This window comes from Peromyscus maniculatus, chromosome 6 (genome assembly GCF_049852395.1).
Source record: "Peromyscus maniculatus bairdii isolate BWxNUB_F1_BW_parent chromosome 6, HU_Pman_BW_mat_3.1, whole genome shotgun sequence".
Lineage (NCBI taxonomy): Eukaryota > Metazoa > Chordata > Mammalia > Rodentia > Cricetidae > Peromyscus > Peromyscus maniculatus.
In genome coordinates, this window is record NC_134857.1 from 100,965,248 (window position 1) to 101,108,661 (window position 143,414).

Here is a 143,414-nt window from a genome sequence, read left to right on the forward strand (position 1 = left end):
AGCCCCAAGGCTTGGGGTTCTGCAGGGGAGCTGGGGCTGAGGCTGTAATTTCTATTTCAAATCTGGCTGCCAGGTTTCAAGTATTGAATCTAAAAAAATTGGGTTTGGTCTGGTGGATGACACAGGGCCACCATGGCAGGACTGGAAAAACAGCCCCAACCACTTGTCCCATCACCGTGGGTCAGTTGCATCATCTTTTTGCGGAGAGAGAATGCCCTAATTAGTCCTAGCGCCTTCAGTATCGATCCGTCAATCATAAAGTCATGTCACATTTCTGCCTGTTCGACTCTTCCTTGCTCCATCACACTACCTTACAGATTCGACGACAAAGTTCTTCCAGCTGACAGAAATTTTGTATCTTTTTCTTTTCTACATAGCTCCGGCTGTAGGACCTCCAACTCCAACTCACAGCAATCCTTTCCGTGCTGGGATTGCAAGGTTGGGACACCGCGCCATACTTCCTTATATCTATCACGGAGAGGTTCAACTTGGGCTGTCTGGGCTCTTTTCAAGCAGGCCGCCGCCCCTTGTTCTGTGGTCTCATCTGGAACGTCAGCTTGTATTTGGGAAATAAAACTCTCCTTTTAGGACCCAGAGGGCAGAAACCTGCCCTAGGTGAGCCCCAGAATGCCAAGGCAAGAGGTGACTCTGTGGAGGTGGTGACCTTGGTCAGTATTAGGAATCCGAGTTGCTGCCTTCAAGCCACTAAAACGGAAACGGATTCTACCTAGTAGTTCTGGGTAAGTAAATGGGTTAACCTTTGGAAGACCTACAGTCCAGTGTGGTCCCATGAGCACAGGCAAGGGACAATGTTCTGTTCTCACCTTCCTCTATCAGTTTGCCTTTGAGATCAGAAGAAAGGAAGGGGACAGTAGAGAATACAGAGGGCTGATTCAAAGAGATCTCTGATTAACAAACAAAAGCAGGTAGACTCCTTATTCAAGGCAGTCCTCTAATTAAAAAATAAAGGAACAAACAAAAACTAGGCAGAGCGACAGTCTCTTAGACTTTTGGGCCGGCTGAACTCCCTGTAAAGTTGCTGGCAAGAGGGCAACTGGTGCGAATCCAGAAAAGGACCCGAAAAGCCCCCAAGGCTTCGCCACAGCACTTTCCCAATTTCTTTCGCACTGCTTTTAAAGTTTAAACAGAGCGAGCAGGAATTTGGCAAAGAACCTTGACCGAGGCAGAGGTCAGACCCACAGGTGCGGCAGCTGCGCGGGGAGGGAGGACCTGGCAGGTGCTGATGCAGGCCTCCCTGTGCCAGAGGTGTGGGCTCGGAGGCGGCTCCCAGGGTTTTCCAGCGCAGCATCTGGGCGCGCTGTGGTCCGGGAGGAGTGGCCGGTCAGCGACGGGCCATCTCGAGAAGCTTCCTGTCCCCTCCACCGTCGGAGCGCCACGGATGCCAGGGAGTTGATGAGAACCGCGGCGGCTGGGAAGCCCCCAGGCGCCGGGGCGGGGCGGCCGCAGCCGGCTGACCAAACCGGGAGGAGGGGCGCTGAGGTCCTCGGTGGCGTGAGGGCGGGGCCGGGGGCTGGGACCCGCGGGAGGGAGCGCCGCGCCCGCCGTGCTGCCATTGGCCGCGAAGCCCCGGAGCAGGAGAGGGGGAGGAGGCGGCGCTCCATTGGTCGGGCTCGCCGGCCAATCCCCGGAGGTCTGGGGGGACCAGGCTGGGGGCAGAGCGTGCGGAACCGCGGAGCGGGCAGCCAGCCCCACTCCAGAGTGACCCAGAGTCTCGGCGGGACCCGAGTCCGACCCGACCCTCGAAGCCTCGTCCACGTCCCCCAGCCGCGCTCCGGATTCTCTCGCGCCGCGCAGAGGCGCGAGCTCGAGCATCTCCCGTGCGGCCGCCGCTGGGGCTAGGAGTAGGGACACCGAGGGCCACAGATCACCCCCATCCCCGAGCCCCTTCCCATCGTCGGAACCGCCATGACCCACTTCAACAAGGGCCCTTCCTACGGGCTCTCCGCCGAGGTCAAGAACAAGGTACGCGCGCGGGAGCGAGCGAGCGAGCGGTCTGGGGTCTGCCGCGGGGAGGGGAGGGCTGCGAGCCGCCGCGGAGAGACGTCGAGGCTGCCGGAGAGGTGCGCGCTCCGCAGCTCCCGGAGCCGGCTCGCACGCGCTGGCCCTGGCTTTGTTCCCGCGCCGCGGCCCTGGCGGGCGGTGGGTTCCCGGACGCCTGGAGTCCCGCAGCGTCGCGGGGCCCGCTCGAAGGCTGTAGGATGCTCCCCTCCGGGAAGAGGGCGCTCCAGAGTGGTCTTTTGGCCCTTAGGCGGGGCCTTGCCTCGCGGCTGGGACTCCGGGAGTTGCCGCCCCCGCCATCCGCCTGGGTCGGGGCTGCCGTGGGACCCTGCATCTCCTCCCATCCTGGCCCCCCTCCTCCCACAAACGAAGTTGGGCGGCTACGTGGCCAAACCGGGCCCCTCATTGTTCCTCTCCTTCTCCATGGGAGGGGACGCCGAGTGTCCCGCCGACCCCTGGGACCCGCGGGCGGAAAGGGAGCCCGTCGGTGGTGCCTTGGTGTAATTGCCGCTGGTGCGGGAAACCCAGACAAAGCCTGAACGCGCCGCCTGCGAGCCGGTTCAGCTGTAGATGGGAAGAGTTAGAAATGCAATCCTGAGAAGTTTGCAGCGCGTTGAATTGTCACGATATCTCGGCAGGGTCGCTTTTGTTCGGGGTTTGTTTCCTGTGGCGGGCTGTATTTTTGGAGTGATTGGAATCTGGCGACGCTGTTTTTGCCGAGTACTCATCTCAAGAATGCATCGGGGTTTATCTTTCGGACTTTTGGCCTGGGAAAGAGATGAGAGGCGTCCCCCTCCCCAAATCCTCTCCTTCCTTCCTCCCTGCTTGCATTCCAAGTCCATGACATCAGGGGTTTCGGGGGGGGGGGGACCAGCCAATCCGCGTGGAACTGCGCACAGACCGCTCATTGTCTCCTTTTTGCTGTTCCGGCCAAAGCGCCACAAAGGAGGGCTGCTGTGGTTTAATTCTCATTAACCTCCCGGGAGCCAAAGCATGTCAGGATTGTCACCGCGCTGTCCCACCCCTGGTAGAATACAGCGGCGTTGTCAGGGCTGTTAACACCCCGGAGCTGCGGGTGTGTGCGGTGTGAAGGGAATCCCGTGGAAAGTAACGAAGCGCACCGTTGTCAGACGCTAGGCAGAGTGCGTCTTATTCTCTCCCGCTCTTGTAGCTAGCGCACCCCTTCGCAGTTATTCTAGAAGATGAATTCCGAACAGTCTTTGAAGCAAGGGGTTAATTTTCGCCCGTGTTCTACAATTGAAATCTTCAGGGTTTAACCTTTTGAAATGTTTGGGCTGAATTAAAGTTTTCCCGAAGAGGCAGAAAAGTTTGTTTGGAGTACAGCACTCACCGACTGAAAACTTCGTTGTAAAATAGCGGTCCTTCCAAGTTTATGGCCCTAGCTTTTGGGAGCCGAGGGCGTTGGCGGGTGAGAACTGGGTGGTTTGTGCCCTGGCGCGGCTTGGCGGCGCACGAATTGTAATTCCCTCTGGGATTCTGGCGCCCTCTGAGTCTCTTTACCTTTGCATTGTAAATGAGGTGCTGGTGACGTTGGCAGCCCTTCAAGTGACTTGACTTTTCCTGGTTCTTAGTTTCCAAGCTGGTTTTCTTTTTGCTGACTGGTATAATAGCTTCTCCCCATGTCGTTCTAATTGAGCCAATAACCCCAGGAAATGCAGAGACTCGGGCCGGATCACTATTACTGCAAGTGTTGGAAACAGTAAATCCTCAGTTTTTTTTTTTTTATTTTTTATTTTTTTAAAGAACCTTTGGAAATTAAACACCAAGCCCATTTTAAAAAAATAAACCCTTTATTTATGCGGGGCTGTCACACAGGAGCCTTTTATAAAAATCCTTTTGATCTCAGCAGAAGAGGTACCCTGTGAGGTGGGGAGGGTCACTGGAATACTGGGATTCCAGCATCGTTTTCTGGTTAGGATGCTGGGCTCAAGAAGGGTGTGTTTGGCCCAGGGTCATAGAAGAAACTTGGAGTATTCTAAGAATTTCAACAATTGGTGTCTTGGTTAAGTACTTAGATGTGTTCGACCACAGGACACTGTTGTCTGCCCCGCCCACCCTATTTTAGTCATCCACCTGTTACTACTTGACATTGTAATTATTCCTGTCCTGGTACCCATCTGTTCCGGGCTTAGTAACCAAATCTACACGCTTGAATGAGGTGTTGATTTTTGAGTGAAGGAGTAGGACTGTTGGATAAAGAGTGGGCATAGGGAAACATGAGCCTCACACTGCAACTTTTCATTCACTCCTTTTTTCCCCTCAGGTGTTATATAATGTATGTGTTGATCAACTGCCAGAATTTTGTTTATTACTGTGTGTGTGGGGGGGGTTTTCTCTGCATGTATGCCTGTGCAGCTTGTACCTACAGTGCCTCTGGAGGCCAGAGGAGGGGTTTGGGTCCCCTGGAACTGGAGTTACAGATGATTGTGAGCTACTTACCAAGTGGGTCCTGGGGTTCGAACCCTGGTTCTCTGCGAGAGCAACCACTACTCTTAAGCATGTAGCTGTAGCTGCAGTTCCCCAGAATTTCCTTTCTTAAAATATCATTTAACGTCTTGGTAGGTAGTGTGGAGTGGAGTTTGAGTCCAGCAGATGTAAATTCTAGGTCCTGCCTGCTTGGCTAGTTCCGGCTTTGGATGATGTGGGCGGGTCCTTTGACATCTGTCTGATTTAGGATTTATGTCTATTTTATTTCTTGCAGTTGTCTGCCCTGCTCTTTTAAGGATTCACTTTGTATCACAAAGCATTGAGCTCTACTCAGTGGTCAAAGCCCCCCACCAGTGAATTGACAGTATCTTTGATCTTAAATACTTTGAGTCAGTACAATTCCAGGGCAACATCTTTGAAATGAAACATTTAGTTGGTGAGATGGCAATATAGAACAGAACACACAAACATCTTAAAAAAAAAAAAAAAAAAAAAGAGGGCAAGAAAATGTGGAAACCAGGATTAAAAAAAGAAAAGATTCCCTTCAGTCTGCATTATGGATCAAGTGTTTCTGCTTTTTTTTTTTTTTGACACAGGCTCTTGTGGAGTTGAGACTGATCTTGAATTCACTATGTAGCCAAGAACGATCTTGAACTCCCTATTCCTGCCTCCACCTCCCAGTTGAGTGCTGGGATTACAGACATGCACCCACCATTTCTGGCCTGTTTTTAAATGACAATAAAAGAAGGAAACTACAAAAGGACCAGTAACTGTGATCTGCATAAAGTCCCAGTGGGCCTGGGAAGAAGTAGAATCAGTATTAGACCCTTGAGGGAAGATGGAATTTACTGTAAGTGATAATGGCCTGTGGGTTGTACAGGTTGAACAGGCTCTGTCGGAACTAAAAGGAGAAAAGGAAAACAAAAATATAATAAAACCAACAGATCTTCTAAGGAAGAGCAACATTTCCTGACAGTTGGGTCTAAAGGTTGGAGCCAGTAAAAGCTGGCTTGGGACGGATGTTGCAGGGACCTCACAGAAATAAACAGGAGTGCAAAGGGTTGGTGCCCCCCCCCCCCCCAGTGGTTTTACAACAGTGTGTTTTCTTGGTGGAGGCTGAGTGTTAAGAATGAGATTGGAACGTGTGATTGGAATGTGTGTTCTCACAGCCTTCTGTTCCCATAGGAAAGTCTGGTTTGAGCAAACTGGTTTCTTGGAGAATCTTTTTGGTCACCCAGTGGTATTCCCAAACATCTAAAAGCCACTTTGGAAGACAGTACTAAAATTTTAAATCACTTAACAGTAAATTAAACCATCCTATACTAAAATGAGGACCAGGACCCATGACATCCTTGCTTTCAGCTGTCTCTCTCCTGTGTTTGGAACAACAGCTGCTTTTCAGGGTGGCCTGGATCAGGGTACTTCCCAGGTGACTCCAGCATAAATTATCACTGAAGCCAGGCTTGATGGTGCTCTCTTTAATCCCAGCACTGGGGAAGTAGAGGCAGGTGGATTTCTGTGAGTTTGTGGCTAGCCATGGCTATGTAGTGAGATCCTGTCTCCAAAATAAATAGATAAATAAATAAAAATAATGAAATCATTTAAGGTAGCAGAATCACTGCAAAAACGTGTAGCAGGGTTTATCTTTTTTTTTTTTTTAAAGTACTGGGGTTAAGCAATTTCTCATTAAAAACTTGATATTGTCTGTCTCTGCTCATCAGAGATAAAGATCCAGGTCTTACTCTGGGATGCAGTTCAAGGTCTCTATTAGGCTGTGGTTTGGAGCATAATAAAAGAGTTGCTGTGTAACTAATACAATCCTCATTATAAGAAATGGAAACATATCTTGCAAGTTGTAGTAAATATTTATCGATTTAATGAGTTCGTCCATCAGGAATAGATTTTGCTGTCTCAACAGCTGGAAATCTATCTGCCAAGTGCGCGCACGCACACACACACACACCATAAGAGAATTCTGTTTCTCAAGTCTGATGTTTTAAAAGTGCTTAGATGGTTTTGTTTAGTTGTGGTTGAGATAGGGTCTGACTGTAGCCCTCAAACTGGCTGTGTAGACTAGGGTGGCCTTGAACTCTCAAAGATCCACCTGCTTCTGCCTCTCAGGTGTTGGGTCTTTATAAAGAAATGTGTCCTAACACCAGCCATGTGTGGTTGTTTTGTAAAGTAACTTGTTCTGTGTCTTAAAACTTAAAAACCACTAAAATAATTCCATCTCATTGCTGATTTGGGAAAACTTTCTTGGACTCCCAGTTAGAGAGAAATGTAGAGATCCCATCTGAAAAGGCTACTCTGATGCTAGCCTCCCAGAAGTGGGACAGGGTGGCTGTCCAGCCAGGTCAGGGTCTTTGCTGCTGGAAGGGACTGATGATTGAGGTTTGTCTGCCAACTCACTTTCTTTTCTTTACCCCATCCCCTCATCTTGACCACATCATAAAGATGCACTTGGAAAGGATGAGAGGGACCACACCCACTCTGGAACACTTCCGTATCATGCTTACTGGCCTGTGTGGCCTGTAGCCTTCCACAGTCTGAGAACGCGTTATATTGTTAGCCTACAGTTTTAGATTTCAGAAATAGGCTGAACAGTGAAAACATTGTCAGTAACTAGAGGGGTGTGTGTGTGTGTGTGTGTGTGTGTGTGTGTGTGTGTGTGTGTGTGTATGAGTGTGTGTGAGTGTGTGTGTGTGTGTGTGTGTGTGTGTGAGTATGTTTTCTCTTATGACTGTTTCCCTTCCCGATTAGGACAGGAGGATTAATGAGGTTTTTTTTTCCTCTTTTATATGAATGACTGTTTTGACTGCATGTGGTTTAATGCGTTTTCCCCCCTCTGCACTCCATTCACTGTATATCGTGGCTAAGATGGCTAATATTATTTGTGACTATATTTTTCTCTTTTAAAGCACATTTGGATGGTTTTGTTTTGGCTTCTTTCACCATCATTGTAGCCATTTTTTTTGGGGGGGAGGGGGTTCAAGACAAGGTTTCTGTGTGTAACCCTGGCTGTCCTGGAACTCGCTCTGTAGACCAGGCTAGCCTCGAACTCGCAGAGATCTGCCTGCCTCTGCCTCCGAAGTGCTAGGATTGAAAGCTTGTGGCACCACTGCCTGGCTGTTGTGACCATCTTAATTAACTTCCTTCTCATGATGAGATGGTGGTCGTGTGAAGCTTGTCCTTAGTTTTGGGGGCAGGTCCCATGTTCTTCTTGGCATTAGCCATATACTGTGTGTGCATTGGGTCTTTGGCTCTATCTAGATTCACCCTCATGGGATCTTAACTTTTAATGCCTGTCTTCTTGCGTCCTCCATTTTTGGTAAGCCTTTCTGGAAAGGGGGTGTGCATCGGGTTGCTTGTGGGGATTCATGCCTAGTCTTCATGGTAAGTAATAAAAACATATTTTGCAAGTTTTATAAACACACATTTCTGAGCACAGAAAGGCCCCCTCTCCTGGTAGCACCATTTCTGGTTCCTGTCGGTGAAGAATAGGCACCCTGGATTTGAACCCAGTTTCTTTGAGATTCTCTGTGGAATCTCAGTGACTTTGGGCAAGTGACTTAACCTGTCTGCATCTCACCTGCGCAGTGAAGATGTAACAGTCAGCTTTACAAGGTTGTTAGAGAAATATGACGGAGATAGTTCATGTCAAGTGTTCAGGATTAGCCCAAAGCGCACTCAGTACAGATGATGTAAGCATTTTGCTGCTGGCTCCTGAGCTGTATTTGTCTTGTAGATGTTGATACTGTCTCTAAAAGCTGAGGTTTCACCTGTGTCTGAGGCTTCTGATAGGAAGGGGACCAGGACACCGAGCATCCCTACTCTGTTTCCCTTTTTCATCAGGAATGTGTTGGTGTCTGGATTGTTGTCCAGAACTCCCATAGCATCCTGGGTGATGCCTCTTTCTCCCCCACGCCCCCCTGAAGGCCTGGGTCCTCTGTTCTTTTCTGGCCTAGTTTCTCCCATGAGGTAAAGGGAGGACTCCTCTGTGTCTCTGCCTTCTGAGCAGGAACTGGGAAGCTGGAGGGAGTGGGTGTGCCCCTTGGGCGGGGCATCTGCACTGGCAAAGCCAGAGAACCGGGAATGAGGATGCAGCAAAGAGACCCTTTTTCCCCCCCTCTTCCTCTCAGGTCTGTCCTTTCTTTTTCATCCTAGCCCCTTGTTCCTTACAGGCTCAGCCAGTGGGTAGGGTACGAGCTTCACTGGTGCACTTTTCTCCCTCTCTTCTTCATGTGGGAGGAAATCGGAGAGAAAATAATTAATACCATGTGCAGCACGTCTCCCTTTCTTACTGTTGGTTAATTCCGACATCTGATTCTATTTAAAAAGCAGCAGCAAGCCAGGGGCTGTAGCTCAGCTGCTGGGCTGCTTGCCTAGCGTACACAAAGCCCCGGGTTCAATCACAGCACTGTATAAACCCAGCATGGTCACAGGAGCCTGTAATCCTAGCACTTGGGAGGTGCAGGCAGGAAGATCAAGAGTTCAAAGCCATCCTTGGCTGGATGGTTAGTTTGAGGACAGCTTGAGCCACAAGAGAGAGTTGTCCTAAAAACGGGGGTGGGGAAGCCGGTCGGTGGTGGCGCACACCTTTAATCCCAGCCCTCAGGAGGCAGAGCTAGGTGGATCTTTGTGAGTTCGAGGCCAGCCTGGGCTACAGAGTGAGTTCCAAGAAAGGTGCAAAGCTACACAGAGAAACCCTGTCTCAAAAAAAACAAAAAACAAAAAACAAAAAAAAGGGGGGGGGGTGGAGAATAATTTAGTCGTTAAAATGCTTGCCCTGAAAACCTGAATTTGATTCCCAAGAAGCCATGGGGGAGAAAAGAAACACCTGGGTATGGCAGCATGTGCTTGTGCTTGTAATCCCAGCACTGAGGCAGATAGATCCCTGGCTCTCCAGCCGAGTAACCCAGCCTAGCCTACTCAGCAAGTCCCAGGGCAGTAACAGACTCTGTCTCCGGGGTGGAGAGGCTAGATGGTGCTTGAGGAATGGCACCCCAAGTTGTCCCCTGTGTTCTGCACATATGTTCACATTCCCCTAAAAGAAAAGCAACAGTAGTCATGTTATACTTTCCATAGAAACAGTATGTACATGAACTTCCTCCTGGGAGCTTGTCGGAGCCCGTGGCCATTAGCAGCAAACTGCATCCCTCAGGCTGTTCTGAGCCTGGGCATTTGCTTCAGGTTTCTGCAGAGAACCTGGATGTTGTGTATTAGGAACCCTCATGACCCTCCCCCTGGCCAGATACACTTAGACATTTAACTTGCCAGTTCCGTTTTCATTTCTAGTTTTTTTCCTCTCCTGGCTCCATCTCTTTATCCTTTCTCTTTCTTCTTAGTGGCCAGGGATTCAGTTTTAGATACTTTCCTGCAGTTGATTTTCTAGTACCTTCCAAAACACCCGGGGCGAGAGGCTACTTTCCAGAGAGGCCAGTAGAATAGTTTTCAGTCTGAGATCTCTTTGCCAGATATCTTCTTATGAACTTTTGAACCAGGCTGGTACTGCCCCCCGAGACTGCAGAGTCCTCTGGCTATTGGAAGCAGAGCTCTTGGCTGGCAGCAGGCTCTAGTGTATCGTGTGATAAAGTGACAGTGGAGGACAGGGATAGTGTGTGTGTGGGTCTCTTAACTCCTGGACCCAAGCAGTCCTCTTTGCTCAGCTCTCCTCACTGCCTTGGGAGTCCAGGCATACTCCACCCTCTTCTCTTGCTACTTTGAGATGAACTAGCTATGAACTGGAGAGAGCAGAGGAGAGGAGGTAGAAAAGGCGTAGACTCTGGGCAGACCTGGGTCCAGATTTCTGCTTGGTTTCAGTCCTTGGATAGGCCATCTCTGATTGCTTCCTTGCTCATGAGAACCTCTCCAACTCTTTAATCTTTGTTTGGTGAATGAAATAATTGTGAAGAGTGGGAACAGTGCCAAAATGTAAGAGCACTGTACTGAAAGAACCCTGTATCTCCCTCCCCCTCATTGCCATGGCTCAGTCACCCCGAGTGTCACTCAGATGTTCCACAAACCGAACTGTAGTCTGTTGTATGGATTTCCATGATTGGCTCACTACTTCCGTACTGGGAAACTTTCCTTACAGATGCTCGTGTGGGAAAGTGCATAGCTCTGGACCCAGTACGTAAGTGTATATTAAGTATTTAGCAGTTGTTCATTTTGAAAAATCAGTTTATACTCCTAGCCAGTGGTAGGAAATAGGAAGAAGATCACTTTAAATTTTTTTTTTTAAATCAACTGAAGGCCAATACTTGGAAGATAGAGAAAGAAGGATCAGGAATACATGGCTATCTACAGCTACATAGTAAGTTCCAAGGCCGATCCGGGACTCTGGGCTACATGAGACCCTGCCTCAAAAAAATCAGCCAGCAGGGCCTGGAGACATGGCCCATCGGTTAAGAGTGCTTGCTCTGCGATCATAAGAATTGGAGTTCAGATCTTAGTTCCCATGCAGCAGTCCATGCCTGTAACCCCAGCTCTGAGGAGGATGAGACAGGAAGATCTTAGGGGTGTGCTGGCTTCCAGCCTGTATGAGAAAACATGAGCCCCAGGTTCAGGGAGAGACCCTGTCTCAGACCCATCAGTGGGGGTGAGAGAAGAGGACACCGATGGCCCTTTTTTCTGGTCTCCGTGCGTCCACAGGTGCACACACGTACACGTACGTTCACCCTCGGACCATCCATGCCTCGAAAGAAATTAACAGCCAGACAAGCGAAAAACCAAACAACAAAACTATGTAAGTCTCCTTGCTGAGGCTCAAGCCACATGTATTAGCTCTTTATGATTCTGTGTTGAGTCCCCAACATCTGTAATCCCCCATTTCACTGTTCCCCCTTTCAGACATGGAGACCAGACAATGGATGGGGGGTGAGGACACTTCCATTAAGTTACTTGGTAAATATTTTTTTTTTATTTTGGTTTTTCGAGACAGGGTTTCTTGTGTAGCTTTGCACCTTTCCTAGGTCTCGCTCTGTAGACCAGGCTGGCCTTAAACTCACAGAGATCTACCTGCCTCTGCCTCCTGAGTGCTGGGATTAAAGGCAAGCGCCACCACCGCCCGGCCGGTAAATAATTCTTAAAGTAAAAAGCTTAAGTGGCATCAGAAAGATCTCATATTAAATGGCATCAGTTAATTGATTGTAATGATGTGGAGGCAGCCAACCATGGGCTGAAAATACCCCCCAAATGGTCACGGCTGTATTGAACGTGTACACAGACTTTCCCACCTGTTCTCTGAACAGTACAGTATAGTAACTGTGTACAAAGCATTTGCATTTCTGTTAGACAGTGTAAGTCATCTCGAGATGATTTTAAGTAGGGTGGGTGGGGGCGATGGAGTTGTAACTTGGTGGTAGAGTGAGTGCCTTCTTAGCAGGCGGGAAGCCCTGGGGGTCATCTCCAGCACTACGCACATAAAAAGTCGTGGAAGGATGTGTGGAGGTTAACTTGCATGCACTACTTAAAATACCATTTTATACAAGGGGCCTGAGCACTGGCTCTCTTGGTGTTTGTGGTGAGGAGGGAAGGCCCTGGAACCAGTCCCTGTGGATAGGATACCAAGGGACAGCTGCTGAATGTGAACAGTCTTCCGATATCTGAGTGGGAATCGCCAACGAAGCAGAGGTGAAGAAGGGGGACATTCAGGGAGTTCCTGCCATGTTCATGAATGAACTTGGGGCGGTTCTCAGCAGCTGGCTGATGTGAGAGCCACCGAGGATCTCCAGTTTGCAACAGAAGAAGCGCACATGTGGAGATGATGCCCTAGCGGTTTCCAGACCAACCATTTCAGTCCTAGGCTAAGAGTTCCGAGAGAACCAACATCTTTCAAGGGGCAAAGAAGAAAGGTGCCAAGCCTGGTGAGGGCAGGCCAGGGTGAGGAGCCCCGAGACAGAGAGGGGCCTTTGACAACAGGCAGAGGAGGGGAGTCTCCTGCAGGAGGAGGGCTGGGAACAGGCCAGGGACTGGGCTGCTGAGCCCTTACTGCTAACCTTTGGAGAGATTGTCTTCAGTGGAGCGTTTTTCCAAGAGATGGGAGCGCTAAGAGAGGAAATGGAGAGAGCTGCCAGACATGAAAGAGAAGCAGGTCAGTGCTTGAGACCGGCATCAGGATCGTTCAAAGGTTTGCTTGTTTCGGTTGAGGGGGAAGCCTGTGCCCATTGAAGGGCCAGTGAGGGGAAGGCTGGGGCAGAGAGTGGAGTTGAGGGGTAGCAGAGGTGGGAAGAAAGTGGAGGACCCTGAAAGCAGAGGTGATGTGGACGTCTCTTGAGCCAGCAGTGTTTGTTGCTCTTGCGTGGGTGGAGTGAGGTGTCACTTTGGCCCTGCCCTGGAGCTCCTGAGCTGGTAGCATAGGCCACAGGGTGAAGGGGTTGGGCCTGTATGTGGAATACTCTGCATTCTGCTGCTTGTCTCCGCTGAGTCCTGCAGGGCCCTTTTGCTGCCCGGGCGGTTGTTCCCTCCACCCATTCCCTTGGCCCTTGACCTGGAGGGGATGGGAAGTAGGGTTTCCGTTTTGGATTCTGTGCGTGTGTGTCTGTCACATCACCCCTGGGAGACCTTTGTGCTGGGGCAGAAGACTGACGGACACTCCAGTTCATGAGGGCTGACTTTGTTCCTCTCTGTGTATTCAAACTCCGAGACAGTCACATACGGTGGGAAGCTGTCTTTACTGTTAATCGGGGGGTATCCTGGGGCCTCATAACCAGGTCCTAGCTGGAAAGAGGAAAAGGAAGCTGTGTTCAAGTTTTATTTATTTCTTCATTTGTGTGTGTGTGTGTGTGTGTGTGTGTGTGTGTGTGTGTGTGTGTGTGTGAAGACTCTGATCTTGGAACTGATTATTTCCTTCTTTGTTGTGGTGAGTGAGAAGTTTGAACTCCAGTGTGCATCTAACCTGCCTTCAGTGGCTCTCGTGTAGGTCATGGTGGAATGCAGGTATGTGACCCTAACCCCCCGAGTTTATTATTGTTCACATTAAAAGAAAAATGAACTCAGGCTTTTAACTTAGGGTCTCTACCAAGTCCTTGCACAGCTTGGGTCTGGGGACTAGGGCCCATGAGGGAACGAACAAAGGACAGACACACGTACAGACACATGTACAGGGATGGAGTGGACTGGGCTCTCTTGATGGAGAAGCCACAGTATCCTGGATGCTCGGTGTGTTTAGTATATGTAGTCGAAGAGAGGTGGGGTTATTTCGTACAGCTGAACGGGAAAGCGGGGTCATTATAGGAAGATACAGAAGGATTCATGAGTATTAAATACAGCTGAGCAAGGAGACAGAGTTAGCTGATCTTGAGGCGCAGTCCCTGTAGGGGAGCTGTCTTCAGGCTGTAAATGTGGGGCAGGGAAGCCATGGTGGGTATTTTCTGTAAACACTGTCAACGTTTGCACTCAGACCAGAAAGAGGCTTTGCCTCTGAGCTTCACCTGGCCATGCCCATGTCAACCCCACATGCTCACTCAGGACTTCCCTCCCTAGAGGTCACTTCCCATTCCATTTCATGAGGCACAGGGGAGCTTTTTGTTAAGGGGGAAATGGGAAATTCCGTCCTGTTAGTTCATGGAAACTTCGTGCCCTCTCATTTCAAGTTTAGCAGTCCAGGTGTAGCTGGTTGTGTTAGGCCATCACTGTGAAATGGACAGGATGCCATTGTCGTAAAGGCGTGCTTGGAGTTGGAGATAACAGATCTGAGCCCCAGGCAGTTAGTTCCACCATTGGGGCTGACTGAAGTACCGACCGCTGCCTCCTACCTGCCCTGATCCTCCAGCTCAGTAGTGGATAGGGAGTCACATGACTCACGGTAACTCCAGTAACTCGTGGGGGATGGGATGCTCACCTGGGCTTCCGAGGTCAGTACCAAGGAACTTCTGGTGCTTTGCTTTGGGGACTACGATGGCGAAGTGGCTTTTGTGAATTCCTCAAACCACAGTAGATCTCGAGTTGCCTCCTTTAAGGTAAACTTGAAAATTATCCGGCGAGGAGTGAGTACACACGGATGTATCCCAAGGCTGCAGAAGGTGATGCAGCCAGCACAGCCCTCATAGACTTCAGCGCTGCCTGCGGGCGGCTCGCAGGTTTTGGAGGCAGCCACAGTCCTGAATCTGGACAGCAGCGAAGAGCTGGCACCATCGGGTGCTGTGGAGATGCACGTGTGTGTTCCAGCCACGGGAGCAGAGGAAATGCGTAAACTGGAGAGGCGGCCCCATTTTCCTTCACTGCAGCTTCAGCTGGGATTCCATTTCAGCAGAATCTCTACAGAGCTCTCACATGGACAAGGAAGCCCTTTCTTTATCAGAGACTCCAGCTGCCTTTCTTCCAAGTGGGCTTCTTGCTTACACTTCATTGGTACTAACAAGGTATTTTTCCATTTGGCTTCTAGTCCATTTCCTTGGGATTTCTGTTTATTTATCCTGGGTCTAACCTCCATGGGCCTCAGAATAAATTGGCTCTCGCCTGTAAAACTTTCAGTTAATGTTCAGATCATGGCTGTCCTCTCTCTCAGGCCCCTTCTAGGGTGTGTATAGTCACTCGTGGCTGCCTAGTTCTTCATAATAGGCTGTGTATGATTGATTGCTTAAACATTTAGTCATTGAGACAGGCTAGCTTCTAACTTGTAATCCTGCCTCTGTCTCCTAAATGCTGGGGTTATAAACACGGGCCACTATGCTTGGCTGTATCTGAATTCTTTAATTTTTCACCACCCAGTTGGATCTTTCTAGAACAGTGGTTCTCAACCTTCCTGATGTTGTGACTTTAATACAGTTCCTCATGTTGTGACCTCCCAACCATAAAATTATTTTTGCTGCTACTTCATAACTGTGATTTTGCTACTGCTATGAATCGTGATGCAAATATTGATGTTTTCTGATGGTCTTAGGCAACCCTTATGAAAGAGTCATTCAATTCCTAAAAGGGGTTGCGACCCACAGGCTGAGAACCACTGTTCTAGAGCCTGATAACCAGTTTGTCATGTCCTCGCTCAGAATGCATCTGGATCACAGTATTGGCATGATGTGGTTTCACCAGGGTACAGTTGAATGATTACCCAGCATTCTGTGTATTTGATTCTCAACCACCTCCTGTTTCAATCAGGATGATAACCCAGTGATGTGGAAAAGGCATCTCTCTGTAGACAAGAGTCTAGACCATACTTTGGCAAATGGATTTTCCCTTTCTGTAAAGTTAGGTGAGAATAGCGGCAGACGGTTTAATAGTTCACATACTTATTTCCCACTTACTTCTTATAGCTAATGCTTTCCTTGGGTATCTCCTCGGGCTGTTGTGATTCAAACAAACATTAATTATATCTCTGCACAAAGAGAACATCAGTTTGACTCAGTCAGCTCACTGAGGAAGCACTGTTAGTTCTAGACCTTCAGGGCAAGGTTTTAGATGTATCTTGAATAATTTGTTTATTGTACAAAAGAAGATGTTTCCGATTCCCAGTTTAAGTTTCATAAGCACACTCCACGGCTCCTAGATCACTCATGACCAGAGCGGAAGGGAACTGAGCATAAGCCTCCAGGAACTCATCTCTGCAAGCTCCTCCTGCCTCACCATGGATAGTCACAGAGTGCCTGGTGACTACTCCTGGCCGACCTTCCAGGACTGCTACAGACTGGGACTATGTCCCTAGCAGTCCATCTAAGATTACTAGATTGGCTGATGAAGGGGTGACGCCTGTGGTGACCACAGCAGCATTCAGATGCAGATGTCTTTCGGAACAAGATAGACCTTTCTCGATCAGAGGCCTTCGGCTGGCGACATGAGCCGTAGATGAATGCCACCTTTTAAGTACTATTTTGTTCCATGCAGAGGTGAAGTGCCGGTTTTACCTCACGGGAGGAGACCTGGGTAGCTGTCCTTGATGTGACTTTGAACCTTGCTGGCTGCAGGTGATATCTACCCAAGCACCTGCCAGGTGCTTGCACACACTCGTCAGAAGTTCCAGGTCCCCTCCAGGACAGCCATCCTCCCCTACCAGTGATAGAGCGCCTTGTTTTGGGGGGTGGGAATAGGAAGTGGACAGACCTGCCTCCAGGATTTTGTTCACAGTTGCTCACCAAGTGAGGTGTTTCCATCCTTATTAACTGACGTTTTTTGAGCTTTAGTGTGTTTGGGGAAGCCAATGTGTGTGTGCTCCCCCTGCCCCATTTAAGATTGCACTTTTAGCTGTGTATGTTCTACACATGAGAATCTGAAGATGACTTTTCTAGAGAGGCTAAAGTTGGCCTTGTTCTTTGCTCTTTCTTCTCTCTGTGTTGCTGCTTGGATTAGGCACTAGGCCCGTTTCTCTTGGGGTTTTCTTGTCAGTTTCACAGCGTTCACGTCATCGAGCCTTAGGCTCTTTGTGTTTATCTGACTGGGAGAGTTCGAACCTGGCAAGTCTTGTGTTGAAAGCTTGATTGTCTAGCTATGGCTGGTGGGATGTGGAGGAAACAGGAGGCGGGTCTTACTGAAAGGAAGTGACGTCATTGGGAGGCTTCCCCTTAAAGGTGTTTTGGATCCTAGCCCCTTTCCGACTGAAACTTCCGATCCAAAGTTACCTGGCTTCAGATATTTTGTCTCAACAGCAGGAAACTAACACGGTCTGTATGGAGAGATACCTTGGTCTGAAGGTCTGGCTGTACTAGACCTTTGAATGCCCTTGACGACCCCACTGTGATAACCTGCTACAGATGTGGTTGTCCTTGACTTTCAGATTTCCTTAGCAAGTTCACGCCGTAGAAGTTTGGATTCTGTACTACTAGAATAAGATCTCTTGGGGCAGGATCTGTCTCTGAAGTGTGCTTCATAGCTGTTTGAGCAGAGCACAGAGGAGAGGACCAGAAGAGAAGCTGAAAGAATCTATAGCCGGGCGGTGGTGGCTCACGCCTTTAATCCCAGCACTTGGGAGGCAGAGCCAGGCGGATCTCTGTGAGTTCGAGACCAGCCTGGTCTACAGAGCGAGATCCAGGACAGGCACCAAAAACTACACAGAGAAGCCCTGTCTCGAAAAACCAAAACAAAACAAAAAATCCAGAAACCACGACAGATGCTGTTTCATTACTGTCCTATTGCTGTGAAGAGACACTGTGACCAAGACAATTCAACCGGGGACCTTGCTTACAGTTTTGAAGAACTAGTCCATGATTATCATGGTGGGAACAGAGAGGCATGGTGCTGGAGCAGTATAGCTTTATATTCCTAATCCACAGGCAGAACGAGAGAGGCAGGGCCTGGCATGAGCTTTTGAAACCTCAAAGCCCACTCCCAGTGACACACTCCTCCAACAAGGCCACACCTCCTAATCCTTCCCAAACACTTCATTGACTAGGGACTAACCATTCAGACACAAGCCTTTTGGGGGCCGTTCACATTTAAACAACCACGGGGACTAACATGAGTGTAGTTTTGGGGTCATGCTGAATTGTCTGAGTGGCTCAAAAGCAGCCCCAAGAGAATTCAGGCATGGCTGAAAATCAGGAGACTGTTGTCAGCACCAGAAACAAGAACCTGGACTATTGGTTGAACAGCCTCTGTGATGATTTATGGTAGGAAGGAAAACGGATTGGTTCTCTATATGCATGGGCCAAGCATCTGCAGATTCAATCAGCCATGTCAAAAATACTAGAAGAAAAATTGTGTGTTTGCCAAGCGTGTATTTTCATTGTCATTATGCCCTGAACTCCAGCATATTCTATATACAGTGTTTACATTGTGTTGCCTAAGGTAAGTCTGCAGGTGACTTAAAGTAGACTTGGCTGTGCAAGGGCTCTGTGTACATACTGTGCTGTTGTATGTAAGGGCTGTAGTAGCTGGGGATATCGGTGTCTCTACGAGTCCTGAATCAGAGCCCTATCGTAGATACAGGAATAAAAGCCAAGTGCTCTTCACTCTTCAGGGGGACTCTGCAGTGTGCCTGCAAGTGTGGCCATCAGGCAGTTCTTTTCCCATGAGCCCTCTGCCTCTAGGTTCCCTAGTAGCTTCTTCTTGAGTACTTGCTGCTTACACCCAAACTGGCACCACGGCGGAGCCCTGGCTTTGTTTCTAGCCCGTTGCTGAGATGTCTTTGAAGCCTTCTGTCTCCCTAGTTACTTTGCCTCCCTGTTGACGACTTCCATTGAAACGTCTCTCCACAGCGCCCGGGCTTGGCTGCCTCTTAGCGACTGGAAGGCTTTTTATCTGACGTAGTGTCTCCTACGACTAGGAAGTGCAGGCCCTTGGGGCTTGTGGCTTTTGAAGAGAACCCACTTCCTGTGCTGCTTCATGTTTTATTTGACAGAGGATGACACTTGGACGAAGGGGGTGAGATTGGGAGGGGCGACGAAAAGAGATTTATATATCGTAGTTCATCTGGCATTTCCTACGCTTGCTATCTGTCATCGTCACTGTGTCCTAGTGACCTTTTTCCTAACGTCTTCCATCTCTGCCAGACTTAGTACAAAGGCGTGGAACTGTTTTGAGTGGGCTGAGCTTTTGGAGGGCCCTAAGTTTAAGGTTTTGTTCTGTGTCGCCTACAAGACCCTCTGTGTGCTCTGCATACTTACATTCTTTGATTTTTTGTAAATAAATACTGTTCTGTAGACATCTAAAGTGAGGACTAAAGACTGGCCATGCAGGACTGGCCTGCACTTGACTGAAGAACAACTCCAGACGGATTCTCTGAGCTGCCTAGGCTGGAGAGCCAAGGCTGAGCAGATGGCTGAGGCTCCACACAGGAGAAACACAGGTTGGGTGACTCAACCTGGTGCTCTTAGTTGGGTTCTTAGCACTGAGAGAAAAGAGGGAGGGAGGGAGGGAGGGAGGGAGGGAGGGAGGGAGGGAAGGAAGGAAGGAAGGAAGGAAGGAAGGAAGGAAGGAAGGAAGGAAGGAAGGAAGGAAGGAAGGAAGGGAAAAAAAGGTTGGTGTTCAGGGGGAATGAGAACAGAACAGAGTGTTGGCTGGTGGTAGAGGATGGCCCACCCATTTGTGGAGGCTTGAATAAAACTGGCCCCCATAGGCCCATGGGGAGTGGCACTGTTAGGAGGCGTGGCCCTGTTGGAGTAGGTATGCTGTTGTTGGAGGAAGTGTGTCACTGGGGGGTGGGATTTGAGGTCTCAGAAGCTCAAGCCAGGCCCAGTGGGTCACTCTCGCTTCCTGCTGCCTGCTGATCCAGAAGTAGAACTCTCAGTTACCTCTGCAGCACCATGTCTGCCTTCATGCTCCTGTGTTCCCCACCATGACAGTAGCAGCCTAAGCCTCTGAACTGTGAGCCAGCCCCAGTTAAATGTTTTCCTTTCTAAGAGTTGCTGTGGTTGTCAGCATTTAAGCATTACCTGGCTGGCCCCTTGGAAATCTTCCCAGTAAGCAGACAGTACCTTGGCCAGCTCAAGGTCCTGACAACATCTTCCTGCATAGCTTGTTTGCCTAGCCATGTTTGTGCATGCACCAAGTCCCCTTTAAGAGGTGGGCCCTGCCTACCTCTCCCCTCTCCTTCCCTCTCTCCCTCCTTCTTTCCTTCTTCCTCTCTCTCCCTCCCTCTTTTCCTCTCTCTCCCTCTCCCCATTTCTCCCTCTCTCTCTTCCTCCCTCTCCCTGTCTCTTCCTCTCCCTCTCCCTCCCTCTCTCTGCCTCTCCTCCCTCTGTATCTTTCTCTCTCTCCCTCTCTATTCCCACAAGGTCATGTCTGCACCTCCTCTCTCCCCGCCTTTCCCGTTTCTTTTCCTGTTCTTCTTCCTCTTCTCTCCTCAGCTCCCTTCTCACCTTTCCCCCCAATAAAACTTTCCACGTGAGTGCGGTCTGCAAGGTGTATCTCTCTCTGCAGCTCCCACTCACCGTGCGCCATCTTTAAAATACAGCAGTGGTCATGGTGCCTCTTCATGTGGTAGAAACCCCAACTAAGACACCATCTAACACCCTGGCGGGCCTTTCTCTTGGTCTTCATCCTTAACGGTGTTTGCAGGAAGATGTTGGTGGCCATCGGTGGGGAGGCACCGTCAGCTGTGCCCAGGCACAGTTCACTTGAATTTTGATATGGAAAAGATGGGGTGGTGGCGGGGGAGGTTCTGCTCCTCAGGTGCCAGCAAGGAGAGGGTTTCTTGAGGCAGAAAGTCTGAGAAAAGAGCTTGGGAAAGAAAGATAAATTTTGAAGAAGGAAAATGATGTTTATAAACAACTCGAAAGAGTGAGTTATTTTCTCCCAACAAATTATAGAGCAACATTTTCATGAGTTTTTTTTCATCTTTTTCTTTTTTTTTTTTTTTTTGGTTTTTTGAGACAGGGTTTCTCTGTAGCTTTGGAGCCTGTCCTGGACTAGCTCTTATATCTTAAATTAATCCATTTCCATAAATCTATACCTTGCCACGTGGCTCATGGCTTACCGACATCTTCACATGCTGCTTGTCCTGGCAGCGGCTGGCAGTGACTCCTTCTGCCTTCCTGTTCTTTTATTTCTCCTCTCTGTTAGTCCCGCCTATACTTCTTGCCTAGCCACTGGCCAATCAGTGTTTTATTTATTGACCAATCAGGGCAACACATTTGCCATACAGAACATCCCACAACACTATTCTAAATGGAGTAATGTGGAATTTCAAAGCAGTTTTAATCTACATTTCCCTGATGCTGAAGGCTGTTGAGCCATTTAACAAAAAAAGTATTTATTGACCATTTGTATTCCGCTTGAGAACTTTGTTCCTCAGTTTCATAGCCTGTTTATAGACTGGATGATTTTTTTTGTCTTGATGTTTCATTATTTGAAATTATTTATATATTCTAGATATGAATATCCTTCTGTGTAATTGGTAATTTGTTGTTTGGTTGGTTGGTTTTTGAGACAGTGTTTCACTAGATAGTCCTGACCTGGAACTATTTCCTGTCCTAGAACTCACCAGACTGCCCTTAAACTCAAAAGATCCACTTATCTCTGCTTTTCAAGTGCTGGGACTGAAGGCGTGTGCCACCACACTTGACCCAGCAGAGTGGTTCCTCCTTTCTGTGGGCTGTCTCTTTATTCTGACATTAGGCTTATTGGGTTTTTTGGTTTGGTTTGGTTTAGTTTTTGCTTTGTCATAAGAAAGAATGCCGTTATAGCCTTACGTTCAGCAATTGAAGCTTTTAGGGTGAAAATAATGAATAAATTGTATTGACCAAAGGGTATTTGCTTTTTTTAAATTTAGTTTTGGGAATTCCATAATGCATATGTGTTTTGATCAGACCCATCACCCATTCTGCCAGCACTTCCCTCCCAACGTCATGTGCTCAGGTTAGCCCACCGAGTCTGCTCTGTGCTGCCTGCATGGGCAGGGTGTAGGACCACAGGCTAGAGCGTGGGCGCCCTCTCCAGGACCGCATCCCTGAAGAAAACTCTCAGTCCACCAGTATCCGTCATGGAGCCTTCCATGCGGGAATTTTGACCGGCTTGCTCTCGTGCAGGTCTTGAGCATGTGGCTGCAGCTGTGAGTTACTGTGTGCCGCAGCAGTTGCAGCTGTGCGTTACTGTGTGCCGCAGCTTTGCCATGCCAGGTAGCTATGTTTTGCTGCAGATGTCCACTACCTCCGTTTCTACAACTTTTCCACCACCTCTTTCAACAGCGACCTCTGAACCTTGTGGGCAGGACCTGGGATAGAGATGTCCCATTTAGAGTTGAGCACTCCATAGTTCTTTATTCTGTGCGTGTTGACCAGTTGTGGGTCTCTGTATGAATCGCCAGCCGCTGCAAAAAGAAGCTTCTCTGGTGAGGGTTGAACCATGCACTAGTCTATGGGTATTAGGTAAGAACTTAGGATGCAGTTTATTACTGTGTCCATTTAGCAACGGTAGAGTAGTAGGTTCTTGTCTATGACTTAGGCAGTCATGGGTTTTTGGTCTGTTAACAGTGAGTGACCCTTAAGTGCAACCAGAAAGCAATTGGTTATTTTTTTCCCCCCTGAGACAGGGTTTCTGTGTGTAACTTTTGGAGCCTGTCTTGGAACTCACTTTGTAGACCAGGCTGGCCTTGAACTCCCAAGTGCTGGGGTTAAGGGCATGCACCACCACTGCCCAGTGCAATTGGTTATTCTCTTTTTGTTTTGTTTTGTTTTGTTTTTTTCGAGACAGGGTTTCTCTGTGTAGTTTTGGTGCCTGTCCTGGACCTCACTCTGTAGAACAGGATGGCCTCGAACTCACAGAGATCCTTCTGGCTCTGCCTCCAGAGTGCTGGAATTAAAGGCATACGCCACCACCGCCCGGCTCAATTGGTTATTCTTATAATCTCCACACCTCTGTTTCACCAGTGGTCATATCTTGCCAGGACAGTCATAGCTTTTGAGATTCATAGCTGTTGTTTACTTTCTCTCCCAGTAGGGAGACTGACTTTGAGGTCATTACCAGTTGGATTTCTTTCTGTTTTCTGTGTATATGGATGTGGTGTCTTTAGGGCCTTACCATCCAATTCTGGGAGTTAACAAAGAAGACCGGCAATAGCATATAATGTTTGAGGGGTTTTATACCTCTCAAAAAAGATATCCCATGCGAGGCTTTTTTAATAGCTTGTGTTACCAAGAAGCGGCATTATCCCTGTGTTATAGAGTAGCTCCATTTGAACTGTATACTATCCATAGAAACAAGAGAGACCCTGCTTCATAGACAAGGTGGAAGGAGACAGCCAACACCTGAAAGTTGTTCTCTGACTCTCTCTACACTTACATCTCACACATTCTCTCTCTCTCTCTCTCTCTCTCTCTCTCTCTGTCTCTCTCTCTCTCATAAAAGACTATTTTTAAAAATCATCACCACTGTCCTGCGGAAAAAAAAACCCTCTGTAACAATTTCATCTCTGTATTGGAAAAATCAAGAGAATGATTTTCCACCCCACCCCCAAACATGTTCTTGCCGTGTATCCCGCACTGGTTTTACACCCCACCTGCCGCCTCTGTCTTGTTGCATTGGGATTACAAGTATGCAATACCTCTTTACTCTTTTTTTTAGAGATTTTGTTTTAATGTGTATGGGTGTTTTGCATGTATATCTGTGCACCACATGTCTACAGTTCTTAATGCTTGACCAAGTTTGTAGACAACTAGAAGGAATTTAGGGAACTCATTGAAGTCAGTCTTGCTGCTGTGGAGACGGGAACTGGATCAGAAGAGAGAGGAACTGACGATGGGCGCCTAGTGAAGACAGAAGGACAGAGCGAAGACAGAGGCTTCTTGTAGCAGCTGAGGGGGTCACTCCTCGGGTCTGTTGAAACATCGCACAGTTGACTGCCCATCACTTAAAAAAATCAGCTCAGTTCGGATTTGCTTTCCAGAGCTGGACCCAGGGAGGACTGACTTCTCTTTTTGCCCTTTTCCTTCCCTCCACCCCACCCTCCAGTGTGTGTGGTTTATTCTCCTTTGTATGGGTGTCATACATAAATGGACCTGTTTGCTATGGTGGAGGAGATAAATTATCCACGAACGTTTATCGGGGGTAAGAGAGCGGCTGCCGCTTTCTTCTTGTCCCTCACTGGTGCCTCCTTCATGCTCCCGTAACTGGCCCCCAGAGTCACCCAGGCTGGCAGGGGATGAGGCTGCGAGGGAGGGCACCGTGCCGCACATGAAGCAACTGTCTTCTGTAAACTAACTTACTGGTGGGCGGGGTTTGATCCAGGAGGCCCCTCGGCGCTATCTTAACCTGACTATCGAAACTTGCTGGATTTCCTTTTGTAATCTTGGTTAAGCAAACGCGCAGTTGGAGTCAATTATCCATTATCCAGTCCCCGTTTCTCTAATTATGGGTAATGGAGTGTGAAGAGGACACAGCAATCCCTGAATCATCTGTTTACTTCAGTGGAGCCTCCCCTTGGTGATGGGTGAGGGGAGGCACCTGCCAACCTCAGCCGCTCTCCGAGGCTGTTCCAAGGCTATCTGCGAGCTCTGATGAGCCTGCCAGAGGAGGATGCGACTCGACTCTTTGGTTTATTTGACGTGAGAAATGACATCTTTTCCCACCTTGGGGAAAAAAATGTAAAGCCATCGCTGTCACCTTGAAGAGGAACTGTAGTCAAGTGCAGTCAGTTGTGGCCATTTGTTTTTAAGACGCGGCGCTGACTTTCATTGTGGGTTGTTAGCAGTAACCTCGCCAGCTTCTTAGCTGTCCACCCTGACCCTGCTGACCCATGAATCTCTCCTAGAAAGGGCACAAAGGCAGCCTGGAGTTCCACATAGCGGTGCTTCGCTCCTGCGGGGCGAGTTAGATCTTCGCTCTAAGGACCTCCTTCTGAGCAGTGTAGTGATCTGCATCTCTCTGTGCGTGAGCCTGGTCGTGTTTGTGGCCAGCAGACATCGCTGCTCTTCATTTCTGACTGTGCTGTAATTGATGCCCAAGGCCCTAGCCCAGCCCCTGGGCTCTGCCTAAGTGTGTTTAGTTGGCACATTGACCTGTGCTGGAGGAAAAGAGGAAGGGTACAGGATCTTGCCTTGTTCCCAGCCGCAGCCGCGGACGCTACTGCAGCCTCCTTTTTTTGGTTCTCGAGACGGGTTCTCTGTGTAGCCCTGACTCTCCTAGAACTTGCTCTGTAGACCAGAACTCAGAGAGCTCAGAGATCTGCCTGCCTCTGTCCCCCGAGTGCTGGGATTAAAAGTGTGTACCACCTCCACCCTGCTGTGTTCTTAACCCTCATTGACCAGCCTCTTTAAGGAACCTTAGGGCAAGGGAACTTTTGAACATGTCTTTTTTTTTGAGACAGGATCTCACTTTTTAGACCTGGCTAGTCTGAAACTTAAAGAGAGCCATCTGCTTCTGCCTCCTGAGTGCTGGGGTTAAAGGTGTGGTACATGTCATTGTTAATATTTAAGTTTGATTTTTTAAATAAGTTTAGGGAGCTGGAGGGATGGTTCAGCAGTTAAGTACAGATTGCTCTTCCAGAGTTCCAGAGGACCCAGGTTAAATTCCTAGCACCCACTGGTGGTTAACATCCTTCTATAACTCCAGTTCCATGGGGTCCAATTGTTACCTTCTGGTCTCCACAGGCACCACATGGTTCATAGACCTCTATACAAGCAAAACACCCGTACACATTAAATAAAAAAACAAAAATCTTAAAAGAAAAAAAAAAGGCAGAAGGTTTAGGTTTGTGGTGTTATTGGGAAAGGATCTTTGGAATGTAGTGTTTTTAAGCCCAGAGAAATGCCTTTTAAATGTATTTTTTTTTTTTTTTTTGGTTTTTCGAGACAGGGTTTCTCTGTGTAGCTTTGCGCCTCTCCTGGAACTCACTTGGTAGTCCAGGCTGGCCTCGAACTCACAGAGATCCACCTGGCTCTGCCTCCCGAGTGCTGGGATTAAAGGCGTGCGCAACCACCGCCCGGCTTAAATGTATTTTTTAAAGTGTATTTATTATCTGGTGTGTGTGTGTGTGCTTGTGTGTGCATGTGTAGTATAATTTGTATTTGATGTAATAGAAGGCAGATCCCAGAACTTTCTGGACAAACAGCTGGAATGGTATGTCCTAGATGGTTGAGATACTGTGTAACATAGTCAGTCCCACGTGTTGGAATCTCTCTCCATCTTCCTTTGGAATGTGGTGATTAGCAGCTTAGTCTTTGAAGTTTAAGGTCCAGCTGATGCCGTATGGCAACACCGCTAAATCCTGTTCCTGGTGTCCTGGCTCAGACTCCGTCTTGTTGGGTTCTCTTCTTGGTCCCAGCTTCTCTCTCCCTGCTCCTTAATGGACACTGTCTTCACCAACGAACTGTGTGTAGTTACTGAAGCTGTAACGGCCAGTTAAGGTCTCCCGTAACTCTCCTGCCTGGGATCGCCTGCTGGTCACCGCTGGGCTCAGTGGGTAATGAACAAAAGCCGAGGACTGTGAGTCAGTGGTGGGCGGCGCCCTGTTACTGAGCCCCTCTAAAGTGAGGGAACTTGTCTTTCAGATCGCATCCAAGTATGACCAGCAGGCGGAGGAAGATCTGCGCAACTGGATAGAAGAGGTGACGGGCATGGGCATTGGCACCAACTTCCAGCTGGGCCTCAAGGACGGCATCATCCTCTGCGAGTAAGGGGCCTTCCCGGGCTTGTTTCTGCTCTTCTGATCCTCTCCACGGGCGTTTGCCTTACTCCTGGGTCCCCCGTCTAGGATATCGACCTCGATATTCTACCACTGTGTTTAATACTTTCCTTGGCTGACATCCAGGGAGTCAGCTTAATATTCTAGTGTTTGCTTTTGGCCCATAAAGTGTCCTTGTAATTTTGTTTTTAGACTCATAAACAAGCTACAGCCAGGCTCTGTGAAGAAAGTCAATGAATCCTCACTAAACTGGCCTCAGGTAATTGCCAAGTGAGCAACCTCCAATCCATCCCTTCCCTCCTGCCCCTCCCCCTCCTCCCTCTGTTCCTTCCCTCCCTTCTCCTTCCGTCCCCTTCCACTGCTCTCTCTTGTTCCCCTTCCCTCCTTTCTGTCTCTTGTTTGAGGCAAGGGTTTCACTTTGTAGCCCAGGCTGGCTTCATTCATCATATACTCCATGATGGACAGAACTCTGGGTATTCCTGCCTCTGCCTTCCAAGGCCTAGAATTACAAGTAAGCTGCAGTATCCCAGTTGGTTTCATTTTTATTTGGTGAAAAAGGTCAAAATTTTTGTATTGTTTGCAGGTGTGTGTGTGTGTGTGTGTGTGTGTGTGTGTGTGTGTGTGTGTAAACAGAAAGTTGTACATATGATATTGTTGTTAACTGAACTGGTCTCTTCTCGTGTTTAGTTTTAGAAATTTTCTGCATTTAGTTAGTTTGCTTTGAAGGATTTGATACAGTTTTACACAAATACCATCTGGACCATAAGAATAAAGGGGGGTGGGGGAGGCAAGGCATTTAATGCAGTGACTCCTAGTGTATGATGGAACATTGCATCACAGCTTCATTGGTGCACATGAAGTGGCATTAGCTATTTATTTGATCTTAAGTTGGTTTGGGAGACGGTGATCATTTAGTAACCAGCTTGCTTTGAAACTCAAAACACATGGTGAACTATTAATATATGTGTGTAACTTTTGGCAAAGAAAACTTCAGGCCTGGATCACTCTGACACAGAATTCTTAAGCACTTGTAAGGATGATGGACCTGGGGACCATGGACAAAGTGTTCACCGCCTAAGCACAAGGACTGGAGTTCAGAGCCACTTAAAAACAAGGTGGACCTATAGTCCCAGTTGCATGGGAGGCAGAGCAGAGCTTGAATCTCCAGGGCAGGCTGGCTAGCTAGACTGGCTATAGGTAGGTGAGCCCTGGGTGTATGGAAAGACCCTCCTTGCCTCAGTAAAGTGGAGGGTGATGGGAGAAAATATCTAATGCAGTCTCTAGCATGCACGTATGTGTACATGTATACACATGGGACATATACACCTGAACACCCACACAATGCACACATGCATACCACACACACACACACACACACACACACACACACACACACACTCACACACATTCACACATGGCTGATTTTGCCCTTAAAGAGCTTTAAAAAGCAGGGAATGTGGGGATGTGAATGTGGCCCAGTTTGTAGAGTGTCTAGCATTCAGGAAGTCTTGGGTTTGATCCCCAGCACAGCATAAATAGGGGGTGATAGGCTCACCTCTAATTCCAGCACCAGGTCTGGAGGGTGGGGATCTAGGCAGAAGGTTCAGAAATTAAAGATTTTTGTTGGCTCTATAACCAGTTTGAGCTTCATGAGTCTTTTTTGGTTTCAACAAGAGCAGCAAACAAATCATGTTTGGGGGTTTTTCTTGTTTGTTTGTTTTTGTTTTGTTTTATTTATTTATTTATTTGGTTGGTTGGTTGGTTGGTTTTTGGAGACAGGGTTTCTCTGTGTAGCTTTGCACCTTTCCTGGAACTCACTTGATAGCCCAGGCTGGCCTCGAACTCACAGAGATCCGCCTAGCTCTGCCTCCCGAGTGCTGGGATTAAAGGCGTGCGCCACCACCGCCCGGCTTGTTTGTTTTTAAAGATCTACTTTAAAGGCCTGTTCCATAAGCCCCCTTCCTTTGCCAGAAAGAGCTGTGTGCTTACTCTGTATCTGATGGGGAATCCTAACCAAATAACTTCTGTCTGTAGTCTTAGTAACCAGACTGAAGAATCCTGGTGTGTCTGTAGTTAGCTCCAAACCTTATGTGACTCTTTCTGTTTCTAGTTGGAGAATATCGGCAACTTTATTAAAGCCATTCAGGCTTATGGCATGAAGCCCCATGACATATTTGAAGCAAATGATCTTTTTGAGAATGGCAACATGACCCAGGTTCAGACTACGCTGGTGGCCCTAGCAGGCCTGGTATGTACATGCTCTACACTTGGTTTAAAAAAAAAAAAAAAAAACTTCCCTGCACATAGGTGGTGAATTACATCATTGTTCTCTCAGGGGTGCAGAAACCCGGTGGGGAGGGGCCTCTGCCCTCTGTAATTGCTAGCTTTGTGAAAGGGCTGCTGACATCAGCGTGTGCCAGATAGGTTAATTAGAACCCTCCCGTTTCAAAGGGTACCGTATTATCATTGCGTAGCCCTAAGTATGATCTCACCCATGAAGCCTGTCTGTGGACATCACTTCTCTGTTGTGTCCTCTTCAAAATGCTGGTGGCGGAATGAATATCTGTGCTCCAACTCAGTTGGTGAATGTGTTTATGTCTAGGCAAAAACAAAAGGGTTTCATACAACCATTGACATTGGAGTTAAGTATGCAGAAAAACAAACGAGACGTTTTGATGAAGGCAAGTTAAAGGCTGGCCAAAGTGTAATTGGTTTGCAGGTGAGTGGTGTCATGTTATTGTTTCACTCATTAACACGGTGTCATTAATTGTTGCCACACAAAATGTTGTGCCTCTCATGAGTGAAGTGTTCATGAAAGTTCTGTAATGTAGATTGCTCACATGTGTACATGGCTTATACAGTTCCGATCTGTTTAAACCCCGATGATGGGGTGTGGTGGTTTGCACCTGTAATCCCAGCACTGAGCAGGCTGAAGCAGGAAGATGCTCTGAGTTTGAAGCCCTCCTGGGCTACATAGGAGTTCAAAACCAGCCTCATCTACAAAATGCAATCTTGTCTCAAAAAAAGAAAATAAGCCGGGCGGTGGTGGCACATGTCTTTAATCTCAGCATTCGGGAGGCAAAGAGACAGATCTCTGAATTCAAGGCCAGTCTTGTCTATAGAGCAAGTTCCAGGGTGGCCAGGGCCACACAGAGACCCTGTCTCAAGAAACAATCCCCAACCCCCAAAAAAGTTAAATAAGAACCAAAAGAAAATGATGGTGTATTTTGATTTTTTTTGTTTGTTTGTTTGTTTGTTTGTTTTGATTTCCCCTGAGACAAGGGTTTCTCTTTGTAACAGTCCTGGCCAGCCTGGAACTCACATTGTAGACCAGACTGACCTCAGACTCACAGAGATCCCCTGCCTCCTGAGTGCTGGGATTAAAGGTGGGTGCCATCATGCCCAGCTAAAATGATGGTATTTTTAAAAGAAAATTCAGGTATGTCACCCAGCTTGACCATTGTTTCTCTAGGAAATTGAAGTTTTTTGTTGTGGTGATTTTTTCTAATCATATTTTCTTTTAAAAAGGAAGAAAATGCACTTTATAAAGTCTTAGATCTTATTGACTAAGGACATGTATACAAAGCCCATGATGCCAGAATCATTATCCATTAGCAAGGTGTAGGATTGAGTGAGCCTAGCAGATTGGGCCAGGTTAGTGCTTGGGAAGTGCTTGGTTAAGGTGACGTTCACAGTCTCCCTGGAGAGTGTCACAAAACCACAGCCAAGTGGTGTGAGTGCTGAGGACCTCCTTGGTGAACTGAGTCTGTGTCGGGTGGCCTCAGTTTTAAAAAGTGCAACAGTGTTTAAATGGAGGGACATTAGAAAGAAAGTCCAGATCAGTGAGTTAGAACTCCATGCAGTTGGACCTGCAGCCTAGGAATTAACAGCAGTGTTTGAAAAGACATGTTAAGGGGAAAATAAGGTTATAAAATGCCATTGACTTCTAAAGGGATATGTGTATTTTTGTAAAATTTGGGTTTCTATGTGAGTGTGGCTTTAGGCATATGCAGGAACACATGCAAATATAACCCAAAGGGTATTCACAGATGCAAACTCTAGTTACATCTTACAAGTGTTAATATTGCAGCAATTTTTTTTTCTTTGCTTCTATGTGTTATGTGAATCTTTTCCTGTGCAGGGGTTTTGCTTTTAGTAATAGTTTTCTTTTGTAAGTGCCCCCTGAGTGTTTGGTGTGCACCTGGCACCCCAGTACTCAAAAGTGGAGGATTGGGAGTTTAAGGTTATCCTTGCCTACCTATCGAGTGCAAGGCTGGGTTTATGTGAGACTCAAAAAAGCAAAGGCCCACACTCTCTACAGTGGTAGGCACTGGTTTCCTCCTCCAGCACCACAGAAGGCCTGGGTGGTTAGTTCTCAGCTGGGCGCAGAAGTTAATTATTCCTCTGAACCTGCTTCAGTTCACGCTCCTCATACTGCCTCGTTCTGGTTCTGGCCAGTATCCGAACGAGTATCGTAGGAACAAAATGCATTTTTCCTCCACAAAAATGCTGATGATGTCTTAAGTACCTGGCCTTTGCTTTCCCGTTTTAACTCTGAGCACACAGGCCGCCCATGCCACAAAGGTAGCTGTGGGTTTTGACCCAGCACAAAATTACCCGAAACATTACGAGATGTTTTTGTACGTGGGTTGTTGTTTTTTTTTTTTTTCCCTTCCTTTCCTTGTGACTTGATTCTGTGGCTGTGGAGGTGAGCTTTGTGGATGACAGCTGCAGAAAGGTTGGTTGGCTGCACCTGTGGCTGGAGAGCTTGTCGTCTGGTCTACACTGTTGGTTTCCCTGCCTGAAGTGGGCACACTTCAGTCTGGAGCCTGTGCCGCAGGGAGTATAGATAAGAATGTCGGGGAATTCATCCATAGTTCTGCCAGCACAGTAACTTCTTACTTATTTAATGTTACATCTCTTTCTGCAAGTTTATATGCAGATGCAGCTAATTGTTCTGTGAGGTTCTGTATATTTAAGAGTGTTTGGAGTTTTTCTTTAAAATTCAAAGCCTTCACAGTTTGCATTCAAAAGCCCAGAGGGGAGCTCTTACCTAGTTGCCTAGAGCCTCCTTAGCTTGGGAACTTGTAAGTCCCTGGCTACCCCTGCTCCACCCCCCCCCCCCTTTTGGTGCTTGGGAATTGAACCCAGATCTTTGCACATGGCAGGTGAGACTCCAGTGCCAAGCTACATCCCAGCTCTACTTTACATTGTCTCAATAATGCAAAACATTTTATTGTGTATATGTTACTGACTTCTGATAATGAATGCTGATCTTTTAACTTAAAGATGGGAACCAACAAATGTGCCAGCCAGGCAGGTATGACAGCCTATGGGACCAGGAGGCATCTTTATGATCCCAAAATGCAGACTGACAAACCTTTTGACCAGACCACGATTAGTCTGCAGATGGGCACCAACAAAGGAGCCAGCCAGGTAAGCAAGTGTCTTTTAATTCTCAAAGCAGAGGGCACAGAGGGCATGCTAAGTGAGCACTGACCCCATGCATAGCTAGAATCTCAGCGGTATTTTTTCTATAGTATTTTTAGTCTTCAGGAAAGTAGGTTTTGCTGGGAAAGCAAAAGAATCAAAGGGCCCTTTCTCCAGCCTGAAAAGCGTAGCGTGACTAATGGCTTTGGTTGGCAGTGAGAACACTTGGCCTTTCTGCCTAACCAGAAGAAAAAAGTGATGTTTATAGTGTTCCTGCTCCAAAATCCAAGTAAAAGATGGTTGGTTCTCCCTTACCCCTTTTTGGTTTTGCTTTTAAAGGGGGCTTTTTAAATGGGTCTGTAAGATTATCTGGCATTTCTGCTAAAAGCTCTTTAGTCAGAATTCTTATGAAATATTAAGTGAATGAAAAAAAATGAAAGGAAAGGGTGGGGTTTTGTTTTGTTTTTTGGTTTTTTTTTTTTTTTTTTGTTTGTTTGTTTGTTTTTCAAGACAGGGTTTCTCTGTGTAGTTTTGGTGCCAGTCCTGGAACTCACTCTGTAGCCCAGGCTGGCCTCGAACTCACAGAGATCCACCTGTCTCTGCCTCCTGAGTGCTGGGATTAAAGGCTTGAGCCACCACCTCCCAGCAACAGGAAAGGACATGACTGCTCCTAGGTATGGTGGAAGAGAAAGTTTATTGTAGATAAAAGAGAGAGCATAGCCAGAGGCAGCGACTTCTGGAAGAGTCTAGAGTGGACATGACCAGACTGAACTGGGCCATGTTGGGGTGGGGGAGGGGAAGGGAGAGAGGAGAAACAGGTACAGCAGCCAGGAGGCCAAAGGGACGAAAGGGGCAGGTAACCAAAATATCTGGATTATATATGGAAGAGCCTCTGGGGGCCAGGTGTGCCAGCCATACCTTGTAACAAGTAGGGACTGAAGGATGCTGGGAGAATCTGGAGGCATCTCAGCTGTTGGTTCCTAGTTTGAAACGTAACATTAAGTAACCAGAGAAATGAATTTGTGTGAAATGCTAGTTAAGTACTTCCGTAACTGTCAGTGTTCTGTTACTGCAATACAACACTGACTAAAAGTAGCTTGGGGAGGAAAGTGTTCATTTGGCTAACATTTCCATCATCCAGGGAGGCCAGTGCAGCCACCTGAAGGTAGGAGCTGATGCAGAGACCAGCAAGGAATGCCACCCACTGGCTTCCCTTGCTTCCCGGCCACCTTTCTCAGACAGCCTGCCTGCCCAGGGGTCCCGCCTGCATTCATTAGCAATCCAAAAAACGCCCCATAGATGTGCAGACAGGCCAATCTGATAGAGGTAATTCCCTCATTAGTGTGAGAGTTTTTAAGTGGATGAGATGGCCCTGGGGGTAAAGGCGCTTGTCTGGTGTCTTTAGTTTGATTCTTGGAACCCACATGAAGATGGCCGGAGAGAACTGGTCCTCTAGCCTTCTCGTGTGCACCCTGACCCCTTGACTCTCTCACACACACACACACACACACACACACACACACACACACACACACACACACACACACACAAATAACCATTTGAGAACAGCAGGGTTTTATATCTAAAAATAGTGAGAATAAGTAGTTTTGGGAACCCCTTTTTTTTTTAATTTTTTGGTGAAACCTGTGATGCCCCCCTTATGGAACATGCCCTGTCACGGACAGTTGCTTGCCATAGCTGCTACTCACGTTTGCCCTTTCACCCACTCTGTATCTGAAAGTGTGTGCTTGACATGAGCGGGAAACTGAGGCATGAGTTACTGTGCTGTGTTCTGAAGCGAGTGACTCTCGGTGACAGCCTCCTGAGAAGATGCAGTCCCTTAGATCAGCTCAGCATGCTTCTTGTTGAATGATTATATGCTAGTTTAAAACTGGTGGCCATTCATAGACACTCATGTGTAACTTTTAGGTATGCCAGGGTGGAACTTTTTTAAATATAAAAAAATTAGTTATTTGTTTTCTTGTGTGTGTGTGGCTATTTTGCATGTATGTATGTATGTGAACCGTGTATATGCCTGATACTCTTGGAAGTCAGAAATGGGCATTGGATGCCCTGAAACTGAGTTACAGATAGTTGTGAGCCACCATGTGGATGCTGGGAACTGACTGACCCTGGATCCTCCGCAAGACAGACAAATGCTCTTAACTATAGAGCCATATCTCCAGGCCTGGGCTTTGTTTTTATATACTTTGTGTCTAATTCTTTACTTAGTAGTCGGTAGTATTGCTTCTGTATTACATATAGGAAGAAATAACTCAAAGTACGTGTTCGGAGGCCACCTGGTGATGGTGGGCAGAGACGTGAAAGATGGCCTGGCTCCGCTCAGGACTCAGTGACTCCCGTCATAAACCAATTGAAAGTGACTGCGTTGATGTCCACATTCGTGTGACTTTCATAATTTAGACAACATTAACAAGTCTAGACCTTCGCTGTTGTCTTACCTTGTGTACTGTTGTGCTCTAATGCCAGGCTGGGATGTTGGCACCGGGTACCAGAAGAGACATCTACGACCAGAAGCTGACATTACAGCCAGTGGACAACTCGACCATCTCTCTTCAGATGGGTACCAACAAAGTCGCTTCCCAGAAAGGAATGAGCGTGTATGGGCTTGGGCGGCAAGTGTATGATCCCAAGTACTGTGCTGCCCCCACGGAGCCTGTCATTCACAACGGAAGCCAGGGCACGGGAACAAATGGGTCAGAAATCAGTGATAGCGACTACCAGGCAGAGTACCCCGATGAATACCATGGCGAGTACACTGATGACTATCCCCGAGAATACCAGTATGGCGACGACCAGGGCATTGACTACTAGAGTCACACATGGGAGCGCAGTATTTAGTCCATTGTTGTTATCCAGTGAGACCCGAGCTAGCCTTGAGTAATTCTTCTCTCGTCTTCCTCAGACACTATTATGCTTATTGTACCTTAAAAAATAAATGCCTTACATACATTCCCTTTTCCTTTTCTGCCTCCTAAATAGTCGCCTTTTAGTGCTGTCAGAGTTAAAAATCCTACAGCATAACCAATAACTTGCGTATGAAGTAAAAAGGAATGCCGTGGGAAGGCAGCCAGTTCTTTTATTGAAGATCTATGCATTTTTTTACAGTCTGACACTTAAACTGGTATTTTCAAACAATAGGAAACTATTTTTCCTTTTTTACAGTGTAGTGTGTATCTGGCTTGTACATGGAAGACTAAAATGTTGATTTGCTAAATGTGGTCTTTGCCAACTAAATCGAGGATGCAGCGTTTAGAATCTGACACATGGATGTTTTTCTGCAGTACTGCTTGCTGAGTTTTAAATAAAGTCATGATCAGTGTGCATCTGTGATTACACGTGTACTTATTCTCTTCCTTAAGCTGACAAGGTCTTTTCCGAGTGGCGCTCCTCCTGAAGGCGTGTGTACCAACATGGCCGCAGACACGTAGGTTCGGGTGGTGTGCCCGCAGACTTCATTTGTGCCAATGTATCACTGCAGTCTCTCTGTTCCCTTCAACTGTATTTATTGCTGCATTTCTCAGCATAAACTTATCCCATTGTATTTTTTATAAATAAATATTTTTTTTGAACATTCATATGAACCACAGGCTGGTTATTTTTTGGCTAGCTTCTCTGTAGGCAGAGTCAGGCCAGAGACCTGAGGCCTCATTCCTTGGATGCTAAGACGGTATTTCAACGTTATTTAATCCATACAACATGGCACTCATGGAGACTGAGTCTAAACCGGGTGTGATGACCTAATATCCGTAACCCAGCACTAGAGAGGCTGAAGCAGGAGGATTTCTGCGAGTTTGAGGTCAGCTTGATCTCCAGAGACCCTGTTTTAGAGCGACATAAACAAAAGAATAACCAAAAGAAGAGACATTCCCATTGTGTAGAGTCAAGTAAGAGCCAAGAATGATCTGGCTCTTGTTCATGACTTGGCTGCCCTGGGTTCATCTTAAATCCAATTTGGAGTCCTCTTAAAAGCATTTCCACCTGCAAGGGAGAATTACCGTGTATGCATTGCGGGTGTATCATTTCCACCTGCAAGGGAGAATTACCGTGTATGCATTGCGGGTGTATGTGAATGATGCCCGAAGCGGACATGGGGTGTGCAAACTGAGGAAAACCTAAGCCATCATTGTCACCTTAGAGAAAGCTAAACACCAACGGTGCCATCAACCGAGGGAAGTCAGTCGCTCACGCCTTCTGACCTCATCTCAGCCAAGTGATGTCTTCTGATAGGGCTGGCTGTTAGGCTGCGGTAGTTTTTGCCAAGACAGATAAAGAGATGCTGGAACCCACAGAAATGATGTACACATTCTGCGATGACTCACTCCAATGCTTCTGGGAGTGCCCTGTACATCATGTGTGGAGCTAAATGGCCCCATTTAAGAAAGCATTTGCATTTAAAGTGGACCTGAGCTGTCAGGCTGTTTCTTGTTAAGTTGCAGAGGCAGCTAGGGAAGGGGAGGGGAGGAAGCCTTGTATTACATCATACACGCTGGCCTGCCAACTCAGTCAAACGGAGCCTCCTGTTAGGGTGGGAGTTCCACATAGCATCTGGGCTGATGAGGTACCCGTCCTCATCTTCAAAGTTCTTTTTAGGGCTTTAGAAGAGGGAAAGCTCTTTTACACCATCTGCCTTTTCAGGTGCTGTTCAGATGTATTTCAAAAATAATCATGATTTTTTAAAAAGCTCCCAGGCAAGTCTCGTTTTGGGTGGAGCTTGGGCATCACCCTTTTCTGATTTGCTGATTTGTGAAAGTACCACCTGCTGGCATCCAGCTGAGTGGCATCTTGTGCAACTGCCTGTCCTGGGTGTGCCTGTTGCAGGACAGGAGTTCATGCCTTTCTTACAACAGTAAGGGTAAGAGCTGTACCTTGAGATGCTCATGTGGTTTCTTAGCATGTGTCCAGGGTTGGAAGAATCAGAGAAAGTCCTGCCCTATGGAAGAGCAGTATTCTAGAGATTTCTGCTAATAAAATCCTCCTCAAAAGATAAACTGGTTATGACCTCACACACTCAGGTGAGTTTTTACATAGTACGTTATTTATTTACTTATATTTAGTGTGTGTGTGCGCGCGCGCGCGCGCGCGCGCGCGCGCGCGCGTGCATGTGTGTGCACGCGTGCGTGCCACAGCACATGTGGAGGTCTGAGGACAATTTGTGGGAAGTGGTTCTTTCCTTCTATCACGTGGGGCTGGTGGGATCAATTCAGGTCTTCAACCTGGGCATCAGTTGCCTTTATCCAGTGAGCCGTTCTTATTTTTTTATTTCTGTTTGTTTATGTTGAGATAAGGTCTCTACATAGCATTCAGTTGGCTTTAAACTCCCGGGTAGCACAGGCTGGCCTTATACTGGTGGTCTTTGTACTTAAGCCTCCTAATTGTTGGGATTATAGATGCATGTCACTGTGCCCAGATATATTGTGCCCTTTAAAGTGATGCATACAAACATAGTTTTAACATTATTTTTCTTGCTCTAGTTCCTGTGAAAACAGCTGTAGACATTGTTTCAGTATCACAGCGTGATCAAAACACGTGGAGGTTCTCCTAGTACAAAAGCCTCTGGGCCCCTATTTCACAGTGGCCCGAAGTTCTGTCCCCTCCTCGTTTGGTAAAGAGTCCTTGCATCCTTGAGACGGTGCATTGTTAAAGCTGTTGGCCCGTTTCACAAAACTCTGAAAAACAAAAGAATGATAGAATGGCGGACACTGGTGACAGGAAGCTCCTTGGGTAGCCGTTTACTCATGGCCCTAGAGTTTTAGGGAACTGAGCTTTAAAAGCTTCCCAAGTGTTTTGAAAATATTTGTGTGCATAGTGGGATAGATTTCAAAGTAGGCTTTTAACTGGAAACTTATAAGAAGGGTAGACCAAATTAGCTTTAATGCAACCATCCGAGTACGTAAAGACAGGTAATTGTATCATTATGTTTCTGTGAATGGAGGGTCCATATTAATATTCATACATTCATAGAAGTGCTGAAATCCAGTACCTGCTGAACTGACAGTGCTTTGAATGTTGTTTAAGGCCAAAGGCACTTAAACCTTCCTGTTTATGGCAACAAAATGAAAGAAGATTGCTAAAATCTCATTTGACCCCCAGCAACCAAAGAGCTCAGTTGTTGAAATGTCTTCTGTCTGAAGAGGATAAGACAAATGACGAGCAATTCATTGTGTTGCAAAAAGCTGTTGGAAACCACTGCCTGCTAGTTCCAGATACAAGCTGCATGGGGCATTGCAGAGGGTGTGTCCAGTTAGCAAGGGCCCGGACGGAGGGAGGGCTGCAGACACAGCGTCAGTATTGGTACAAAAGGTGGGCAGTCTACAGAGCAATGCGCCATAGCCAAAGCTTCCTGGGAATGAATGGTGCTTGGAAATGCAAAATACTTCCCCATAAACAATTGTTCCAACTCCCAGACTCTCCAGGAGGCAAGATCAAGCTGTTAGTGTTGAAGTTAAACCAAGCTACTACTGTGTCCACTGGAGTCCTGTGGAAGGAAGAGCCTACATGCCCCATTCTGTTCTCACTTCTCTTTGGAGAGGGGATCTCTGTAAGGAAGTGGTTCACCCTCAGAAAGCTGAGTTCCCCTCCCCCTCTGGAATTTTGGGCCAGGTGGAAGCAGAAACTCAGGGAGCCCGCTAGACCTGAAATGAGACTGGCTGTGTTGCCTCCCGCTGTGTGTGAGTGGTCAGCGCTTTGGGAGGTCGTGAGGAGGAAGAAGATTACAACAGGAGATGAAATGTGTGCTTACCAAAAATTCAGGGTGCATGAAGTACGGTTTCTCTGACGATCCATCATTTGTTTCCAGATCCACAGCGAAGCACAGGAAAAGTATGTCCAGCACAGTTTCAAACACGGACAAGAAACTGTGAGCCACTAGGTAGGCAAAAAAGGCGACTAGGAGCAGGGGGATGGCCCACACCTGGAGTGCGCGGTTGTAGTTAAACGCCATCAGTCCTCCGAAAACAGTGAAGCACACCACCAGTACCTGGGGGGCGGGGGGCGTTGAAAACCTTTATGAATGGAGGGGGCTCGCTGAAAGAAAACCTTTATGAATAGGGTCAGTCAGCTATTTTACCGAAGGTTTTATTTCCCCCGCCCCCCAACTACAAGTAATACTGTTGTGTATGTGTGTGTCTAAAGATAATGGGACAGGCTGAAGTAGAAGGAAAACCGACGGAAGAAACAAAAGCCCAGTGGGTGAGAAGACAGACCTGAACTTTTTATCTGTGTTTGCCTTTGCCTTCATGGAAATGTAATGCACAAACCTTTCTCTTCTTTCTCACCACGGTATGGCAAAATCATCAGGATCCTCACTTGAGGATGCGTGTGTACATGTGTGGGGTGTGTGTGATAATGTGTGTGCCTGTGTGTGCCTTCCTCTGTTGCTCTCCACTGTAGTTTTTGAGTTAGGGTCTCATTGAACCTGGAGCTCATCCATTTGGCTTCCAGAGACTCCCCCTATCTCCACCCACCCCACCTCCCAGCACTAAAGTTAGACATGTAACGCCACGCCCATCTTGAATGGGTGGTGGTCCTCACGCTTACACAGACGCTTTACCAATTGGCTCTCAGCCCCTTCAAAACTTTTGCTTTTTCTTTTGGTGGTTTTGAGACAGGGTTTCTCTGTAGCCCTGGCTGTCCTGGAACTCACTTTGTAAACCAGGCTGGCCTTGAACTCAGAGATCACCTGCCTCTGCCTCCTGAGTTCTGGGATTGAAGATGTGTGCCACCATGCCCCTTTCTTTTTTCTTTAAATCCCATTTTTGTTTGTTTGCTTTTCAAGACAGGGTTTCTCTGTGTAGCGTTGGCTGTCCTGGAACTCACTGTAGACCAGGCTGGCCTCGAACACAGAGATTCCCCTGCTTTTGCCTCCTGACTTCTGGGATTAAAGGAGTGCGCCTCCTGGCTTTAACCCCATTTTTATATTGTGAGCAATTGAAGAGGTGAATTATTAATTTCCTAAGTGATTGGTTTTACCCTCCAGGCACTAAAGTGAAAAGGCTTTCCACTGCTAGTGTGCAAGATAATTGGATTCTCCCAGGCTTTTGTGACATGTAATTATTATATTTCCAGGAACACACTTATAGGCTATGGTATACTCAGTTTTTTAAAAGATGTGACAGAATCCACCTGGGGGCCTCCATTACCCCTGGATGCCTGCAAAGATAAATATGGAATTCAGAATGCTACTTCCTTCAGAAGCCTAAAGTCACTAATTATCCCATATTTTTGAAAGCTCATTAGGCATGGTATGCTTCTTACGGGAAATCTTAAGAAAATGAATTTATATTTTATATTTAAAGTGAAAAATGTAAGTGCATTAAGAATTATGAAATTGAACTAAAAATAGTTTTGGAATTAGAAAATGCACCTGTCACCCATAATCCGACTCGGGTGACAGTATCACCAAATTGCACGCAACTGTACCTTACTTGGCTGTTCTGAAAGGCATAATTATATTGTGCTTCTGTGACTATTGTCACAGGAAACATCTCTGGGGCCCAGGTGAGCCTTGAATGTATGTGTGATTAGCACACACCCGTGAGATTGATCCAAGCATGTCTTAACCTGCTGGGAGCTAGCTAAGACGGCCATGCACCAAACAGCACACCAGAGGCCCAGAAGCATAGAATCCTAATGGGGCACAGTCCCCATGTCTTCATCGCCCATGTCACAGTCGGTGACCAGGACCTTGTTCACTTGTGGGCGGTGCTGAAAACTGGAATTCCTATCAGGGAGGGAGGAATGGTTTTGAAGACGGAGTGCATCGCTTTGAATACGGAAGACATGGTGGGAAGGATCAGGGTCAGGAATCGGAATGGCATCTAAGTGGAATGGGGGTGCTAGAGAGATGGCTCAGCAGTTTGGGGTGCATGCTGCTTCTGCAGAGGACACAGGTTCTGATTTCTGTGGCCAAATCAGGCTGCTCACAAACTATAACTCCAGTTCCAGGGGCGCTGAGACCGTCTGTCCACCGCTGTGTGCACATGATGCCCATAAACACAGATCCATACACAGGACGGATAGATGATGGATGGATGGTGGGTGGGTGGGTAGATAGACAGACAGAGACAGACAGACAGCTCCTTAAGTGGAAGTGGCATCAGGCAAACTGAACTATGCAGAATGAGGCCCAGAAGATTAAAAAGTACATGGAAAGAGAGGTACAGCATGTGGCATGGTGGAGAGAACTTGAGACATGACCGATCAGGCTGGCATATCATCCCGTTCATCAACATTCCGGTTATTATCCCTACCACCCAGGAGAGGCACAGGTTTTATTTGTTTTGATTTGGTTGCAGTACTGGATCTTGACCCCAAGGACCTCACACAATTCAACACCAGTGTTCTCCCACTGACCTACATCATACCCAGCCCATTTTTAACTCTTTATCTTGGAGATAAAAAAAAATTAGGTCTCACTAAGTTGTCCAGTCTAGCCTTGAACTCACTCTATAGCCCAGGCTAGCCTTGGCCTTGAGAGCTTCCTGGCTCAGCCTCCTGAGTAGCTGGAGGGTTGTAGACCTGTATCACAAGACCCTGAAGTTCAGAGTTTCCAAGTTATGGGCTCTGTCCTTTACACCACAGGACACTGGAGCTCTAAGGAGCCTCTTCACCACACAAGACATTTAAAAAGATAGTCAAGTGACATCAGAATACAACTGAGCTGACTTCACTCAGATTGCTCCTATTCCTTTTCTTTAGACAAGTTCTGGCTATGTGGCCCTGGCTGTTCTGGAATTCACTCTGTAGACCAGGCTGGCCTCAAACTTAGAGATCTGCCTGCCTCTGCATCTGAGTGCTGGGTTTAAAGGCATTCACCACCACCACCACCACCACCATGTTCGGGTTTCAGATTCCATTATATAGACTTACTGCCCTTAAATAATGTACCAATTAATCAAATCAACACTACTTCTACGCTTTAAGACAAAAACCAATCTACAAAACTTCCTGATTTCTGAGGTCAGTAGCGTTTTCATTTTAGATAGACAAAACCAGGGATCAAAATGGTGGGATTGGCCAGAGGTGAGAAAGATAAACTAAGATTAAAAGAGTGTCTGTACACGCTGTGGGACCCTGGAAACATGAAACCTTAGATCTTCGGCAGAACAGGCAGCCTCACAGGGTTGAGGAATGAATGAGATAATGAAGCAAGCCAGCCTCCATGTTGTCTAATTTGTTGAATTCCAGGTTCTGTTATTTAGTCAAGACATCTCACCTTTCCCAGGAAAATGACGAAGTTTCCAAAGCAGTTAACAGACGTGAGATGACTGGAATTCTTGGACATGATTTTGTGTGCATCTTTCGCTGATGTACAAAAATCCGTCCCATTAATGGCAGTTGCGGTGTACGCATTCTAGAACAAGAGACAGTAGTTATGAACATGAATATGCTGCCATTTCAAGACAACAGAAGGACCGTATACAATCTGTAGCTGTAAACAGAGTATCTCCACCCGAAACAAATAAGCTCAAAGTCTCTTTCAGTTTCTGATTATATTCAAATATATTTGCATACTGTTGTGGTAAATGGAAAATTATCTCTCATCGACATGGCAGCTTAAAGGTCCCACCACAAACGTGGAAACAGTGAGTAAGCATAAGTTATTTTTTAATACACAGTAGCATTGGAGGGCAGGAAAGGGGGTTTGAGGACCAGAAAGAGAGCAGCCCCTCGTGACCTGTGAGCCAAACACCAGGGTGCAGCTGGTACGGAATTAGTGAGGGCTTCAGGAATCAGGATCCCTTAGGCCTGAGAGATAGTGTTGGTTCTTGCTAGAGAACTGAGTTTCCTGTACAAATTAGGATTCACAGTTCAAAATCGACCAACCATGCAGAAAAGTGCTTGAAAGACACTCTACTGTGTGTTGAAGGTCGTTAAACTATCTGGAATCTGGGCAAGAGCAGAGCAAAGTCATCCCCCAGGGGATGGTGGAACCCTACAAACACTTGCCCTGACAGAAGCCGGCTCCCAGGAACAAGACAGACCCAGGAATATGCATAACCTACAGAACCTTTTACTCTGGGGAAAGCCGCAGTCAGGAAAGCAGCATGCTGAAGGCGCTCGGAGGAAATGGAACACAGGTCAGGATGGTATGAACGAGGAAGAGGCAGAGTAGAAAAACAATTTAAAAAAAAGTACATTGTGAAAGATTATGTATTTGACTTTTGCCTCTATGTGAGCATTTTATGTTGTTACATGGCATCTTAAATTTTCATTTCCCGTAACTGTCAGTTCTATGGGGATGTGTATGTATACATGCAGGAAGGCACACCTGAACTTAGCCAAGAGGCCAAGAAGTGAGATGGATCTACTGGCTATTTAAAATATTTTGCTGTTACAAATACATAGTGAACACCTTAATTTCCTGATTTTAGATTTCTTAAAGCTAAACTTCCAAAAAAACGAGATTATTAAGTCAAAGTAAGTGTGTGTGTGTGTGTGTGTGTGTGTGTGTGTGTGTGTGTGTGTGTGTGTAGAATGGTAAATTGTTTTGGTTTGTTTGAGACAGGCTCACCTATCACAGACTGGCCTCAAACTTATGATATCATCAAGGACAGCCTGGACCTTCTGAGCCTCTTGTATCTTCTCAAATGCTGGTTTTAGGCTCGGAGACTCACACTCAGTTTGTGTGGTCCTGGGAACTGACTTCAGGCCTTCGTGTATGCTGGGCCAGCACCCGACCAGCTGAACCATACCCCCAGCCCAGACTCATTCTTTTGTAGACTGGAAACCAAGAGGAAGGGCATTTTCCCAAAGCCCCCTGATGAGTCAGTAAGACAAAGCATCCTTTCTTTATATTCCAACTGTCTGGATTTTACATTCACCAGTTTTCATTAGGCCAAAACTCAATTCAAAAGCATGGTGGTTACGGGAAGCACAAGCCCCGTAGTCCAACTGTCTCTGGGCTCAGATCTTTCAGTGAGAAGAGGAGATACTGGGCATGGGCCAGTGACCAGCCTCTCTTGAGCTCCCTTTTCTTCTCAGTAAAGGCGGGCAGAGCACCAACTGTTGGGAGGATTGAAGACACATTGCTGTGGAGCCCAGCATCTGGCAATGACACGTGCGTGAAGCCTGGTCACTCTCATGTCACGAGAGCTCTCCAAAAGTGGCATCATTTACCCCTGGGAGCACGGATCAGCTCCTCTCGCTCTCGGAGCCATAGGAAGGACCTGTGTTGTCTTCATCCTCAGGCTTCACATCACAAGGATCCGGGAGTGGCCAGCCACATGTCTCCAACCACGTCCCAGTGCTCAGTGTGGTTACCATGGCCTCCATCTTTGATTCCTCTCTCCATTCAGGTGTTAGCCCAACGCGTTCCCTTTCTAAACTGATTCCTAGTGGATATACGGAGTCATATGGGGAAGCGTAGTTTTGTTTTCTGAGGGAGCGCCCCCCCCCCAACCCACTCCCTCACAGTCAGTTTAGTGCTATCCATCACTCATAAGCAACAAAAATAGGCTGTCTTCCCTGGCTAAGATGATTAAAGGGTACATTTTCATGCTTGCGTCAACCCCGCAAATTTCGAGGGGGCTCATAACCATTTATCTTTAACGTCTCGTGGCCCACTGAAAGAGAACATTAAAGCCACATTGACGGGAAATTATATATGCCTTGCTGAAGTGACTACAGTACTAGTATTTTACCACAAGAGTCAACCCTGAGTGCCACATCAAGGCCTAGATTAATGATGGACTGAATGAGTGGAGGAGGGTAGCATCGTCCTAGACACAGGGTGCAGACTAAGCGTTCTGCTGTTTCAGCACTAGTGGGCCCACACTCATGCTGAGTAGAGGCGGTTTCCTTAGTGGGCATCCGGAGGATGGACTCCACCAGGCCGTCCACAGTGTGTGATCATGCCTGAGCTGACCGCTTCGGGGCTGTGTGCTAAGGCAGCGACAGAGCTTGATGGTGTGTGGAGAGGATGGCTTATGATGAGGACTAGGAGGTAAGGACATCATGTCGATCATGAGTGATTAGGGGAGGACCCCCCCCCACACACACACACACCATGGCTAACCTTTCAGCAAGGGAAAGAGAGGGTAATGGTTAAATCCCTTTAAGTGGATGACGACATAAAATCCACAGGGTGAGCTGCTTTTATTCCTTTTTGTGAAATAGGCTCTCATGGACCTGTTCTCGAACTTGCTTTATAAATAGAATGGCTTTGAACTTCTGGTCTCCTGTCTCCTGCCAGGATTTACAGCATCTGCTGTTCAGGCAAGCACTCTACCAAATGAGTAGCTCCCTCTCTAGCTCAGGTCAAAGGGTTTAAGATTTTACTTTCTAGGGGATGGAGAGATGGCTCAGTGGTTAAGAACACTGACTATTCTTCCAAAAGTTCAATTCTCAGCACCCACATGGCAGCTCACAACTGTCTGTAACTCCAGTTTCAGGGGACCTGACACTCATGGCAAAACACTAATACATATAAAATAAAAATAAATAAATTTTAAAAAAGATAATACTTTCTATGAGGTACCTTAGAACGAAAAAGTAGAAGCAGGTAAAATGAGAGAAGATTAGAGAGAGTTTAATTTTACGTTTTCTAGGAAATAACAAAGGCTGTGGGAAGAAGGAGGCATGAATTATGGCTGAAAACCATCATATCAGAAGTTTGCAAGACATTCCCAGACAAGCCCACAGGGCACTGCTGCACTTAGGGTCAATGTGGTGTGACCACACATCCACCAAGCACACTGGCCCAGTGGCAGTGATGAACCAAAGCCTGGCCCAAAGCCAAGAAACTCTCCCCTGGCCACAAATGCCAGCACTAGGAACTGTGATTCTTCTCAGATGCCGACTCCTGAACACCCTGACACCGGCAGATGTCCTAGTGGTTTGCCCCCAAACAACTTGGCACAAACCTGAAGAAAGCTTCTTATCTCTTATCTGTGGCCTTCAAATGTTTTCTTCTGTAGGTAGGTGTGTGTGCAACTTCTACGTGAAAGTAGGTACAGTCACAAATATCCATTCAGTACACCAAGTGTACCACATTCTAGGCTCTCTCTGGAACATACTGACTCATTTAATCCTAGCCCCAAGACAGTAAGGTAGCAGAGAGAACCCAAGCACAGAAAGTCTAGATGGCACGCCAAGTCACACGAAGGACACACACGATGTTACATCCCTCCTGCATGGAGAGGACCTCCGACTCGCCGGACCCATCTGCAGGAAAATATTTACTTTGAGGTGTGCGTTGCCTTTCAAAGCAGCAGTGTGGGGTTCTTGTGAGATCTCCCATCGTGAATATAGCAGGACAATTTTGAAGAATTGGGTTCTGAAAAGGATTGCTTCCTAAAGCCTGTAGAGTGATCTCTGCAAGGTCTTGCCTCTTCTAAGGAACCCCATTTGGGACTTTGTAAAGAGACATCTGCTGGCTTTAAAGTTCTGTGTTAAAGACTACCATGTTTGTTTGGAGAGTGTTCAGTGGGTTCAGCTATGCCCACGTGAGGACCTCAGCTCAAATTAAAATTTTAATTAAATTAAATCAAATTAAAAGCTGAGTGAAGCCTGGAAAGATGGCTCAGTGGTTCGGAGCACTCGCTGCTCTTACATAGGACCTGGCTTTGGTTCCTGACACATGCATGGCAACCCACAAACCTCTAACTCCAGTTCCAGGAGTCTGATGCTCTCTTCCGGCCTCTGCAGGCACCAGACATACATGTATGCAGGCAAACATTCCTACACATAAACAAATCTTTTAAGAAAGGAAAGCTGAGGCTGGTCACACACTTCTGCAATCCTAGTGTGGGAAGGGGCAGAGACAGGAGGGTCCCCAGGGCTTGCTGGCTCCCAGACAGCTCCAGGTTCAGTAAGAGACCCTCCCTGTCCCATGGGAACATGATGGAGCATGATAAAGCAGGACACCGGATGGCCTTCTCAGGCCTCCATGAATATATATCTATGCTTGCACCCCCACACACATAACACACACACACACACACACACACACACACACACACACACACACACACACACACACACACACACGGACCAGGAACCCTGATCACATTACTTGACCTTAACTCAGTCAAATAATCACTGCAGGCACTATTATCCCCATTTAATAGGAAATTCAAATCACTGTGCTTTTAGGTAACAAAAAGGCTAGATCACCTCTTCATTTTGAAAGTTCTCCAAGAATATTAACACATAGACAGGGTCCCCTCCCCCTCCTAAGATCAAAACTGAAGCTTTCACAGCCTGGCCCGTGGTCCTCTGTCCCCTGAGAACACCCGTCTGTCCTCCACCCAAACTGAAATGGTGACTTTGAGCTGCTGTTGACTCTTCAAAAAGTAAATAGAATTTTCCTCCACAGAGAAGGGAAGGGATTCGCCCCAAAGCCCTGCCATGAATAGCTAGCTTTATTTCTGGAATGGCTTTCCTAACTGAGTTCTGATTTTATTCACTCAAAATAAAGCCAGAACTCCTAAAACAAACTTGAGTAACTAATACTCCATCACTTCCCTCAGAACTCAGGGAAGCCCAGGCGGCCTTCGGGGGGGCCCCCGAGGAAAACTTGCAGGAACTAGCCCAAGCCAGTTTCATCTCTGATTTTATCACAAACACATGGGGAGGAAGTCAAGGCACCCGGCAAACACACTCCAGCCTGGCATTTACTGGCCGCTTCAAGAATTCACTGTGTACCAGGCTGCAGACCACTACCAGAGAGACTGTGAATGGGGAAGCCTGCCAGTCCGGCCCCCTTCAGGGGTCCTGCCGGAGGGTCGGGGCTGGGGAGTGGTGGCTGAGAGTTAGCTACTCCTGCCAAGAAAGCCAGAAGCTCAGCAATGCAGCGTTGTTTGCTTTTCTGAACTTGGTTTGCTTTTAGGCTTAATTTTTAGGATGGTCTGATTCTGTCCCAGCTCATCATTTAAAAAAAAAAAAAAAGTCAAGCAGCTCAGAGGCAAGAAGAAAGGAAACCACCCATCAGTCTCAAGTAGCCCCTGGGAAGGACGCTTCCTTCCCTCCCCACAGCCCTCGGCAAATATACACGGCTGAAAGGACAGACAGACGGACAGACCAGCCCAGGGGCAACAGAACTGTATTCGACAAGGTGTTTCCATGAAAGTATACATGTTGTCAAGTAAAGAAAGTGACAGCCAACCCACACTGAAGGAGTATTTGAATTTGTCACAAATCATACTTTCACATACAAGGACTCGCTTCCTAAAACCCCTTTTCTATTTATTTTAACTTATTTAAATTTTATTTGTCATTATTATTTGTGTGTGTGTGTGCGCGCGTGCGTGTGTGTGTGTGTGTGTGTGTGTGTGTGTGTGTGTGTGTGTGAACAAGTCCTATGGCGTGTGTGTGTGGAGGTTCAAGACAGCGTATGGGAGTCAGTTCTCTCCTCTGTGAGTCCCTGGCTTGGAACTCAGGTGAGGAGGCTTCGGTAACACGCAGTTTTACCCACTAAGCGGTCTCACTGGTCCTAAAACCCTTTCTAAAAATAATCATGAGCCAGGTGGTAGTGACACATGCCTTTAATCCCAGCACTTAGGAGGCAGGGCCAGGAGGATCTCTGTGAGTTCGAGGCCAGCCTGGGAGTTCCAGGAAAGGCTCCAAAGCTACACAGAGAAACCCTGTCTCGAAAACAAAACAAAACAAAAAAATCATGAAAAACTGGGCCTAGAAAGACAGCTCAGTGGGTCAGGTGCCTGTCCTAGGGGCACGAAGAAAGACCTAAGTCAGATCCATAGAACCCATGCTGGAAATCCAAACAAGCAAAATGGGCCAGACCTACCTAGCCACTCATGCCTTCAATCCCAGCACTCTAGAGGCGGAGGCAGGCAGATCTCTGTGAGTTCAAAGCATGCCTGGTCTACATGGCCAGGGCCAGCCAGGGTTATATAGTGAGACCTTGTCTCACAAAACAAAGCAAACAAACAAACAAACAGGTCAGTGGCACTTGCTTTTGGTCACAGCCCTGGGAAGGCAGAGCCGGAAGGCTCCCTGGGATTCGCTGGCTGGCCAGCCTTGCCTACCTGGTGAGTTCTAAGCCAGGGAGACCCTGTCTCAAACAAAGGTGGACAGTGACTGAGGGGATGACACAGAACGCCGTCTTCTGGCCTCACATACTATGCACAGATGTGTGTACACACCTTCAACACACATGAATTAAACCAGCATGAAAATTGTTGCTTTTAAAAAATATTTGTAGATTTATTCATTTTAGGAGTTCAGAGGAAGGCATTAGATTCCCTGGAACTGGAGTCACAGACCGTTGTGAGTCCCCGTGAGGTTGCTGGTGTTTGAACCCAGGTCCTCTGGAAGAGCAGCCAGTGCTCATAACCACTGAGCCATCTGTCCAGCCCCAGGGAAACTGCCGCGAGGGTTAAAAGGCTCACTTTTCTCAGCATTGTGTTTTAACTTTAGGGAACACAGATTGTTGACTAGATAAATGAAGAGGTTTTTGGCAAAGATCATCTTCCATATAATCATCCTTCATACTAAACCTGAATTTGGTTGATTGGCATGCTTATTTCTTTAGTAGAGTGTTAGGATTAAAAGGCCCAGGGCTGGTGGATGGCTCAGTGGGTACAAGCACTTCCCACCAGGCTTGACAACCTGAGTTCGATTCCTGGGACCCACATAGGGAAGAAGAGAGCCAGCTCTCCGAGGGGAGTCCTCTGACCTCTACACTTGTGCCGTGGCGTGTGTGTGGCTCACCAAATAAATAATAAACAAGTAAACAAATAAGTGTGCTGAAATAAATTTCAGGGCACCTTCAGATGTCCTCCAGGAAAATCTTCAAATTCTACTGAGAATAAAGCATTCTCGGTGGGCGGTGGCCAGGGAGAGATGGCCGACACGGAGCACAGTCAGAGAGCAGATAGCACATGCTCTGTGAGAGAGTACCCATCTTCTCTCAGATCCAGCAGACGCCCAACCAGACAAGCGCATCTTGCTGAACTTGACCCTCGGCTGATGTAGGAGAGCTCTGTGCCCTGCAATGCAACTATGTGGCTCTGGGTGACTAGGCGGGTCCAGGAGTCAGTGCTGCGTAGACTGTTACCTTCCCCTGTACAGAATGATGGCAGCCACCGATCTCTTTTGACCTGTGCGTAGTCAGTGGAGGAAATGAGCAAGTCAGAAGGGGGCCTGGTCTTTTGTTATAGACAAATTAAACCGTGGATGTGTAAAACGGTAAGGGCTGGTCTGGCTGCTGACTTCAGACTTCGTTAGAAATACGGAATAGATGGGCTTGCCCCTGGTGACTGGAACCATCAGTCACCTCCTCCTCACCCTCATCCCTGACGAGAAACTCTGCCAGGGCCACCAAGCCGGTGATGCCATGGCTTGTGGCAGTGTTACCGATGACCTCCATAGTACCACTGCCAATGTCATCCTGGAGAAGCTCCTTAGCCTCTCTCTGGGCCTCAGTTTCTTCATTTGTACAGTGTGGCCGACAGCTACCTGACACTCAGAGAGACCTTAAGAGGTTAAACCTTGATGCGGTGTGCAAAATGTTTAGCCCTGATGTAAATACAGTACTCGTGTATGAGACTCTCAAAAAAAATACAAATATGAAAAAAGCGATGTTTACCCTGGGACTGTTATACTATAAAAGCTCCACGAACATCATGGTGTTCACAGATGTTAGACAGTTGGTCCTTTATTTAACACCAAGCATCTCCAATTTGGAGCTGAGGACTGAGGAAACGGGGCCAGCGAGAGGCAGATAGAAGTGGGGATGGTGTGTATTCGTGTATTCCTGGATACCATATGTTAGGGGGACATAGTCTCAAGTTGGGTGTCTACCCACCTGGAAGCACACTGCTGATTGACAAGGAGCTGGCAAAGTACCAGCTGACCTGCTAGGTTGAGGGACAAGGGCCAACAGTTAGAACCCTGGTTCTGCTCTGTACCATGGCTTGGCAAACCTTGCAGGAAAAACTCTTAGAAGAAAAATGGATTGGCTAAAAATATATAATAGCATATCTCTCCCCTTCTTTTTATTGTAGTAAAAACATATGACAGTAAGTTTATCATCTCAAACAGTTTTGGGATATCAGGTAAGCAGTACATATAAATGGTTGTGCACAGATCTCTAGAACCATTTTGTTTTACAGCAGACACTCAATATCCATGAAACGGATGGGTTCATGGCTAAACGTTGTACTAGGAGGTGGGTGCATGTCTTGGAAGTGCTTATATTGTCCTTAAGCACTTACTTTTTTTTTCTCTCTGTGTTCCGTCCACCATAAAGTGTGACACTTCCATATACTCCCCGCCATGATGTTCTGCCTCACCATGCTTGGACTCAGAAGGAAAGGAGCCGAGTTGGCATGGACTGAAGACCATGAGCCAAAAGAAAACCTCCATCCTTTAAGTTGCTTCTCTCTGGGATTTTGTCACAGTGATGAAGGACTGACTAACACAGACGGAAAGATATGACATTCATCCTTTTGAAATGGATTATTTAGTGCTGTGGAATAATCTTTTTGTACACTGTGAAGATGTGTCTTTGCCAAGGGGCCTTCTGATTGGTTTACTAAAGAGCTGAATGTCCAGTGGCCAGGCAGGAAGAGGTTAGATGGGACTTCTAGGCAGAGAGAGAAGAGGAGGAGATGAATCTAGGTGGGGGAGAGATACCAGAGGAAGCAGGACACACAGGAGGAGAGGTAAAAACCACAAGCCACACGGCAGCATGTAGATTAATAGAAACTGGTTAAGTTATAAGAGCTAGTTAGAAACAAGTCTAAGCTGGAGCTCTATGAGTTTGAGGCCAGCCAACTACAAAGAGTTCCAGGACAGGCTCTAAAGCTACAAAGAGAAACCCTGTTTCAAAAAACAAAAAACAAAACAAAACAAAACAAAAAAACAAAAAGAAAAGAAAAGAAAAAGAAACAAGCCTAAGCTAAGGCCGAGCTTTCATAATTAATAAGTCTCAGTGTTGTTATTTGAAAGCGGGCAGTACAGCCAAAGACCTGCTATGATTTAATTTAGTATAATCTCAAAGTTCATCCTTGCTGTAGCATTTGACTGTGTTTCTTTTCTTCTAAAGGCTTTACAATATTCCTCTGTAGGTATATAATCATTCCCCTTTTCTATTCATCCATGCACGAATACGTTGTTTTCCTCTGCCATTGGCTATTATGAGTAATGCTGGGATGAGCATGGTTGTGTACACAGCTCTTTGAGATTCTGCTTTGGATTCCTTTGGATGGATTCCAGAAGTAGGGGTGCTGGATTGTATGATAATTCTGTTTTTAATGTTTTTGAGGAAACTTTATGTTGTTTCCCATGATTTTATATTCCAATAGTATACACAGGCTCCAACTTCGCATCCTTGGTGACACTCTTAATTGTTTGATCTATTAAGAGTCAACTACCTCATAGGCATGAGGTGACATCTCATGGCTTTGATTTACATTTCCCTAATGATTCGTGGTGCTGAGTATATTCTTGTGCATTTATTGACTATTTCTGTAGATTCTTTGGACATATGTCTTTTCAAATCCTTTGCCCATTTAAAAAAAATTAAATTCTTTGGTCCATTGTAGTTGAGCTGAAGTTCTTTATACATTGGTGATGTTAATCCTTTGTTACATGTGACTTGTGGTCATTTTTCCCCTTCAAGATGGGCCTTTTCCTCTGTGGATCACTTTGTCGATTGTTGCCTATGGTGTGCAGTCAGTTCTTGAGTTTAAGGTAGATATGTGTATATATATTGCCCTGTGTTTTGGGGTCACATATAAACAACTGGTGCCATATCCAATGCCTTCTACTCCCTTCCTGTGTTTTCTTTCAGAAAGAAGAACATTTTACAGTTTTTAAAACATTTTAATCTACTTTAGTTATTTAATGTGTATGGGTATTTGTCCTGCATGTTAGTGATTTACATGTGTGCACTGTTCAAAGAGGCCAGGAAAGGATCTCCATCTGAGGTTGCAGGTGGTTATGAGCTGGGATGTACGTTCTAGGAATCAAATCCAGGTTCTCTCGAAGAGCAGCCAGTGCTCTTAACCACTGAGCCATCTCTCCAGCCTGGGAATTTATAGTTTTAGGTCTTTCAGGTTAAAATTCATTATAAGTTGGTTTTTGAATGTCACACAGTGAGAGTCTTCTGCATGTAGATGCCCAGTTTTCTCAAGAACATCTGTTGGAAAGATTGTCCTTTCTCTATGATATAATTTGGTATCTCTAGCCATCTATGAGACAATTTATTTCTAGCCTCTCTATTCTGCTGCAAAAATCTATATAGCTATCTACCATATTTGTTTATGCTAGTACTGTATGTAGCATCTTAATTATGATGGCTTTTTGTATGACAGATGTTTTCTTTCTGAACGTCCAAAGCCTGGCTACTGGTCTTCCCATGTCAACCTCCCTTTTCCATTGATACATCTGCTCAGAAAACTGTTCTCAAAACATCAGTTCCAGACAAGGGCAGCTCTTTTGAACTAGTACTCTTTACCCCCTTTCAGATTCCCAGCTATTCTTTGCTACCTGAATTCAGCAGGGACCCGGGGCCGTGTGAGGACCACATGGGCCTCATGGTCATCCTTTAGGCCATAGACATGTGTGGAAGGTCTGCTTTGGTCAAGCTCCCAGATACAGACTAGAATAGGGCGCTTCATGAGGGCAGCAGCTTCTCGTTCCTTGGACCTCCCCAAACTTTTTTGGTGTCCCTCTTATGGTGAGAAGTGTGGCATGGCGAACACGCCAAGACCACGTCCCCACTCACGCTGGGACGCATCGCGATGAAGTCATTTAGCGCAGCTGTCTCATTCCTCAGCTAATGCAACCTCACTAATGCGGCGCTTACTCCAGCCCTGTGCCCGCCGAAGCATTCTGTGACAGGCAAAAGAGTGGGAGGGCGAAACCACAACTGTCCTCCAAGCCTGGCTCCAACTGTCAGTTTTTAGAAACTCCCCAGCCCCACCTACTTAAGGAATCCAATGGAACTAAATTTACCGACACCATCCCCTCGCCTGCTTTTCAGAGAATTTGTTTCCTAATGTCTAGAGAGTCCCTGAGCAGAAGGGCCGCCCACGGTCTCTGCCAGGCACGTGCCTGTTACCTGCTCTCTCGGTCCCATGATTTCCTCCTTTCTCTCCTCCCTGCAGGACTCAGGCTCTAGCCCCCACCCCACCCCCAGGTGCTAAGTGCAGAGTGAGGGCAAGAAGATAATCCATCTACCACTTTTACTAGCATCCCCCCCCCCCAGCTTTTAACCCTTTGAGCGCTTCCCTGCAATGGGGGAAAGCGAAGGGAAGAGCTTCCCAGTATGGTCTGAATGTCTTACAGTAGCAGATGCGTGCTCTGGTCTTTCTCCACCTGCAGAAGGAAAAACCTCACTGGGCTGGGGGACAGAGGTTGGTGGGTTCTGATGAGAGGTTTAGGTCGTTTTTGTCTTAGCAGAGCAAGAAAATGTTAAGGGCCTTCCATGACCACTTCTAGGGCCTCTATTTGTCTAAGAAAGAGGAAGTTGCAGAATTGTGTTCTTCTAGATGACCAGGACGGTGGTAATCTACCTCTCATACATCTGGGCACATAAGACCATATGTCGTGGCTTTCGAAAAGAATTCCATTTCCTAGAGAGGGCTCAAAGAGCCTTGAAGACAAGAACTTGGTTTTCCTAAGAGCAGCCTGAGCCAGCTGATGCCTGGGAACACCTGAAACCTTGCTTAAAAGCCCAAGAATAGCAATTCATTTTTTCTGCCCATCCAATGAAATGGGAGCCCAATGTAAGAACTTGGGTTATGAGACACGATACAGTGATTTCTCACACATCTGAGTTTTGGTATTTGACTCACAAATCATGTGAAAATCACTCAAATATGAAGCTCAGGAGGCGAGAGCCTCGTGGGATTCCCTGTGAATTAGTGACTGCCAAATCAAAACTTTTGTATTCCTAATCATGCTGCCTCGCACCTCCTCTCATTTGTTTTTCTTGTGAGTGCATTCTCTAGCCTCTGACCAAGCACTTCCTGCGATATCCAGGACAGAGATAATGGAGGAAGGACAGCTGAGGAACGTACCCACAGCCGATGCCTTGCTTAGAAGGTGGGAGAGGGAGGGGAGGTAAGGACTTTGGAGGAGTCTCAAGGAGCCCCTGATGGCAGCATTTTTGCAGAAGAAGACCCAAAGGCAGATGGTATGAAGAAGCCTGCTCCCTATTACAAGGAAGATTAGATTTGTGGTAGGAGCTATTTAATTGTTTAATTCCATTTCCCATGCTAAACAAGTTTGGGAGACATCAACAATAACTTATAGTTTTTACATTTTTTGAGGTAGTGTCGGACTGTCAAACATCTTTCTTGCATTCTGAGCACCCTCCCTCCTCCCTGCCTGTGAACACAGAGGATGGTCTATCTTCGGATGCAGATAATCAGGGCACCCACTACAGACACAAAGCTGCTGAGAGGAAGAATGTAGGAGAAGATCTGCTTTTTTGGCTGCCAGGTCCCCCTGAATCCCTGCTGAATTCAGATAGCAAAGAATAGCTGGGAATCTGAAATGTTTGTCACAGCATGTCCTTATTTATGAGGAAACTGGGTTTTGCTGACTTCAGGGGTAGTTTTCATAGATCATATCATATTAAAAACCCAAGTGGTCCCATCTGCTACTTCCAGCATATCTAAGAGAAGTTTTGATGGGAAGGTAAGAACATAAATTGGTGGCCTTGTGTTTTATTTGAAGCTCAGAATTGTGCAGAGTGTGTCATAATTAAGAACTGATGGCCCGCCGGGCGTGGTGGCGCACGCCTTTAATCCCAGCACTTGGGAGGCAGAGGCAGGCGGATCTCTGTGAGTTCGAGGCCAGCCTGGGCTACCAAGTGAGCTCCAGGAAAGGCGCAAAGCTACACAGAGAAACCCTGTCTCGAAAAAACCAAAAAAAAACCAAAAAAAAAAAAAGAACTGATGGCCCTTTGAGTAGGGTGACTTCTTAGACTTGTGTTTCTGAAAACAGTCCTAGCTACCCTTGCCCCTTGCTAGGCCATGTCACCAAAGTTCCTAGTGACACATGCCTTTGATCCCAGCACTCGGGAGGCAGAGGCAGGTGGATCTCTGTGAGTTCAAGGCCAGCCAGGTCTACATAGCGAGTTACAGGACAGCCAGGGCTACATAGTGAGACTCTGTCTTGAAAAACAAAAAATGAGAGTGACCAGAAATTGATGCGGTGACAAAGGCTTGATCCAGAGGAGACAGGGTCAGACAAGTCTGCCTCTAGAACTACTGGGTCAGGTGGGCCGATTCTCTCGGGTCTCCAGCCACAGTCACACCCTGTATCCTGATCTCAGATGAGAACAAAAGTGCTGGACCCTGGAGTTGGGGGAAACATCAGTCTGCTTAGGAATGTGAGAAGCGAAAGTGGTCCTCTGAGCAGCTCTGCTCTCTCCTTGAGTGATGAATACAGTGGTAGAGGCTGGGGTTGGGGAAGAGAAAACCATTTGTAGGAGAAGCCCTCCATGGATACTGACACCCCTCAACAGAGAGGATTTGATGAATAACCTCGTGAATTCAGCAATCTTGGAATGCTACAGGATACAACCAGGAGCTCCCACACTCAGTGATGGGTTGGTGATGGCAATGTTAATGCCTTCTGTTTTATCTATACATGCCAGCCACAGAACTAAGAGCTTTGCAAAAGTGCTTTAATTAACCCTGGGGAACGGGCACTTTAACCATCAACTTCTCCAGGCGCACAGACTTCTAATATTTGGTGAATCGGTAAGTGAAAGTAACTAAACCCTCCCCTCCCCCCCCCCCCATTGTGCAATAAAACCAGGAGAATCCGGGTGACCCCCGACTCCAGGATTCAAACTTAGATTTTCACTAGTCCGCTGGGGGCATTCTTTCCATGGGCTAGGTCCTCGGGAGATACCTTACCTTCATTATAGCAAATAACATGTATAGAACACGTAAGTAGAGGAAGACGGCACACTTAAATATTGGTGCGTTAGCTTACTTAATCATCCCTCATGTCCATGAGGTAGCCATTGAGACTTTCGCTTTATATTTGAGGAAACAGAGGCTAATGGGGTGAAAGGAACCATCTCAGGTCCCACAGTACATGACTCAGATCCAGAACTAACTGCCTCAAACTGAATTCTTCTTGTTCTAGCCCAGTCCTGGGGAAATGGAAATACGGACGCAGGTTCCAAGAGAGGTAAGGAATAAGGAAGAGAGAACACTGGTAGATGGGGCAGCTATCTTCTAGAAGAAGGGAAGAAGGGGGATAGGAGGGGCTTGGAGCAGGAAGCTGAGAGTCTGGCCCCATTATTACAGGGAGATCCTGGCCCTCCAAGGACCCAAACATTCCTTATCCTTCCGCCTTAGGAGCACAGGTCTGTCTTCCATGTTGCCCCTGTGAAGGGGGCAATCTGCATATAGTTCCTTGGTGGGGACACACTTGCCTATCCTTAGCCTCCCAGTGAAGTGTGGAAGGCAGGAGAAGACACAGGATAGGAAGGAGGGATGAAAGAACTCTGCTCACCATGTACCCTTGGATGAGTAACAAGTCCTCTGGTCTACAGATTTTGCTATCATGAAGGGAAGGTTTCTCCTGATGTCTGAAAGGCTGGGGTTCTGAGGACCTAGCCTGTGGAAGGAGTGCCCCAGGACTGATGAAAACCCAAGTTTCCATCCTGGAGTCAAGGTCAAGGTCAACCAGGTCATCCTGCTTTTGTTGTTAAATGGCCAAGAATCTCTTTTAGGAGAACATACCTCATTCCTCCATGGGGAGGAGGCAGACTTCAGGAGCTAGTGTGTGTGGAACGGGGAGCAGAGCACAGCTTGCTCAGTCCTCCCCTGGCTCTCTTGTGGTGGTGGTGGGGTCTTGCTGTCACAAAACTACCACTTTTTCAGCTGCAGCTCCCCATTCTGTGAGTAAGGCCTGCAAGCAGGTGGCTTGGCCCTTCTGATTTAGGGGGAACCATTAACAAGCTGTTTCCGGGATCCATTTACCAGCCAGCCGATTTGGTATTCGAGGTGATATTTTCAGGCTTGACGCTTGTGTCTCTCAACTTTGATAAGAAGGAAGAAGAAAGGCCTTTTGTGTCTTCTGAACCTCAAGAGGCAAACGCTCCCTTTCCTTCTGTCTTAACGTCTTAGCGTCAAAGTGTTATCATCTGTTTGGAAGAGGATAATAACAGTGCACCTCTCAAGGGCTCCTGGGTGAGGCCGACTGTAGTTAATGCAGGTGAAACAAGAGTACCCAGCACAGCATCGGTAAGTACCCGAACACACAGCAGGCATCCTTGTGTCTGGCAGCAGCACCCTGGGGTGGGGTGGGGTGGGAGTCAAAGCCATTTGTGCTGAATACAGTCACTACTTCCCCGCAGAGGTGCCTGATTCCCCCAATACCCCTGCATCACTCCCCTTCCTTCCTGAGAGTGACGCAATCCTTCATTTAATAAACTTCAATTGTTTTCCCCTTAAAACGGAATCTCAAATCAGGAAGGACCTCAGAGTCTCGCCTACGATGGCAGCTGCTGCCTGAGGGTGCACCAGGGCCCACTTAGCGAAGAGCGCACTAGGGCCTCGCCCTCTGAAGCCCTGACACTTGCAGTATGCTCACAGCAGGTGTAAGCCGGGCCTGGGCAGGCACACAAAGCCCTTCTTACCCAGCAGCAGCTCCTGGGCAGGCACACACCAGGAAGCACGGGGATTCAGCTGGTTTTCTTCCAGACAGACTGGGGCCTCTGACAAAGAGGAGCCGTAATTCCTTTCTATCTAAAGCAGGGGTAATAGCATTTGCTGGGAGACAGCTGCAAAGGGATTATCACCGTTCATATAGGAGCCTTCATGCAAACTGTCGATATGGTCACACATGCGCGCTTCCCTCTAAAATGCACAAGCAGGAGGTATCTCTCGAGCTCCAGCAACAGCTGGCTGACCAGGGATAGCTCTGAGCCAGCTAGCAGGAGGCAGGGCCACCTTTGCTATAGATAGAGAGGCTACCTGGGTGCTCTATGACCAGGGTTACTATTAGGGCCACCTTGGTGACTAAAAGAACTTTCTCTTAGGCCTCTTTCCATCATTCTCAGAGTCTTGCTAAAGGGATTTCCCACAGTTCATTGCATCCCTCCCCTGAGATGCACACACTGCACTGAGGAAGGAAAAGAAGTTTCAGTGGTGATCTGCCACCCCTGGCTTGTGAGGAACCCAGACCTGACATGGAAAAGTCACGGAGTACTGACGCTATTCATGGATGGAAAGAAAGGCCGTCACTGGGGACAGAGCTAACTGCAAGGACCTGGGGACAGAAGGCTTTTAGATTTTACAAGTCAGGTTGACTACAAAACCTTGGAAGACAGATGGACTTTATGTTCACTAATAAAAACGACTGGCAGGCAGGTGGGTGGTGGTGGGGGATAGGAGATGAGCCGATCTCCAGGAAGCAGCAAGCTTTTTTTTCTGCACTCAAATGAATGAAACTGTCTGAACCTTCCTGGCATTCTCATGGAAACCGGGGCAGCTCTCTGTCTTTCTGAGCAAAAGCGTACTTACTTGTCAGGCACATGATGGAGCCGGCTGGCATCTACAAGCCTCTGCTCTGAGCTGGCTAGTCCAACAAGGGTCAGAAGGCCCTCTATGGATGTGGGGGTTATTTAACCCAACTCTTTCAACCTGTAAAGCTCCCGGGGTTGAGTGGCCAGCTTGAGTTACCCAAAGAAGGAAGGCGCAGAGGCCAACGGCTGTGACACCCAACGGAGGAGCTGACCTTTTCTGGGAGATTCTCCCAGGAGACTGGTGGTTTTCAAATGGCATTGGTATCACCCCATAGCTCACTTTCTACACCTATTTCCACTTCTGCTGGAAGGAAAAAAAAAATGGAAAAGGAAGCCAAAGCTTAAAATGACAACAAATAAAAATAAAAAAAGTAAGTTAGAACCAAATACTCGACAAAGTGTGTTCGTTAAATGAACAACCGTGACTGAACAACATTGGTTGTGTTTTTCCCAATTTGCACCATCCCAACTCTCTGCCAACCTAGGGTCTAGTGATAGTCTGAATGTAATTGGCACCCATAATCCCAAAGGGAGTGGCACTATCAGGGGGTGTGGCGCTGTTGGAGTGGGTGTGGCCAGACAGTTGCCAGGTACCATCCAGATAGTTAGCTGTCACAATAGACTCAAGAAGATGAAGTCTAAGGAAACAGAGTAACACAATTATTGGGGTTCATAAAAAACACATTTTAAGAACCGGAGGTTCTACTTTACTGATTGGTCAAAAGCCCGTCCTCGTGTGCAAGAATAAAAACCTATAGGATTTTGTGATTTCCCTCTAAGGTTTGGAAAAGAAAAATTCTGCATGTCTTCAGATCAGTGCAGAAGCGTCTGTTAGCGTGCTGCAGGCCCACCAGTGGATTTTGTACTTCGAAAGGTGCTGATCTAAAGTCACCATCAGAGCTGGGGCAGATGCCCTGCACATGGGTGGGGAGGCGTTATCATGAGGAACTGGGTGAGGACAGTGAGAAACACAGAAGGTAGGCTTTCTGGTTGGTTAGCATCAGGGTCCCTTGGGAAGAAAGACTTCAGTTGGGTCCCTCAAAGGTGTTGGTAGGGAGCAGGAGGCTCCAGACTTCCTTGCCAGCCAGACTGATACAAAACAGCCTCCAGGACCAGAAGTCGGGACCACTGACTTGCCTAAGGAGAGGAGGGGAGTCAGACCACCCAGCCAAGGCTTCTCTGGCCTGAAACCACAGGATTCATAGTCGTGGCTTCTGGCGGCCTCTATGTACTTCTCGTCCTTTCCAAGTCTGCCATCAGCAAGTCTTCCCCTGTCAAGTAAGCTAGCCTGTCTGGATCTGAAAACTGCTGGGGACAGGCCTAGTGGTAGTTCTGAGTTTGTGGCTGGTAGGGCTTGGTTGTGGGGGGCAAATGGACTGAGTTTGTGGGGGTCCTGGTTCTGACACTGACCATGAGCCTCCTCCAAGCCTCCGTCTCCTGGCCTGGAAGCTGGAGATACTACTTCACCTTGCAGGATTGATTGGCGGCTGGCATCAACAGCCTGCAGCCCGCATTGTCCCTGTTCTATCAGCTGGTGGTATCCATGGGTACTCAGTTATCAAGGCTGTCCTTTTCTGAGTTGTCTGCATTTTCTGAATTTCTTACTGTTGTATACATGTCGCACACGTGTGTTTCTTACTTCTGCATACACATCTCAAATTCCCTTGGTTCCCTTTGCCTCTGAATCCCAGGCTCACATGGTTGCACACAGCATAAACAAATGACTTTTGTGTTCATGAATGTGTGAGGTGACACGATTGTTTTTCAGCTGTACACACATTCGGTATTTACGAAGCAGCGAGAAGGAAATGAGAAATAATGAGGTTTGGTGTTGTATTACCCCACTCTGCAAGTGAAGTACCACACAGCCTTAGGCTGGGTGTCCACTACAAAAGGCAGAAACCTCTCCCTGCCTCTGTCCTGGGTCTTAGTGAAGATGGATGAGGCTTTTAGGAAGCAGTGATGAACCACAGCCGCCTCCGAGCTGCAGGGAGGTACTCTGGGTTCTGAGCAGGACAAGCACATTTGGTCGTCTTCCAGCTTCCCTAGCCTCCTTACCATCAAACGGAGTAAAGAGAACAGGCCTTGGCCTTTTTGTTTCTGATTTCCAGGCATAGAGATGCCCCAACTTTCCCCACCCCCGCAGAAACCTAGTCCAATGGGAGGCTGTTTGCCAGTCTAATCCAAATTCAGTCCTTCGCTTTGAACTCCTTTTCCTTTGTTTCTTGACAGATGAGATGGACAGCTGTGCTGACTACCATTTTACCATCATTATCCTCCCCCCTTCCGGCCTCCTCCCTCCTCTCTCCTCACTCTTGCATAACTCAGACTAGCCTTGAACTTTCTATGCAGCCGAGGCGAGCCCTGAACTCCTGCATCCGTATCCCCAGCGCTGGGATTTCAGGTGTACACCACACCTGGTGTATGCGCTGCTGGGCATGGGACATGCACGCTAGGTTAAGCCCCTAGCAGCTCGGCCTCCTCGGTGCCTATTCTTCTTTTTGATAGTTCGTGATTTCTGTGTCCTGTTTAAGAACTCCTCTGCTCAAACTCACGGTTACTAAGAGCTTCTCTCCTGGAAGGTTTACAGTTTGGATTTATTTTGGGTCTCTGCCCCATTTTGAATCACCACCACCACTACCATCATCATCACTATTTTGGTTTTTTGAGACAGGGATTCTCTGAATTATTATTTTTTTAATTTATGGTGGAGTTGTCTTTTCGAGTGGAGCTTCCTTTTTCTTCGTTTCTTTGGCACCATTTGTAGGAAAGCCGAGTCCTTCCCTAGTGCAATGAGGCCTTGACAGCCAGCGGAGGCCATGGCTTGCAGCACAGACCCCAAGGCCAGAATCCCAGAGACCCACCCCTGCTTGTCCCACTGACTCTCTCGGAGCTGGAGCAAGGCCAGCTTCCTCTTATTGCCCAGGACAGTCGCTCCCCCTGCATATCTGTTCCCAGGACTCACCACCGGTGTAAAGGTAATCACAGTGTGGTTGATATGAACACTGCACCCGGCCTCGGCACTACTCTCAGTTCCCAAGAGAAAAGCTCTTAGTTAATATTAGCAGGTGAGATTTTAGAAGGCAGAGGCTATGTCCCTGAGGCTAACAGAGTAGGAAAAAAAAACCAAATGTACCAAACCAGGCAGTGGTTTCCAAATGTGCTGACTGGCAGAGTCCTGACATCCCACCCCCCAGTGGTAGACTCCAAACCCAAGTCACAGATAGTGGAGCTATCTGATGTCTCACAAGTGAAGCTATCTGTGAAGCTATCTGCACGGAAGACAGGGGGGTGCGGGGTGAATGGACCTCATCCTGCCTCTTCCCCACTGACTTTTCTCCCCTCCTGATATGGTGGTGTCCTAGGTTCCCATGGGGGTAATTTGATACCAAGAGTAAAACAGGGAAGGACACAGAAAGAACCCGAATCCCACGAAACAGAGAGATGCGCTGGCTCCAGCTTGGAGCCTTGGAGGACCATCTAGCTAGTGTGTTTGTGTCAGTGGCCCCATGGCCTTTGCCTCTCCAGTCTAACTATATCTCACCGTGTATCAATGTACCAGTACATCTCAAAATTTTCATATCAGCAGCTGGTGTGAAGACTCATACACACAGCTCTGAGAAGCATGGCATGTTAGTCTATGAGTGTATCCACAAGGCGTGGCTTGACTTGATATACGCCCCACCTTTCTGAAAAATGCCACATTGCCTTATTGTGTTTTATATATGGTGGCTTGTGGTATTTAGATCTAAATATGTTCTAAAATGCACACCCAGATTCAGACTTTAAAATAGAGCAGGGCTTAGGAAAAAAAAAAAAAAAAGAACGCTACACTTTCCCTGAATAATGAAAGGTATTTCAAATACCACTTAGGAGACATCAAACATGGGCGGCCTAATGAACCCCTCACTTCTCCAGAGCATCTGCTAGAAAGATGGGCCATAAGAAGAACGACTTTTCTAAGTGAGATCTCTGCACACACTTCAATTCTAAAACAGCCCGCTGCCTTACAAAAACACTGCTTTGTATAAATGTGACTAAGGGCTATTAAACTTTCCTAAACGAGCTACAGAAAGAGAAAACATTGATTTAAGCCTCTGTCAATTTGAAAGATTTTTAAAGAGAATATTTGTAGTTTGAAAAGAAAGGGCTGAGGAAATGTAGAAAAAAAAGTGGGAGAAAACTCTCCTGCTGTAGGAGAACTATGCCGGTTATGGCAGCCTGTCACGGCATTGACATTTGCTCTCACTGACAGCTAGTCATCATACTCAAACGTGAACAGACGCGTACCACTTTTTATTTTAGAAAAAAAAGAAAGAAAGAAACTCATTTCTGCAGAATTTGAAGAGCAGTTGTAATAGTAGTAATACAGTTTCCATGTAAGGGGTCTACAAACCATAGCCCTGCTGAGGGGGTGTGATCAATCTGACGGACTCCTGCCCTGCCTTCCTCAGGGTGGAGCTAAGAATGATTAAAATGAGTGGAGAGGCAAAAGAAAAAAATATTTCTTGGCATGTGAAATCACACGAAATTTGAATTTCAGAGTCCACCAGTAAAGTTTTATTGAAACACAGCCATGTGCGTTTCTTCACATTTTGTCTGTGGCTGCTTTCCTGGATTTGATGGTGGAGTTCAGTGGACTTGACACATTACATGGTTGGAAAACTGAAGGAATCACACAACCCGCCCTGAAGAATTTGCTGATCTACGTGACAGAAGCCACCCTCAGACTCCTGGGGTACAGGAAAGGCACATACCTGGTTGAGATGGTACAGGTATCTGGTGAGACGCCAGAGCCCACAGCAGCTGCATCTGAACGCACCTCTTGACCACGTACCGTGCTGCTGGGATCAGATAGGGAGGTTCAGGCCACAAAGACAGAGTGGGAGATACAGAGAGAAGGTAAGCAGCTTGTCTCTGATGGGAGAATAGTTTCCATTGGCAGATCTATGTGCTGGGGGAAACCCTGGAGTGATTCTCGCTCCTATACCAGCAACTCAACTAATTGCTACCACTGCGGATGAATTAGCGTTCACTCATGGCCTTCACTGTCATGGTTCAGTTAACCTCAGCAGAAAGAGAAATGGGGTGACCGGTATTCAACATCTAAGGAAAAGCTGACCTTTTAGTTTAAGTGTGTCAAATGGCATGCACAATTTGTGTGTGTGTTGGTTTTTAAAGACAGGGTCTTTTGTAGCCCATACTGGCCTTAAGCTTATGATGTAGCTGAGGCCAGTCTTGACCTCCTCCTGGTTCTCCTGCTTCTGCTTCCCAAATGTGTGTATTACAGGTATGGGTCACACTGCCCTGGCTGGATTACTTTATTTTTATTTTTGAGACAAGGTGTTGCTGCGTAGCCCAGACGAGCCCCAAGCTCCCAATTCCCCTGCTTCAACCTCCCCAGCACTGAGACAATAGGCGTATGGCACCATGCCTTGAACACCTTGACCTTTGAATTTGAAGTTTGTGAGGTTTTTGTCACTGACTAGAAATCCAAACCATATAGTGTAGAGACTAGTCACGTGCCCACATAACTAATTAACTTTGACGTGGAGGGTAATAGATCCTATCGTGAGGTTTTCAGACTAAATTTCAAAGATTCAGTGGGTCTTCTGAAATCTAACTTGAGTGTGTAACTTGAGAATGAACTGGCTGGGGAAGGGTGGGTGGCCAAGTTCTACCTACCACCTATTGTGAAAACATCCCAGGCTGGAGAGCCCAGTGCTGGGAGTAAAAATGCGCACACCAGGCCTGACAACCTGCGGTGGGTTCCTGGGACCCACAGCTGCTTTCCCCAAATCATAAATAAGTAAATAGAAAGAACATTTTTAAGAATTTAAAAATGAAAACTGAATGAACTAACAGGGCAAGGGGTAGCTGCCGTCTCCCACCTACCACCCAGAGATAACAAAACAAAAACTCCAAACCAGCTAACAAATCTCAACTAGCCTATTTCATGGACCCCTGAACAACTCGGCCTTATAGAGAGACATTTTCTCATCCCAATGTTAATTCAACTGGATGAAACTTGAGCTGGACAGGTTTTAGCTTGGTGGCTGCTGGGAATGAGACTGTTTAATGTAGGAGAGATCACGCACGGCTATGAGAGGTGTGGACGCTGTAGATACAGGACCGAGCTGTAAGGTGCGGCAGAAGACCTACGAGAGGTCATATTTTACCTTGGTGGCATCACTAAATGGGAGTTTGGTTACCTGGCACGTGGAATCTGAGGAGTGATGGGGTCAGAGAGACCTCTGTCTTCCACCAAGTTCTCTTTGGGTTTATGGAAGCTATTTTCCCAAAGGGCTTAAAATGCCTTGCTCAGTAGGGGACAGCCAAGCTCTCAGCTGCTCATTGATTTATGATTATCAATAACTAATTCACATGTTAATTAATTACATATATATATATGTGGCCAATATATTAGTACATATACGTGTCTGTAAAATACATATTAATAAAATATATATTCAGATGTGTGCTGCATAGGTACAAAATACTCACCTGACCTAAGTATATTTAAAATCAAGAGCGATTTTGTACTTCAGGAAACCCTGCACTGGGGATGGAGTGATAGCTCAGTGGTTAAAAACACTGGCTGCTCTTAAAGAGGACCCAGGTTCGATTCCCAGCACCCACATGGCAGCTCACAACTACCTGTAACTTCAGTTCCACAGAATCTGATGCCCTCTTCTGGTACATACTCATGCAGGCTCACACATATACAAAAAACAAACAAATAAATGTTAGGAAGGAAGGGAGGGAGGGAGGGAGGGAGGGAGGGAGGGAGGGAGGGAGGGAGGGAGGGAGGGAGAAACCTTTTATTCTGCAGTAGCTTAGATTTGCCCTGGGCCAGGTACAACCACCTGTTTTAAGTGTCCAAAATGCAGCCAGGCAAGGAGCCACAGGAAAACATTTCATAGTCAACTGCTCAATGCAGAAAGATAAGAAAGCCAGATAATCCCAGGTGCAGTTCAACTCTGTTGTTCCTAATTGGTATGCCAAGCTGAAACCTTGATTGTAGATTTTAAAATAATGACAATTTAGAGTTCTGTTTTTAAAAGCAAACACAATTAATTGTGAACAACGTGAACCAGGGCACGAAACTTCCCGATTTACTAAGGCCGTGTAACCAGACCCAAAGGGCTGGAATCAGGTAGGTTTGTGAAACTCAGAGCAAGTCACAAACCCCCAAGGTGGAAACGGAGGCGGAGAAGGATCAGCATTGTATGAGAACAGGAAAGTTGGGGAAAGTCCAAGCCTCCCTTGTGTGGCAGCTTAGAGACACCATGAGAACAGCTGTTTTCCTGGTGTTCTGGTTTCCACTGGCTTTCATAACTAAATGCGCATGGAAATAAAACCCGAGGAGGAGAAGCCTCTCGGCACAAAAGCCCTACAGTTTTCTGTCCTTGGAGCTGAGATGTGGGTCAGCTTATCCATTTCTCTCTCTCAAGTGCGGGTGAGCATGTACACATGCACACACACGCGTGCCTGTGCACACACATAGACAGACAGACAGACAGACCACACACACACACACACACACACACACACACACACACACACATGCACACGCACACGCGCGCGTTCTGACTTTTCCTCCTGGCCCACACCAATCACTTCCCATGGCACCCTCTAGAAACACAGCGGGCAGGCAGTATGCTGGCATCCAAACAAAACAACTATTATTCCTACTTTATAATGTATCTACAAACAAACCTGAGACAGAGGCACAAACACTAACTGAAACTCCACCCTCAGACTCCAACCCTGGGCTCCGCATTTTAATTAGAAGGACTCCAGCTCACACAGAGCCTCTCCTCCCTCAGCCCGACACAGAGCAGAGCTTGGGAGCCGGGTCTGCAGAGTCCTCGCATGGGGCCCGGTCCTCAACCCGTCAGCTCTTGGGGGTTGTCTTACCGGCTCTTTCAGAGTATTATACGCGTGCATGAGAACGACTCTTGGGATTCTTGTCACAGTGATTAAAAATGACCCTTTCACCGCAGTTCCTTGATGGTAGCAGAAAAGTATGGAGAGAGACGAAAGGATTGGATGGGCAGGAGGGTCATTTTGATTCCTGGGAAGAGGGAAGAAGAACATTCAAAACTCACTATTTAAAAAGCAACAAGAACCTTCTCTCTGGTTCAGATCCTCATTGGCACTGGGCAAGATTTTTTATCCTCCTTGGTAGCCAAGGTTACCTTACATCCTGGGCTAATTTACATTTTTTTGGTGGCACTCATGTGTAAACAAATGCAAAACAGAAGAAAATACCTATGCGCCAAAATACACACATTTCTTTCTTATCGATCTTGGTCCTTTGACCCACCCTTCCAGGTGCCTGTTGATATTATTTTCATTTGCAATAGACTGAGTCCTTCACCGTGTTCACCGCTTACGTGGCAGAGGGACATGTGTGATTAACCTGGTGATTAGAGCAATCATCAAGTCACATGATCAGGACCAGGGCCAGCAAGGGTAATGAGGAGCTTAGGTTTGAAAGGAAGACACAGCAGCGTTGGGCCGTCTGGCTTCTGGACAGTTTTGGGCTCCCCGAAACCAGCTGATTTCTTCTGTGTTCCCTAGAGGTCACTTCAGTGTGAATCATTTACTGGACTTGTAATGACACAGGTCCCAGGAATGTGTGCCAGTCAGCTTCACAGAGAGACAGAAAGAGATGGGAATGGGAATGATCCTCCCTCTCCCCAAAACCTGAAAGCTAGAAGAGAGGAGAGCTGATGTCACCGGGCTGGTGACCTTCCGACTGTGACCCTGAGTTCTCAGGGATGCCATTCTAGAAAAGGAGGCCGACTTTCCCAGAAGCAACTTCACAGGCTCCAAGGGAAGCTTGCTTTCTTTAGAAAACATTCCTCAACTACTGGCTCGGCCTGCTAAGTCACTATGAATTCAGGTTTGGACAATGGCCTGCGATCCGAGGGAGGAGGAGGTCCATGGCAACTGCTGCAATTTGCTCTCCCTTAAATCATCCAGGAGGAGAAGGGAGCGTGGCAGGGAGACTGAGGCAGAGCTGCAGCCTGGCTGCCTACCCCAAGGTGCTGTATGTTTGACCGTGGCTCACTCGGTAGAGTACTTGCCTAGCATGCCCAAGGCCTTGGGTTCGATCCCCTGCCATGTATGAGCCCCGAGGGGTGGTGCTGTCTATAATTCCAGCACTCAAAAGGAGGTAGAGGCAGGAGGGTCAAAACTTCAATGTTCTTCTGCCCTAGACACTGACTCTGAAGCCAGCCTAGGCTACAGGAGATCCAGGGGGTAGGGCCGTGGTGTTGGAGGACAGACCAGGGCTTTCACTGATGGAAATCCATTTTGTCATTTTGATCTGATACTGAAGAGTGGAGCAGGCCAGGAAATTCTGACACATTTTCCCCATCTCCTCATTTTAAATTTTTTTTTTTTCTAAAGGAAGGATGTTTACTTTCCCCCTGAAATTTATAAGCCTTAGAACTTACTCTACCACTTAAGAGAAAGCTGCAGAGGGGACACCTGCTTCCCATCTGCTCCGGAGAGAAATGACTCACAGACCACTGCGGATGGGGCCTCCAGGTTTGGCCCTCCAGGTGCTGAAGTCTGGTTTAGGCATCAGATTTCTGGGCAGGTCTTACCGCAGCAGAACAAACCATTTGGGACAGAGGCGTGCCTGCCCTGCCTTCCCTCCCAAGTCACAGTGCTGGGCTCTGCAGGCCTTGGCTGGAGGAAGCTACCGAGGCCCCAGAAGCTAGGTTATCACATGACAGGCGAGGGGACTTTCAAAGGCCCTTTTAACCCAAGCCAAGCGTCACTCAATACCTGCTTTCAGACTAGAAACAGTCCTGCAAAAGATGAGGCTGAGTAGAGTCACTGAGTCACCGCCCATTCCCACAGTCACCCAGGCCGTCAGCGCGGCCTCCCTCCCAGTCAGCACAACCTGCCTTTAGGAAGAGGATCTGATTATTTTCCCAGGAAGCAGAAAATAATACTAATCTCTGCCCCTAACCACAGTTTTGAGAACTGACATTGTGGTGCTAGGCGTGCTGGGTAACCAAGTGATATCTTTAATAGGAGTCTGGGGAAGATGGAGAATACCTTTAAGTCAAGGTAGGTATAATGCTTAACAGCCACACCAGCAACCTCAGGGCTCTAAGAACAATAGTTCAGTTCAGCCTGGCATTCTCTAGAAACTCCTCCAACGACATGCAAAGCCAATTTTGTGCCGTCGTCCCTGAATAAAGTCTGGGCTGCATGGGGTGCCTGGCTCCCAACAAAGCCATCAGTGACTGGGAACAGTGTGGCCATTGCAAAGACCTCGTCCCTTCCTTGTGTTTGTCTAGCAAAACCTGCGGGATGGAATGAGAAGACAGTGAGGTGGTGGTAAAGGCCATCCTTCCGATTCCACAAGCAATACAAACTGTCTTTATTAGGTGTGTGTGTGTGTGTGTGTGTGTGTGTGTGTGTGTGTGTGTGTGTGTGTGTCTGTGTTCCTACATGTGGAATCCAGAGGTCAACCTGCGGTGGCAGGGAAGGACATTGTTTCTTAGGTGCCATCCAAACCTTTTTTTTTCTGGCTCAGGGTCTGTCAGTGGCTTGGCTGGCTGACCTGAAATCCAAGGATCTGCCTATCTGTACCTTCTTAGCACTGGGTCACAAGTCTACACCACAGGACTAGAGAGAAGGTCAGTGGGTAAATGTGCTTACAGCCAAGGCTGATGACCTGAGTTCCACCCTTGGGACCCACAGTGAAGGAACAAACCCCAGCAAAGTATCAACTGACCTTCACACTCAGGTGTGTACATGCACACCCCCCAAATAAATGTAAACAACATTAAAATTAAAAAACAAATGGTGGGACACTATGTCTGCCTTTTTTTTTTGTTGTTGTTGTTGTTGTTGTTTTTTTCCGAGACAGGGTTTTTCTGTGTAGCTTTGCGCCTTTCCTGGAACTCGCTTTGGAGATCAGGCTGGCCTCGAACTCACAGAGTTCGATCCTGCCTCTGCCTCCTGAGTGCTGGGATTAAAGGTGTGTGCCACCACCGCCCGGCATGTCTGCCTTTTTGTGTGGGTTCTGGGGCTTGAACTCAGGTCCTCATGAAGGCCCAGCTAGCACTTTATCTGCTGAGTCGTCTCCCTTGCTCCCCACTCTCTCCACCCACTGCCTTCTCTGAGACAGGGTCTCGTGCCCAGGTGAGCCTCAAACTATGCAGCCTCAAGCTCCTCCTTGACTAAGGTGTAAACTCCCCATCTTGCCCAGTGCTGAGAGCCCAGGCATGTGCTCTTGGCTTCCCAAATGCTTGTTTGTTTGTAATTCAAATATGTATTTATGTTTATTTATGTGTATGAGTGTTTGCCTGCATATACGCCTATCAAGTGTATGCCCGGAGGAGGCCAGAAAGTGCGTAGGATCTCCTGGAACTGGAGTTACAGGCAATTGTGAACTGCCATGAGGGTGCTGGGAACCGAACCTGGGTCCTCTGCAAGAGCAACAAGTGCTCTTAACTGCTAAGCCACTTCTACATTCCACAAAATGATCTTTAAAGGTGGGTTTTAGGGTTGTGCACAGATTGGTACACAGTGGCCCCTTTATAAACTCTTCAGCCCACTTGAAGCTTAAAGCATGACATGTCAATGCGGTCGTTATGTCAGTCAAAATACAGCCTGGAAGAACTGTGAACTGCCGACGAGGACAGACCTGTCGGTGTCACAGCGAAGCAGACGGTCCACGCTTCCTGTTTGTTTTGAGACAGGGTTTCTCTATATAGTCCACGTTGGTCTAAAATTTGTTCTGTAAACCAGGCTGGCCTCAGATGTGGTGACCCTCCTGCCTCTGCCTCCGGAGTGTGCCACCATGCCTGGCTGAGAAGACTAATAATTAAGTAACTGTGGTGCTAAAATAAAAATCATGCATTTTATTTTAGATTTCTATTTTTAATTTATGCGTATGTCTACGCATGTCTGCCACATGTATGTAGATGCCTACTGGAGAATAAAAGAGGGTTGGCTCCCCAGAGCCGGGGTTGCAGGCTGTTGTGAGCTGCTGGATGTGAGTTTGAGGAGTCAAACCTGGGTCCTCTGTAAGAGCAGCAAATACTTATAACCACCGAGCCATGTCTTCAACTCTCTTACGTATTTCATTTTAAATTAGTTTTTAATAAAAATAATAATTAAAAAACTAAATAGTGCTGGCAGGCTTAAAGAAAACAGCCGTTTGCTTCACCTGTCCTTAATCTTCCCTCCCTAGGGATGCTAGTTTGGCTGTTTCTTCTGGAACATTCCTTCCTGATTTAAAACTGTAGGTTCTTAAGACTCACTTTTTTTCCTATGGCATCCTGTCCATTTTCTTCTCTGGTGTTGAGGATTGAACTTGAGGCCTTAGGGATACCAGGCAAGTGCTCTTCCATTGAGCCATCCATTCAGGCCCTCTTAATTTCTCAGCTTTGTATACTGCCTACTGATGTCCCATGCAGCAGATTCAGTTTTTTTTTCTTGTTCAGCCTAACCTCCCCGCTCCATGCCCTCATCTCCCCACTCTTCCTCAAATGCACTGTTTCTTTTTTAGTTAATATTTAGCGATCATATCATTAGTACATAAATAAAATAAATGTACTGTGAAGAATATTCCCAACTGATCCAAGTAGCACCATCCAGCTCTATTTCCTCTTCTGTACAACTGTAGGGTTTTCCTGGTGTTCATACTTGTATGACATTTTTTTATTTGCTCTGTTTCCCTTGGGCTTCACTCAACACTGAGCCAGAGTGTAAATCTCAACGTGTCTAAGCACATCTGTTCCTGGCTCGGCCCTGTCTTTGCCCAGAGACAGCCTCTTGCAGGTCACTGGTCTCCCACTCAGCCTTCCGCTGACTTCTTGTTTTAACACTTGCAACACTGTTACCTTCCCAGGCACTCCCCCATCTTCTTTCTACAGGCTGCTCATTTTCGGAAACCCCTTTCCCACCCTGGCTTACTCATGACATTCAGTGGAAACATCCTTCCTGGAAGGGATGTGCCCGGGGAAATCTTTGGGGATTTTGTGACCTTTAATTGATCGATGGTGGGAATGGGTATAGAACTCTAGGTCAGGGACTTGGGAGCACACACGTTTGGACAGGTCTGCTCTGCTGTTTTTGGGTTCAGAGTTGCTGCTGAATGTCAAAGGTCACATTTGATTCTGATGATCTTTTTTTTTTTTCCCTCTTTGCGAAGCTTCTGGAGATATCTAACTTATGTCCTCAGCTCTGACCAAGTTTCTTTGAAAATTTCATTCTTTAATAGTTGCAGTTTTCTTGAGACAGGGTTTCTCTGTGTTGCCCTGGCTGTCCTGGAACTAGCTCTGTAGACCAGGCTGGCCAGGAACTCAGAGATCCACCTGCCTCTGCCTCCCGAATGTTGGGATTAAAGGCGTGCGCCACCACACCCGGTATATGCTACAATTCAGTGTGGTAGTGTATGCCTGAAATTCTCAGACCTTCAGGGGAGGAGGCAAGGGGATTGGGAGATCAAGGTGACCCTCAGTAACACAGCGAGTTCGATGCTTGGGCTACATGAGACCCTGCCTCAAAAATATTTCTTTTGTTTGCTCTTTTTAAAACTGTATTAGTGAGGTGGTGGGTCTCCTAAATAACCCTAACATGTTATCCCTCCTCCTATTTTCCCATTTGTCTTTTTGTTCAACTTTCTAGAATTCTTCAGCTTCATAGTTGAAGCATTCAATAGAAAATTCCTAGTTTTGAAATAGCTGATTATCAAAAGGTCTTCCTTGTTCTCTCCATATTCATTTTTTATGTGTGGAGTCTTAGTTAATGGGCTCACATTCTTTGTTCTCTATATTATGGTCACTGTCCCCGGGTTCCTTTGCAGTTTGCACTGTGTCTGTTTCCCCTAAATTCCTTTGGTTTGGTGTCTAATCTCGTTCACGTTCTTCGGACGCACAGTAAGCACTAACGAGCAGTTCACACACCCTTGGATGCTCCGTGCGAGAGAGACTGCTTATCGCCGGGGGAACGCCCGTGCTGGGGTAGGAGTCTGGAAGTCAGCTTCACCAGGGGCTCCTGTGGCTCCTGACTTGGATTAGAAAGCTTCCCCCCTTTAGAGCACCAACCTGGCTGCCAAGATCCTGGGAACTGAGCTGTGGAATGTGGGGTGTGATGGTGATGGGGTCCTCACTTGCTCTCCCTGGTTCAGCACACAGCATTGCCCCAGCCTCAGATGTGCTGGACACCCCATGAGCAGACCCTCTCTGGGTTACAGTCCTGGACAGTAAAGGCGTCCTCTCTCTCTATGGAGGAAGCGTCTAGGGGTTGAAGACTTAGCATCTTTGGAAGCACATTTTATTGTGTATTTATTTGCTTTTAAATTTGTACTTATTATTGTTGTGCGTCTATCCACATGCTGTGTTCATGAAAGCGTGAGGGCCGGGGAATGCCCTGGTAGAAGTTGGAGGACAGCTTCCGGAAGTCAGGTGTCTCTTTCTAGCATGGGTTCTGGGGATCAAACTCAGGTCACCAGGCTTTCACGGCAGGCGCTGTCACCGGTGGAGTCATCTGGCTGGGCTGGAAGCACATTTCATACTTGACTTCCTGCCTCTGGCTTCTGCGTCCAGCCAGCATCTTCTTTGCGTGTCTGCACACAGCCTGAACGCACAAGCCCACAAGCCGACCTAGCTTTTCCCACTGGGGCGGATCCTGTCTTCAGTTTTCATCACGTGACTGAATTTCATTTTTTTGACGTTAGCGTCCAAAGTCACGTGTTTCAAGGCTGATGGTTCTCATCTGTTGCCATTGCTTGCCTATTTCCCACAGTCTGTGTATTTACTCCTTTGTACTTCTTTCAGGATGGAGTGTGGAGGAAGGGAGGGCTGGGACCAGTGCCCATGAACCACTGGACCTCTGCATCCAAGCCCTTGCTGTAAATGCCTTAGTCTGGTTTATGCTATGATAACATAAATCTGTCAGACAGATGTTACCTGCTGGCCAATTTGGCTGGACAGATATGTGTTTCCTGCTGGAGGCCAAGCAGCTCCCACCTCCAGCTGCTGGGAGGCTCTCAATGACAGCCGAGGGGCAGCAGCCCCTTTGGGATCCTCCAGAGTCTCTAATGATGTGGTTCCCAAAGGGTACCGCCGTATTAAAAACCCACAGTGCTCTTTATCGTCCGGAGGCAACTGTTCAGTGGCATGAATCATGGCTGCTTGGCTTTCTCACCCCAGAAAGCTCATGTTTATCTACTCATTTGGTCTGAGAGGCTAGAGGAGGGTCAGCTCTACCAGGAGTAAACTTCCTGTTCCAAGTCCAACCCTGTCATTGTCCCGAGCCTGCTCTTCTGGCTACAATCCCTGGAGAGTTAAACACGAGAGATACAAAGAGCTCAGGTATATGTGAGGTGGGGGTGGGGTGGGATTAGAGGAGGGGGAGGAGTAGTCCTCAATTATTTTCATGAGGTAATGGGCTATAGATACAGAAGTGAGTAATCAATTCACTAGTACTTAATGCTAAGGAAATGAATTATGGTTTGCAGTAAATATTCTTCTGATTTCACAGAGGTAAAATAGTTGATAGAGCTACTGGAGTGTATTTAAAATAGATCAATAATGTTTAAAGTCTGAAGTTAGTAAGAACGGAGAATATAACCCTTTCTTTTAGGTATTTGTTAATTCTAGGCGATAAGATTACTTTGCTGTTTGATTTCTTTCTATAGTTTCTAGTATAAGCAAAAGAGCCTGGGAATGTGTGAGATTTAAGGCCGACTACTTCTTCTGACTCATCCGTGAGCATTTAGGCCAAATTTTAGCTTAATCTTTTTGTTGGTTTGTTTTTCTAATTCTTGTTACTCTCTTTTAAAGAGCTGAGTGGAAACTCCCAAATGTCTTCAGAGATGCATATACAACCCAAAGCATGCAGACAGACCGCAGGGTCAAAGACTGGCCTCACCTGTTGAAATAGCAAGTGACGGTTGCTCCCGCTATTGTTAGCCGCTGGCATGCAAGGATGAATTCGCTAGTCCACACGAGGCCAATTAGGTGGTACCACCACATGTACCTAATGCCCGAAAGAGGCTTGTATTCCACTTGGCCGCCTTCCATCACCTGGGCAGTGCCTACAATTTAAAATACAAACATGCTTTACACCAATATTTCCCTGATCTTGGAAGATGCGTCAACGGGCCATGTTTCTTCATGCTTGGTCTTTGGCACTATGCAAAATGCAGATGTCAAAGTAACAGTTAAATTCATACAGCAGGGGGCTGGAGAGATGGCTCAGCAATTAAGAGCACTGGCTGTTCTTCCAAAGGTCCTGAGTTCAATTCCCAGCAACCACATGGTGGCTCACAACCATCTGTAATGAGATCTGATGCCCTCTTCTAGCCTGCAGGCAAAACATGCCGACAGAACATTGTATACATAATAAATAAATAAATCTTAAAAAATTCATACAGCAAACACTAAAATTTGAGAATTTAAATAGAACGAACAGCAGTATTGACAGTGACTGTAGGGAGTTTGATAGACACTTGACATACACTCTAAAATTCATTCTACTTTGAAGGTGTGAAAATGGGTTCCAAAGAGTCTAACTTTAGGGGTGTCTCATGATTGACAGAAGGACATCTTGCCCTGTATACTTTCTGTTACATCACCTCGTGTGACGTGGGCCAAATAGGTTACATTGACAAAAACACACGAAAATATTGTGGCTGTATTATAGAACTCTTCACCGAAGAACTTAGACTCCATGAAAGAGACTATAGAGAGTCTTCCTTTACTCAAAGGGATTCCATTTAGAGTTTATTGCAAGAGCAAACTCTCTTAGCACATGTAAGATGCCTGAGGTCCTTGATTTAGAGCTTAGTGTTTGGAAGGCTGGGGCACATTATGTTGTTTCTTGGAGTCTTAGTCTTGCCTGGGTACTAGCTTCCTCTAGGTAGTTTGAGCATGAAGTGATATAATCTAGATCACTTCTAAGATAAAGCCTGACCCACAGAAGTATCCCTCCATGGGTGATAACAATTATCATTATCTTTATTGATATCGTATTATTGTTATCTTGTATTTCAGGAGTATAATACTGTATTAAATTAAGTTCAGTAAGGGTGTATTAATAATGTTTCCCTGCTCCTTTCTCCTCCAACCTAAAGAATCCTTTGGATTAGCTCTGTAGATACTGGAAAACCAGCTCCCAGCTCCGTGGCCATGCTTGATTTCTATATGTTCTCTCATAAGCTCTTTAAATAAACTACTAAAATAAAGAAAGCAGGCACTTTGGTCTTTGGTGAAACCTGCAGCCTGCCTGTGATTTGAACATGTCTTTGTGCTTCTTGTCACAGCTACACACAGATGATCAGTTCATCCATTCCTTCACCTTTAGACATTCACAACAGAGTTCATGCACAAAGGGAAGGATGAAGACAGTCACGTGTGAAGCAAAACCACAGAAGGAGATTGATCTTCACTCCTTCCTCTCTAAATTCTGCCGAACAAGATTCCTACTGCGAGAGGCCCTGGGGTAGCTTGCTTTACAGAGATACAGCCACACTGGGCTACTGAATGCTGAGCTCGTTATGGCTTGGAAAGAGATGTGTTTCCGGTGAGGCACATATTCAGAAATATGCCTATGTTTTTTCCAAAGCTGGTGTGTTTCAGAAAAGTGTTCCAAAATGCAAGGAAGTGGCCCCTCATGATGACAAAGTCCTTTAGATGAATCAGGCCGGCAGGCTTTGAGGACAGCACACTGAACCATCTGAAGCACACAGGGCCTGAGAACAAGCAGCAAGACCATGAGTCCCAGCAGCAAATTACGTTTTGGAAGTGGAGAATATTTACATAAAGGGGGTTTGTGGCATCACTTTTCTCACACAGATATGGATGCTAAGAAGACAATCTGCCCTCTTGGCTACCCTGCATGGTCACTGCTACCATTTCCTAGCTTGTCACACTGACAACTGCCAGCACGTGGAGCGTCTGAAGTGATAAATCGATCCACTTGGCCCTCAAAGACTTGATATCTTCCAAAGAAGCAAAGCCCATAGGCTCTTTCTGACAGATTTCTGTGGGTCGAAGTGCTGAATCTCCTCCACTCACCCCATGTGTGCCGGCAATTGGGCGTGCTCAGGTGTGAGGGTGTGGGCATGCATGCCATGCCATGCATGTGGCCGTCAGAGGACAGCCTTCAGGCTTTAGTCTTTGCCTTCCCGTCTTGTTTGAGATGGTCTCTTTACTGCTGCATAAGCCATGTTAGCTGGCCGACAAAATCATGGAGCTCCACCCGTCTCCCCTTTCCCTATAGCGTGCTGGGATTGTGGAGGCTTGCACTACCAGGCCCAGCTTTTATGGAGGTTTTGGGGATCCAAACACAGGTTGTCAGGCTCAAACACCAAGTGCTTTTACCCAGGGAGCCATCTCTGCATCACCCTGAGTGCCTTTCATTTCTTCCTCTGTCTCAGTTTTACTGAGTTGTTTACAGATGTTCATTGAGAGAGGATTATTCAGCTTCTCAATGCACCGGCTGGCACTTTGGAGCAGATTATCTCCCTGTAGAGCGTAGCGATTGTTTGATCCATTTGTGGGTGTTTAGGAGTACACTTTGCCTCTACAACCCATTTATGATGATTCAAAATACCTCCAGATGATGCCAAATGCCACTCGGGGGGAAATTACTGCAAGAGAACCACTGCTTTAAGCAAATAAATCTCTCAAAGGATCAGGCACTGTGGCTTGAAAGCCTGGGAACCTTCACCGTGTTCCAGAGCCTGAGGGTGGGGCAGGAATGCTTATGCATGCAGGACTGCCCTCTCCTGGATGGGCCTTGGAGGTGCGGGCAAGATCCTGTTGGGGAGCTGACCAACCACAAGCAAATCTGTGTTTTCACTTATCACTAAGGATTGCAATAGCTGCTTCGCATTCCCTCGTGACCTGACTGCATCGCTTCCTGAATCTAAATGTGACACAAGTAGCCACCACCTGCAAATGTAATAAACTGATAAGGTGCTAAGAATAAAGCGTGATGCATGGTTAACTACAAAGAAGTTATGGGTAATATGATCCCAATGCTGAAATTAAACACTTATTGAACACCTACCGCACGCTGGCATTGTGATGGACATTAGCTATTAGCAGGAAAAATGGAGTATGCGAAAGAAAACCAGAAGATGCCTCCTCTGAGACTCTGAGGACTTAACAGGTGGCCATGTTGGTTTGCTCATCTAGTCTTCTCGACAACTGCTTTATAATCTCTTCTCCAGCCACAGAGCCGATAGCTTCACTTCCTGTTGCTCTAAGAAAAATGAGGCAATCGGAAGACCTCACTCCTGCCTGCTCCCCACGCATACTTATCAACGTGTCCAGAATTTAACCTCGGCCCTTGAAAGGGCAAGCTGCCCTTGAGCCCGAGGCCAACCCTGCCATTAGATCCCACTCTTTCCCACACCCTTGAAAAGTCGTCTTCACAATTCTGCTCTTCTCCATCAAAATACTCCCTTTCCTGGGCCATTCTCAACTCCTCTCCATGAAAACAAATCGACTCTGGACTGCTTCCTTGGCTCTTTCACAGTCCAATCCCTCCCGATTGACCATATACTAGATCTTTCCAGTTCCTATCCTCCCTTCATGAGGCTCCAATCATGGCTCCCTTCCCCCTCATCTACAACAATTACAATAGACTGACCTCCGAGGTGCTGTAAGAAATCAAGGCTGAGATCTCCATTCCTAGCTTAGACACGGAACCACTCACAGGCCCTGGAAACCTTTTTCCAGAATACCACTCTTGTCACCTACCCCCAGCCTTCACTTTCAGACCCCCTTGTTGTCCCTCCTTTTCTCCAGAACCCACTTATTTATTTATTTATTTATTTTGGTTTTTCAAGACAGGGTTTCTCTGTGTAGCTTTGCGCCTTTCCTAGAACTCACCAGGCTGGCCTCGAACTCAGGGATCCGCCTGCCTCTGCCTCCCGAGTGCTGGGATTAAAGGCGTGCGCCGCCGCCGCCGCCGCCGCCGCCGCCGCCGCCGCCACCACCACCCGGCTATTTATTTTCAAGAGCAAATCTAGGCAAGTGCTCTACCACCGAGCTGAGCCCCAGCCTTCTAGGATGTCTCAACACTGAAATGTCTCAAAGCACAATCCTCTATCTCCTCCCAAATACTGTTTGTACGTCCCTTCTGAACTTCTGACTCATTGCTTATTAGAAACATCCATCTAGTTGTTAAAAAATAACTCCCTAAATTAATTTCTACTTATGAAATGCCCCTCTGAACTTTCTGCCCCATCTCTGTTAATTCCCATCTCATCTTCCAGTGGCTAAAGTTAGAGAAAAGACAAAACAACCCAAAGCCATGGCCAGCTCTTCGGCCTTCCTCCTCCATCTACTGCACCAGCAAATGCTACTCATTCTGAAGTCGTTGCAGAACCCAGTATGTGACATTGCAACACAAAGACCTGGGAGCCATGCACCGCCATCTCTCTCCATCCTGCATAAATGCATTAAAAAGAGCATCATGTCATGTTTCTGTTCTCTGAACTTCCCACCTCATATCCCCAGGATTTGACCTCATGCCTTCTCTGACTTCGGTCTACTGTCTTAATGACACCATTCTAGCTCAATGTGCTTCCTTCCTGGGCCCCAGAACCCTGTCTTCTTTACGGTCTTCGACTTGAGACATTCTTCCTTCCCTAGGTCTGCCTTGTGGCCCTGTCTACACTGCTTTCAAGTCTTTGTTCAAGTATGTTCTTTTGCTCAACCCTAACCCTAACACTAACCCTATGGCCAAATTAAAAATGAGCTCCTGTCTCCTCAGGCATTTACGGTTCTTTTCCTCTGATTCGCTTTTCTCCATACCTCTTACCAATTATTCTGTCATTTGCTTGCTTTACTCACTGTGTGTTTTCCTGTCTTCTAACTGAGAAGGAAAGCTACATTTCCACATGTTTTAATAGAATTTTTTTTTTCAAGACAGAGTTTCTCTCTCTATAGCCCTGGATGTTCTGGAACTTACTTTGTAGACCAGGCTGGCTTACACCTCAAAGATCTGCCTGCCACCGCCTCCCAAGGGCTGGGATTAAAGGTGTGCACCACCACTGCTCAGCTCAGGATTTTTAGCTCACAGTAAACGTTGAATTAGTGGATGGACATAGAGATCGGTGGACACTCTTCAAAGGACATGTTCTATTTTTTAACTTCAATTTTATGTGTGTGGGTGTCTTGCCTGCATTTGTGTCTGTGTGCATACATGTGCACACCTGCACCTGTGGAGGCCACAAGAAGGTATCACATCCCCTGGAACTGGAATTACAGATGGCTGTGAGTTGACATCTGGGTGCTAGGAATTGAACCTAGGTCCTCTGGAAGAGCAGAGACATTATTCCAATCCACAAGATATTCTATTGAAGATGTTTGAGGCAACTTTCTAGATCTCTCTGCAACACACTAGAATAACCTGGGTAGAATTCATTATATACCTAGCTGTAGCCTTGATGTTATTGGCAAGTTTTAAAGCATTTTAAGAGACTGTAGTGGTAAGCTGATCATTGTAAATGGCAGATTTGTAAGAAAGACAGACCAACAACCAGACAGGACAGGTTCCCCAAAGGAGCAGACACAATTCAAAAGGCTCAGTTTTCTAAAATGTTCTGTGTATTTTTCTTGCAGCTTTTCTAGAAAACTGGCCCACAGGTCTTACTGACTCTGTGGCCTTCTGAGCCCCCCAGCCTAGCTTCTGCCTCTGCTCTGGTTGCAGGAAAATTAGGGAAAATAAGAGGAAAATGTCCATTAATGTCCATTCTGATGTAGCACACTGAGCCAAGAGACAGAGAAAGAACAAACATGTCTGCTGTGGGATATTATAACCAGGCAAAGATGTGTTGTATTTATCTATGCTGCAGACTGTTATTTTAACTGTAGAGGTGTGTTACTTTTGTTCACGCGGCATTTGTTTAACTATGTAAAGATGTGTGGCATTTGTTTCATCTGGCCTGCCTAAGGCACCTGATTGGTCTAATAAAGAGCTGAATGGCCAATAGCTAGGCAGAGAAAGGATAGGCAGGGCTGGTGGGCAGAGAGAATAAATATAGGAGGAGAAATCTAGGCAAGAGGAAAGAATGAGGGAGAAGAAAGAGTGGAGGAGAAAAGGAGAAGGAAATGAGGACTGGGACACCAGGGGCCAGCCACTGAGCTACCCAGCTAACAGCCACAGAGGAAGCAGGAAAGTAAGACAGACATGCAGAAAGAAGGAAAGAAAGATAAAAAGCTCCAAGGGAAAACATAGATAAAGAGAAACAGGATAATTAGTTAAGTCAGAAAAGCTGGCTAGAAACAAGCCTAAGCGGAGGACAGGCATTTGTAACAAAGAATATGAAGCCTCTAAATCTTTATTTGGGAGCTGGGTGTGGCCCCCCCAAAAGAAAAAAAAAAGCCAACTGCGCATTAGTAAGATGTGTAGTAAGAGAGTTCCCCTCTCCTTAATGTTCTTATACTTGTGGATGACGACTATGCTGGTTAGTTTTATGTCAGCTTGACACAAGCTAGACTCATCTTAAAAGGGGAATTTCAACTGAGAAAATGCCCCCCCCCCAGATTGGCCTGTGGGTGCATTTTCTTGATTGATGATTCATGTGTGAGGGTCTACCTCACCATGGGAGGTACCACCCTGGCCTGGTGACCCAGGGTACTCTAGGAAAGCAGGCTGAATAAGCCAGTAAGCAGCACTCCTCCACGGCCTCTGTATCAGCTCCAGGTTTCTGCCCTGTTTGAGTTCCTGTCCTGACTTCCTTCAATATTGGACAGTGATGTGGAAGCATAAGCCAAATAAACCCCTTCCTCCCTAAGTTGCTTTTGGTCATGGGGTTTTACCATAGCAAGAGACACCTTAACTAAGGCAACAACACATCTTTTTCATAGTAACGAGCACCTTGAGACACGATATTTACTCCTCTTGCTGGAGAAAGGGACTATTGACTCACTGCTCTATTTCCAGTACCCAAAGCACATAGTAGGCACACATAATACATCTCCAGAGATGAGCACATACTAGGCAGACAATCAGTATTTGCTGAAAGAAGGAAGAATATGAAAACAATACACAAGAAATACTCAAGTTTACATGCCCAAGAAATTTGTAGACTATCATCCACGAAACAGAACACTGGAAACAAATTTAAGAATGCCTAGCTTCTGAAGCAGTTGGCGGTGGGGAGCTGGGGTGAGAGTCAGGAAGGGGAGTGGGTTCTAGGTCAGATCACACTGGAGCAAGGCACAGAGTGACCCATGAGGATGGCTTTTCTCTGCAGCAGTGAAACGACCTGAACTTCTGGAAGCCACTGCAGACTCTCTTCTCTTCCTCGCTCTGTTCCCAAGACAAGGCTGGCCATCGGCAGGCTCAGTGAAATAACTTTAATCATCTTCTAGATCCCTGATAATTTTCTTAGATACTGTGTTCTCAAATCCACCAGGCACAGCAGAGGGGGAACAAATAATGAGTGTGGCTGAGACCAGTGTGAGATATTCCTTAGTCAATGCTAATTCCTAACAACAACAACAACAACAACAACAACAACAACAACAACAACAACAACAACAGCCACAACATACGGCCCTTCATTTGCAAGGCAAAGCTCTCCTCCAGCTCAGCCTCCCATGGACATAGCACAGAGAACTGATTTCCCAGGAAATCTGAAGCAGCCTGGCCCCTGGCGCCTCTGATGGGAACTCTGTTTGAGCCTGCTGCCTCCTCTCCAAGCGTAGCCGAGTGCCTGTTCCAAGTGCACTGTGTCCATGGCTGTGACTGCCCTTTCAGCCACCGCGTGGACCTGGAAATACCCCCCCACCACACACACCCTTTTCTATTGTTCTCCACTCTGGACTTCTAGGCCACCGTAGTGATCTCTTGCCACCCAGATCATCTGGGCTCTTTTCTGCTCACCAACAGCGTGTGCTGGATTCCTAAGGTAACTACGACTTTTGCTTTTTGTTTGGTTTTGACTTTGGTTTTTAAAGGCAGGGTCTCTCCTTGTAGCCCAGGCCTTGAATTTCTGATCCCCCAGCTGTAGCCTCCTGAGTGTCCCTCCTGGAGTGACAGGTGTGCACCATCACAGCGGGCTCTTTACGTCATTGGATTAGTTAGAAGACAGGTCCTAACAGACTACTACGAGATGTTACTGCTGTCAAGATGTTCATAGGCTCTGCTGAGATGATCTCCAAAATGCCACAACTTGTGAACTAGTGAACAGATGAATGAAGTCACTAGAGAAACAGCTCACAGGAGGAAACACGACCCACCAAAGTTCACTGTATTTTTTGCACATTAAATTATTAACTTATTCAACCACCAGCCCCTAAAGAAAACTCATAAATATTTACCTGCCGAGGATACCCCCCACAACACACACACACACACACACACACACACACACACACACACACACACACACACACACACACCCCTTTACTGTAGGACACACAGAGAGATCCTGTCCTCTCATATCACTGCCCGAGAGGACATTAAACGACACAGAGAGACACCGAGCACTATCCACCTGCGTCCTCTGGCAAAGCATCCTTTCCCAAGACGTGGAAGCTGCTCCCACTTCACAGGCACAGCGGGGGCATCTTCCTAGAGTCAAACATCGATGCAGTTGCTGGCCTGCTTGGCCCAGACCCAAGCCACTGACACTGAACGAAGAGGTCTTGGCGAACAAAAGGGACTTTGTGCTCTTGGACAGCCCATGAGTGTGTAGAAAGGAGGGTCAGGTGGCCTGAGGGAGTCCATGATCCTGGACTACAGCTGCGAGGGCAAGGGTAACTCTTTGTAGTGCCCGCTCTGCTGGGAAGGCAAAGACCAGCTTACCCGGAGAGCTACATTCGGTTCTAGACTCTCAGCTCATGTTTTCTCCCCCCAGGCTCCTCTCATCCATGCCCCCTGAGCTCTTGCACTAACAGAGAACTATCACACTCTGACACATGGTCTTATGAGGTGGCTGTGGGAAAACAGGCTACCTTCAAACCAAATGGCCTCCTGCCTCCCTGCCTTCGCTCTGGGTCCTTGTGACTGAGGCTGTCAATGCACTGTTGTTGGACCCAAGGAGGAGAATGTCACGAGGCACCAAGTTAGCAGTTCAATCTCAAGTCAGCTTTGGAGCAGAAACTCTACAGTGCCACCATCAACTCTCAGGACTGGGTTGTTTCCTTCTTGCCTGAGACCAGGCCCTTCTCCTGGTATTCTCTCGACCTGCAATGAGTCTATATTTGCTCCATCTGTTTCAGATATTCTGGCAATTTCCAGCCTATCCACTTGCACCGTGGGGTCGGTGCTTCACTCGGAAAGTGAGGTCAGTAGTGGAAAGTGTGGAGACGCCATTCGAGAGAGCTTTGAAGCAGAGAGCCGTGGCTCATCCTCGCTGCATGAAGATCAACGGGTGACTTACTGGGTCTTTAATTTTCTCGCTTTAAACTCCGGAATGGCAGACAAGTTACAAGGGGACTGTAGTGCTGGAGGAGGAGAACCACCTGGTGTGGAGTCAGCTGGGGGCCTTTCAACACACGGCTCGCTTCTCCACTTGGTGCACACAGCCCCTGCTCTGCTTCTGACATCACTGAGCCTACCTTGAGCCAGTGAGCTAGAGGAAGGCTCTCAGTGTGCATTCCTCTCAGGTGCCACTGTAGTAGAGGTTCTCCTCCCTTCTGGGTCATAGACCTCTAAGTTTTGCACTATGCATGGCTGGGCAAATGGAAACTTCATTTCCCGACCTCCTTAGCAGGTAGGTGTCAGCGTGTCCCTTGGGGCTGGCCCCTGGGGTTGGGGAGAGTTCTGTGCTGCCTGTGACTTCTGAGGAAGGATGCTCATCTTCCTTCCTGCCACTTTTCTAAAGGCTGAAGTGAGACGCCACGGTGGGAGCCCAAGCGGTCCTCTCAACTATGACATGGCGAGAAAGAGCAGAGGTTGTGGAGGAAGAAGGCAATGGGATCTTGTGCACGTTACCTTACATCTTTCAGTTTTCTTTCCTTTCTAGACAAAGCTCATTCTGATGATCATAGTCTATCTGCTTGACCCAGGTTCCTCTCTGGGTGGTTATTGGACATTCCCTAGAGGCCTTCAGAGACCTCCAGAAGAAGAGGCTGCTCCTCCAGCATCCCCAGAGCTGGACACATGGGTCTCCCGGGGCTGTGGCTTCCAAGGACCTGTGAGCATCTTAATTCTGTAGGATCACTTAATTCCAGAGGAGAGGGAAGGGGACTGAGTTTAGAAGAAGCTACTACTCTGAAGTTGTTCTGTGACATGGGCCTGCATCTGTATTGTAGACATCATGCAAGAGCACGTATTTTTGCCTCACTGAATGGAGAAGATACACTTGATAACGTATTAGGGAACTGCACCAGCCTCATTGATGTGACGTCTGTTCCTGCTCTTGTCTGCCTGGGAACAGTCTAGTAAAGTAACTCACTGCTTGTACTTGCCACAGAGTGTGAATCTGGGCCATCGCCAAATCGAAGAGCAAAGTCAAAGCATTTTCAGGACTGTGGCCCGCCGACCAGCTGCTGGTCCTCACACTGGTTGGTACCAGTGTGCAAGGATAGAGGGGCTTCTGTTGAATGAAGGTCACCACTGAGCATGTTATTTCTTCCAGCTGACGTGTGTGTGTGTGTGTGTGTGTGTGTGTGTGTGTGTGTGTGTGTACATGTTTATGAAGGAGCTCATGTGTGCAGGTGTGTGTAGAAGCCAGAGGACAACCTCAGGTGTTACTCTCCAGGCAGCATCTAATTCATTATTGAGACAGTGCCTCTCATTGGTCTGGGATTGACCAGTAGAACTTGACCAGTAGGTCAGGCTGTCCCCCAACCAGTGACCCTCTGATCTGACTCTCTCTACCTGTTGGGTTCTGGTGATCAAACTCAGGTCCTTGTGGTTGCAAGAAAGCACTATCTTTTCAGGGTCCCCTCCATTTTTTCTCATAACAGGAAGTTCTCAGTGAAGGCAACAATGGGGTGATATACCTAGGCCTAGGCTTTCGGCACCGTTGTGGACAGCACTTTGAATGACACTGATGTAGAATCTTAATGCCCCACTAGCATGATAAAAATATATGTTTTGTTTATATATTTGTTTGTTTTCAAGATAGGCTTTCTCCGTATAGCCATAACTATCCTGGAACTCACTCTGTAGACCAAGCTGGCCTCAAATGGAGATCTGCATGCCTCTGCCTCCCAAGTGCTAGGATTAATGGAGAATGCCATGACCACCCAGCAAAAAATATATCTTTATATCCATACCAAATCTGTCCATCCATCCATTCATCCATTCATCCGTCCATCCGTCCGTCCATCCATCCATCCATCCACCTACTTTGTCCTACCCCAAATCAAATAAGATCAGAATCCCTGCAGGTGGGGTCCACATATGGGTGTGGTAAAGTAGTGAAACTGATTGTGAGGAAGACCCCTGGTGGAGACGCAGCCTTGGGATACGCCAGGAGAATGAAGGCTACAGCGTGGCCTTTCAAAACCAAAGCAATCTGAACGACCACATGTACTTGTTTTAAACTTAAGCTGGCCTTGCTGGAATCAACTCACTTAGCAGAATCTTCCCTGGAGTCTGTGCCATCTGTGAAGTACTGATTTGTCAGGAGCTGGCAAATTACCTTGGAGAAGATTTAAACCTGGAGACTTTTTGTTGTTGTTTGTTTTGAGACAGGGTTTCATGCAGCCCAGGCTGGCTCAAACTTACTAAGTAGCCAAGGATGACTGTGGACTTGTGATTTTCCTGTCCCCACTTCTGTAATGCTGATATTATGAGCATGTGCCATTTCACTCAGGGTTTTATGCTTGCTAGGGAAGGTCTCAACCCACTGAGCTATAGTCTCCAGCTTTAAACCTGAAGTCATTTAACAGTCGTCTCCCTGTGAGCTTTGGTTCATATTATAGTTTCACCTAAGTTTTCAAGCCTGACTGAATTAATTAACTCATAGAACCCAGCTTCCCCAAGGCCAGTCAAAAGTGTCCCCCGTGACAGAGCCCCTGGTTCCAGAAGAGGTTTGGCGCTCCCCGGAACGGGCTGTCAGTTCTAAAATGGCGCCACTTACCGGCAGTTCCCAGGCTCAGCAGCACAGCCACCCAGAGGACCCAGAAGGAAACAAGGATGGCAAATGTCCACAGTGGTTGGAAGAGCAGGAAAGGGCAGCGGCTGATGGCTTTGTTTGTCACCTGGAGAAGCTCGACTGCCGATTTCATTCTCCTTCTGAGTGTGAAGATCAAGACGAGGAGAACCGCCTGTTGAGAGAGAGGCCAGAGCAAACCGCTGCAGAGCAGAGAGGGCTGCGTGGGGCTGGAAACGCAAGTGTCTAACTGGCCTCAAGCGGCTCTCTTGGAAGATACTCATTACTTCTGTTGTAACTGAAAAGATCAACTCCCAAGCACTGACTGAGACCTTACTATGTACTGGCCTCTGTGTGAGATCCCACGGTCACAATGGCGAACAAGGCTGAGTCCCTGCCTAAAGGAGCCAGTCAGTGTAGATGTAACCAACTGTCTTGTTAAATAATAAACACAGAACCAATGCAAAGAAGAAAGTCAAGAGATCAGAGCTAAGAGTCTTACCCTTCCTGCTGTAGCTAGCTCTTCCGCCAGAGACCTCTTTGAAAGAGAGCTACTTCCTGCCTGTTTGACTTTATATAGACTTTCTGTTCTGCCTTTTCATTGGCTGTAAATCCAAACACATGACTGCCTCGTCACTGCCTGTCTGTAGAGACTTCCATGTCTTCTGTGGTATTGAGATTAAAGGCGTGCATCACCACCGCCACGCTCTTGCTATGGCTCTAATAGCTCTGACCCCCGGGCAACTTTATTTATTAACATGCAATTAACATTTTAGTACAAAATAAAATATCACCATAAGTCAGAGTTCAAAGGTGAGAATAAGGCTCTTGAAAGGTCAAGGAAAACACCTTCTATTTTTCCCACCTCCATGCCACACACCAGAGATGGGCTGCCAACAGGCGAGAGAATATGAATGTGACGTAAAATGACAATGCCTCAAAGCTACTTTCTGTGCCTTCTTGACTGGGTTTCTCCTCCACATAGAAATAGTTATAAGTCTCCCAAATTAGGGAAACCAGAATCCTTTACCCCCATACCATTCAGCCTTCTCGACTGTTCTCTTCCTGGTCAAGCATCTTGTTACTGCCAATCTCCCACATCTAAGTATCTCTTTATCTACTACAAACTCCTTGACCTCAACACTCCTGACACTGTTCTCCCTAAGGCTGCATCCTGTGACCTCTGGAGTGTTAAGCCTTCTGGAACATCCAAGTTGTTTTTGGCTGGAATTCAGAAACTTGGATTCAGAGCTGATGGTGGCTACTCAACCAGCATTCGGAAGGGCTTGTCTTACCGTCGTGACCGTAGCGATGATGGCAAAGGCCAGCATGCACTTCATGTTCTCCCTTTCCGTGTCCAATTCTGTGCTGAGGTCGTTGGTGTAGTCATAAAACAACCACCATAAGACTCCGCAGACAACTAGAAAACAAAGTGATAGGAGGCTTGGCATGTGTCCTGAGATCCTGAGATTACCCACTCCTCTTTTACACACACACACACACACACACACACACACACACACACACACACACACACACACAGTCTAGCCACTTCTGACCCAGTGATCCTGTTGAAACAGTAGGTTCTAAATTCCCAGATGTTCTGGAGCCCATCACTTCTCTCTGGGTGATCTGGACAAAGCCAGGTCTGCAGATAACCTGCCAATCTTGCTACTGGTCTCTGGAGACACAGGAACCTAGTCCACAGGATGAGTGTGAGCAGAGGAAGAGCATTCGAGTCTAAAGTCTAAAGTATTCACAGAAGGTCTGCTGGTGATAGCTCCTGGGCGTGGGGGACTGGATGTTGGCGGCTTCTTCTTCTTCTTCTTCTTCTTCTTCTTCTTCTTCTTCTTCTTCTTCTTCTTCTTCTTCTTCTTCTTCTTTGTTTTTTTTTGTTTTTTGTTTTTTAAGACAGGGTTTCTTTGTGTATCCCTGCTTGTACTGGATCTCACTCTGTAGACCAGGTTGGCCTTGAACTCACAGAGATCCACCTGCTTTTGCCTCCCGAGTGCTGGGATTAAAAGCATGCGCCACTATGCCTGGCTGGATGTTGGCTTCTTACCCACAAAGGTGGGTCATTTACACAGCCCATGGAGATCACGTTATCAGAGGTGCACTGGGAAGATACAGTGGCACTGCAAATACTCTGCATCTAGATAAAAACATGACTATAAATCATCACTGTTGTAACTCCAGGGAGGTCATAGTTGTCTGCCGATCATAGATGGGGAGATGGATGCCACAGCCTTCACTGGTCACAATGGCCTTTCTCCAATACAGAGCTTGCTGTGATTTAGAACCGAAATGCTCCCTAGAAGCTCATGTATTGAAGGCTAGATCCCCAGCTGGATCGAGTCTTGGCATTCTTGGGAGGCAGAAGAAACTGTAGGAGGTAGGATCTACTTGAAGGAAGCGGGTTACTGGAGATGTGCTTGGAAGGCCTACGGGGACCTGAACTTTCTGCATCTTAGTGGCCATGAAGTAGTAGCAATCAGCCTTAGGCTATCACAGGCTTCCGGCAGGAGAATAACGCTACAGGCTCAGAACAAGGGAGCCAGTGACTGTGGAGTGAAGCCTCTGGAACTGTGAGCCAAGCCAGTAAATCTCTCTAAGTGATTTACTCAGGCGTTTTGTCACAGAGTCAGAAAGGTGACTGACACCAGGCCTCTGTGCGGCTGCCTGAGAGCAGAATTAAATATTCAAAGGGATAAAACATTATAGTCACATTGATCATTCAAAATTAAAATGCCCTATATCAGTTGCAAAACGAGGCCTCTACCTCTTTCCTCAAAACTCCTAGGATAGTCACAATCCATTGTAAGGAAAAGAGGGGTCAACACAGGTTCCCCTGGTCTCTGCTCCTTCTCAGCCTTGCTCTTCAGACTGACCAGAGCCTTTGTGTGACAATCATAGGTTCTCACAGGCCCACAGAGTAAGTGTAACACAGAATAAATCCTTCAAAATGAACAAAAAGAAAGATAGAAATCCCTTTCTTTTTTCTTCTTTTTAAAAATTTTTTTTTTTCCTTTGAGGCAAAGTCTCTTTATGCAGCCCTGGTTGTCTTGGAACTTGCTATGTAGACCAGGCAGGCCTTGAACTCACAGATGTTCATCTACCTGACTGTGCCTCCCAAGTGCTGGGACTAAAGGTGTGCACCACCATGGCCAGCTGGAATTCTTCCTGATGATGTATTTAAGTATCAGTAAAATTTAATTTTGTGTTGTTGCTTGTTTGCTGTGCAGGGGATTGAATGTAGGGCCATGTGCATGCCTGGCAGGACTCTAACACTGAGATCTGTCCTCGGACCAGTGTTAGGGGCTCCAGGGTCACCCAGTTGGTAGGCTTGTCTCAGAAGCTGCACAACAGGTAGACTCAAGGATAGAGTGGACATCAGCTTTCTTTGGGAGGCAGGAGCAACTCCCAACGGCCTCCCTAAGCCTGGTTTTCCTCATATGTGTGAAGATGGGGATGGACTGCATCCCCTTCTAAGACTCTAGTTAGTTAAAAAACAAACCAAACCAAAACAAACCCCCAACCTTTAAACTCTGTGCTTACTGGAAAGTTGTTCCATTTACTCAAAAAGAATGGAAATACTTACATAGCAATCCCAAAATAACCAGCGAAATGATGATGTGGACCAGAAGTGTGGAGATGAATCGGAAAGTGAACATCATGGCCAGAGACAAGGCTGGAAAGGTAAACAGAGGTAAACATGATGCTCCAGGGCAACGAGGCAGCAGGGGAGGGCGGTGGGTGGAAAGGGTGGTCAGCATAAAACTGTGATTGCTGATCAGGCCCAGGAAAGTGAGGGCTGATGGGTTTACTCACTTTCCAAGCATCCTGGGAAACAGCAAATACTAAATACAAATACCCAGGATACCCTCCTAGGCCTCCGACACAAGTCAGCTGTGGTAAGGAGGTTCTGAAAATGCCAGCATTCTTCTCAAGTTTAAATATAACGATAGATGAGTAATGAATTAATAATGTATTAAAATAAGTGTAAAATGTAAATGTAAAAAAAGAAACCATACTTTTTCTTAAAAGTCCAAATTAACTATTTAAATTTTTACCATATTTAAGTCTTTTGTCTTTTATGCTGGGCTTTGTGAAGTTCTAACTTTTTTTTTTTTTTTTTTTTTTTTTTTTTTAGTTTTTCAAGACAGGGTTTCCCTGTGTAGCCCTGGCTGTCCTGAAACTCACTCTGTAGATCATGCTGGTCTTATACTCAGAGATTCGCCTGCCTCTGCCTTCCCGATGCTGGGCTTAAAGGTGTGCGCCACCACTGCTGGACCAGTTCTAACTCTTAATGTTCTTGGATATGCTTATGAAATCTCAAAGAATAATGTCTTGACAATGAAAAACAATTAAATTTCCTTTTTTTTTTTTTTTTTTTGAGACAGGGTTTCTCTGTGTAGCCCTGGGCTGTCCTGGAACTTGCTCTATAGACCAGATTGGTCTTGAACTCAGAGATCCACCTGCCTCTGTCTCCCAAATGCTGGGATTAAAGGCATGCACTGCCAACATCCAACAAATCAAACTTATAATTATTAAGTAAACTGTATATGTAAGATGTTGCATTTTATTTTTTAACACTTGGGTTTTTAGGATTGTGACTTTTCTGAATATTTCTGTGACTAGGAACACTAATTCTCACAAATAAAGCAACTGGGATTGCTTATAGATGTTCCAGTACAGTGGGTACTAACACAGGGTTTGGAATCAGACCTGGGTTAGGGTCTCAGCTCTGCAAGTCTCCTAAGTGCTGGGATTAAAGGCCTGCAACACTACTTCTCAGCTAATAAGTAATTTTTTTAAACAGGCAGAAATATGTTGATGGCTGACCAAAAAGTCTCTTTCAGCTTGGAGGTGGGAGGCCTGCTGCTGGAAAGAGCAGTGACCTACAATATTTGTCCAAAGCAGCATGGCTTAACCTCTTCAGACGGAAAATTGGCTTAGTCTTAGCAAGGTGAAACACAGCATTGAAGCCACAGGCTCAAGGATGGGCAGCTGCTTCCCCAAAGATACGAGGGAGCAGGCCTTCGCTCAGAGCAGGTAGGGCTCCATCAGGACCAGGACAGTACCATGACACACACTCCTTCCTTTCCCCAGCCAGCAGCCTTCTGAGCACATAGACTGACCAGTCTATAAGTGTGCCAGGAAGGCACACTGACGAGCAGAACTGGGGTCTGGTGCCCCTGATGCTTACGTTTTTCATAGCCAATACATAAGGTGGCAGTGTTTTATTTGCCCATCTTGTATGCAGAGTTAACAAAAGACAGGAGCCAGACCAATATATTAACTCAATTCTATGCAGGACTGCTTCCCAGCTGAGAGCCAACTAGTCTTCGATTCTTACTGCCCCCTGTCCACACTTGAACCTTTGAACAAATCTGTGAAGAAAATACATAAGCTCTATATTTAAGTCAAAGATGCTGGTTTTCATTACACAAGGTACTCGAGTGTCGAGAAATTCGGCATACCATAAACAGTTACTAAATAAAATTAATCAAGAATTACCGAATGTGAAGACACACAAGCCGAGGATGGTGTCTCTTCCCGCCATTATTCCACTTAGAATCCGATGGAGAGCGTCAGCATCATTTATCAAGACTGATGCAAATAAGGAATAGCACTCGGGGGTCTGAGGGATGCACCGGTTAAATAAGGGGAAGGACTTACTGAAAAGAAGAGGCAGAGTCAATGGTGAAATGATCAGTCATTTATCTTTAAAAATGTTTAGAATTCCAACACCCCCAAACCAGAAGCTCAGCATCTATAAAAAGGACTTTATGACCAATGAGCTGGCTCAGCAGATAAAGACACCTGCTTCTAAAGCCTGATGACCCGAGTTCAATCTGGATGTTGGCCCTTGACCTCCACATCTGTGTGATAGCATCAGCCCCTGACCCAATTATACATGCTCAAACACACACACACACACACACACACACACACACACACACACACACACACACACACACACACACAATTTAAATAGTAAAAAAAAGTTTAGCATCCTGCTTTCAAAGCATGCCTTAGAAAGATAGGCAACCCTGCTCTGCTACGGTGATTAGTTGATACTCATGTTGAGAAACTGGTTAAGGGAAACAATAGACTCTTGAAACTGCTCTTCCTTTTGGTTGTTTAGAGGCTGAATGACATCCCATGGAATATCTATACATCACCTTTTAAAAATAAATAAATGGGAACATTTTGGATTATGTTTTGGTCCTTAGACTATCAACTCCAGTACAAAAATAAAATCTCTCTCTCCTTCTCTCCCTCCCTCCCTCTCTCTCTGTGTATGTGTGTGTGTGTGTGTGTGTGTGTGTGTGTGTGTGTTTGTGTTGTCTGTACATGGTTGTGTGTATGTTCACATGTGTATGGGCATGCACACATGTGTGCACATGTGTGTGCAGGTCTGTGGTCAGTATTAGTTGTCTCCTCTCACTCTACCTTGTTTTTGAGACAGGGTCTCTTCACTGAACCTGGAGCTCACCAACTGTCTTGACTAGCTGGCCAGTAAGTGCAGGATCTTTGTCTCCCACCTCAGGGTAATAATATATGCAACCCCTGTGGCCATCCTTCATATGGGTGCTGGGGATTTGAACTCACACTGAACCCTCTCCCCATACCAAGAATCACATCTCTTTTCAATTTTCTTTTCTTTTTTTTCAAGACAGGGTCTCTCTGTGTAGCTTTGGAGCCTGTTCTGGATCTTGCTGTATAGACCAGGCTGGCCTCGACTCACAGAGATCTGCCTGCCTCTGCCTTCCGAATGCTGGGATTAAAGTCATCTGCCACCACCACCCAGTAAGCATCCCATTTCTTTAAGGAACAGTTCGGGGGATGGACTGGGTCGATCAGAAGCTGCACTGATGACAGTAATGATTCTCTTCCATCCTCTCAGAAAGCGAAGCTAAGCTGTGTGACTGTTGCCGTCAGTCCGTGTGAAAGCTAACCTTTTCTGGGCTCCTATCTAAAATGTAAACACACCTGGGAATAGACATTCTAAAGAATCTTCACAAACCACAGATATCATCACAGGGTCTCCCATCACCCCATGGGCTCCAAACAGTGGGGCTAAAACTCCCAGTTTAAGAAGGGCTGGATTATCTAACAATCTGTTGAAAGCCAGACAGCCGCCATTTTGTGAACTGTATAAAGAGGAAATGGAGAAGAAAGAAGAAATTGCTTCTGAAACTCCTACTGAAGTACAACATGGACATCTGAAAGAACCTTCCTTGGGTGATCACAATATTATAAAAAGAGTCCCTGAGTCACCCAGTAGTGATTTAATGGAAACTCAATAGGAAAATTCTTCCTTTGAGTGGTGTAGCTTTGCGTCTTTCCTGGAACTCCCTCTGTAGTCCAGGCTGGCCTCGAACTCACAGAGCTCCGCCTGCCTCTGCCTCTGCATCTTGAGTGCTGGGATTAAAGGCGTGAGCCACCACCACCCGGCCAGAATACACATTTTAAAAATGAGTCAGAGCCTCACTTACTATCAAGGGGAGGGAACTCAGGCTCTATCTCTTACAGAGAGAAGTATTTATATTATCAGCCTGCTTCCTCCTCCTCCTCCTCCTCCTCCTCCTCCTCCTCCTCCTCCTCCTCCTCCTCCTCCTCCTCCTCCTCTCCCTCCTCCATCATTTCTTTATATTCTGGCTGTACAAGATGATACCAGAATTAGCTGGCATTTTCCTCATCTGAGACCTCATCCACTCAGCTATTTGTCTAGGAATCCTTTGTAAAAGGTCAATTAGAAGCCAGGAGCCAGTTGTTGGATTTGCTCCCTGATGAGGGGTGTCACTCACGTAGACCCTTCCATCCTCAACCCTAGTGTAAAGCTTCAGAATTGCTGGTCAAGCCAGGACCCAGCCTGGGGAGGCAGAGGCAGGCAGTCTCTGTGAATTAGGGGGTAGCCTGGTCTACACAGGAAGCTCCAGGACCCTGTCTCAAAAAACCCAGATGAAGCAAAACAAAACAAACAAAAAATTCATAATTGCCTGTCAATTTTGGTCCAAAGTGCCCCCCCCCCTTAAAACGGCAGTGCTGGCGACAAGGCTCTAAACAGAAGGACTTTGGTGGGGTACAGAAGGATTGTTGTTGAGTGAACGGGTAGGTTTCTGTCTACCAGGAACCTCCCTCAGCCCCACCCCACCCCCCAACAAAGATTAACTACCTTGGTAAAGGGCATCTCATTTCTGGTCAAACCAAACAGCCTGTACCAGATCAAAGAGCCCACCCTGCTGACTTACGTGAAATCCTCTGGCTTCTCTGCAGTTTTCCTCTTCTCTCCACCCCACCCCCACCCCCAGAGATAGCTTGGGCAGTTTGATCCCAATAAAACTTTCTTTCTGCTCATGGAGTAGTCTAGTTCAGTGGTTTGGCTGCATCCTTGCAGTAATATCAAGACCCCTGTGGTCAACGAGTTCTCTAATTCCAGCATGCTCTTTACAAACAACCCTTCTTGTCTTTAGCCTACACTTCCTAGGGACAAAGATGTTTCCCAAAGCTACTTCGGACAGCTCTTTTTCTTTCTACCTGCTTCAGTGAGGCTGCCCTACATTTATTTGTTTATTTATTTGTTTGTTTATTTATTTACTTATTTATTTATTTACTTATTTATTTACTTACTTACTTATAGACAGGTGTCACTCCATAGCCCTGGATCTCATGGAACTCCCTATGTAGACCAGGCTGGCCTCAAATTCCCTGAGAGGGCCTGCCTCTGCCTCTGCCTCTCCAGTGCTGGGATTAAAGGCTTGTGTCACCATGCTCTACTGTCGTCCATTTTACATAGTTAGATCATTTATCTATACTCTGTTCTGAGATCTCCCTCTTTGGCTGATTTGGTTTTTTCATAAACATCATAAACTGAATTTCAGTCCTGTTCAGTTGTTGATAAGAGCAGTCATTGTGAAAACAGTACTAGAGTTTGTTTTGGCTAGGAGAACTGTCCTGAGACTTCATCCCCAAGGGGAAGAAGATGAGAAGCACCTCTCCTATGTCCTAAGTTAGATGAAGAGGATTTCATGGAAAACAGTAAACAGAATCCCAAGGGGTGTGAGGCACCTTGCAACATCTGGATGGGGGCATGGCTTTGATTAGGGAGTATCTGCCACCATGGCCTTATTCGGGGACAAGGCATGTATGAGGGCTTTTTGAGGTCCAGATAGGCTACACATGCTGGGTCCACATTGTTAGGTTCTGCCGACAGTATCTAAGGCAGCTGTATGGAAGGCAGTGGGGGCCTCAGCAGAATGAGGCTGCATACTGCCCCACTCGGTACCCAAGAGGACCTCCCAAATGACCAGCAGGAGTGGAGGATACACAACACAGTACCTAAGAGTAGCCAGAGAAGACTCCAGAACTGCCAGTGTTTAACTCAAGAGCAAGAGGTGGGGAGATGGACTAGTTTCACTGAATAAATTTAAAGGCACAGAGAGGAAAAAAAAATCCAGGTTCTTTCTATGTCTTATGTTCTGTTTGTAGGATATAATGGTTGTGGAATGTTATGTCCATGAGTATAGATTTGTGCATTGTCTATCTGAAAACACATAAATCATACATTTCCCCCTTTAAAACAAAAGGCTGTATACTACACACTGATCTACTCTTTTCTTTTAACAATGTTAATAATGTACCTTACAGCTCTGCACATAACAGAATATGAGGGATTTCCTATTTTCCTTTTTAGAATTACTTTATTTTTAATCATGTATATGTGTGTGCAGGAGAGTACAGGTGCCTGGGGAAGCCAGACATTGCACTCCCTGGAACTGGAGTTATAGTCAGTTGTCAACCACTCAGTGTGGGTCCTGGGAACTGAACTCAGGTCCTCTGCAAGAGCAATTTACACTTTTAACCTCTGAGCCATCTCTGCAGCTCCTGGGATTTTTTTCTTTTTACTGTTGTAACATATGCATGTTGCCATGTAGCACTCAGGTCTTAAACATGCAACCAGACTTTTGGTAAATACATATATTCACATAACCACTACCCCTTTTAAGACATGATAGGAACAACTTCCCCTACACACACACACACACACACACACACACACACACACACACACACACACACACACACACACACACACCTGCCACCTCATCCCATCATCTCATTGCGTAACTAATGCTGGCCTTAAACTTGGAATTTTCCTGCCTGCACCTTCAGGTGCTGGGATTACAGGCATGAACCACCAGGGCCGGATTAGGACATGAAACATTTTTATAGCTGCAGTAGGTCCCCTTATTCTCCTACAGATCTGACTGTTCATTTTTGTTTGTTTATTTCGAGAGACTGTTGTCATTATGCAGCCCAGGGTGATTTTGAGCTCCCGATTCTTCCACTGGGTTACAGTCATGTACCATAGTGCTCTGTTTCTACAGTTCTGAGAACTTGAACCCAGGGCTTTTGAATCCGGGGCTTTATGCATGCTAAGCAAGTACTTTACAACTAAGCTGCATCCCTAGCTCACCAGACCTGATTTCTACTACTGTAAGCTGGGTTTGATTCTGATATCATCTGGTATCACAGGACGCGCACCTTTGTGTCCCGCTGCTTTCCCTTCCACTTGGGTGTTGCACAGGTCAGCACATTAACCCTTTTAATGCCTAGCACTACCCACTCAATGGACATAAAACTTGATCTTCTGTCTTTCTGCTGATTATCTTTGGAGTTGTTTCCAAATATCAAACAGAAAGGAGGCTATAAACTTTCACACACATATATCATTTTGAGCTGTATAATTTTCATTCTCTTGGGTAAAGACCTAAAAGTGGAATGACTGGGGTTATGTGGTATGTATATGCTTAACTGGGTAAGAAGCTATCTCATTTTCTCCCGAGACTGGCCTCACCATTCACATAGTTTCTGGACACACGTATATGGATGTTCCGATTTCATGTTCTCAGCAGTTCTTAATTTTGTTCCCGAAATGACTAACTCCTCTAGTAAGGGTCTTGTCCCATCAGAGTTCATGCCTGCTTGTGTCTTTTTCCTGATTCTACTGTGCTATTTGTCCTTTTGTTACTACTTGAAAGTCGAGATCACCAAATGTGGCTCATTGCCTTTTCTTTTCTTTTCTTTTCTTTCTTTCTTTCTTTCTTTCTTTCTTTCTTTCTTTCTTTCTTTCTTTCTTTCTTTCTTTCTTTCTTTCTTTCCTTCTTTCCTTCTTTCCTTCTTTCCTTCTTTCCTTCTTTCCTTCTTTCTTTCTTTCTTTCTTTCTTTCTTTCTTTCTTTCTTTCTTTCTTTCTTTCTTTCTTTCTTTCTTTTTTTTAATACCTAAAGCTTTATTGGAACACATCTCAGTCCATTTGTTCATGCATTTTTAAAATGTGTATTCTGGCTGGGCGGGCGGTGGTGGCGCACGCCTTTAATCCCAGCACTTGGAGGGGGGCAGAGGCAGGTGGATCTCTGTGAGTTCAAGGCCAGCCTGGACTACAGAGGGAGTTCCAGGAAAGGCGCAACGCTACATCACTCAAGGGAAGAATGTTTTATTCTGACTCACACTCTCTGGGGTTTCAGTCCATGTTTGCTTGGGCCCATGTACTTGAGAATATCATAGTGTTTGTGGTGGAGGATCTTCCTTGTAGTGGACAGGAAGCAGTGAGTGGGAAAGAATGCACAGAGGCAGGGGTGGGTGTGGGTGAGGGTTGGGGGGTGCAGAGGCAGGAGACACTGAGAGATCCACTTCTAGCCACTCCGCCTGCCCAGGTCCCGTCTCGTGAAGTTTCTAGAACCTCCCAAAACAGCGCTGTCACCTGAGGCCAAGTGCATAACATACGAGCCCAAGGAAGATAGTTTACAATATGTCCATAAACTACAATACCTATAATTGTATCTTTTCTATGTTTTTAGAATAAACTTATCAGTTTCTATAAAACTCATATTGGAAGGCCAGCCTGGTTTACAGAGTGAGATCCAGGATAGGCCCCAAAACTACACAGAGAAAACCTGTCTCAAAAAAACAAAAACAAAAAATTAAACAAAAAAGCTCATATTGGGATGTGCTAAACATATAAAACAATGATGAGAGAGATGACATCCTAAATTAATTGTATAATTAGTAATTAATATTAATAATTGTACACAGGTTCTTTTTTTTTTTTTTTTTTTTTTACAAACCCTTGTGTCGAGGGCTGACTTTCAATAGATCGCAGCGAGGGAGCTGCTCTGCTGCGTACGAAACCCCGACCCAGAAGCAGGTCGTCTACGAAAGGTTTAGCGCCAGGTTCCACACGAACGTGCGTTCAACGTGACGGGCGAGAGGGCGGCCCCCTTTCCGGCCGCTCACAGGTTCTTTCATTTCTCTCAGCAAGATCTTAACATTTACAGCTGAGGTCACAGATTTGCCTGTAAGTTTATTTCTACGTTTCTTTCTTTTTAAAAATTCTGGTAAAGTGTTTGCTACTAGAATTCAAAAAGACTTTTTTAAAAAAAAATTTTAAGACAAGGTCTCTGTGTATAGTCTTTACTATTTTGGAACTCACTCTGTAGACCAGGCTGGCCTCAAACACAGAGATCCACCTGCCTCTGCCCCAAGTGCTGGGATTAAAGGCGTGCGCCATTATGCACAGCTCAGAAAGATAATTGACCTGTGACTAGCTCCTTTGCTCAATTTGCTTAATTATTTTATAGGTCCTTTGAATAGTTCTAGACCACTGTTACTCATCTTTACATGAACTTGGTCTTTCTTCTTCCCTCCTTTTTCTTTTCCTTACCCATGATCATCCCTAGACCATCCATCTCAGAATTGAGTAGAAGTGTTTGGAACAGACTGCCACCTAGTTTGTTTCCTTCCTTCCTTCCTTCCTTCCTTCCTTCCTTCCTTCCTTCCTTCCTTCCTTCCTTCCTTCCTTCCTTCCTTCCTTCCTTCCTCCCTCCCTCCCTCCCTTCTTTCTTTCTTTTGACAGGGTTTCTCTGTGTAACAGCTCTGGCTATCATGGAACTCACTCTATAGACCAAGCTGGCCTTGATCTCACAAAGATCTGCCTGCCTTTGCCTGGGCTTAAAGGTGTGCACCACCACCTGCTGGCTTCCTTGCTCTGTAGTGCTATTTTGTTTATATGCTAACAAACAAAGTTTGCCTGAAGATGAGAGAGCAGAGCTAGCCACTAGAGGCCATGCTGTGGTGGCACACACCTTTAGTCCTAGAATTTGGGAGGAGGAAACAGGAATATCAGGAGTTCAAGGCCACCCTGGGCTATATAAAGTTCAATCTATTTTAAAGAGAAACAGAGCCAGGTGGTGGTGGCAGCTCACACATTTAATCCCAGCACTAGGGAGGTGGAGACAGGATCTCAGCCCATTCAGTTTGAGGATTCATAGAGACAGGATCTCCCCCTTTAGGCCTGAAGATTTGATAGAGGTAAGAAATCTCTCTAGTTGCTGGCTCCTTTACTGAACTTTGAGCATTTACCTCGATATCTGGCTCCAGGTTTTTATTATTAGGATCAATTAGGATTCGTGCTATATTGCTTGTTTCTAATCTTAGCTATAAAGTGTGAACTGCTCATCATCAAGTATAGTATTAACTAGATTTCTTAGGTTTTTCAAATCACATTTTTATCTGTTTTGTGCTGGTCTCAGATTCATGGCAATTCCCCTGTCTCAGCCTTCTGAGGGCTTGTCTTAGTGAATTTCAGTAGGAGTTAGAAGCCTTCCCCACTTTCAGGATGTGAAAGAATCCTTGTAAACTTCTAATACCTTCTGGTTTCATTTTCTATATGAAAACCATCCATTGGCTGTCTCTCTGGTTGGCCTAATAACCATTTATCAAATAATTCACATTTCCCCATTGATTGACAATGCCAGTTTTTTTTTTTTTTTTTTTTTTTTTTTTTTTTTTTTTGGTTTTTCGAGACAGAGTTTCTCCGTGTAGCTTTGCGCCTTTCCTGGAACTCACTTGGTAGCCCAGGCTGGCCTCGAACTCACAGAGATCCGCCTGTCTCTGCCTCCCGAGTGCTGGGATTAAAGGCGTGCGCCACCACCGCCCGGCTGACAATGCCAGTTTTATCATGCAATACATTACCATATTTGGATTTAATCCTGTTGATCTGCCCATTGCCATAATGATAAGTTAATAGACCAATAGAGAGGAATAAAGTCTTTTCATGCTGGACTGTACGGTTAACACAGAGTACCTTTGCATTTGTTTTTGTTTTTTCATTGTACCTAAAATGGCGCTGGTGTTTTCCTCCCCTGGTTCTCATATAGTTCTTTTTAAACTGATTTTGGTGTCTTTGTATGGGATCTTTGTTCCTGCTGTAGTAAATAAGTATTTTTTTAAACCCACGAATGTGCAGATTTCAAAATACTAGCTGATCCCACGCCACCTACATGAGTTCTTTTATTGCACACAGGGACTTCCCAGGCACTTATCCTGCCTTCCCAGGTCTATAATCATACCTTCTGCAGAGCAGCAATTAGCTCCCGATTTCCGATTTCCAAACCTCTAATTTCTTTTGCTTTTCTGACACTAAACGGTTTCACAACACCAATAAATTGCAAGTGTTTTCAAAGCAAATGTATTCTGAAGTTTCACCAGGGTTTCTAAAAGCTAAGAGCAAACACAGACTTAATGCTCTTTTATTCCTTTGATCTGAACATTATTCGTAATTTTATGCATGTGGCTTTACTAACGTGTGTGTGTGTGTGCGCGCGTGCGTGAGTGAGTGTGTGTGTGTGATTCACTAATCCTGTGCTGATAAAGAATGACAAGAATGACCCATCTTACCCTGAAAGGGACACAGAGAAACGTGAAGTTTGGATCTCTTATGAGTGGCCTCCTCAGGCTCACACTGAGCTAGGAAGGGAAAACATGCCATACCACGTGTCCTGGAGGCACCACCTCCTCCTCCTCCTCCTCCTCTGCCTCTGCAGCCAGCCCCAGCCTTTCACCCTCAAGTGCAGACCTTGCCAATACTAACTTTCCAGGTGAGACAGGCTGCCTAGCAGTCCACTGAAAATGCCCGTCATTAACTGGGCCAGAGGTGCATTAGTCCACAGCCTGAGGTTTCTTCCACACGTCTACATTTCATCGCCACTAGCAAAATCATTCCAGCTTGCAGAAAGGAGTCTGGAGGGCCACCCAGAAAGATGTATAGACATCTGTATGTGGATTTCACCCAAGTAAACAACACAGTGTTGACGAGCAGGAGGCCAGAACTGGAATTGAGTGGGAGGTGAGAGTGTGGCAGAGAATCCCAGGCCTTTTAGATTTCAAATGCATGGGAGACTCAAAATGAAGTACTGTGCTAGGCACCAAAGGAAAAAAGACAGTTTTGCGCATTATCTTCCTTAGTACTTTTTCATTGCTCATCAAAGCTCGTGCACAGGTGCCCATGCCTTTTTGAAATTCAGCCACTGCTCTAAAGGGTGAGTTATACCTTAAGCGATCGCCACAAGCAGAAGAAACAATTGATGTAGTCAAAAGAAGTATTCAGAAAATGTTCTTTGGCTCTACGGCCACACTTCTCATGTTCTGTAGCTTTTAAGGCTTGGCACAGCTCTTCCAGGATAAATATGATAATTTCCATCTTAAACAAACGCTTGCTTGTGTAGGAAAAGGAAATGGTACCCTCAAGCCTATTTTTGTCTCCCTCGCTTTGTCCAAAAAAGGCTAGTCAATCAATACTTCTGTCTGCACTTGGAAAGTTAGCATTGGCAAGATCTGAGCTGCAGGGTGAAAAGGTTGGGGCTGGCTTCAGAGGTAGAAGAGGTGGTGGCTCCAGGTCATGTGATCATGAGATATTTTTCCCCTTCTAGCTTGCTGTGAGCCTAAGGAGTCCATTACCAGGTTGTCCGATCTAGCCTTGATTGCATACGCTGGGTTACAGAACCCAGTATGGACACTGCTGCTCGGTTGGATGCCTGTTTTTCTACATGCTCATCATATGGGCTCAGCCTTTCTCTGATCGGTTTTCTTGTGTATAAAATGATACCTACAGCACAGACACTCTGTGAGGCCCCAGTGGGTGATACATGTCATAGGCTTAGAAAAGGAACGGACTAAGAGCCCCACAAATGTGCTGTTTTTCAGTAGCACCATATAAATTTCCCATGGAATCATGGCTGTCATCCCAGTTACAGAAAGAGGACAGTTGATTGGACTCTGTTTAAATGGAAACCTTAAAAAATTTCATTCTCAGGACTAGGGGTGGGGGAGTGGAGATGGCTTAGTTTACAGGAAAGAGTTTGCCTTGTAAGTAAGAGGGCTGGGTTGCCCGGAATTTGTGCAAAAATGCTGGTGTGTTGGCACACCCTTGTAATCCCAGCACAGGAGAGACAGAGACAGTGCCTAACTGGTGAGCTCCAAGCCAACAGGACCCTGTCTCTAAGAGGTCGATGGTATTTCTCAGTATAAGCCCAGAGGGGGTTCTCTGGCCTCCCCATGCTCACTTGCACACGCATGTATGCACACACACACACACACACACACACACACACACTCTTTTTTCAATTCTTTATGCAGGCACACTTATATTGTTCCTAATCACTAATATTCCCTGTCCAAGCATTACATAATCTTACTTTAGCCCACTCAAATGTTCCAGTTGTTTTTCCTGGTTCAGTTATAGTTCATTAAGATAAGCAAGAATAACCATATTAAAAAATAAGATACTGTAGGAAAGCGGATTGAATAAGCTTTCAAATTGCAAATTTTAGAAAAGAGTGCTATAAGATGATGGATTACACCCTGACTCCTATAAGTTCGACCCTGCTTGTTGCCTTTAGGTCTTGAGAGATTGATATTTTTTTCAAGTTGTATTTACAGCCAGTTACAGGATTGTGCTGATTTTTTTTTTCCTGAGACAGGGTTTCTCTGTATAGCCCTGGCTGTCCTTTAGAACTCACTCTACAGACCAGCTTGGACTTGAACTCAGAGGTCCCCCTGCCATCTGCCTTTTGAGTGCTGGGATTAAAGGCATACGTCACCACCGTCTGGCAGTGATTATTTTTAATACAATATTTTTATTAATTCTTCAAGGATTTCATACGATGGATTTTGGTCACAACCCCTCCACTCCTCCCCCAGCTCCTCCAAGATCCGGTCCCCACCTCCATACTTAACCTTGTGTCCTTTTTTTTAAAAAAAAATCCACCAGGTTCAATTTGTGCTGATCATGTATTTCTAGGCATGGGACCACCCACTGAAGTGTAGCCCGTCTACCAGGAGCCACGCCCCTAAAGAAAACCGACCCTCCCTCTTCTAGAAGCTGTCAGCTAGGAGTGGGGGCCTTTGAGTACCTCGCCTCTCCATGCTCGAATGTTGACTAGCCATGCATGCACATATATATATATATATTTAAAAACTTCACTGGAATAGGAACCATCACATGACTCATATAAGAGAAGGTCTTTTTGTGACATTTCTGTCTATTTTACGCCTACATATGAAGGTATGTATGTGCTAGGCTGTGACAAAATAGACTTTATTTTGAGGGTCCCAAGCAAAAGTTTCATCCACACTGTATGGGTTGCTCAAGACAATGTCTTGTTTTACTTAAATTATTGTTCCTTGGGGATTCTTTTTAGGAGTACTTATTCATTTTTTCCAAAAGAAGGGCAATACAAGGTCAACAAGCTTTCTTTAGCACAGCAGAGCGCCCTGCCATGGCCTTGGCCTTTTCCAAGGGGCAAATGTGGGCCACCCACGCCAGCACTGCATCACTGCCACTCGGGAAGGACTTGGAAGCTGCCGGCTGCAAGCCAGGGTGAGAAAGACCCCGAGGAGCTCACCCAGGATGTTCAGAAGGACCTGTGCTGGACACGACAAGTGTGGAGCCTGCCTGACCTTCCCCTTCCAGGCCTCGTTCTTGCTTTAAAATATATATAGTCAGCTTTTTAAGCCTTAATGTACAACTTTATGTGAAATTCTAATACATTTCATCTGAATACGTGAATTTTTTATTTACTTTTATTTCATTTGCATTGGTGTTTTGCCCGCATTTATGTCTGTATTAGGGTGTCGGATCCCCTGGAACTGGAGTTACAGACAGTTGTGAGCTGCCATGCAGGTGACAGGAATCGAACCTGGGTCCTCTGGAAGAGCAGTCAGTGCTCTTAACCGCTGAGCCATCTCTCCAGTCCCTACACTGAACTTTTTAAAGCATTGTTTTGTGGGTGTTTTGCCTTGTTGTATGTATGTGCACCACATGTGTGCCTGGTGCTGGTCCAGGTCAGAGGAGTGTGTATGTTGGGTCTCCTGGGACTGGAGTTACAGATGGTTATAAGACACCATGTGAATCCCGAGACTAGAACCCAGGTCCTCTGCAAGAGGAACAAGTGCCCTTAACAAGTGCCCTGTGAGACATCTCTCCAGACAGCCAGGGCTATTTCTTATGGCATAGTCTTGAACAATAAAAACTAACCATGTTGGTTGTAGTGAAAAAGTGAATGTTGATGATTTCTCCTTAACGATAACAAAGAACTGGGGAAGGAAAAGTGCACGTTAGCCGCTTCATAAAAACCATTCATTTGGTAACAGTGTATATATTTGTTTTCACTGTCTCTAAAGAATTATCACACTTTATTGTGTGTATGCGTGTGCATGTGCACCCTGGTATACAGGTGGAAGCTGGGGGGTGATCTTCAGGAGTGGGTTCTCTCCTCACATCATGTGGGTCCTGGGCATGAAACTCAGGGCACCAGGCTTTGTGGCAAGCGCCTTCACGTGGGCCACCTCGCCAGCCCAGCACTGGTGTTTGAAGACTATGTGTACTCTTATTGTTTGATGTTTTTCTCCGGATTTAGCCATTGGCTATTATATATATGAAACAGTCCCTCTCTGTCCCTGATTGTGAGCCACACTCTGAATCTCCCTTTCATTTTTCCCAGTGTATAGAGGAGGAACAGACAGCATCATGCACCAAATGCCTTTTGTACATAAGCTCTTACCTTGGAGGAACGGGGAGCCTGGGACACAGTGTATCTGCATTTGGACTCTGAGTATAGTTGAAGGAATTCAAACTATAGACACACAGGAAAGACCCTGAAAGCAGAACACATATACACTAGGCTATTTAAAAAAAAAAAATGTATTGCAGCCATCTTCCTTGGGGAGCCAGTAAAGAAGCCACGGCTGTTTTCCCAAATCATGAAGGAATTAGAATGTATTACCCAGCCTTGGAAAACAGGTGGCCTGCACATGGAAAGAACAGGTGTGTCATCTGAGGATGACTTGGGTTCTCTTTCTTTCCAAACCCCCAAATTTGACATCATAAATCACAGGATTGTCATTAAAAATGATTTGAAGGTTATTTGAAGATGATTTATTGTAGGAGCTTGAGATTTTTCACCCAGCTTTGAAAATGTTTTTTAAGATCTCACACTCCATTTTTTCAGACAGATAAAATTCACCATCAAGTTGCTTCATTTTTTTCCTTTCCTTTTTTAATTAAAGTGCATCTGAACTGTCTGGACCAAGTGGTTTTAGTACAACTTCTGACCTTTTTCTGTCAGTGAAAGTATTCAAGGTCTCTGACAACATTAAAAAGCCCCCACGTGGGTGATTTGAACGGGAACCTCAGGGCCCTATGTCTGCTGTCCCCTTCTTAGCCTCTGAGGTAGATCTGTGAGCAGGGACCACACCTGGGGGTTCAAATAAGCGCAGAAAGCCTCAATGACACTGAACAGGTTCCTGAGAAAACACTCCTGGTCCTTTCCACTAAGAGACGCCCGCAAAGGGGCATACTTCCTACCTTTTCAGAGAAAGTAGCTTCAGGGTAAGTTACACTATCTATCTGGGACCCTACAGGTTGCTACACCAGGTGATCTGGGGGAAGAGTAGGCCCTTAACACTTACCATTGGTGTCGGCAAAGTGCTGGACCTCTTCCAGGGTGTCCAGCTGCTTCTCAGGACAACTGGATACACAGAGGGCCGTGGGGCCAAGCCACCTGTCCTCGCCGTCCAGATCGCAGGCATTCATAAAGAACACGTGTCTATAGATGGAGGAAACAAAGGCCCATCGCAGGCCACTGAGACTCATTGGTTTAACTGTGGGCTCTGGAAATGTATCATGTACCATCACAAGGGGGAATGACTAAGACAAACTTTTGTAGCCAAATGCATCCGAATAACATTTATCACACCAACTGGCAGCATCTTAGGAACCGTATTCAAATGGGAACAAGCCTCTCCTTTTCTAGGGTCTGCATCTGAGAAGTGAGGGATCTAGCAAGAGTTACCCGAGAAGTCACGGAGGAAGAGAAGGGTCGATCAAACTGTTTATGATGTGCTTCAAACTGGCATATAAACAATGTAATGGAGACTGCTCTAAATTTCAGAGGACAGTGGAGCTCAGGGAGGTGACAAGTGGGGAGGAGGGGGCTGAGGTTGGGGATTTAAGTCAGCCTAAGAGCCAGGACAGCCAGGCTGCCTTCAGCTACTCAGCCCCAAAGTAGGTTGTCGCCATCAGCGTGCTGGTCATGAACTCTCAGGGGCAGCTGCGCCACCCCCCCCCCAACCCAAGGCTGATACAGGCTGCCAAAGCCACAGGAACTCAGGGGAAGAGCCCTGGGGGGCTGACTGTGAGGGGAACACCTGGCAAAGGGGTCTGGAAGCCTCTCTCCCTCCACTGGGGATGGGAGGAAGGATGCGAGTTAAACGGTAGGACACATTTCCTGAGGTGAACGACACACGCAGACCTCATTTTGTTTAGAAATTTAAAATTCTGTTAAAATATACATCCAGTTTGCCTCCTTAATCATTTCCAGCACACAGTTCAGGGCACGGACGGATCTGTGCAACCGACCCCATCACCAGCCTGTGGAAACAGTTCCAATAGACAAGCTCCTCATCACCCACCCACCCCCAACCCAGGAAACCGCCAATGCACTCCCTTCCACATCCCAAGCAGAATGCAGAATGCACACTACCTGTCTGATTCTGAGACCTTGTCATGGGAACACTGAGCATCTGCTAAGCTTTAGTTCATGCAGAGTCTCAGGGGAGCGTTAAAACACCCTGGAAAGATAGGCATAATTACCAGTTTAAAAAGACGAAAACTGGCCTCAGAGAGGCTAAGGACTCTGCCCCCAGGTCACAGAGCTGAGAAATAGTGGAGGCTGAATGTGAACCCGGGACTGGCTGATTCTACAGCTGCTTGCTCCCTTACCGGCACGCGCAGCCTCCTTTTCAGATAGGAAGAGTTGCTAAGCTCTTAAATGAAGGCGAGGTTTTGAAATACAGCCCCAGCCCCTCTGTAGATTGGAGACCTAAGTCACAAGACTTACTTTCTGAGAGTCATGTCCTGCCCTGAGAGGGGGGCCCCTTCCACTGGGGAGTTCCTCTTGCCACACACATTGCCGAAGCTGTCATAGCCGAAGAGGAGTCTTCCCGCTGCTCCAGCCACCACCGAATAGCCCATGATGAACACCTGGCAAAAACCCAGGGGCATGGGATGACTGCCTGGCCAGGGAGCAAACCACAGCCCCTCACATCCCCGAAGATGAAGGTGTGAAACACAAGAACAAGGATGCTCCACAGATCCACAGCCCTTCCCTCCCTTAGCAATTCCACCCACCCAGGTAAGGTCCAGCTTTGTGAAGCTGGTGTAGCAGGTGTGCGTGCACACGGGGTGGGGGTGGGAGTGGGGTCCTAAAGCTCTCAGATTCTGCTCTGCTCTCTCCTCTTCTTTCTCTTCTTCAAGAAGCCATCACTTTGTGATTTTTCAGCCAAACTTGACCGGGATAATTTCATTTCATCCCTTCAGCACGTCTGGGTTATCTAAGTGTATCAAGTGCACATAATATTTCCCTGCGTGTGCACGTGTGGGTGCGCATGTGTTCACGTGTGGGTGCACGTGTGTGCACGTATGCGTACGTGGAGGTCAGAGGACAGCTTTGGCTGTTGCTCTGCAGACAGCATCCACGTTGGTTTTTTGAGACACAGTTTCTCTCCAGGCTCGAAACTCACCAAGTAGGTTAGGCTGGCTAGCCAGTGAGCCCCAACCGTTATCTGTCTCATCTTTCTCCTCCCCCGGTCAAATTCAGTCCTCTCACCTGCAATGCCAACACTTACCGCCTGAGCTATGGGGCATCCCATCTTCCCTTAGAAATGTGCTTTTCATATGACTTATAGGGAACTCGATCAAGGCTACACAGTCGATACGCATCAATGCACAAGTCTGAAGGAGTATTTGGGCTACTTGCTTAAAATCTCCAAAATAAAGAACTTATGAGGAAAAAAAACGATCTCAGGATTCTGCTTGGCGAGGGCATCTTGCAGTCAACCGGTGTTTTTTTGTTATTTTGTTGTTGTTATTTCATAAATCTACTTTTATAGTGAATGTGGAACATTTGAAACTTCAGTCCAATCCACAGACTTGTACACACCTGTCTGTCCACTGCCGAGATTTCTTCTCATAATACACACTTAGGTTGGGGTAAGTCTCCCAATCTACTACATGCAGAAGGCCATCTAAAAGAATGTGGTGCTAGCAAGCTTCTTCAGGGACAGAGGCTGCGGGATACTGTCCACTAATGGGGGTGGCCATATGCTCCAAAGGTACCCTGCCTTGAAATCAGTGAACTTCAGAGGCTCTGCATTCATTGTCAGTTTTGAAATAAAAGTAATAAGCTGAGCAGGTGGTGCATACCTGAAACCCCAGCTCTCAGGAGGCAGAGGATGGAGGATCAGGGGGAATTCAAGACCAGCCTTGGTGACAAAATGGGTTCAAGGCCAACCCCAGGCTACACAAGACCCTGTCTCAAAAAGACAAAACCAAAGTATTAAATATTCGAGTGCTCAGTGGATACTAGAGACTTTACTAGAGGACACAAAGACAAACAAAACCGGGTGACAACCCTTGAAATTCACTTCCCAGGATTATTATTATTGATGGCACTGCCCTGGGCTGGGGTTGGACCAAGAGGCTTAGGGGAAGACACAGCCCCCAAAGGAACAGGACTTATCAACTGCAGACCGTGTAGGGGAGGGGACCCTTGTCCCTTCCCAAGTTCCTTCTCAGTTTAGCTAATGAGAGTTTTAGGATATATCGGTCACCTTTGCTAACAGTCAGGGTCACCCTTTCTTCTCTTCAAGGCAGGGCACTAAAGGGTGAGTCTGTGTGCCTAAATGGCCTTGGCATGTCCGTCTTCTGTCCTGGCTTGGGATGTGAGTCCTGATGTCATCTGCACTTGTGTGTGTCTGCTTTTGCCTGTCTTATCAGAGACTTATCTAATCACAACATGATAGTTTCTCTGTGCCCCGACTTCCTGTGCATGCCTCCCTTGGGAAGTTCATGGGGAGGTGAGAGATTTGAGTTTTCTTGGGTTCCCTTCACACCACTGTAAACAATCACCACAATTTTAATTCCACATGAGGAGAGGTGGTGAGCAGTGTAACAGGGCCCTTGAAAAACAGACCTCAGGGAACTAAACTTTTCCTAGGGGTCCCAGACACTCCCTCCCACGGGAGGAGGGATTCCACATCCATCAGGAAGAGGCAGCAAACAGTACTGATATCTATCACACAGCTCAATCGGAATAGGAATATTTCCTGGCTTTGTTTTCCTCATTTTAAGACTCCAACAGAAAAGGTGGAGAAAAACTAACAACTTTTTGGCCTCTAGTTCTGCCCCAGACTGTAAATGAACGCACTTCCTTTCTCCAGCTCCTGTGGCCTGGTTTTCTTTTGTCAAGGTAAGGCTGGCGAGCTCCGGGCCTCAGAGCCCAGACTCCAGTATCAGCAGTCTAGGAAGTGTGCATGTTAGTGTGCTGTGGCTTCAAATGAAGTCGCTCCAAGCTGGCTCTGGGAAATGGGAGTCTGGAAAGATAACTAGGAAAGGGTGATGTGGGAGAGGACACTGGAGGGTAAGGAAAGGCAGGGATCATTCAGAGCTTCAGGCTTGCTTTCTGTTCATGTATTTAATACAAGCATCAGCACAGGCTGGTGCTCTTTCTGCTTGCAGGGGACCAGCCCTGCTTGCAAGTCTGGCATCCTCAACCGAGCTGCTTTGTCCAGCCCTGACTGAGGGCAGCGACATCAATCCTACACTTGGTCAGTTGGTCTATGATGTGATGACAGGACCCAGAAGTGGAACAGTGGATGAACACACACACACACACACACACACTTTGTTCTGCTTTGGATAGGTATCTGTAGCTAAAGATTTTGCAGAAGAGGAAAGAAGCTAGTCAGCTAAGAGAGAACTCTTATGTAGTGAAGAGAATCTGGGCATATGGAAACCTTTAGATTTATCCTACAAACAAAGTGTGCTTTCTCTGCAGTTTCCATCTCAGTGCGTGCAGTGTCTCAGCCAGCTCATAATTCTTCAGGCTGTGAAGGGCCATCTATGATCGTCTCCCTAGGCAGCTGCCCGCCTGAGAGTTTGAGGGGTGGAGGGGCCAGGGAGGACCATTAAATGACAGTAACAGCCCAAGGTCAAAGTTGCAGAGTCCTCAGGAGGGACAACTGCTCCCTATATTTACAGAGCAGCAGAAGTGGAGGAGAAGAGGCCGTGGACAGGGGAGGTATAAGACAGAGTAGGTACGCAGACTTCTTTGGGCTCCTTGAGGAGAGGTCCAAGGGCCTCAGCTAGAGCAGCAGCAGCGGCAGCAGGAGCAATCACCTCCAGGCCCAGCCTTCCACTGTGTGTCCAATCAAGTCTATCTACACAAAGCTGGAAAATTAAAAATTGAATGCATGCCTTCTTTACTTGGGTAGAACAAGCATGGTATTTTAGGGTGAGTAAATAAAGTCTTTTCAACGAAGGTAATTACTACTAGGTCGATATAGGGCACTGTGAGTTAACCATTTACTATGCAGCACATAGCATGCCCCAGCTGGCATGGGCGACTTCCTTAGCACAGCCTTTGAAAAGGGTGACTGAGGCTCCAGGACTGAGAGAATCAAGATTCAGCTCCACGAGACTCTCAGGATTGACTCACCAGGGTCCGATGGGGTCTACCACCAATCACGTGTACCACCAATCAAGTATGTAAGGAGAGGGTTTGCAGCACGTTACTAAACACAGCAGGCCAAGGAGGTGCCCATGTGTACGTGTGTGTCTCTGTATGCACCCAGGAAAAAAGCGATCTCTGGGCTGTTGTTGAGGAGTATTTGACTGAAGACTTCCATTCTGAGAGCTTGGATAGGAAAGGAATTCACCTCACCCTTACCAAAGGAAAGACACGGATTCTCCAGTTCCTAATGGGGACCCGACAAATCTCGGTCTGCTGCAAGAAGACAGCCTCCTCAGGGAGCTGAGGAGATTGTGAAATCCCAGAAGAAGAATTTCCTAACTCAGGCTCCTTCTGGGCCAATGTCCTTGCAGCATAAACTTTAAACGACTCACATTTAAGACACATTTGTGTCTGGACACACACAACGGGGCCTTGTACCTGCCAAGCGGCCGTACTTACCAAACCAGTCCAAAAGAGAAAGAACAGAGCTAGCCACGCCGTATCTGTGCATTTCCTGTAAATCTGGGGTCGCCACTCTCTCTGTCTGGGTGTTTTCTCTTCAGAAACCTTCCAGGAATATAAATAAATAAATAAAAATGGAGAGTTGAGAAAATAAGGAGAAAACAGGTGAAATCAGCCCAACCGAAACCTATCCAAAGGCTGCTTAAAGTAACTCAACTTTGTCACCCGACTCTCCTGGGGGAGACCTGCTCTCTGCAGGGTGGGATGTGAAGTCCTCTGGGTGCCTAGTTCTTACTGGAGGTAAGAGCACCCTCCTCCCCCTAGTCCCTTGCGTCTTCCTGACCTGGGCCCAACACACTCCCTCCGGTCCAGGTGTCCTTAAAGGAGCGGTGTCGCGGAGCAGATGGCTTGATCACCAAGTGACATGGGAGGCGGAAGCGTCCTGCCTGTGCAGGTGCCCGCAGAGGCCGCTTCCCTCAGGGCCCAGGTTGTCGCCCTTACCAAGTACTCGGCGCCCAGGCACTGCATGGTACACTCGGTAGCGAGGTCAGGGATTGGCAGCCGCCATGCACACGGGCCCAGAGGTGCAGCGGCCGGCTCAGGTGGCCCCGGCAGGGCGGGCAGGGCGCAGCGCCGCCTAGCGGCCGGGGGCGCTAATCCCCTAGGCCCGCCCTCTCCGCTGTGGCTTTGGCCGCCTGGGAGCTGGGGTGCCACCCACGCAGTCCCCGGCTCCTAGGAAGTGCACCTGACTACTGTGCGCCAGCGGCGGGCTGTCAGCGCCTGGAGGAGTAGGAAGTAAGGCCCCAGGGATCACTCCCGAGGGAAGGCGGGGAGCTTGCAGGGGTGTGTCACACACAGGTAACGGGCGCTTTCGGTGTGCAGAATCCTGCCCCGAGAGTTTCACCAGCTTTTCCGCGACAAGCATCAAGCTGCAAGCTGTTGTTATTGTCCTTCAGCTACCGACCAAGGGAGACTGAGGCATGGGACAGAAGTGGTGCTCAGGGGGACACAGGCTGTCAAGGGTTTCTGTGTCTACCGTTCCAGCTACCATTTCTACAAGGCTGCATCCTTTCGCCCACAGAGTACCTTTCAGAAACTTGAGTCTCAGGAACTCAACAAGGACAAAGCCCCCAGAGACCAAGGACTGACTTAATCTCGTGTGTGTGTGTGTGTGTGTGTGTGTGTGTGTGTGTGTGTGTGTGTGTGTGTGGTGGGGGCGGGGGAAGAGGGCGCGCTGGCTCACTTCTCTCCTACTGTGCATCATCACCTGACTGTACAGTGGTCATCCTTTGAAGCACACTGGGTGTGTATGTCCCAGGTGACAACAGTTTTATCTTCAACAATCAGGTGAGCACGAAGGCGCTGCTAGGGTGAGGAGTTAAAAAACAACAGCAGAGGACCCTCTTTCTCGGTCCACTTCCCCTGCTCCAGCTCACCTGCTGTCCCTCCACGCCCTCAGGCTGCTAGCTCACTGCTTCTCCCCAGGGGTAGAAACCGGATTTGAGCAATAGAAAGGGGAGCGAGTACAGTATGAACAGTGCATGTGCTTATGGATGTGAGGCCATCCACTGAAGCCTGACCGACCTACCAGGGCTCACCCCCACTCTTAAAGAAAATTGACTCTTCCTCCTGCCCAGAAGCCATCAATTGTCAATAGTTCCTCAACCGGGGTTAGGGAGTCTTTCTTCCGTCCAGATGGCAGTTGGCTGGTTTGTTCTTGTGCAGGTTAGGAGCAGGCAAGCACAACCACTCTGAGTTCTTAAGTGCAGTGGTCCCGCCATGTTTCAGGAGATATTTTGCCCTAGTCCTCCCTGACCTCTGACTCTCACAGTCTTCCTGACTCCTCTTCCGGAATGTTCCCTGAGCCTTGTGGGAGTAGTTAGGAGGAAGAATTCGGGGTGAATATCATTAAAATGTTTTGCATGCATGCATACAAATCTAAAACAATAATACAAATATTATATTTTTAAAAACCAGGGGGTGGGTATAGGGGAATGGCAGTTAGTGGCTCTCTGGTTTGTGGGGGTGGAATTCCTTCTAGGCTAATCACCCTCCTAACTCTCAGGATCTTCCTGAATGCATGCTTCTCAGAGCGAGTAGCTGGAACTCCAGGGGACCCTGAATTCACTAACCCCCTCCCCAGCAGTCTCCAAGTAGACAGTGTGTAATTACAGAAAGACCACAGTTGAATCACAGCATCCGAAACAAATTAGGACTAGAACAGATGGACAGAGAGGTTTAAGTACACACACTATGTATATTTATATTTACAGAGATGAGTATGGTAGTAACAATGAAGCTGGAAAAAAAAATAATGAAACCAGAACAGAAAGTTCTATTAGGCATGGAGAAGATGGCGGTTGGAATGAATGCTTATTGGCACTATATAATAACAGTGTGGAAGAAGCAGTAGGCGAGATATAGCTGAAGATGAGTGGCTGACTGGAGGAGATGCAGTATTTGTGTTACAATCACCTCTCTTGTCTCATACACATGAATGGTCTATGGATGTATGAATGACCTGAGGAAATTTCCTACTTTCATTCACCAAGTAATTATACCTGTCTCTTAGACGTCTCTTACTCAAGTTTTTGATGGTACACACCGATCTTGAGAAACCATTTGTTTCTTCTTGAGTGTATACTGAGAGTTCTAACAGAAAGCTTGAGAAAGTGGTTCCCGCGACCTGGTCCTGAGGGGCGTTAGATCTGAAGATGCTTACCAGAGAAAACACACTGTGGCAGACACATCTAATTTTGGCACATCTAATACAATTATTGACACTAGAAAGTGCTACTGAAGGACAGCTTCAGCGCCCTTTCTTATGAAATATGCAGTGTTAGAGTGGGAGAAATAATCTCCAAGTCACGTGGAGACCCCCCCCCCCCCGTCTTCCCCATTGATTAACCCCGTCTATAATTTCCTAAACAGACAAAGAACCCACATTGAAGGAAAAACCTAAAATACAAATGACCCTGAAAGAGGACTCGTGACTAACAATGCCATCACTAGCTATGACTGTCCACTCCCAGACCCTATTCCAATTGGAGGCCTTGGTGGAGAGGAAGAGCAGGGTTTGTGAAGATGGGAAGCGGCCCAGAGGACAGGACTGAGACCTACCGGTCCAGCGTCAGCTTTTGCTGATTTCAGGCCAGTACTTTCCTTGTCCAGTTAGATAAATGTCATGGCTGGCAGAGTCCATTTGTTTACTCTGAAATGTGAGACATTTGCATTTCATGATGGTTATTAAAAAACAAGCATACCATCTGCTTTTGTTTCTTACCAAATATCTCATATAAATTTCAATTATTGGTGAAATTATTAAGGCCACTCCACGTAGTTAAAAGGGAGGTTTATTTTGTGGGGTAACTCACAAGTGAAGGGATAGGTTACAGGGTCTGGGAAAGGTGTGGCACAGTCCAGCGGTGTTCTCTGGAGAACTCTGCTCGGTCTACCTCCAGCGTCCTGAGTCCAGGAACCAAGAGAGCTGGTGCATCCGGATCTCGGGTCTTCAGGGTCCTCTCTCAGCCCCACCTTGTAGGTGTGACAGTTACCGAAGCCTCAATGGGGGTTGGAACTTCCAGGTCAAAGCTGGTGATGGTACACACCAATCTTGAGAAACCATTTGTCTCAATAGTCTTAATTAATATATGCAGATGTTTCTAGAAAAACAACATACATTTTATTTCCTAACGCTTTCTTGCATTTGGTTATGTTTTGATGAGCTTTTCATTGCCATGATAAACACCCACACAGACATCAACTTAGTGTAGGAAAGATCTATTAGGACTTATGGTTTTAGAGGCTTCAATCCATCATGGCTGGAGGGTTTATTGAGCAGAAGAGCTCTCTATGCTGGACAGAGAGCCAAGAGAAAGTCAGGGCTTTCTCCTCCTCCCCTTTTGTTCCATCTGAGCCCCATCTGCCACCACCGCCCTGCCAGGTTTTTTTTCATAGACTAGCATCCACTATCCTCTGAGAGCCTTGAAAAACCCTGTCAGTGAGGGCTCATGTAATTACCACTTCCTAACAGCAGATGGCACTATAAGCCAGATGGCATTATAAGACTGTTAAAAAAAAAAAACCCGAACGTTAAGTTTTTTCATGGATTCTGAGTTAGATATCTATAATTCTGTTAATTACATATTAAATATTAATAACTCAAAACAATTGAGGCCGCTTTTATAGTATATAGCTATTTACTTCAATGTTGAATGCTCTGTCAAAAGCTATTATAGATGTAACTTCTTATAAATTCTTTAAGTTGTCTAGCATATTTAATATATTATGACACTCGGCACTATTTGGGATTAGAGAAGTGGTGCCTTACCTCATTGTCTAGGAGGATATGAGTTTAGGCAAATTCAACCATCATGAAAGCTTTCATCCGCTTGTTTCTTTGTCCCTAAAATGGCCAACTAGATGAGTATCATGTAACACAAATTCTAATAGGTCTTATAATAAAAAACTGGTGCCAGATATTGAGGTAAATGCTGAAAGATCAGAGAGACAAAGGAACAAGCCACTGCCACGTCTCACTTCACCAACTCCACGAATCTTCTGACTCAAAGCCTCTGAGTCCTTAGCCGAAAGGGGTCCAGCCGAAAAGCCTTCAGCTGAACGGGCTTTAGTTCCTGTCTCCTCACGCTTTATGTACATTTCTCCACCCATCCATATTACTTCCTTCCTAGCGCTGGGATTAAAGGTGTGTGACTCCCAAGTACTGGGACTGAAGGTGTGTGCCACCACTGCCTGGCTCTGTTTCTCTTCTAGACTTAGTCAATCTCATGTAGTCCAGGGTAGCTTTAAACTCACAGAGATCCAGATGGAGCTCTGCCTCCTGAGTACTAGGATTAAAGGTGCGTGCTACCACTGCCTGGCCTCTATGTCTAATCTAGTGGCTTTTCTGTTCTCTGATCTTCAGGTGAACTTTATTAGGGTACACGGTATATCACCACAGTCTCGTTTCTACATCTGCTATGTAAGTGGCCCTAAGCAAGTTCATCAGCTTCCTGCTGGGGTTGAGTACTTTTTGAAAGACTTGGTTAACTAAGATATCAAACAAAACACCTTTAATTTATAGTAAATGGGAAAGTGTGTCTATGCTGTTTAGTGAATTAGCTTGTTCACTGGTGGGACGCTGTGTTCATATGAATCTTTTTTGGGGGCACACAGACCCCAAAGGGCCTGTTCTTCATTTTAAATGCTGTGACTTCTGGAATGACATTAAATAGGAATATTCCAGGGCTACCTAGACTTACCAATGTGAAAAATTCTGATCTAAAATAGCTTCCTCTAAATTGTGCTTGAGGTTGCATTAGTTGGCTCAGTCCTGCAGTGCTTGTAAAGTGGTGGATTTTAGCTATTGTGTTGTGGAAAAAGACCTGTCCTTTCCTTTCTGCTTCCCAGACTGCCAGACAGCTTCCCTTTGCAGTAGCTTCCACCTCCATTGCCAGGGAGGAAGTGCATCTGTGCCGTGCAGAATAGTGAGAGTTCCAGGCTGGTGAGCAGCCATTCCAGATAACTGAAGTCTAGGAACTGAATTGTATCCCTCCCTGAAATTCACACTTAGACATCCCAGTCCCTAGCGCCTCAGCATTTGGAGATAAGATTTTTTGTTTTTGTTTTTTGAGACAGGGCTTCTCTGTAGAGCTCTGGAACTCACTCTGTAGACCAGGCTGGCCTCGAACTGACAGAGATCCACCTGCCTCTGCTTCCTGAGTGCTGGGATTAAAGGTGTGTGCCACCATGCCTGGCTGAACTATTTCATTTTTTGAGTGTTTGTTTTTGCCTCATATATAGAGTATTTTGCCTGTATGTGTGTGTATGCACCGTGTGCATGCCTGGTGACCTTGAGGGTCAGAAGAAGGGGTCAGATCCTCTGGAACTGGAGTTACAGAAGATTGTGAGGCACCATGTGGGTGTTGATAAATGACCTTGGGTCCCCTGGAAGAGAATCAAGCAAGTTCTTTTACCCACACAACATCTCTCTTGCCTCCTCAGAACCATTTCTCAACAGGGACACTCTCTCCCCTTCTGTGAACTGAGACAATTAATGGACTCCCCACCCCGACCCTTTCTTCATATTTTGATGATTTGTAGATTTGTTTTTAAAAGCTTGTATCTAGAAATTTAAAAACACACCAAGATATCGAAAGACCTCCTAAATATAAACAGCACAAAACCAGAATAGTTTCTCTGCCTCTTAGCATTGCACACAAAGATGTTAGAATGAAATCTCGCGCACATTAAGCCTTTTCTCTATGGATGATTTGTAGTCTATTTTGGGGGCAGTTGCCTTCCCCCGTTACTTTCAGCTCCTCCTGGATACTGTGACGGCCAGCCCTTGTGCTGAGGCTTTGGTGGGCCCCTCTGAAGTGGTGGAGGACAGCGGACTGTAAGTCTGGCAGTGAATAACAGCAGAGCTAGGGTGCAGGTCATGATCCCACTGACTGATCGGACAGACAGACAGACTCTTCCTTCTGTTGGCTTAGGCTGGCTTTAGGGAGGCTGTAGGAACATCCACACGGCCTTTTGCTGCCAGGACTGCTGTAGCTTGCAGATCGTCTGCAAATGCAAAAGCATCCCAGAGAAGCAAGGAGGGGTTGCGCTCTGTCAGGCCAAGCTGAGTGCTCCGGGTGGAAGTCGTGGGGAGGAGTCCCCCCCTTAGCTTCACACTCAGCACTAGCTGGCACCTGACAGCCGGTCTCCGCAGGTGGGCTGGGCCCAGGTGAGACAGGAAAGGAAGCCAGGCATCCTGGAACGCTGACCCCAGGCTCCTGATTTCGCTCAGTGAAGTCCCCCAGCCCTGCTCCGAGGACTTTGACCCAGTTCTTCCACCAAATACTTACAGTTTAACCCAGAAGATGGAGCCAGATAACTTTAATCAGAGCACACGGGGCCTCATATTCTAAGTAGTTATTTATCAGATAAAGTAAGTGGTTGGTGAACTCTGCCCTGCCAGCAAGAGCCCTCGGCCTCCTGGGTAAAGCTGCTGCTGATTGTTTGATTGACGAGAGCTGAGCCGCCATTTCCCGGCAACGCTAAATAAAGTCATCCTGTGTTATGTCTGAGAGTGTTTTCTCTAGGAAAACGGGATCCAAAGAGAAACCACGGGAGGAGTAAAGGAAAAGAGAACCGATGTGTAGAGATGCAATTCCAGGTTATAACAAGTTCTGGGAAAAAGAAGCCCCCACCGGGCCCGGAAAGATGAGCCTTGTCCAAGTGTGACTTCTCTCAAATTTAATTTATCAGCTTCAAACTAAATCGAATGGAGCATTCAGTTGGGCAGAAGCCTTGGCAACTTGAACTGTTTCTAGGTGTGTTTAGGCAAAGCCTCATTGTTTTGTCTCCTTGTTTTGGTGCTGGGGATTGAACCCACGGCTTCAGACACCCTAAGTGTGTGCTCAGAGCTCAACCTGTTGTGTGGATAATCAAACTTGAAAGGGAATATTAGGTCAGCAGTTCTATTAGAGCTAGAATGAGGACAAGGTACAGTTCGGGGGAGCCGATTCAGGGGCCTCGAGATACTGTGTATCACACACGCAGGAATTCAGAATGTGCTGAAAAGTGAAAGGATATGAAATTCATTATTGTTAGAGCCAATTTTCACATAAAGACACAAATAGAATAAATTAATAGCAAACAGTAAATTAAATAAATTGTAGACAACAGCTGTAAACAAAGAGTCACTACACATTTCCAGTTCAAATCATAGCCCCCAAAGCATTACTCATTCAAAGAAAAGCATCATGGCTATAAATAGTAATGTCTGTTAAGTTCCTAGAAGATCATGGCTGAGCTTCCCAAGGACGTGAAGCCTCACAGGAAACACATGATTATGGGACATAAATTCACAGGGACATTAATACATCTGAGTTCAAAATTAAGTAAGATATTGTTGTATTTTCTATAAATATTTCCAAGATTCTTGTATCTTTATTCTAAAGTATGATTTCAAAAGCTGTAGGGAGGGGGGACAGAAAAATGTGCAGTAGACGTAACTGTCCACTTCACAAAAGACACATGAACTTGTAGAATCTGTAAGCATTGAAGCACCCAATCCCAGATTTGTTCGCTTTATTTTGGAGATGGGATCTTGCTAGTTTGCTCAGGCTGGCCCCAGTGTGAGATCTCCCTGCCTCAGTGGGCAAGCAGCTGAGATTCCAGATGTTCCCCACTGCACCCTGGCTTCAACTCCAGATGTTAAATGAAGACCACAGGGACAGCACACTCATTGACACAAACACTTTAACCATGACATTTCCAACCAAGGTGATCCAAATGTTGGAGACAGTGTGAGGAACAGGCATGCCGAAGTCTGGAACGGATTGTTTCGTTTCTCTTACAAATAATGTGCGTCTCCACAACTTCCTCTCTCGCCTCATAGACCAGTAGGAAGCAGTTCACCTCTACAGGATGGAATAGCTGCTCTGTTCTTTACTGGTTTCATGAAATTAGACCATTAATTAGCTCTCTGGTCCTCAGTTTTCTTATCTATAAATTGATATAATAGTACCTAATGCTTTGCTGAGGGAGTTAAATGAAGTTATCTGTGACGGACTTAGTGCTGATACACACCAAGTGTTCAGTAGATGTTTTTCTTACTTTCCCATTCTAACCTAAATTTTCTAATTACAATTGTTTAACTTACAATTAACTTATAATTTAACTTGTAACTTTTATGTGTAAAATTATAAGTTACAAATAGAAATGTAAAATATTTCTATATTATTTGTTATATATAAAGCTATAAATAAACACAAAATAAAATTTAGCTTATAATTCTTATAAACTGCTTTACATCATTTTGGAATGTGACTACAGCTGAATGAATACACAGTGTGAGTGGGAGTGAAGTCCACGCCTGGCTGAGGAGCTACTGGCATTTGCTAGCTTAGGGGAGAGGAAGGGTCAGTTCTCTTTCAGGGTGTGACCCCTGGGGAGTTGGCTGCACCACAGCACAGGCCGCACACCAAAGAGTGTCTGAGCAACGCAGACTGGACCCGGTGGGTCTAGAGAGTCAGAGTGAGAGACAGAATGTGAAGTCGAGGGGTTAGGGGAGCAGGAGGGGCTCTGTGGGGAGCTGGGGGGGGGAGGAGATGTCATCAATACATCCAAACTCTCAAAGAATTAATACAATTATTACTGTAAAAAATTACATTAATTCACGATGCCCCGGTGAAGACAGATAACTGGAAAATGGAGTTAGATATACATACATATCAACAATCGTCTCATCACTAAACGAACTCATCAGGTTGTATTTCTCTCTCTCCTCTCTCTCTCTCTCTCTCTCTCTCTCTCTCTCTCTCTCTCTCTCTCTCACACACACACACACACACACACACACACACACACAGACACAGACACGCACGAAACAATAATAGTAAGAATAAGAGGTCATGAACTTGAGAAGGAATTGGGTGGGTACACAGGAGGAATTAGAGTGAGGAGATGGTGCAATGGAAATGATCTAAATATATTACTCATCTATAAAAAAACCTAAAAATAGAATAAAATAAATGTAAAATACCCCCACATTCATTTAATGATTTTGGACACATTTCTTCCTTTCTTTCTTTTTTAATTCTGCACATGAAAAAGCTGAAGTAATTTTATATGCACAAACATTTTGGCCTGAGGAGATTGCTCAATCAGTAAAGTGCCTTGCAAGCATCAAGACCTGAGTTTGGTTCACAGACCACATGGGAGAGCAGGTCCAGAGCACACGCTTGCAGTCACAGCACGGGGAAGGGAGGCAGCCGGGTCTCGGGGTGTGTTGGCCAGTCCATTGAGCCCCCTTAGGAAGCTTGAGGTTCACCTCTGTCCTCCACAGCCTGCCCACACGTATGTGCTTGTGTATACACCAAGCCCTCCATACACACCAGGCAGATTTTATTCATAAAATGTTTAGAATTATAAATCTCTAGTCACGATAACTTAAACTTGAAAACCCCATGAACTTCTTCAAAAATATGTTACTCACAAAGACGTTATTTAGGTACTTCCATGTTTTTGAAAATATGATAGTATGATGCATGGTTATGATCCAGTACCAGTGAAATAACAACTTGCTCACTTGTGTCTATAACATGACTACCACAACCTAAAATAACACTATAAGAAAAAACCTGGAAGGAAACTTACTAACATGTTAATAATGGATTCTGAATGGAGAAACAATAGGAGATCTAAAAATCCTTCTCCATTCATTTCTGTAATTCCCCGTCATCTTTGATAATGAGTCTCCCCACCCACACACAATGCCATCTAAGGTCCCTGTTTGTAATGCACAGATCAACAGAACAGCTCAGTCTGAACTGTTTTCTTTGGACAGAATGTCATTATCATTCATGTAACGTCTCATACAAGCACTCGGGGAGGCTCTGAGCCTGTGCAAGGGCATAGTTTAATGTAGATGGGCCTTGGTGCCAGCCTAGATGATAGAGTGAGGGCAAACAGAGCACCTTAGATAGAGCATCTCAGAGAAGAGGGGAAGCTGGCTTTTGGTGGGAGTTGCCAAGGTCACAGAAATTCCAGAATCAGGGCAATGGATTTCAGAGCAGAGGCCACTATTTAACTGGGCAAAAATCCCACAGACCTTATCTCTTTAAAGAAGTGAGTGAAATCTGGCTAGAATAGGCCTCTACTGTTATTCTTGATTTTGTATTATTTGTCTTAACCCAAAGCCATTCAATGACTAAATTAAAACAATGTTAGAACCCTAAGAAAGAATCATAGACTTTGAAATTTTAGGCTGACTTTATTTATTTATTTATTTATTTATTTATTTATTTATTTATTTATTTATTTTTGGTTTTTTTCGAGACAGGGTTTCTCTGTGTAGCTTTGCGCCTTTCCTGGGACACACTTGGTAGCCCAGGCTGGCCTCGAACTCACAGAGATCCACCTGGCTCTGCCTCCCGAGTGCTGGGATTAAAGGCGTGCGCCACCACCACCCGGCAAGGCTGATTTTATTGTTATTATTATACTATATGAGGGAAGACCTGGGTTCCACAGAGTGCCCATGCCTGCCATTTGTGATGGGAATTCTCCTCTCTCTCTCTGGTGTTGCTAGAGCTACAATTTCTAGAGAAGAAGATTTTACATGTGTTAACTTGGCTTGTTTCAGAAAAATCATTTTCTGATGAACTTAAGTTTCTTTACCAAGGAAAGTGGCAAAGTCAGGACATGCGATAGAGTTGGTTTTTCTTTACTCTTTGGGGGCCCGCCACCCAACTCCCAAATAAATACATGGAAACTTATTTTTACTTTTGAATGCCTGGCCTTAGCTTGGCTTATTTCTAGGCAGCTTTTCTTAAAATTACCCTGTCTACCTTTTGCCTCTGAGTTTTTGCTTTTGCTTCTCTCTATTTCTGTCTACCTCTCTTTTCTTCCTACTCTGTAGCTGGCTCCTAGCACCCTCCTCTCCTTCTCCTGTTCTGCATCCTTCCTCTTCTTGTTCTTCATTTTATCCTCTCTGCCTGGCAGCCCCGCCTATTTCTCTCTCTTGCCTAACTATTGGCCGTCCAGCTCTTTATTAGACCAATCAAGTGTTTTAGGCAAGCAAAGTAACACAGCTTCACAGAGTTAAGCAAATGCAACATAAAAGAATGCAACACATCTTTGCATCATTACACAAATATTCCACAGCATAAATGAATGTAACACATCTTCAACTAATATTCCTCAACAATGTGAGCTCAGGGGGTAGGGCTTAACCTCTTTTCTCCACAATGTCAAAACAGTCACAAATACGGATTCACTGAGGTGAGATTGCCCTGCACGGCCATCTGATCCTGGCTTCTTCTCTTCAATTGAGCTGACAGTCATTTCAAGGCAATAGCTACAAGCCTATCTTGATTTTTAAATGACTGCATTGTATTTTGTTACATGGATATTTTATTTGATTTTTTCCTTCCATTTATTTTTATATTTATGCTATTAGTGTTTTGGCTGCAAGCATGTATGTAGACACACCTCGTGTGTGCCAGTTACATGCAGAGACCAGAGGGGGATGTCAGATCTCCTGGGATTTTATTTTTAGACAGTTGAGAGCAGCTGTGTGGGTGCCAAGACCTGAATCCAGGTCCTCTGCTACAGGAAAAAGTGCTCTTAATTGATGAACCACTTCTCCAGACCCCTCCCACCGTTTTAGTGTGTGTGTGTGTGTGTGTGTGTGTGTGTGTGTGTGTGTTGTTTCTTTCTTTCTCCCTTCCATGTCCTTTCTTTTGAGACAGGGTCTCACTGTGGGTAGCTCTAGCTGTCCAGGAACTCACTATGTAGATCAGACTGATCTTGAACTCAAAGGTCGGTCTGCCTCTTCCTCCTGAGTGCTGGGATTAAAGGTGTGTCTCAGAGCACTGGCGTGTGTCACAGGACTGTCCTGGAGAAGCAAAGCTAGCAGAGCAGTCCATCTGCATCCAGTGGCTGTCTCAAGCAGCAGGAGAGCTGACAGATGGAGATGAGTTGCGAAAGGATTCAGGAAATTGATGCACGGTGTATGCCTCAGTGGGCCTCGTGTTGAGTAGAAGGGGGCGGCTCCTGCATCTCCATTGCATTTATCTTTAGTCAGCTATGGGCCATACCTGGCAATTCCCCAGCCTCCGGGTTCCTCTGCTGTGGTTCCTTCAGATGTGTGATGAGGAAGAAAACGCTTTGACCTTCAGCCAATGAACTAGCCTTTTACACCTCTGCCGGCTCATAGTGAGAACATCAACGTTATTGTAGAAGTGACGAGTGCCAGCACACCGGAGGGTCCTGACCCAGCACTGCATACATGACAGGGCTGCTGGAAAGAGACACCCTCATACATCCATGCGGACCAACACCCAGGCTCTCAGAAGACCCAGCGGATATGCTGTGAGGGCAGCGGCCTGTAGCCCCGGCCACCTTATCCACCGTAAAGTGCTCACTGGGCAGAGGTGAAGGACAGATCTGCTATGAGGCTCCACCCCTCACTGAACGTACCTATCAGCGGGAAGGACACGACCACTCACGTCAGAAGGAAGGGGAAGTCTAGCCTTCGCAGAGGCTTTCTGGCCCAAGTCGTTGGGTTTTCCTCTTGTCGTCTGTGCTCACCAGACAGAGGTCAACGATCCAGTCCTCAAACTCAGACATCAGTCTTTCAGAGCAGAAAACAAGGGAATTTTATATCCTGTTGGGTCACATCCTGTTCACAGAGTCAGGAAGTGGGGGCCATAGCCCAAGACAGTTGGAAAAACATGACATTGGGAGGAGTTTGCACAAAATGTGTAATGAGTTTTGGTGTACAGCTCCGAACAACGCTGTGAATGAAAGAAAGCCCATAAATCATGAAAGCCCTAAAGTTCTTGTCAAATGAAACTCCCTGAAAGTTATTTGCCTGTGTTGAACTTCACATTATGCAAATCTTGAAAAAGTCTTACTGGTCATCTGAAAACGCATCCCATAAGCCATGAGTGTTGTCCCTAAAATAGAGATGCAATGTTGGGAATTTCTCAGTGACAGTCCTTGGGACCACAGGATCACAGACCTTGTTCAGAACTGGGGATGTTTTTGTTCTTCTTGATGGGAAGGGATGTGTGTCAGGAGTCATGATGCAGTCCCAGTAACTGCCTGGGAGGCAGCAGGCTCATGCAGGACTGTGGGCACCCCATACTCTCAGCTCATGGCACAACTTGTCTTTCCTTTGGTGGTTGTCTCATCTGACAGAAGAGCCGCTTCAAGAACAACAGACACCTCTCTGGGCCCTTGCTTCACCTTCATTGCTTTTCTCTGCCTTCTCCCCTCCTCTTCATTTTCCTGTGACTGGGGCAGGATGAGGACTCTGGGAGGCTCCATGCTGCTTCTCAAGGTGTGATTGAAAGGAAAAGCGACTGTTTCTTGGGACTAGGTGGATAAATAGCATCCCCAGGAAGCTACCTGAGTGGCCCCTCTAGTTCTGGGCTTTCTAGTAACTTAGAACTGCTGGGCTTCTAAGTCTAATGGGATGGAATCACTCTTTAAAGCTTAAGAACTATGTGCTCAGAAAATTTCACTTCATGGTCCTTTTGACTTTTTCTCCAGCTTCTTTCCATCCATGTGAAGTCTATGTGGTGGAAGTGGACCACGGTGGGTGGGACTTTATCTCTTAGGATCATCCACATGTCATGAGTGTGAAGAAAGCTCAGGTAGCTAGGCTAAAGGCCTAAAGGGATTTCAGCAGGCAATCATTAGAAAAAAGAGATAGAAAGGAAAGATCTGAGATTGACATAGAAATAGGCTTTAAATTATAAACACTTTACTATTACAACACTGTGGCATTTCAGCTTGTATTCTGAAAAAGAAAATGAAGCTTATGGATCGCTGCCTAAGGAATACCTTGGGTAGAAAATTAATTGATGCATAAGTTCAGAATCACTCAGATGTATTCTCCAATGCTGTCTATATCTAAAAGGTCCTGATATCCGGCCAGGTCAGCAGGCGAAACTATGTGTTTCTGTTGTTAATGCCTAGCAGGGCAGACCATGCCTTAAACTCTGGGCTCACACCTCATTTAACCCTGCTATCTGGAAGCAGAGCATATCACTGATCCACTAGGCAGGGGAAGGGCTGGAGCAGATAAGGGCTGCCTTGTCTGGCTCTAGGTCACGCTTTCCGGAAGTGATACAGCTAGACCGAGGGAGCTTACTCGGAGCTTTCTTCTTGCAGCTCAGCTTTTCTCTTGCTACATTTCACTGCCTTCCAGCGCAGATCCTCGGACAAATATAAGTACAAAAAGACGTGTGTTCTGAAGTGGACTGTCTATCCATCGGGCGGTGTGATCTCCGTCTTCCTTTATTTGTAGTCTGGTTTGGAAACTTCAAAATGGTCCCTAGTTTCTACAAATGGGGACACTCATTACTGGGCACCCTTGGTTACAGAATTTAGTTTTATGTAATAGGAAAAGGTCTTTCAGAAATGTAATCCGGAGGAAGAGAAACGTCATCAGTTTCCGGATGTTTGGGTTCCCCCTTTTCCCCCCATGAACTATTTAGTTTCATGTGGGGCTAAAAAAAACTGCCTAAGAGGACAAAAATAATTTCCTTTGTAGCTTTACCTCATAAAGCAACAACACATTGTGCTTTTTCATGGAAAGGTCTATTTCTAGAAAGAATGAGGGCCACCGTCAGCCTCATGAGTAATAACTATTTGGCAAGACGATGCTTCCCACAGACAATCACTCTGAGCCCTTCTTTGGAAGGTTTAGGTTTTTGTTTTTGTTACTTTGTTTTCATAATTTGAACATCCTCGTCTGTGGTACACAAAACCTAATTTATTAGAAAACCCAAAGATGGAATCTCCTTTTATTTCCTAGGTAATGACTCAGCAATTTAGATGCACAGAGTGGAGTGGAGAGAACATCACTCCTGGCTTTACAAAAACCCAAACCACAAGAAACTACAGACCTTTGCTCTTCGTGTGTGGCGGACCCGTGGATTGTGTGTGGAGTCCGTGAAATGAGATGGTTGGGGCTAATGAATGGGATGTTCTTGGGAAGAAAGTGTGAACTATTTCATTTTCTGGGGCTTCAGTTTACAATTGTTTACTTTTTAGATGCATAGTTTCCTCAGGATGCAGATCAGCTAACTGTAAATGCAGCTGGAATTGACTCCCTACTCTTTTTCTGGAGTATTCAAATGGATAGTCAATATACAAAAATTGACCAACATACAAAATGCTAGTCCTAGAGAATCCTGGTTTCCAGATGGCTTCCTCTTCTGCTTTTATATCATTCTATAGCTCTCTTGGGTCTTGTAAATTTCTCCTGGAAGAAAATATTTCAGCCACCAAGAATGTTTTTTTTTTTGTTTGTTTGTTTGGTTTTGTTTTTTGAGACAAGGTTTCACTGCATAGCTCTGGCTGTCCTAGAACTCACTCTGTAGACCAGGCTGGCCTGGAACTCACAGAGATCCACCTGCCCCTGCCTCCTGAATGCTGGGATTAAAGGTGCTCTACCACCAGCTGGCCTCAGAGACGTTTTGATCAATAATTTGGAACCCAGTGTCAGATACTCTCCTTACTGGGGAAGAACTGGGTAGCCTTTAAATTAGAAAAATAAACAAGCTTAAAATATATCAACGACTAGCCTATGTGTGCCTGAGATTCCATGGCTCTATCCTGGATATAGAAGGATTACAGAATAGGCTCAGGGGTGGGGGTGGAGATAGGGGTGGGGATGGTGGCCACAAGCTTCATTTAATTAATTAATTCATGGGCATGAGACCCAAATAGAAATGAGAAGACTTGCTGAAGTTGGAAGTTTTTCTATGTCCTGCCCAGTCCCACAGCTGCTCAGATCCAAATAAACACACAGAGGCTGAGATCAATTACGAATTGCATGACACATGGCAGACTTCTTGCTAGCTAGCTCTTATAACTTAAATTAACCCATTTTTATTATGTTAATAATAATATGTTATTAATGTTAATATTAATGTTAATGTTATTAATGTTATTAATGTTAATGTTAATGTTAATATTAACCCATTTTTATTAATCTATAAGTTGCCACATGGCCATGGCTTACCTCTCTGCTGGCATGTTGTTCCTTTGGTGGTGGCTGGTGTCTCTCTCTGCCTTCTTCCTGTCTCTCCCTTTGAATTTCCCGCTTGCCTCTAAGCTGTCTTGCCATAGGCCAAATGGCTTTATTTCTCAACCAATCAAAGCAACACACATTCACAGTGTACAGAAAGACATTCCTCATCAACTTGCCACTCAATCTCCAGTCTTCGAAACCCAGTGATCTCGGATTCAAGTAATCGTTGCTACAGGTTTAGAAGGAAGATGATATACCAGATAGAATATTCTCTCTCCAGAGCTTCCTGTGGATTCTTACATTCTGCCACGTCTGAGCCAAATGGAATAATCACAAAACAGCAGTGGATTTAAAGGTGAGGGAGTTAAGGGCACACCACAGAGACCTCTGTCCTACTCAAAGTGGCTTTGGTCCCAATTCTCGAAATAGAAGAAATGATTTACGTGTTGGAAAGTTCAAGCTGATAGAAGAGGTCTGCATATAGCACTAAAACTTAAGTCCTGAAGGATGAGCTCAGTTTTGTTTTTGTTTTTATTTTTTTTAAATATATATATATATATATATATATATATATATATATATATATATATATATATATATATATATAATTAAATCTTTGGGTATTTCACATCTTTTCTTTTTTTAAGAACTGGCATACTTTATTTTTTCTCATTTTCTTATTAGTTTTTTGAGAATTTCATAAAAGTGTATTTTGATCAGATTCATCCCCCCCTTTTCTAGATGTATTTATTATGCATAGAGTGTTCTGCCTATATGCCAGAAGAGGGCACCAGATCTCATTACAGATGGTTGTGAGATACCATGTGGTTGCTGGGAATTGAACTCAGGACCTCTGGAAGAACAGCCAGTACTCTTAACCTCTTAGCTATCTCTCCAGCCCTCATGCCCCTTTACTTTGAAATTTAATTTAATTTAAAAAGATTTAGTTTTATTTTATATGTATGAGCATTTTACCTACATATATATGTATGTGCAGCACATACATGCAGTACCCGCAGAGACCAAAAGAGGGCACCAGATTCTCTGGAATTGGAGTTTCAGACATTTGTGAAACAAGTCCAGACATGGGTGCTGGGAACAGAACTCAGGACCTCTGCAAAATCAGTAAATGCTTTCCTTCCTTCCTTCCTTCCTTCCTTCCTTCCTTCCTTCCTTCCTTCCTTCCTTCCTTCCTTCCTTCCTTCCTTCCTTCCTTCCTTCCTTCCTTCCTTCCTTCCTTCCTTCCTTCCTTCCTTTCTTCTTTTTTTTTTTTAAGACAGGGTTTCTATCCTGGAACTCACCCTGTAGACCAGGCTGGCCTTGAACTCACAGAGATCCGCCTGCCTCTGCCTCCCCAGTGCTGAGATTAATGTGAGTCCCAGTAATGCTCCTAACTGCTGAGTCATCTCTAGCTCCTGTTTATTTCTTTTTGTTGGGTTGTTCCTATTATGTTGTGGAAATTCTGATGAGTCATTTATTGAATAAGTGATTTACAAACACCTTCCCTTAGGTTGTGGATGTCTTTTAACTTTCTAAGTTTATTTTAAGTGATATATCAAACATAAAAGTTATACATGTTAATGGGGAAATCTTGTATTTCTTTTAATACATATATATTATATATTGATACAATATATATTGTATATAATATGTATTATATACATATATATATATAGTATAATGTTTAAATCTGGTTAACAATATTTATCCACTCAAACATTTACTATTTCTTTAAAGTGAATCTTTTTTTTTTTTAATGTGTATATACCTTTTAATTTTCTTAATGGCTCCTTTGGAAGAATGAAACTTGATTTTGATACAGCCCAATATAATTCTTAGAAATTTATACATAGTGCCTTTGGTGTCATGTCTAACAAATGTTTACACAACCCAGGGTGATAGAGCCTATTTTTTTTTCTAGAAGTTTTATAGTTTTACAATTAAAATGTGGTTGTGATCCATCGGGAATTGTGTGTGGTGTGGGGTGAGGACTTCCTCCTTCTCCTCCTTCTCCCACGTGAATGTATAATTATTCCACTCACTGAATGCTTAAGGCAGGATCTGTTGCTGGATCGAGCGTCACATGACACAGCGGTACCAGGGCCCGTGCTGACTTGCAATGAAACCGAATCTTGAACACCGGCTCCAGCGGCGTCATAACCTGGCTGAAGTTAGAGGATCCACGTCATTCGCTGAGATCTGTCTGTCTGTTCTGCATCAGGAGTCCCTGCTCCCTGCTCACCTTCCACGGCCCCCCTACCCTCTGCAGCCCCCCAGGGATGCCGTACTGCCTCCTCCTGCAGGGAAATTCCACAGTCAAGGCCTGCTTGGGCTACAGAGTGAGTTCAGCGCCATTCCAGATAACTTAATGAGACCGTCGCTCCCAAACAGAAGATTTAAGAAGGGCTAGACTGTATGTAGCTCAGGGGTGCAAAGCTTGCCTAGCACGCGGGAGGCCAGCGGTACAAGCCCAGTACAGAAACAAAAAAGAAAGAAAAAAAAAAAGTAAAGAAAAGCAGAGTTCTGACATCAAAACTACCTTTCTTTTTTGGTGCATGTTTTGGCAGAGTGTCCTGCTGGAGCCTTTTCTGTCTCACCAAGCCAGGGCGCTAAATCGAGAACCTCAGCTTAGCGGACCAGGGCAGCCAACCGGGCCTCGTCTAACTTCATCCCGAATTCTTAAGGTCCCTTGGCAAACACAGTCCCTAGAATCCTGTCCGTGTAGGCTGGGAAAATCATGTACTTCCTTTGGAGTGTGTAAGTACACCTTCACACGGGCCGCGCTTTGCACCCCATCGTTGGGACTTGAACTTAGGAATTTAGAAGCCATGAGGGCACCGAGGTGGATCTTGAGGAGAAGGAGAGGTGTCGAAGCCAGGTGACTACCTCAGGGGATGCCATTATGATTTCCTCAGGCGACACAGGCCCAAGCTCTCTACTCTGGGAGTGAGCGGGAAGGCTGCTTTTACTGGCAAAGAGCTCTCGTTTCGTCCCTGTGTTATTTGTCTAGGAGGAAATTCCAGCTCAGTCATCTGAAGGACTGTCTTGACCCGGAGTTGTGTGTGCTAAGTCATTGAGAGCCTGGTTGAGTGCCGAGCCGTCTATAGGGACGGCCTGGTTAGCCTAGTCACCCGCTGGCCCCGGCGGCTGGTAGCAGCCCTCCGTGTCCGTGTTCCCTCCAGGGCTGCTTGCGGAGCACGGAGCCGGTTTGCAGAAGTCCATTTCCTAACTCACTGCCCCTTAAAGCCGCTCTTCCTGCCCACGCCTCTGGCTTCTATCGCTCTGGGACTGACATCTGCTCTCAACTTCATCAAAGCTCCCGATGAGAAACACAAAGCTTGGTTTCCTGGATGAAATAAGAAAATGCAGGGGACACCAGTACGGTTAAAAGCTTCAGTCCCCCGATTACACTGTTGTGGCGACGAGATGACGGCATCGCTGGAATGCCCTTGCCCGACACGTATAAACACACACAAGGCATCTAGAGTTTCCGCAGAACTGGCAACATTCCACCCTTGCCAGGCACGGAGGCGAAGGCTGGTGCTCGGAAGTTCTTGTGGGTGCTACAGTCTGTGTGACTTTGCTTCTGGAGCTAAGTCTTGTGTGTGACTTGTGCAGATGGCTGGCGTCCAAAGGAAACCGGGATTTGCGGTGAAAAGCTGGATGGGCGGCTTGCTGGCGCTGCTGCAGCGGCGGCCGGGCCACCTCCTCAGCCAAGCTGCCAGGCGACGTCGGGTTTCCCTGAGGCTTTTGGGAAGGCTGGCCCAGGTTTCCAAAGCAAGTTCTTTGTCACTGTGTTCCTTGCTGGGTGATTAGCAAATCTGCCCTCTCCACGAGGGAGGCGAGGTATCCTATGCATCGGATGACTGAGGGGTGCACTCCAGTCTGTGTCCCACACACTTCATCTTCCTATCAGCCCAGCGCCCCGGGCTGTTTGCTGAGCCCAGAAGGAAGAAGAAAGCCCAGATCACAGGGGAGCCTCACCCTGCAGTCTCACTCCTGTCTCTCCTTCGATATCCCCTCAGCCTGGAATGTCTGGCCCAGTCTGTCCTCTCCTGATGAAATCCTCCGCATTTGCAGAAGCTCAGAGAAGGCATCACATCTTCTAGCAATCCATTCACCCTTTGTCCCCAAACCCTTGTCCCCACACTACAGCTTTGTGGACCTATCTTATCATATAAACCGAGTTGTTTACCTGCCTAATGCAGGAGTTAAAAATCAAGACACGTAGGGTGGTGCTCCGAACGCAGGAATAACTGTGACATCTTGATGTATTATTACTCATTATCCAGTTAGCAGATGCCAGGCATAATGCTGGGAACTCCTGTTTGTGACATCATTGAATCCCCACCACACTTTTATGGGAAACTATTGGTCTCATCCTATAGTTGATGATGAGTTGTTGGGTCGGGTGTATCGAGCTTTTGTTATCTGCTTGAAGTCCCATGAGTAGTAGAGGTGGAGCTAAGATTTGAATCCAGACTGTGCCACATTTAAAAGAACACCCCGTTAGTGTTTTAAGAGCGTTTCTGAATGCATGGCTGAATCTCTGTTGATACACAGGCACCCCTTCTCCTGGACAGCCCAGTCTCTCAGGCAGGAATGCTTCATTCTTTGGACATTGGATCGTACGACGGTGACTTTGGCCCGGCTGCCTCTCTTGTTCACGGTATCTTTCCTTCTGATTTGGAAGGCAGAGGGGATCAAAAGGTCTTCATGATGTGCTTAGATATGCTTAGAAAAACACTCATCTCAACATCAGGCCAGCATCCTGTCATGGCCACAGTCGTGGCTTACTGTAACCCCGAGGGCTGGTGCTGAGAAACGGATGGGCACACTGACTTTCATTTGTCCTGAATCATTAGAGCACCGTGAGGGTCTTTCCCCTGCCTTCCTGGTGGGTCCTTACAGGATGCGGAAGGATTAGGGACAGGGACTATGTGATGAACTCCTTTCCCTATTACACATGAGAGAGGACACTTGGCCTCCTGCATGGATGCCATTGCAAACAGACTCAATATCAAAGGATATGTCTGCAAGTGTGTAGGAAGTTGACACTGTTGATGACATTTCCTCCTTTTTTCCCACTAGCTTCCACACCTGGCGGAGCACCTGCCACATACCTGATGTTCCACTAATATTTATTTGTTGAAATAAATCTACATTCTCTAACACCTGACATCTCTATGATATTTTATGAACTTTTCAAAGGTGTTTTTATAGCTATTGTTTCTATTGATCCCTGGATTCATTTGAAGGCAGATATTATTAAATATTGGAAGAGTGCATTGACTTCCCCAAAGTTAGCAGTAACAGGTTTTCTGCCCCCTGATGATAAATTTCTCTGCTGACACAGTAATCCAGATCAAGCTGAACTGGAAAAGTGTAACAACAACAGGTATAATGAGCAAGACAACTCCCGGACAGGTTCCCCAGTCTCAGAGATCAAGGCCAGAGAAGCCACACACCGGAGCCAGGGCAGGAAAGCTTTATAGACTGTAGGTGAGGGGTGATGACAAGCTGGATTTTTGCCCAAGAAGTCAGAAGCTGAGCACTTAGGCGGGAACTTGGGCAGCTGGCTACATCAGGGGAGGAGGCTGCAACGGCCTCCAAGAATGCAGACCTGGGCTTTTCTTGGTTCAGAGACTCTCTGAGCAGGCAGCGTTTGAAGAGAGAAAGAGACAGGAATGGGGCTTCCCAGACTGTGTAGGGGTGAGCCGGAGGCTCCAACTGAACAACCAGAGCTCCTCAGAAGCAAAGTCAAGGACAGAATCAAGGCCCCATGACTTAATCTAGCACTTAAAATACCAGAGAGAGAACTTTCAGATGTTCAATACTTGAACTTAAAAAAATTATGTATGTGAACGTTTTGTCTGCATGTATGTATGTGTATTACATGTGTGTCTGCTGCCCCAATAGGCCAGAAAAGGGGGCCAGATTTCCTAGAATTGGAGTTACACATGGTTGTGAACTCCCATGTGGGTGCTGGAACTGAGTCCTCCATAAGAACAGCCAGTGCTCTCCAGCACTGAGTCGTCTCTCCAGCCCCTCAATACCTAAGCTTTTTACCTTAACGCAGATTATGCTTAGTTTGTCCTCTTCTTGACTGGTAACTGGTCCTGTTCACTCCACCGTGAGCACTGCCTTTTGTCATTTTATGTTAAAACCATCCTATCCGTGGTAGTTGTATTGCCCTTGTGAATCTGTACTGGTCTTGCTAGGGATTTTCATGTGCAAGAAAAGTTAGAATTTTTATTTCCCAAATAATTTTTTTTCGTAGTGTATACTCACGGTAAAAGCAATGGGTTTTACACTGGCTGGTTTTGTGTGTCAACTTGACATAAGCTAGAGTCATCATCAGAGGAAGGAACCTCAGTTGGAGAAATGCCTCCATGAGATCCAGCTGTAAGGCATTTTCTCATTTAGTGATCGATATGGGAGGGCCCAGCCCATGGTGGGCAGTGCCATCCCTGGGTTGCTGGTCCTCTAAGAAGGTGGGCTGAGCAAGCCATGGGAAGCAAGCAAGCCAGTAAGCAGCTCCCCTCCATGGCCTCTGCATCAGCTCCTGCCTTCAGCATCCTGCCCTGTTTGAGTTCCTGTCCTGACTTCTTCCATGATGGACAGCAATGCTGAAGTGTAAGCCAAACAAACCCTTTCCTCCCCAACTTGCTTTTTGGTTGTGGTGTTTCATCTCAGCAGCAGCAGCAAGCCTAACTAAGGCAGGTTTCATAATAACATTTTGTACACGCATATATTATATACCTTGTTCTATTTACTAGCCAATGCCTCTGTCACCACCACCCCTTCCTCTTTCCACACAGTCTCCCTTCTGTTTCCATTGTGTGTGTGTGTGTGTGTGTGTGTGTGTGTAATCTAAGTTCCATACGACAAAAAGTGTGATATGTCTTTCTCAGTCTTCCTTACTTAACATGGTGATTGCTAATTCCACCCACTTTCCTACAAATGCCACTCTTCCTTTGCTCTTTATGGCTGAATAAAATCCATCATGTACACACACACACACACACACACACACACACACACAGTCTTTATCCATCCGTCTGTTGATGCATTCTGAGACGGACTTTACAGTGAGGCTGTTGTGAACAGTGCCACAGTGCAGAGACGAATGGACGATCCTGTGGTGTGCCGGCTTGGATTCTTTTGTGCATGTGCCAAGTTCTACCTGCAGGTGTCTTAGGAGCCTCGATACAGATCTCCATGCGGCTGCACCAATTCACACTCCAGCAGCAGTGTGTAGCGCTCCTTCCCTACCCCCAAGCCTCAACAACTGCGTTTTGCTTGTTTTTTTTTTTTTTCATAACCATTCTGAGATATGGTTTTGACTTACATTTCCCTCCTGGCTAAGGATGTTGAGAGCATTTTTCATTCATCTATTTCCTAAATTACTTCAAACCAACACACCCTTATCAAGTCGCTACTATGGTAAGAGTCAGAGGCTGGCAAAGCATGACTCATGATGCACTGAAATTTATCCTTGCATAAAAGCAGAAGCAGACTCAGCCCTGGAGCCATCAGGGCTAAGAGCTTTGAAGCTTCCAAAGCAGCCTCAGAGAGAAGAGGTTTTGATGGGCATATCACAACAGCAGTGGCATTTGAGCTAAGGTGGGCATGAGGTGTAGTGAATTTTGGGAATTCCCTGGGTGGGAAGCTGTGGGGGTCCCTGCAGGAGGCATACAGGGAAGTCAACCCTGGGAAGAGATGAGAATGAAAACCCAATGCAGACAGACTTCATCAGCCTGGATCAGACTTTGGGGAGTCTAATGAGAGGCAGTTCACTGTCAGCATGTTTAAAACAGTATACTTTGGGGAAAGGTTTCCAGGCAGCAATTGGTCTAATCAATTCCAGGTGCATAATAAAGCATAAGGTGTGACTGCTTAGAAACACATGGTACATGTGACCATGAGGGCGGGTTCTATAGCTAAAAGGCCTAGAATCTAGTGTGTTTTCTGACCAATAGCATAGAAGTCAGCAGGCCATAAAGCACATGTGACACCTCCCCTAGGAATGGGTAAAGGTCTAGGGATGGAAGAGTCAGGGATAATCATTCCGGGGAATTTGGGTGAGGTCTGCCTCTATAGTAAAAGGTGGGTGAGGTCTGCCTCCACAGATAGCAAGAAGGTCACCAGGTCAAAATCCATTCTCAGCTTTCTGGATGGAATGTAGGTATTTGATTTGTATCCCCTCCATTGAGGAGACACCTAAGATTAACATTGTTGGTTCTCTTTGTGCTTCTCTGTGAGTACAAGGACCTCTGTGCCGCCAACAGGAAGCATGGTCTGTTCAGAGCTGGATGCATAGCTGGAGGAACATGATATATATATATATATGAATATAAATGAAATTTATATATATATATAGAAATATATAAATGAACATCTCACACACACACACACACACATACACACACATATAAATGAATGATACATATGAACAAATGAGCTGGATCCACGCTCCTCACTGCAGAGGCTCCTGGATAGACTGAGGCATGGTGTATTTGGTGGGCTGTAGGGAATCCAGCAGAGGTTCGGGAGGAAGCGGAGAGTGAGCTGAGCTGAAGCCCTTGGGACGCTATGAGAGTGACCCATGTGAGGTGCCTCACGCATCACACACCTTCGGGCTTTTGGCTTGACATGTGACACCCTGCTAGAGGCTGGGTCAGAACTAAAGGGCCAGCCAGGGCCAGGCCTGTGGGCACTGCCGTCCTGCAAGCCGGCAGCACAGAGGCGGAGGTGCCGTTGTAGATGTCTACCCTGCTCAGCAGGTGCCCAAAGGGAGGGGGTTGCAGGGCCCCAGGGACATCGGGAAAGCTTCTCTCATGGAGGTGGTGCTTGAGCTGACAGCTCTGTGCTGGGAGAGAAGAGGTGGGGGTGTAGTCAGGAGGAACAGCGCCCCGAGGCCCACGTAGCTGAACTTTCACCCGACTGGCTCTGTTCTCTTTGTTTTGTTTTTGTATAATTTTTTTTTTTTTTTTGCTTAAAGTAATACTTTTCATTTGCAGAAAATGGATAATGAAGTACAGAAGAACAAAAGAGAAAAAGGGACTACAATCCATTACCTAGACATAATAATTTTGAAAATCAGGTGGGCGTTTGTGATGGCTGATCTTCCTCATCAACTTGACTGGGTATAGAGTCACCCAGACACCCAGAAGTGTGTCTGTGAGGATGCTTCTGGAAAGCATTAACTGAAAGGAGATGGTCCGCCCAGAGCAAGGCTGGCACCATCACGGGCTAGGGACCCAGGCTGAGTAAAAAGGACAAATAGGAGGCCAGATGAGTGCTGGCATTCACTGTCCTCGGCTTTCTGTTCCACCAAGACGCGAGGAGGGAAGGAGTGCCAGCCTCATGCTCACACCACCCCAGAGCCACTGCCACCGTGCCTTCCACAGCAGAAGAACTGCGTCCTACAATCCGCAAGGAAGATCCATCTTTTCTCCCTTGACTTGCTGCTTGTTGGACATTTCAATGAGATAAAGAACATTTAGTCTCTTCCCACCTTTATGTGACTGTGTATGCGTGCTTGAATAACAAATGAGTGTGTGTACGTGCATAGTACACTGTATGTATATACCTGTGTACACTCATATAGCATAAGCAGACCTGTGTCAAGAGTCTGCTGGTACATGCCTGTTTTAATCGCTTTCTACGTGGGATGCTCCCCTAGCTTTAAGGATGAAATAAGTTTACATTTCTTTAATGTCCAAACAGTGCTAACCTAGAACATGTCCAGCCCAGCCTAATAGGACAGTTCAACCTTCCTTTGGGGCTCCCCAATAATTTCTAGGGATATACAAGAAGTCCTTACATATTCTTGGGTCTGAGCTACATTGACTGCTTCCCATCTGCTCACTGACAATGTACGCATTTAACTAGGAAAGGGAAATACAGGTAGAAGATTCAGTCCAGCTAGACAGTAAATACATCCTGGGCTAGTAAGCTTGTCTCTCAGCCATGGCTTTGTCCCGAATGCTCCAGATAATGCTCACCACACAGTGGGTGTTCAAAACTACGTTTAGTAAATGGGTGAAGTAGAATTTCTACTTCTTTAGACAAAGAAAGTTTTTTGAACGTTTTTTTGATGTACTCAGTAGGAATGCACACATAACAAAAGGAATCTTCATCTGTGGCGGATTTAAAGATAAGAACCTTTAAAAAAACAAACAAGATTTCCATGGAATTCAGTGAGCTCTCCAGCATCAGTCCAAGCAGACACCAGAAGTCTACTGGCCAAGGCTCACAAGGGATTCCTGGCGTGGGAGGGATGCTAGACCAAGTGATCACTCACAACTCTTCCAGTGTCCAGTTCTGCCACTGATTACTTTTTACTTATCTTTTCTAATTTATTATTCACAGTCACTAAGAAGATTACAGAAGACTCCAGAGAAGACATAGTTATAAATAAAAACCATATTCCGATGGGATCCAAGTATCTGTGGATAATAAATGAAATTTCTTGAGAAGCCTGCAGGATGTTATTTGATAAAAGGCAGATAACTTTTAAACAATGGAATTTTGAGAAATATTAAATGTCAGGGATGTGTTTAAACATTTGTTTTCTAATTTAATCTACCATACCCGAAGTTCATATCAACAAACAAAATAGCCAAGAATTAAGACAAATAAAATGAACTCATTTATCTTTTCTTTTTTCATTTCCTTTTTCTTTCTTTCTTTTTTTTTTTTTTTAACCAAGTCTCATTGTGTAAACTTCTCATTTCAAAACTCAGCCCTCATAGGTATCTGCCACACATCTGGCTAATAGATCTTTTTTTTTTCAGACACTTCAAACAGAGGTGAAGAGGCGGCTCAGTGATTAAGAGCACTGGCTGCTTTTCCAGAGGACCCTGGTTTGATTCCCAGCACCCACATTATGGCCCACAACCATCTGTAACTCCAGGTTCAGGTCTGATGCCCTCTTCTGGCCTCTGCAGGCACCAAGGATGCATGTGGTGCACAGACATGCATGCAGTCAAAATACCCAGGTGTATAAAAAAAACAATTTAAAATCTTAAACAAAGAAAGCCCAAATGTTTTCAGTTTGATGTTTGGTTGGGAAATCTGAGCTCAACACAAACATTTCATTAGTTAGTCTTGTTATGGTTCAAAGTTTTTGTCTATTCCTTCATTCAAGAACTATACATAGGGGGAGAAAAGGAGGCCACAGTGAACACTCACAAAGAGTAAGACTGCAGGTTTGAATAATACCCCAAAGAAAACAAGATTGCTGCATATTTGAACAGATGTTTTAAAGGCATCTACTAAATAAAATTTTAAATGTGGAAATTGTAAAAAACATCAGCTATAATTATCCTGTAAGTAACTATTGCTCTATTTAAATGTCTGCTTCTTCTAGAGTTCTTATGCATATACATTTAAATTTTTAAATTTTGTTATTTGTATGTGTGTGTGTGTGTGTGTGTGTGTGTGTGTGTGTGTGTGTGTGTGCTCATGTGCGTGCACTACTGCACACATGGCCGTCACAGGACAACTTGTAGAGGTAGGTTATTCCTTTCTACCATATGGATTCCAGGGACTGAACTCAGGTCACCAGGCTTGGCAGCCAGTGCTCCCTACCAGCTTAGCCATCTCTGTCGGAGCTGTTTTGAACTTTCCATCCTTCGTTGATAGGCTGGTGGGAATATCTTACTTTGAAGATATTGAAACCTTGTTCCCTAGAACTTTGTTACCTGTGTCTTAGCTTTTATTTATTTATTTATTTATTTATTTATTTATTTATTTATTTATTTATTTATTTATTTATTTATTTATTTGTTAAATGTAACTCCTGAATTGAAAATAAGTTTGAACATACAGGCTGTGGTTAAAAACAACATCAAAGTCTATTTTTAAAATTTGAATTTGGCCAGCATCATGTCCGGATTATAAAATTAGACTACAGCTTGCCAGCTGGGTACCCAAGCTGGCACAAGACACCCTATGGTTGGCCATTGGCTGTAATGCCACACTTAACCCTAACATAACTGGTTACTTGCCTACTGTTTCTTTGATGACCCTTCTCCGGTTAGTCTCTGTTTAGGTCACAGAGATATCTCCAGGGCCTATTGTTCCTGGTACAGCCTTGGTTCCTGTGAACACAACTTAAGTAAGTGACTTATTTACTGGGAGACTTTGTTAGTGGAGTTGTTGGGATGAGAGCCGGGCCCTCGACAGCCCTAAGAACCTGGCCTCAGCCTCCCAGCCTCAGTATGCCAATTAATTAGACAGTGCGATATGAAAAGCAGAAAAAGATCTATTCAATGTGGCCACATGAGAAAAGGAACAAAACAGGACTAATTTCACTCAGACGTTTGAAATAGGCAAAGCATGTGAATGCCGATCTTCACGTTGAGAAGCCTCTGGTACTGGAAGAGGAAGGCTCCGAGTGCCTATCTTGTATCTCTGGGTTCTTTGTGTCCAAACAAAGGAGGGAGGGAGACATGAGATACTAGTTGTGAAAGCGAAGATCTGGTTAAATTGAGTGAAAGTGTAGAATCCACTCTGCAGGCCGGAGCAGGCTCGAGCAAGCATGTGGCCCAAGAATCCCATTTTCCACTCCCAAGGAAGGGAGGAATTCTCTGAAGGGCTGGACCTTTCTGCGTAGGTGATCCTGCTGGTTTGCACAATCCTTGGGGCAGTCCAAATCTTTCTAGGTTTCTGAGTCCCGGGGTTGAGTTCCTTGTGATTCAGTCACGGGCATATTAGGCATCTTATCATGTCTCCCATCCTCGTGGCATTTCTGAGAGTGGGAGAGGGAGGATTTCAGGAAGGCCCAGGCCTTCTTTCTATGGCGCCATCCCAACCCTCCATCCTGAGGGTTGTGGGAAAAAAAAAAAAAAAAGCCAAGTCTGAGTGTGTGCAGTTTTCCAGCACTGGTTAGTAAATGCTGCCACTTGGCCTGTCCCGGCTGAGACAATCCTCTGTGGTGTTGTGTACTTTCCCCTCAGAGCTGGAATCACAGTCTCTCCTCAAACATTTACCCGTCTCATGTCGGTTCTTCCCACACCCACTTCATGACTACAGGAACCAATCTGTTTTGTTCACCTCTTTGTGTGGCTCACAAAGGGCCTGGGGCCCTGGAGGCACTTTCCCCGTAAGTATGAGGTTTAGTGACGGACAAGCTGGCTTTATTGAGGAAGTGCCACACACTAGTAACACGGGTGTCCCATTGATCAAATGAAAAATAAATTACACACTTTTTTTTTTTTTTATCAAGGATGGCTACTGTCTGTGAGTGGGCAGATTCTCGCGTGGGAAAAGCTCCCTTTCCCAAGGGTGTGGAGCGCTTGCCCAGCTGCTCCCTCAGCCCCAGGCCGTCACTCTTTCCTCACCTGTGAGTTAATGGGAAGGAGGATGTTACCTTTCCAACTCCTAGGAAAGTTATCCTTTGCTCACTCATCACCTGCCCTGAAATCTCTGTCAGCCTCTCCCTCTGCCACATTGACACTTGGGACACATCGGAGGCCGATTGTATGTGGACACTGGGTAGGGGAGGGTGTGTCTACCCAGGAAGGAGGTCAGGACCCCAGAGAGATGTTCTGATCCCTAGCATATCTCAAGGACATGACCAAATTAACCAGCAGAAGTAGGTGCTGCAGGTGGTGGGGGGCTATGATAATGAAGGCCATGGACACCTGAGAACTGCTGTCAGGCTCAGAACCCACGTTGGTGTGTTTGCTTAGGGTGTGGGCCGGGTTTCCAGGTTACTGCTTGTTCTTAATCCCGGGCCAGAGCATGTGGGGTCATTTGTTCCAGGTGAAACCACTCTTTCTCTATCCCCATTGTGAGCTTTCTCACTTTGGAGTGTCTGCAAGAACAGTCACTCAGAATGTCTATCGGAAACCCCACTCCTGCCCAGCTAATGCCAGGGAGGTGATATCACTCACAGCATCCAGACACTTCCTGGAAGGGGTCTCTACAAGAGTCCGGTAACTTCCATTTGTAATTCACCTGATTTTCTGTTTCTCAGAAATGCAAACAACATTTTCCATGGCCCAGTGAAGAGAGGTGAGGGCAGAATGGAGTGCCCATGGCCTGGAAGAGGTGA

General features: G+C 46.3%; 2 protein-coding genes across 8 annotated transcripts; one reads left to right on the forward strand and one right to left on the reverse strand.

Annotated features, from left to right (window-relative positions):
* The first annotated feature begins 717 nt into the window (after positions 1-717).
* On the forward strand, positions 718-35,230 carry Cnn3 (calponin 3). Of its 2 annotated transcripts, none has more exons than XM_076574893.1 (7): positions 718-740; positions 26,322-26,443; positions 26,648-26,714; positions 28,566-28,703; positions 29,058-29,174; positions 31,745-31,891; positions 34,376-35,230. In XM_076574893.1, exons 2-7 carry the CDS (start codon positions 26,388-26,390, stop codon positions 34,718-34,720), a joined length of 870 nt encoding a protein of 289 aa, XP_076431008.1. In that variant the 5' UTR covers positions 718-740; positions 26,322-26,387; the 3' UTR covers positions 34,721-35,230. The 2 variants fall into 2 exon arrangements, with proteins under 2 accessions (XP_076431008.1, XP_042135751.1); XM_042279817.2 differs by lacking the exon at positions 718-740 and adding an exon at positions 1,842-1,983.
* Positions 34,969-113,460, reverse strand: Slc44a3 (solute carrier family 44 member 3). Of its 6 annotated transcripts, none has more exons than XM_076574891.1 (16): positions 113,308-113,460; positions 112,804-112,911; positions 108,673-108,815; positions 107,243-107,379; positions 106,336-106,429; positions 92,947-93,107; positions 91,028-91,117; positions 88,725-88,849; positions 87,418-87,604; positions 75,288-75,453; positions 67,293-67,449; positions 64,130-64,216; positions 42,123-42,260; positions 38,649-38,885; positions 35,936-37,575; positions 34,969-35,887 (listed from the first exon to the last, which is right to left on the reverse strand). In XM_076574891.1, exons 1-15 carry the CDS (start codon positions 113,332-113,334, stop codon positions 37,471-37,473), a joined length of 1,962 nt encoding a protein of 653 aa, XP_076431006.1. In that variant the 5' UTR covers positions 113,335-113,460; the 3' UTR covers positions 34,969-35,887; positions 35,936-37,470. The 6 variants fall into 6 exon arrangements, with proteins under 6 accessions (XP_076431006.1, XP_076431005.1, XP_006977914.3 ...); XM_076574890.1 differs by having other exon boundaries at positions 64,130-64,213; positions 113,308-113,436; XM_015996553.3 differs by lacking the exon at positions 113,308-113,460 and adding an exon at positions 113,150-113,176 and having other exon boundaries at positions 35,398-35,887.
* Positions 113,461-143,414: the final 29,954 nt, after the last annotated feature.

Excerpts from the sequence above, each read along its gene's own strand:
- Cnn3 (XM_042279817.2), top strand. The coding sequence starts at position 1,927 with ATGACCCACTTCAACAAGGGCCCTTCCTACGGGCTCTCCGCCGAGGTC. Across the intron at positions 1,984-26,321 it reads CCGCCGAGGTCAAGAACAAG|ATCGCATCCAAGTATGACCA; the intron begins GTACGCGCGCGG and ends CTTGTCTTTCAG. Across the intron at positions 26,715-28,565 it reads CCTCACTAAACTGGCCTCAG|TTGGAGAATATCGGCAACTT; the intron begins GTAATTGCCAAG and ends TTCTGTTTCTAG.
- Slc44a3 (XM_076574891.1), bottom strand. The coding sequence starts at position 113,334 with ATGCAGTGCCTGGGCGCCGAGTACTTG. Across the intron at positions 108,816-112,803 it reads TTCTCTTTTGGACTGGTTTG|GTGTTCATCATGGGCTATTC; the intron begins GTAAGTACGGCC and ends GGTTTTTGCCAG. Across the intron at positions 75,454-87,417 it reads GCTGAGCCTGGGAACTGCCG|GCACTGCCCAGGTGATGGAA; the intron begins GTAAGTGGCGCC and ends TTTAAATTGTAG.